The sequence below is a fragment of the Oryx dammah genome, unplaced genomic scaffold, assembly GCF_014754425.2.
Source record: "Oryx dammah isolate SB20612 unplaced genomic scaffold, SCBI_Odam_1.1 HiC_scaffold_6, whole genome shotgun sequence".
Classification (NCBI taxonomy): domain Eukaryota; kingdom Metazoa; phylum Chordata; class Mammalia; order Artiodactyla; family Bovidae; genus Oryx; species Oryx dammah.
Window position 1 is genome coordinate 8,134,084 of NW_024070190.1, and position 144,179 is coordinate 8,278,262.

Here is a 144,179-nt window from a genome sequence, read left to right on the forward strand (position 1 = left end):
AAAAAAAAATACATACATGTATGCATCACTGAATCACTTTGCTGTATACCTGAAATTAACATAACATTGTAAGTCAACAATATTTCAGTTAAAAAAAAAAAATTGTCATAAACCCTAATTCACTTATGGACAAAACAGGAAACTCTCAAGGAGTTGGGGAACCAAACTCAAACACCTTTCACACCCGACTTCCAATGCAACCCCACGTCTTCATGGGAACGAACAGGGGTAACTGGCTGTTTCTCACACAGGTCTCCTATGTCTATCGAAGCAGCGTATTGTTGCACGTTGAACTAGGCAACAAGGACTTCAGCTCTCAAATGCTCATGTTTGAGGAGTAAGACGGGGAGAGCACCTCCCCCACCACTCCCTGCAACAAATACATCCGAGGTTCATCAGCATGTGGAACGGTTTCTAACAGAGCACCTTCTGAGCGCTGAGGGAAGACCTCAGACTTCCAAAAAGGCAAGCCAATCTCGCAGTGAGCTAGGGCAAAATGCTCCACACCTGAAACTAACTAGTTGTAAACTAGTGTCCCTGGAAACTTTCCGACTGATCAATTTATAACTCTCTCACTATAAAATACTGAATTCGTATTCACTCTGTTCCAAACGCTTTTTGAGTATCTACCATGCTTCTGGTACTACATTTGGTGTGTAGGCTACACAATAAATTAAAACTGAAATCCTCATTTGAAAAGGAGATCATGAGCTATGGCAGAAGCACACAAATTCATTCATTCATTCCTACCACATTCCTAGACCTTGGGAGTGCAGATTATGTAACTAGTGAATCTAATTGCAATCGCAGATTTTGCGTTCTTGATGTTTTAGAGGTAATGTAGCAGAGTGCACAGCTTTGAGTCAGTTCTGCTGCTTTTTCATCGTGTGACACCGAGGCAAGGTACTTACTCTCTTCCCCGCTCAGTTTCCTCATCTGTAAAATGAGAAAAATAACAGCACTTCATTTCTGAGTTGTTTTGAGAATTCAGTACAGTATTATAGGTAAAGATATTACCATATCTTCTTCTTAAGTATGATAAGTAACTGTTGCTGCTGCTGCTGCTAAGTCGCTTCAGTCGTGTCCAACTCTGCGACCCCATAGACAGCAGCCCACCAGGCTTCCCCGTCCCTGGGATTCCCTAGGCAGGAACACTGTTAGCTATTGTTATTACCACAGTTGAAAGCTTGGAGAAGATAGAAGTACCATTAAGACATTGTGAAGGGCTTCTTACAAATGCCCTATAGTTTGGGTCTTCACTGAGGAGTAGCGGATAAACGTTTCTTGAGCATGATACAACCAGAAGTGCAGATGCTGGGATTAGTGTAATAAAAGATATAGCCTGTGATATGATGTGATACAATATAATATAAATGAGTGCTCAGTTATTTCTGGCTCTTGAGACCCCATGGACTGTAGCCTGCCAGGGATTTCCCAGGCAGGAATACTACAGTGGGTTGCCATTTCCTGCTCCAGGGGATCTTCCCCACCCAGAGATCCAACCTGAGTCTCCTGTGTGTCTCCTGCATTGCAGGCAGATTCTTTACTGCTCAGCCAGCAGAGAAGCCCATAGCCCCTCATAGCCGCCCATAGCCCCTGATAAGCCCTCAAATTGCTTACAGGGGGAGGAGACAGAGAAGTAAACCTGTGGTCACAACAGTGTGGCAAAGGCTGTGTAAGAGATCTGCTAGGAGAATCCCAGGGACGGGGGAGCCTGGTGGGCTTCCGTTTATGGGGTCACACAGAGTTGGACACGACTGAAGTCGCTTAGCAGCAGCAGCAGCAGCAGCAGCAGCAGCAGCAGCAGCAGGATGTTTGGGGAGTTTGGAAGAGGGGGACACCACCTAGGTGGAATGGGTGTTGGTAGTGGGAGTGAGGTTTAAGGAATGACTTTCTGGGATTTCCCTGGCATTCCAGTGGTTGGGATTCCATGTTCCAAATGCATGGGGCACAGGTTCGATCCCTGGTCAGGGAACTAAGGTCCTGTATGTCACATGGCACACCCCAAAGTAGAAAAACAAAAAGAAATGACTTTCTGGAGAAATGACAATGTGAACTGTGTCTTGAAAGGAAAAGAACTAGTCAAATAGAGTAAGAGTCTTCCAGAAGAGGGAAAGCCTTTGGAAAGACAAAGTGAAAGCACATGGCATGTTTTGGGGACTTCAAAATCTAGACGTACATGGGGGCATGAGGACAAGGAGGCTGGAGAAATAGGCAGGGCCACCTCAAGAGGCATCTGGGATGTCATGCTAAGAAATTCAGCCATAATTCTGGGGGCCGTGGGTAGCTGTGGCTTAATTTTAGGAAGGTCATCCTGGTAGCAAGGTGGCATGTGCTCTTGGGTGGAGAGTGAATCAGGCAGGAAGTTATTATTGTCATCTTAATAAGAAATGAGCAGAGTCTAAAACTAAGGTATTGGTGGGGGACAGAGAGGTGGGGACACTAAGAGATTTAGAGAGTTTCATGGATAGATTTGAGGAGCAATTATATGTAGGAATCAAAGAAGAGAGAAGGAAATCTATTTGTAAACAAACAAGACTCTATGGGGCCTTCCAGGCAGAAATCACAGCCCACCACTATGTCCTCTGCCTGCCTCTTGCTTGTAAAAAAAAAAAAAAACCTTTAGGCTGCCAGGCCTTCTCTGAGTTATAAAGAGTACTTTTAATCAGAGAAATGAGTAAATGCATAAAAAAAGGAAAACAGTCAAGCAAAACAAAATAATAATAATTTAGGGACTTCTCTGGTGATCCAGTGCATAACACTACACTTTCACTGAAGGGGGCATGGGTTCCATCCCTGGTTGGGGAACTAAGATCCTGCATGCTGCCTCATGCAACCAAAATTATATTAATCATAACAATAGTTTGGGCACTTGAAAAAGTCAAGGACCTTTAGTTCCATCTCATGGGCTATAGGTAATATCCGAGGCCATGTTCTTTAAGCTGTTTTGCAGATACTGCAACCTCCACCAGGTGGAAGAAGTTAATGGCATGCTGCCCACAAGCACATAACCGCAGACCAGAAGGAACCAGAAGGTTGAAGAAGGTTGATGATGTTGACTCCTGATTACCTCACTACCAACCAATCAGAAAAATGTCCACAAGCTGATCATACACTCCACAATCCCTCTTCCTTACCCTGTCTTTAAAAACCTTTCCCTGGAAGCCTTCAGTGAGTTCAGGCCTCTTGAGCACTAGCTGCCTGGACTCCTTGCTTGGCATCTGCAGTAAACTTCACTGCCACCTGGTGTCAGTAGATTGGCTTAACTGCACATCCAGGCAAGTGGACCAAAATTTGGCTTGATAACATTTTGGCTCCCAGGTTTTTTGACTTGGGCAACTGAATGAGTTATGGCCACTCCCCTAAATAGGAAATATACAGGAAGAAGTACATTGGTGGGGATAGTGATAATGGGGAAAGGGATGAAAGAATTAAGATAATAAGGTGAACTTCTTAAAAGTGGAGATTGAGAGTGATGCCTTGAGGGACATTCAGTTTCGTAGGCAGGAAGTAGATAGGTTTGGAGTTCGAGGGAGAGATTTGGTGCTAGACATCTAGAGTTTTTCCATCATTAGCAATGTAAATCACAGTAGAATCTGTAGTTTTAATGAAGCTATTCAGGGAAATTTTAGAGAGTGAGAAGAACAGGAATCTAGAGATGTTAAGTCTGGAAATATCCATATGAGCAAGTCAGGAATAGAAAGAGGAGTCCTTCCCAAAAGGATGGAGAAGAAACAGCTGGGGAAATAAGAAAAAGAAAAAAACAGAACAAAGGTATATGGTGAAAACTAGAGGAAGACAGGGTTTCAAGAAGAGGAAACCCTTGAGTCCTTTGGCAGTTTCAGTCTTTAAAATTTTAGTCATTCAGATGGGTGTGAAGTAGTATCTCTTTGAGGCTTGAATTTGCATGTCTGTGAGGAATAATGATTCTCCATACCTTCCCATCTGCTTACATTAGCCTATCTTTATTTGCTGAACGTCTGCTCAAGACTTTTGTCCATTTTTGATAGATATATAAAGACCATATGTTGAAGGAAACTGATGTTTATTTATTTGGCCTCGCTGCAGTGCATGAAGGATCTTAGTTGCCAAGCAAGAGATGGAACTCATGTGCCCCCTGCAGTGAAAGCACAGAATTTTAACCACTGGACCACCAGGGAAGCCCCCGAACTGATGTTTTTAAAATGCTGAGGGCAACTGATATTTACTGACACAATCTACATTGTTGTCATTGTCGTTTAGTCATGTCTGACTCTTTTGCAACTCGGTGGACTACAGCCTGCCAGGCTCCTCTCTCCATGAGATTTCCCAGGCAAGAATACTGGAGTGGGTTGTCATTTCCTTCTCCAGGGGATCTTCCCAAACTTGTCTCCTGCACTGGCAGGCATATTCTTTACCACTGAGCCACCAGGGAAGCCTTACAATAAAAACCTTTATGCACGCAGTCAATGGAAAACCGAATGACTCTGAAACATGAAAAAAAAGCCTGCATATATGATGTTGGATAACTTTATATAAATTATATAAAACATAAAATATAAAAATCAAATAAGTTTAAATTGCATAAAATACACTTAAACTTAAGTAACTTTAAATTACACTTTATCCATTATGTTTATTACACATAAAGCTCTTTAAAGGGGCAAACAGTGACTTCTCCATGGACTAAGGGAGAGACCTTTATGGTTTGGTTGTAAGGCAAAGAAAACCCACCTCACTGATTGTTTGCCTAGGATTGAGCCATAAACCAAACCAGTATGGTGCATGCTTAGGTGAGATTTTTCTGTTTCTGTATTTAGCAGTACACGCTGTCAGAAATACAGAAAATATAGACAAAAGAACTATTTGGGGTCTGCATGTGGAAGCACAAGCATTGTGTGGGAAGAACTGCGTGCTAGAGTCAGCTTGGGCATTTGACTGCCAGTGCTGGTGTGGGCATCTCGTTTTCAGCTCTCTCCCTAGCTCATTCCTACAGTACTTTGCACAGCTCCTGAATTATTCTTGTTTTCAGTATTTATTTCTTCATGCAGCTGTTGGGAGTCCACTGCATACCCACTGTCTTTGTGGGTGGTTCCAGACTGCTCCTTTTTAAAAACTACCTAGGTGATGGTAAGCGTACCTTCCAAATGTACCTCTGGACCATTTTCATGGCACTCTGAAATGATTTAGAGCCCCTGGACAGGCCAATCTCTAATTAAGAATCGATGGAGTTGGTGTAGATATTACATTAACGTTTCACGAGAGAGCCTCTTTTCTTCTTTAAAAAGTTACCCAGGCCTTTCTGGTAGGACCTGCCCAAGGAGCCGCGACCTGCCCCAGGGCGGGGCTGCAAGCCCCCTACCTGCGGGCGGGTGCTCGGGACAGCCGCGCACGCGCACGCACTCGCGCACGCCGGCGCCTTCCTTTGGGCGCCCGGGGTCGGCGGCGCGCGGGGCAAATGGAGCGGGTGCTGGCGGATGCGCTGCTCTCGCAGAGCCGGGACCCCCGGGTCCTGCTTGGGGCGCTGTGCCGCGGGGAGGTATCTGCGGAGCGCGTGGAGACCCTGTGTTTTCTTCTGCAGCGACTGGAAGATGAGGAAGCGCGCGGCGGCGGCGCGGGCGCGCTCCCGGAGGCGGCGCGCGAGGTCGCCGCCGGGTATCTGGTGCCGCTGCTGCGGGGCCTGCGCGGGTGCCCCGCGGGCGGCGCGGAGGACCCTGGTCCCGCGGCCCGCCAGCGCCGGCGTGTGCTGAGGGCGGCAGGCGCTGCCCTGCGCTCGTGCGCCCGCCTAGCCGGGGGCCCGCAGCTGGCGGCCGCGCTGGCCGAGGAGGCGCTGTGCGACCTGCTCAACGCGGGGCCCGCGCCGGGCCTCGAAGGGGCCGCCGAGGCGGCCGTGGAGGTGCTGGCGGCCGTGGGGCCCTGCCTGCGGCCTCGCGAGGACGCGCCCCTGCTGGAGCGAGTGGCGCGGGCAGCTCTCGCGCTGGCGCTGGGTGGGGACAAGGCGGGGCCGTCCCCGGACGCTGCGGCGCTGGTTGCCGGGCGGCTGCTGCCGGCTCTGGGCCGGTGCGGCGGGGCGGCGCTGCGGGCTGTGTGGGACGAGCTGGTTGCACCCGGGGTGTCTGAGGGGCCGGGCCGCGTCGGGTCGCAGCTGCTGATTCTGAGCGCCCTCGCCGAGAAGCTACTGCCAGAGCCCGGCGCAGACAGCGTGCCTGCCGCGCGCGAGGCGGGCCTGGACGCCCGGCGCTGCTGGCGCTTCTGGAGCGCGGTGCAGGCCGGGCTGGCCTGGTCTGAGGACGCCCTGACGCGCAAGCGGGCGCGCTACCTGCTGCAGCGGGCTGTGGAGGTGTCGGCGGAACTGGGGACCGACTGCGCCTGCGCCCCCGGCGAAGGAACCGGTACTTGCTTCTTTGCTCCCTGGCCCATCCCTGCTTGACTTTCTGCGAGCGCAGCCATTCTGCTTCCGGGGCCGTCTCCGCGATTCGTACAGAATTTGGTTATTCTCGTGTACCGCACAGAGCCTGAAAAACTTGGGAACCTCATCTCTAGGGTGTTCTCTGAACTGTAACAAATCACTGCAACACTGTTAGAAGAGTCCGCATTTAGGATAAATTCTCTGACCTAGAGCGGGTGGAATACTGCATTCGTGGAATAATTTAGGAACTAGTCCAGCAGGATATTAACAGACCAAAATTGCACTAAATCGTGGGCTCGTTCAAATAGAAAAGAAGGGATACCACCCATCAAATTGAAAGGAAAAGTATTTACATGTACTGACCTACGAATTGAGCCTTGAGTATTAGAATTTTGTCATGGGAAACCCATCACAGTCCTTCGGTAGTTCTCTTAGGAGAATTTATTAATATTAGTTAAGTATAATGGCCTTAAGTCGACCTTTGGCGGAGGGTATTTTTGCAATTGATTTAATAGAATGAGGTATTAATTAATTATTAATTTTACATTTTGAACCTGTGCGTCCTACCAGTTTTTTACAGGATAAAAGTAGACAAAATAGCAAGGCCTCCCTTTAGTTTGGTTTGTTACTATTGATCAGTTTGTTCACTGAAATGTGTGAAAAATACACTTCAGTCATTTAAATTTATTTTGATCTATCGAAGTCTAAAATGGATTGAGTCAAAACTGCCTCAGTGGATGGAAAATTTCTATCCTTTCAACTGTGGCTGCCTACTTATTTATACTAGTAAGAGTTTTGTTCTGCTGAAGTTGTGAGTAGATTTTTATACACATTTAAAACATCAGATAGTAGATATTTTAATAGCCTGTAAGTTGATGATCATCCAGTGAGAGCTCTCGCTGGAAAACATTTTAATTGCCAAAGTTAAGCATTTATTTTAAAGCATCAATCATTCTGCAGTTATAAAGATAAGCAATAGTCTTATGCTTGCCTCCCATCTATATTTCCTTCATTTCAAAGAGCAGCCACTTATCTCTTAGCTGATTATTTTGGTGTCTATCCCTATATCTTGACATATTCTAGTAATATCATAAAACCCATTATCCTACTTGCAATTTTGATTAAATGTGAGTTCAACAAAATTATGACTATGCAAGTACTGTTCACCAATGATCTATGTAGTAATCTATGATTTATTTTTTCCTTCCTGCAAGTTTTCCCTATATCTGTCATTTAGTTTGGTTGCCTCCATACTTACCACTAATTCAGCCCCAGATTCTTAGTTAGTTGTTTAAATCTTTCCTGTACAAAGTGAGATCATCAGTCATAAATTTTCCTGAAGAAGTCTCTTCTAAAGTCCCATTCCAAGCTCAGCCTTGTACTACCACTGACATTCTTAGATCTGCCTTCACTTTCACCTGGGAGACTCCCTTCACCTGATCCTGTGTTGAAGCTATTTTCCTGGAGTTCTTATCTTCAAGACCTTGAGTATCTGATAATTTAATCAAAGGATCCTTTGTGTCTTTTCTGTCAATTCACCTGACACTTTTTTAGTTTTTGTCTCCTGGAAATCCCCATCTGTTTGTGGCTGTTTTCTACCTTTTCCATTAGATCCTTTAACATACTAATCATAGGTATATGTAAGTTCTATTTTTGGACCATCTTTGAGTCTGGTTTTGTTTTCTGTTTTATCTCTTGGCAATGAGATTACTTTTTTTTCAGAAGCAACTGCATTATTTATGCCTTAGAGATAGCTACTCTGTTAGATTGCTGGGCTTGAGTCACTCTGGTTGAGCTGGCTTTGGATTTTGTTATTGCTGTAGTTGGCAGATTGTTGTCTCCTTATGTTTAGAAACAAAATTTTCTATTTAGGAACTAAATCTAGAAACTGATTTTCTTTTTTAAACCATATCAGGCCCAAGTCTGTTTTGGTGGTCTGAGAAGAAAAAAGATGAGCTTCTAAAGTTTTGGGAAAACTATATTTTAATTATGGAAACTCTTGAAGGAAATCAGGTAAGTGTTTTCATATTTTATCAAATCATGTATAGGTGCAGTTTCTTTTTTTCCCCCAAACATTTTATAGAACCAGTACAAAAAGTTCTACTTGGATATAGCACAATGGAATACAAGTGTACTTTGTTTTCCAGTGTGAGTGAGTGAGTGAAGTCACTCAGTTGTGTCTGACTCTCTACGACCCTATGAGCTATAGCCTGCCAAGCTCCTCTGTCCGTGGGATTTTTCAGGCAAGAATATTGGAGTGGGTTGCCATTTCCTTCTCCAGGGGATCTTCCAGACCCAGGAGTCGAACTCAGATCTCCCACATTACAGGCAGACTCTTTACCATCTAAGCTACCAGGGAATCCCTTTTTCTTTTCCAGCATAGATTAAATTTAAGGTTAAATGTAAACTCAGGAAGGAGGAGAGTGAAAAAGCCTTGTAAAACTATTTAAAAGAAAAAACTAAGATCATGGCATCCAGCCCCATTACTTCATGGCAAATAGAAAGGGAAAAGGTCGAAGCAGTGACCGATTTCCTCTTTGGGCTCTAAAATCGCTACGGATGGTGACTGCAGCCATGAAATCAGAAGACAGTTGCTTCTCAGTGGGAAAGCGATGACACACCTAGACAGTGTGTTGAAAGGCAGAGATATCACTCTGCCAATAAATGTTTCTGTAGTCAAGGCTATGGTCTTCCCAGGGGTCACATACAGTTGTAAGAGCTGGACCATAAAGAAGGCAGAGAGCCAAAGAATTGATGCCTTCAAACTGGAGAAGACTCCTGAGTCCCTTGGACAGCAAGGAGATCAAACCAGTCAATCTTAAGGGAAATCAACCCTGAATACTCATTCAAAGGACTGACACTGAAACTGAAGCTCCAACTTTTTGGTCACCTGATGTGAATAGCTGACTCTCATGTAAAGTCCCTGATGCCTGGAAAGATTGAAGGCAGAAGGAGAAAAAGGTGTCAAGAGGATTAGATGGCTGGATGACATCACTATGCAATGGACATGAACTTGGGCAAACTTGGAAAGATGGGGAGGGACAGGGAGGCCTGGCATGCTGCAGTCCATGGGGTTGCAAAGAAATGGACACAACTGAACTGAACACCACCACAATGTAAACTCAGGAAATTAAAGAATACTTCAATTGACTTAATTTATCATTCAAAGGATTTGGTCTTATTTGATCTTCCCTTGACATTTACTTCTACAGTGTTTGTTAGTTTTTAGTTTCTCTATGTTATAAATAATCTCCAAAGAAATACACAATGAGGAAAATGTTACTTAAAGTCTGAGGTCAATTGTTATTAAATAATAATGACCCTTTGATTTTGTAGGCTTTCTTTCTTTTCTTCCTTTCAGTTCTTACATCTTTGCATTCTTTGGTTCTGAGACTTGAAACCTGAAAAATCATTTTCAGTTGACTTTGAATTAATCTTCGTAAGAACATGGAATTTTTAAGTTAGGAATCTCTTTAGAGATTAACATTTAGATTGACATCCATTAGAATCATCCTGGTGCCTTATTAAAGTATTAGTTGCTGGATCTGGTCTGCAGAGTTTCTGATTCATTAGGTCTGTGGTGTGGCCTGAGAATTCAGATATTTTACGTATTCCCAGGAGACACATATGCTGCCATTCTAGGGACCACACTTGGAGACCTGTTATAGGGGTTCCCAGTCTGTAAGCTGCAGATCGCTGTGGGACCAGCCATCATGGAGTCACTGTGAGGTGTCAGTCCAAATGCATTGTTTGTTGACTAAAAGAAAGAAGTACTCATATGTGCTAAATGTATGTAGGTGTGGGGATGAGGACTAAACGAAAAACATTTCTAAATTTATATAAACTATGGTTTTCCTTAATCAGTGCATCCATAACACCCTCACTGTTTAGAAACTCTTTAGTTGCCTTTAGTTTCTAGGATATGTACATTAGACGCTGGTATCTGCAAGAGTCTAAGAAAAAAGAGCATTGAACCCTCAGCTGGCTCTGTGTCTAAATGTGTGGCCTTGAACAACTTGAGTGACTAGAGAAAGCATTTCAGTATTTTTTCATCTTTGTAATATTGGTGTTATCAGCTGCCTGCTTCCCAGGACAGTTAAGGATTACATGACATAATTTATGATACTCTATAAATGTAATGTTACTGTAACTATGTTCTAGGTTATATTTATTAGCTTTGCCATACTCGGTCTTGAATTTGTATGATTTAAAAAATGGAAAAATCAGGCACCTTCTGCATATTTTTTTACATGGGTGTGGTGGAGTCAGGGAGGGTGGAGGTTGTGGAGGGAGGAACAGAAGAGTGACTTACATAAATATATAACAATACTTTGGTTTTTAAAGGTGAATTTTCATTTCCTATGGCTTTTTGCTTTTGTTTCAGATACATGTTATAAAGCCAGTTTTACCAAAGCTAAACAGTCTGTTTGAATATGCAGTGTCAGAGGAAAATGGTAATGGTTGCTTTTATTTTGATTTTTTATGACACATCATGTTCCCCCTTATTTTATAACTAATTCTTGTTCATTGTGGAGAATGTTATATGAATATATAAATTTGCTGCTACCAGGAGACAGCTGCTAATATTCCAGATATATACCTTGTGGATTGATTGTTCATAATGCTTTTTTCTGACTCAGCAGTATATCCAAGTGCACTTACCTATGTCCTTAAATAGTCTTTGAGAATTTAATTTTAAATGGCTGCAGAGTTTTCTAAAATTTAGAGGCATGGTAATTTTATAAACTTATGATTATGGAGAATTTCAAACATTTACAGAAGGAGAGAAGTTTGTATGATGAACCCTATCACCTAGCTTCTGCAGTGATCAACTTGTGGCCAGTTCCTGTCTTACATTGCATGTGGCCTCACTTGCTCACTCTCCATCAAATGATTTTGAAGCATATTCCTAGCATTATCATTTCATCTCTAATTATTTCAGTATATATCCTTAAAAGATAAGGACTCTTTGGTAATGTTTTATGTATGGTGTATTATTCATTTTTTAATAAGCATTGTTTGATATTATATATTCTAACTGCTTTCCAGCTTCGTTCTCTTAATATATCTGTTTCATTGTTAAAGTTGCTTTCTTAGCATTTCAGCCATTGTTCTGTAGGTTGGACTTCTGGGGATGGGAAAATTCTAAGATACTATTTTAAATATAGTTTTTAAGTCCTTAATCAGTACTATATTATGAGGGCTTTTCAGGAGAAATAAAATGAAAATGGAGCTTCCTAAAATTATCTTACGAAATTAAGTTTAGGTAAATGAGACAGCTAAATGCAGGCTAACTGTTTTGTATTCATATGAATGATGAAATGCTGCACTATTGTGTTTACACATGAGAGTTAACCTAGGTAAATGGGTTTCAGTGCCTGCTTTAGATAATGACAACTTTAATAGTGTGACCCCTTAGGAATTGAGCTTTATTCAGCTGATTGCTATGGTTGTTTTCTGATACACTGGAGTTTTTCACAGACCATAAGAATCTATAGTCCCACCTGGGGCTAGAATTTAATTAAATCCTGTTGTGACTTCACTTACGCGTTTACTGTTAAAATGATTCTCTTATTACCACATTTTGCCCACAGCTCTTGGCAAAACAAATCAAATAGCAGTGACAGATTTTGAAAAATTACCACTGCCAAAGAATTGAACAAGCATCTTGATGTAAATAACACACAAAAAGGGACTGATTTATTTATAGAATGCCATGAGTTTAAAATGCTGAATTTTTTTCCTAAAAATATTAAGGATAGTTGAAAAGAGTTGAAGTATCTCTAAGGTACATAATTATTTCATTTTTTGTTTATCACTCATTCATATATTTACTTAATAGATGCATACTTAGTGTCCAGTACATACTGAGCAGTGGGGTAAAGTGGTGAGACAGAACTATTTTTCACTTGAGTTTTGGTCTGTTTTCCAGGAAAAAATGGTTTTGATTATAAAGTTCTAGACAGACAACAAAAAAATGACAGGAATGGAATACTAGTAAGGTCATACCTTGGTGAGGCGAGCCAGCCAAGGCTTGCCTTAGCACTGACTCAGAGTGGAGCAGAGAGTTCTGGGTGCAGAAGCCCTGAGATGGGAGCGGCCCCATGGGGTAGAGCGCCCGCCTAGTGAGGCACAGCTTAGTGGTGCGGGAGGGGTGGCCTGAGGCTGGAGTAGTTGTCAGGGGCAGTTTCATGCCTGGTTTGGATTTTATTCTGAGTTTTGAGAAGCCACTCAAGGGTTTTAAACAGAGGAGGGACAGTTTCAGATGAAAAATGGATTGAAGTAAGGTGAGAGAATTGGTTGAAATCACCCCAAATCTGAAGTTCCAACCTGTGTGTCTGGAGTCATATTTAATTGTGTACACTGTAGTTACCGTGACATCCACTTGCCATCTTTCTAAATGAAACTGAAAATGGAAAATTGAATACTGAAGTGATTTTGGTTATTCAGTAGTTAAACACCTTTGAACGTGATTGTTGTAATGAAGTTAATGTGTTTGTGTGTGTGTTTATTTATGAATATATAGTCTATGTGGAGCCATATGTGAGAATCAAAGTCAACTTTGGGTGTTTATTTTCACAGGATGCTGGCTCTTTCACCCATCCTGGCATCTGTGCATTTATAAAAGAATGTTTGAAAGTGAAAATAAAATCCTGACTAAAGAAGGTGTTACCCATTTTTTGGAACTGTATGAAACAAGGATTCTTCCATTTTCACCAGAAATTTCTGAGGTAATGGCACCCTCTCCCTTCCCTTGTTCCCTCTGTCAGAAGATAAGAGGCGAAGGCATTTGTTGTATCTTATGTGATCTTCAAAAGTATATCCTGGGGCTTGAAAATTGGAAATAAAACTTCAGAGATTTGCTGAAAACAAACCCTATATCTCTTAAACTAGGCTCTCATACTTGGGCTTTGTCGACAGGCTGCCTGCATCATCACCGTGATGAAAAGTAGTCCTTTGTTATCTGTATCCTGAGCAGAAGTCAGCAGCATGAACCCTGGATTAGAAGTGTGTTAGTGATACTCTCTCCATGGTTCTGAAGCACTGAATTATTGCTCTTTGTCTAGTGATGCTGCTCCTCCGATTCTGAGCCAGTGAATCACTATCGTGCTGTACTGAGCAGGGGTTGCCTTTTGAGCTATGTTATTAGAATGTGTACTTCTACTTGTCAGAAATCACACAAAGTGAGATTTCTGTGAGAGTTACAGCTGTGATTTTTAGTCCTGTTATGATGAGGTGAGTTGAATGATCACAACTTAGGAACAGTAATTTACCTCTCATTTAGAGGTAACCTAAACGTCCCTAATTATCCAAGTACACGTACAGTGTTTTAGTAGGCATCCTTTTTCTGTATTCTCCTAGCCTTCTTGCACTTCCGAAAAGCACGCTTTTGTCGACTAATGTTTTCGAAGATATGCTTTTCCCCATTTATCGTCCAGGCATAGGGGCTTAAATTTTCTCTTGGGTATCTTTCTATTTTTCACCAGTCACTGCCTTTATTTTCTACCATGTGTCCCTTCTTTGGATTCCTTTCTTCCTTCTCAGCATAGCACGTGCTCTCTTAGTATTCCATACGTTTTTATCAGGTTGGAAAGTTTGGTTTGACACCTGGGATTAAGGTATCCTCCAAGGCTATCATAAATCAGCCTGCAGCATAAGAGATTGCTTATAACAGCTCTTCAGTAGCCCTGCATAGGATGTAGAGTTAGGGCAAGTTGACTTTTCAAAATTACAGTTACAGGTTAACGTCAGATTTTTTTTCCTTTTTTTTTTAGTTTATCATTGGACCATTAATGGATGCACTTTCAGAGAGCTCTCTATACAGCAGGTAAACATGCATTTTATTTAGCAGCAATGCAGTAATATGTATTTGATTATAAATTTAACTTGATTATGAAATATGACCAGATTGTTAAAAATGCATTTGGTGGATAAATATATGTTGCCCCATAGACATTCAGCTTTTTCTTACCATGTTGTCCCTTCTGGGTTTCTGATTCTTCTTGTCCTTCTAGTAGTTGTATCTGGTGTTTCTCTTTTTCTTTTCTTTCCTACTCTGAACCCATCCTTTCTTGGGTTTTAGGGAAGGACACCTCGCACAGGGACTTTGTGACTTCTGCCCTCTTGGAATTTATGGTGGCTTTGGCTAACCAACACTTGACACTTTTTTCCCTTTCTTTTAACTTTCAGTTTTATAGAAAAGTTGTGAGAATAATACAGAGAATTCTGACTTACCTTTTACCCACATTACCTAAACGATGATGTTTTACCGGATTTGTTTAATTGTCATCTTTATGTATTTCTATGTGTCTTTGCGTCTCTTTGTATATCTGTTTCTTAGCTCTGTCTGTCGAGCAGACTCACCCATCTGTATTTCAGTATCTTTCCATCCATCCATATTAAAAGCCATCCGTTCACATCAATATGCCCACTACCACAAGGTTCATTCTAACTTTTTCCCTTTCCATATCAGATGGTGGAGGCCATTCTCTACTACATGTTGCTTATTTAACACCTTTACGTTTCATCAAGCTTGATACTGGAGAAGAGTGTCATTATTATGCCTTTCCTCATTTTTTGAGCTTGATCTGTACTCTTGAATTGTATCTTCAGAAATTTCCCTTGCTTTTGAAATTATGTTGTATTAATATTTCTAATTCTGATAACTTAAGTTTATACTTGCTAGTCTTTTGTTTGATATATCTCTTAATAGAGCAAGCCACCCTGGTGGCTGGCTCAGTGGTAAAGGATCTGCCTGCAGTGCAGGAGACCCAGGTTCAATCCCTGGCTCGGGACGATCTCCTGGAGAAGGAAATGGCAACCCAGTCCAGTATTCTTGCCTGGGAAAAACCATGGACAGAGAAACCTGGAGGGCTTCAGTCCATGGGGTCACAAAAGAGTTGGACACGACTCAGTAACTAACACTTTCACTTTTGCTTTTCTGATAGAAAGTACTCTGACAGTCAACTTCTTTAAAAATTTTAAATCAACCTGTGCTAAGTTATATTAATATTCAGTCCTGTTTAATATCAAAAAAGCATATCAATGCTTGATTTGTCAGCTATTTTTATTTTTCAAATAACTCATTACTGTTGAATAGTTTTCTGAAGCAGACAGCTGGAGAGCAATAAAACCAACTTGGTAGTTTCTGAGAGTTGACAAACACATTTATTATGAAATGCCTTCAGTTTCCTCCCACACTAGTGTGTTCAGTTAACAGATAATGTTCCTGGCAGAAGCAAAATAAACAAAAATAAAAGTGTCTTTAGTAGATGTTAGCAATCAAATGCTTTTGCAAAAGTGGTTTATTACTAACATGTCTTTTACTTAATACTTAAAGGTATTAAATCATTGGAGTATGTGTTAGAAATAATAAAATATAATTTAAAATTACCATTTCTAGACTTTTCTTAAAATGATACTATTTGGCAAGGTTGATGCATATGTGTCAGAAAAAGGAGATCTATGCCTGCTTAGTATAACCCATTACTAACTCACGTCAGTTTTTCAGTAATATCCTGATGTTTTTGTAATTGGAGGGATTCTCAAGATTTTACTGAAAAATAAAATGCAGGTTCAGAAGAAGATGGTTTTATTGTTGAAAGACATTTGAGCCATATTGCACTTAGTTTCATTATGCTTAATTGTCAGTAGATTTTTATATATTTGTTTTTTAACCCCCTTTGTTTATAGGTCCCCAGGCCAGCTGATAGGAAGTGTTTCTCCGCTGGGACTGAAATTACAGAAGTTTTTAGTCACTTATATTTCTTTTCTTCCAGAAGAAATAAAGAGTATGTATCAGTAAGGAATTTCTTTTTAACTTATTAGCTTAAATTTAAAAAAATTTTTAGAATGTTGATTATCAGCACCATCCTTCTAGGAGAGTTGTGCTGTTGCTGCTGCTAAGTCACTTCAGTCGTGTACGACTCTGTGCGACCCCACAGACGGCAGCCCACCAGGCTTCTCTGCCCCTGGGATTCTCCAGGCAGGAATACTGGAGTGGATTGCCGTTTCCTTCTGCAGTGCGTGAAAGTGAAAAGTGAAAGTAAAGTCTCAGTCATGCCTGACTCTTAGCAACCCCATGGACTGCAGCCTACCAGGCTGGGAAAAGATGGCCATCTGTATATCTGTATTTCTTAAAAGTGACTTCTTAAAAGATTTCTACAATGATGATCTGAGGAAACAGACATTTTCATTGACTATGTGACTTAAAAGACCCTTAAGACATCACATATTAGCAGAGAAAGTGGGATAGAGCACCATCCTTGTGTATCTCAAAATAGTTAAAGTAATTGTAGTGTAGGTAAGAAATAGCCTGTGAGAAAGAGCTAATATTACTGTTTGCAGATTCCAGAGGCCAGACACCAATAGTATTTTTCTTTAACGTCTCCAACAAAAGAATGGTTTCCAACGGTAAAAAAATTTATCTTTCACCTTAACTTAAAAAAAAAAAAAATATATATATATATATATATATATAAAACCCTTGTTATCAGAGTATGTACAGTATACTAGAATACTCATCTTACTAAAAGGGAATAAATTTGAAATAACATTGTTTTTTCTTTTCATCAGCTTTATTGAGATATAATTCACACACCATAAAATTTACCCTTTTAAATTGTTCAGTTCAGTGGTTTTTAGTATATTCACAAGTTTGTACAACCATCACCACTAATTTCAGAATATTTTCATTATCCCCAAAAGAAACTCCATGCCCATAAGTAATCGTCTCATTTTCCATCTCCCCCAGCTTCTGTCAGACACTAGTTTATTTTCTGTCTCTAGATTTGCTTATTCTAAACATTTCATATAAAAAGAATCATATAATATATGGTCTTTTATTTTATGTCTGGTTTCTTTTTGCTTAGTGTAATGTTTTAAGATTCACCTATATTATAACATGTATCATTCCTTTCTGTAGCTGAATAATAATGTAATAGTAATATTATAGATACTTCACATTCTGTTTATCCATTCATCAGTAGATATTTGGATTGTTTCTACTTTTAACTACTAATATGAATTACTCCTGTGACTATTCATATACAAGTGTTTATATGAATATAATCTTTCACTTCTCTTAATTATATACCTACGAGTGGAATTATTGGGCATTCTGGTGACTCCATTTTTAATTTTCAGAGGAGCTACTAAACTGTTTTCCACACTGACTGCACCATTTTACATTCTCACCGGGAATCTCTGAGACTTCAGTGCCTCCACATCCTGTGAACACTTGTTACCGTCTGTCCTTCTGATTAGAGCCATCCTAGCGGGTGTGACGCTGTATCTCATTACGGTTTTCTTTGCATTTCCCTATGTAGTGTCTGATGATTTGAGCACCTTCTCACGTGCTTGTTAGCAACAATGATGTCTTAAAACTTTTTCTCTCAGGTAGTTTCCTGTTAAAATTTATTCAGAAGATGACAAGCAGACATTGGTGTGCTGTTCCCATTTTGTTTCTATCTAAGGCTTTGGCAAACGTCCCAAGGTGTAAAGCCCTGGGTATAGAAGGACTTCTTGCCCTCAGGTAGTTTACTCTTGTGTATATTCATATGTGGTTATTTGTCATAACTTTCCTTAGTAAATTAAGTTTTCTCTTCTGCTTTAATTCATGGTGAGTGGTTTTAGTTAATATTGGCATCCTGATTTTTCACTCTTAATTTTATAGAAGCAAAAAGCTTAAAAAAAAAAAAAAATCTATTCATGGGGATTTCCCTGATGGTCCAATGGTTAAGACTCCACACTTAGACTGCAGGGGGCACAGGTTCAGTCCCTGGGTGGAGAACTGAGGTCCCACATGCTGCTGCACTTAACTTTGTTTTATGAATTACTAATTTAAATGTTAATAAATGCCATAATATATACTGTTGGATTTTGACCACTTTAAAAATAAGGCCAATGTTTTTATTAAATATCAACATTGATTACCAGTTATTTCCAAAAATGTGCCTTGAAAGTGTCTTGTTAGTTTTTAAAGATTCTTTATCATATTAAAATTGCACTCTACTAGCGAGGCCTTACTTATTTAATAGCTTTGCAGCTCTCCTGACAGGGACTTTCTGCATCAGAAAGTGTAGATATTATAGATCAGTTGTCAGGACTACAGCTGACCAGTGTTCTCTGAGCCCACGGGAGTGCGTGTGTTTTTCTCCACCGTCAGGGACGTGCTGCAGTGCACCATGATCACACATCAGATCCTGCTGAGAGGGGCGGCGCAGTGCTATCTCCTCCAGACCGCCATGAATCTGGTAGACGTGGTAAGCTGATCTTTCTTACTCACGTTAACTTCAGTTCTAGAGTCTTTCTCAGTGAGCGGGAGTTCGTTAAAGAGTCTACACAGCAGGCCTGTGATGCTGTCATTAGAAAGCCCTGTTCATAAGACTGGCCCTTGGCTGGCATCTGGAACCTGGATTTCGGGAGGGCTCCCACCATCCCAGTACCGTACCTGCAGGGCTCATGGAAACAGTGTGATCTTCACTGAACAACTGCTTTCCTTCCGGAGCTCTGAAGTTGTAGGTGCCGTGCGCAGGGCGTCTGTGTGACCAGCTCCCCAGTGAAAACACTGGGCACTGAATCTCTGAGGAGCCCTTCTGGTAGGCATTTTACCTGTTGGTAGGGAAGCTCGCGACCATACTGAGAGACCATTCTTGGAAACGTTTGCCTGGTTTCCTCTGTATTTTTTCTGCACATCTTCCAGGAACTTGACTTTCAAAGAACATCCTTATTCTGTTTTTCACGGAGCTCCAGTAACACACTATTGTTGAGAACAGGGGTCAGCAGACGTTTTTGTGAAGGGCTGGCTTGGTATATTTTAGGTTTTTTGAGTCATACAGTTTCTATTCAGTTCAGTTCAGTTTAGTAGCTCAGTCGTGTCCGACTCTTTGCGACCCCATGAGCCGCAGCACGCCAGGCCTCCTTGTCCATCACCAACTCCCAGAGTTCACTCAGACTTATGTCCATCGAGTCAATGATGCCATCCAGCCATCTCATCCTCTGTCGTCCCCTTCTCCTCCTGCCCCCAATCTTTCCCAGCATCAGGGTCTTTACAAATGAGTCAGCTTTTCACATCAGGTGGCCAGAGTATTGGAGTTTCAGCCTCAACATCAGTCCTTCCAGTGAACACCCAGAACCTGATCTCCTTTAGGATGGACTGGTTGGATCTCCTTGCAGTCCAAGGGACTCTCAAGAGTCTTCTCCAACACCACAGTTCAAAAGCATCAATTCTTCAGTGCTGAGCTTTCTTTATAGTTCAGCTCTCACATCCATACATGACCACTGGAAAAACCATGGCCTTGACTAGATGACCTTTTGTTGGCAAAGTAATGTCTCTACTTTTTAATATGCTATCTAGGTTGTAACTCTTCTTCCAAGGAGTAAGTGTCTTTTAATTTCATGGCTGCAATCACCATCTGCAGTGATTTTGGAGCCCAGAAAAATAGAGTCAGCCACTGTTTCCACTGTTTCCCCATCTATCTGCCCTGAAGTGATGGGGTCAGATGCCTTGATCTTAGTTTTCTGAATGTTGAGCTTTAAGCCAACTTTTTCACTCCCCTCTTTCACTAAGAGGTTCTTTAGTTCTTCTTCACTTTCTGCCATAAGGGTGGTATCATCTGCATATCTGAGGTGATTGATATTTCTCCCGGAAATCTTGATTCCAGCTTGTGCTTCCTCCAGCCCAGCATTTCTCATGATGTACTCTGCATATAAGTTAAATAAGCAGGGTGACAATATACAGCCTTGGTGTACTCCTTTTCCGATTTGGAACCAGTCTGTTGTTCCATGTCCAGTTCTAACTGTTGCTTCCTGACCTGCATACAGATTTCTCAAGAGGCAGGTCAGGTGGTCTGGTATTCCCATCTCTTTCAGAATTTTCCACAGTTTCTTGTGATCCATATAGTCAAAGGCTTTAGCATAGTCAATAAAGCAGAAATAGATGTTTTTTTGGAACTCTCTTGCTTTTTTGATGATCCAGCAGATGTTGGCAATTTGATCTCTATTACAGCTACTCAAAAGCAACCGTAGACCATTTACAAATAAGGGGGCATGACTGTGTCCTAGTAAAACTTTACTCACAAAAGAGGCTGTCAGTGACTTTGCCAACCCCAGACTTAGAGCTGCTGCTGCTGCTAAATCGCTTCAGTCATGTCCGACTCTGCACGACCCCATAGACGGCAGCCCACCAGGCTCCCCCATCCCTGGGATTCTCCAGGCAAGAATACTGGAGTGGGTTGCCATTTCCTTGTCCAATGCATGACAGTGAAAAGTCAAAGTGAAGTCGCTCAGTTGTGTCCAACTCTTAGCGACCCCATGGACTGCAGCCTACCAGGCTCCTCCATCCATGGGATTTTCCAGGCAAGAGTACTGGAGTGGGGTGCCGTTGCCTTCTCCTAGACTTAGAGCAGGGTGTCTTAATTGGAGATGTGTGACCTTAAGGAAATAAAAAGATTTGGGTGGTTTTCTGAAGGCCGAGGTAGTTTTTGTGGGTTTGAAAAACAAAGATTCACTTTTGATGTAAATAATGAGTAATTTCTTATAGGATGTTTCTGGTTTTTGCTTTTAGATTATACTACCTTATCTCAGAGATAGTAATCTCGATTTTAAGGAAAATAGATTTGTAAAGTAATCTTTCATTTTATATAACGGTTAGCTGTTTATAATCAAACTCTTCATTTTGAAAGTTGAATATTTCCTTTTTAAAAATATAGCTCTTGATTTAACTAATAGTATTCTACTTTAAATAATATGCTAGATTAGTTTTACAGTGATGTTCATTTAGTTAAACATTTTTCAATGAGTAATTTTTTAAAACTGCCCTGCCCACAGGAGAAAGTGTCACTCTCTGACATCTCAACTTTTCTCATGTCAGTGAGACAAGAGGAGTCATTAGGAAGAGGAACTTCACTGTGGATGGAGGTGAGACTGAAAATAATGATAAGGTTTTAGAAAACTTTGTAAAAAATGGTTTCTTGTCCAATTCACTACTGGCTTTTCTTGTTATCTGTCAACAGAGGTTTTTAAAAAAAGTTTATTTGCTTTGAGTGGACCTAACCAATAATGCTGTTAGAATTCCTTTGGAGAAGGGGGAGACAAAGTGAAACAGAGATGGAACTATTCTAGAGAAGATAGTGTTAGTGGGCAGATCTCGATTCCAGATGAGAGTACTGAAAGTACTGATGATGTTAGACTCAAGAACAGTGACACAAACATCTACTTGGGTTCGCAACCCTGACATTTCGGTGATCTGTAATTCTTCTGACTTCTTGCATCTCGCTTGTCATGAAACCCTAAGTGTCTTGCAGTGGATGGAGAAAAGTCCTGGTGATTATGAGTAAAGTTGGTGTAAACATTTGCATACAGATTTTTGTGTCACCATAACTTTTTAACTCATTTGCGTCGGTTTCAAGGAACATGGTTTCTAGATTGTGCAATGAGCGTATGTTTAGTTTTTTAAGAAACTGCCTTCCATATCCACGATTCCACCATGTCAGGACCCATACAGCCATGGAGCATGAAATGCCGTAGTATTTACTATTGAAAAAATCCACGTGTAAGTGGACCTGCAGTGTAAACCCACGTTGTTCAAGGATCAGCTATATTTTAAAATGCACATATGATAGAAAATAAACTTGCAAGGAGGGTAGGAGCTTTCCTTATAACTTATATTTCAAATTCTACATTCTCTCAAAAATAAATCCTTGTTGTATATGAAGATGAAATGAATTTTAAGGTTGTAATTTGTTTTACATAAGGTTATTATTCATAGAGATGTTCTTTACAACACTTTATCAAAATGTACATTTTATACTAGATGCTTTAAAAATTCTTGCCTGTTAATGAAGTTTATAAGTTCTTTGAGGAGTTTAGAAAACACTCGCACACATATGTGAATATACTCACATGCATACATGCATACACACACTTTTTTCTGTATGAACTGTGCGTGAAGCTCAATCATGACAAGAAACATTCTGTTACTCTGTTGTGTTCAGTTATCTAAATTCAGTTTATTGTGGAAGAAAGAAAATTAATTAGGGAAATTAGAAGCCCTTTGTTCAGTTAGGCTTTCAAAATAAGTGATAGCTGTTTTCTTTTTCAGCTCTGTGATTGGTTGCGTATTAATGAAAGCTATTTCAAGCAATCCTCAACTTGTAGCTCCATTGGACTTCACGAGACTTCTTCTTTAAATGCTTATGTCAGGAACCTAGTGCAAGAGTATATTAGGTCACCTGCCTGGGAAGGTAAGTCTGAGATCATTTTTATGGACTAATGTCACCAAAACATTTTCTAAGAACTTTCTACTGGTTTTTCAAATTGAAAATATATGCCAAATATATGCTGATTTACAGATGTCAAACTTATATTTCAGCCTAGTAATGTGAATAAATGTTATGTAAAAATACTGTTTCCTAACTTGCACTTTATCTCTTCTAGAACTTGAGATTTTAAACCATCTTAAATGTTCTGAGAAACTAGCAAGTTGTCTGAGAAGGAATTGATCACAAATAAATTTATTAATTTATTCTACAATTACTGAGTCTTTGTCAGCTAGCTTTTGCAGATGTGTTTGGAGCCTCTGTAGTGGAAATATTTGTAGATAAATCTGTTTATCTTTTGTTTGTTTTCAAAGCATTACATTTAGTGTCAGCTGATTATGAAAAGTAGTTTTAGAGAAAAATTGGATTTGAAAGAATGGTTTTGTTAGTTTCTTTTTTTTACCAGATACTTAGCAAAAGATCAAACGCACTGAGTGAGTGGAAGAACTATGAGTAGATTCATTAATTAGGATTCTTTCTACATTTCTAACGCATCCTCATCATTAAAGTCATTAGTGATAATTTGAGTAAATTGCGTCTTTGAATTTAACATGTCTTCAATTTCCTAGCTTTGTCTCAGACCAAGTCATTTTTATCTCCTGACTTCTCTAATCTGATTATGGAATAGGTCTTAAATGATCAGATAATTATCCTTCCAAAATACATGAGTTTATCTGTTTGTCCTTTTTGGAACATTTTGCTTTTGTGTTTTATTGTCTCTATTGTCTAGTAAATTTACTGTTACTTGGAAGGTTCTGTTGTTAGGCCTATAAAAGTAAATAAATTTTAGTCCCTATTAGAGGGAGCATAGATTAAACTCCCTGAAATATCTATATAACTTGTCTTAAAACTCAGTCTATAACAGCATCAGATCTGATTAAATCATTCAAAATTGGATAAAATAAGATTTTTTAGAGTTTCTTCCTTAACATTTCTGGGACTTAAACTGTTTAATATAAGTTTTTAAAAAACTGATCTCAAGTGCAAAGGAGGCATGTTGTGTGTATGTGTAATATTTTGTTTGACTCTTAATGCCCTTGGCTAAGTGTCTTTATAAAATTTTAGTTTGATTAACAATTACTGGGCAGTTTTCAGAACAAGGCAATAAATTCCGAAGCAAACATGATTTAGCTTGAATTTTTGAGCATAAAATGCATATAACACTCAGATTTGTTTTTATAAAAAAATCATCAGCTCAAACATTTTTTAATCAAATTCTACACCTAAAGTAGTTTTTTTCTTTGGGTTTCATATGCTCACTACAGATAGATTTTACACTGATTATTCAGGAACTGTGTGTCAAGTGTTTTCGAAGTGCCAGACACTGGAGTTACAGATATGTCCTCTACCCTCAGAGAACATAGGCCAACAAGGGAATTGATAAGTAAACAGCTAATCTTAACACAATGCCTTGAAAGCCATGAGCACTGGGATGGGGCCCCAGGGTCGGGGCTACTGATTAGAACTTGTAGACCTGTGGGGGATCAGGAGAGGTCATTGGATGAGGTGAACAGAAATTAAGGTGGAAAGGGAGGAGTATCCTGCAAGGCTTGGATGAACTTACATCCAGGAAGCTTGAAAGCAGGTAGACCTCCACCAGTGTCTGTCTGTAGTATGGAGCCCAGGTTGGAATGGTTAAGAGAGGATGGATATATATTCAGTAGCTATATATGTACCATATCATATATATGATATGTAACAAAACAATGCAGCAACAACTAAAAGCACAGAAAACCAGCATCATCAACAGGCAAAAATGTTGGAGCACTTTCAGAGCAGGGTTTCTGAATCAGAGAAAGTGAGACAGTTTGCAAACAGCCATAACAATGTGTCAGAGCTTGGAATTGTTGAAATCAACCAAAGAGTGAACTATATTGAAGAAATTTATACTTACACAGTTCATCAGAAAGGGTGCCTACTTAAAATATAACCAAGATACCTGAGGAAAGATCCCAAAGTAGTATATACTACAGCTGTACAACCAGTTTTAGAAACAGCTTTATTGACATGTAATTGACATACATTAAATTGCACATATTTAAACTTTATACGGTGTGATGGGTCTGACCTCTGTGTATCGCTTATGAAGCCATTAGCATAGCAAGATAATGAACAGAGCCGTCACTCGCCAGCGTCTTCATGCCCCTGTGTCGCCCGTGGCTCCTGCTTCTGCCTGTTCCCCTGCATCCGCAGACCACCTTGGCATGCTTTTTGACACTAGTTTGCATTCTCTAGAATTACAGTCAGTTTTTTGAATTCGTAGTAGCAAAATTTGACTGATAATTCAGGGTTAACCTGCATTAAGATGACTGAAGATAGCCAGTGACCTTTTGTTTCTTTAAAACCATTCTTGCCTATACTTTTCCAGCCTCAGTGAGAGAAGGGGGAGAAGGTGTAAAGAATTCTTTGCCATTGGTTCTCAGAGCATGATTTCCAGACCAGCAATATCAACATCACCTGGAAACTGTTTAGAACTGCAAATTCTCAAACTCTATCCCACACCTGCTGAAACAAACTCTGGGTGTCGGGTTTACCCTCTGTATTTTAAGAGGCTCTCAGGGGGAATTCTAAACCACATGCTGAGGTTTGAGACCCGTTGTTCTGTAGCCTGGGTTTCTCTTAATATGGCAGTAGAGGACTCAGGAAGCAGCCCTACAGCAAAAATCTCTGCTAGAGTGTCCTCCACTGGAGTAGTCAGGCACTCTGTTGTTATTGACCTAATCCTGTGACTCTCCTTAAAATCAGGAATCTTTAAAAATCCACTAAACTTCTGATTCCCTTTCGGTTATCCCTTTCACTTATCCAAAGTGAAACTTATTCCTTCCCTTTCACTTATCCAAAGTGAAAAATTGTTTAGGACTTCAAAAAGTGCCACTGTGATTGGAAACATTCTCAAAAAGCACCCCTATGCCACTCCCACCTCGTAGAAGGTCAAAAGGTATCTCATTATATGATTGCTAGAAAATGTAAGGAACTGAATAGCGTATTGGTGTTTCAGTTTAGTCTTTGTTAACAATGAGTTTTTCTATGTACATGTGGGATATAAAGCACTTAATGTGAGTAAAAAGGGTTTATCATTCTTATGATAGAATGATAGAGAGCAAGTTTCAATAATTCACTCTTATAAAAAGCACATAAATTTAACCTACTAAATTATTTTGGAAAGCACCAACATTTAGACTGTCTAAAAATACACATTGCTTCAGTTCAGTTCAGTTGCTCAGTCCTGTCCGTCTCTTTGAGACCCCATGAACCGCAGCACGCCAGGCCTCCCTGTCCATCACCAACTCCTGGAGTCCACCCAAACCCATGTCCATCGAGTCGGTGATGCCATCCAACCATCTCATCCTCTGTCGTCCCCTTCTCCTCCTGCCCTCAATCTTTCCCAGCATCAAGGTCTTCTCAAATCAGTCAGCTCTTCACATCAGGTAGCCAAAGTATTGGAGTTTTAGCCTCAACATCAGTCCTTCCAATGAACACCCAGGACTGATCTCCTTTAGGATGGACTGGTTGGATCTCCTTGCAGTCCAAGGGACTCTCAAGAGTCTTCTCCAACACCACAGTTCAAAAGCATCAATTCTTCAGTGCTGAGCTTTCTTTATAGTCCAGCTCTCACATCCATACATGACCACTGGAAAAACCATGGCCTTGACTAGACGGACCTTTGTTGGCAAAGTAATGTCTCTGCTTTTTAATATGCTGTCTAGGTTGGTCATAACTCTTCTTCCAAGGAGTAAGCGTCTTTTAATTTCATGGGTGCAATCGCCATCTGCAGTGATTTTGGAGCCCAGAAAAATAAAGTCAGCTACTGTTTCCACTGTTTCCCCATCTATCTGGCATGAAGTGATGGGACCGAATGCCATGATCTTAGTTTTCTGAATGTTGAGCTTTAAGGCAACTTTTTCACTCTCCTCTTTCACTTTCATCAAGAGGCTCTTTAGTTCTTCTTCACTTTCTGCCATAAAGGTGGTGTCATTTGCATACTTGAGGTGATTGATATTTCTCCCGGAAATCTTGATTCCAGCTTGTGCTTCCTCCAGCCCAGCATTTCTCATGATGTACTCTGCATATAAGTTAAAAAAATAAGCAGGGTGACAATATATAGCTTTGATGTATTCCTTTTCCTATTTGAAACCAGTCTGTTGTTCCATGTCCAGTTCTAACTGTTGCTTCCTGACCTGCATACAGGTTTCTCAAGAGGCAGGTCAGGTGGTCTGGTATTCCCATCTCTTTCAGAATTTTCCACAGTTTATTGTGATCAACACAGTCAAAGGCTTTGGCCACTAAATGGTATTTATAACATTTTAAAGAATAATATACAATAAAGTTTATTCTTTTGTTATGTTTTTAAACTAAGTTATCCTCCATGCAAGTGTGTTTTTAGTATTGTCTTCCGTATTAGTATAGCAAATTTGTATCAAAATAAATTACTCCCAATATGTATTAGAATATTTGAAAATATGTTTTAAGTGTTTGAACCACTGGTCTGGAAAACTAGATTAACTCAATCTTTCTTGGAAGTTGAGGCAAAGAGTATGATCTTATTATAGAATGAAAAGGAGCTCTAGCTATGATTTATTTTACTTTACCTGGCTTTCAGGAATAGGAAAATACTGATTTTTATCATTTAACCACGTTCTTCCAAAAGTTGTTCTAGAAACTTTGCATATATTACTTAATTTTTATAATAAACCCAAGAAAAGTCACAGGTTTATTTAGTTTGATTTTATAGAAGATGACCTAAGCTTTCTGAGAGGACAGTCGGCTGTCCCAGGCTCCCATAGCTAACAAGCAGTGTACCTGAGGTTCAGACAGGAGTCTGAGATGTCAAAGCCTTTGTATCTGTATCCACTCCATCCCCTTTCCAGTTCCATTTTAGGGAACTCTCACCTCTCATCCAAGATGCCAGAATTGCCTCTTTGCCAGTTACCTTGCATCTAGCTTCCTCTACAATCTCTTTTCCACCTTATACCTAGAAAAATCTGTTTAATATAGAAACTTTGATCTTACAGAATTCTCCTCCTCGTCTTTGCATCCATTCACTTTGACCTCTAGTGGCTTCCTTTTGCTTTTGGGGTGAAGACAGAAACCCTTTACAAGCCCGTACAGTCCCTGGTCTCTCCTACCTGTTCCTGTAAGGTCATCTTTGGTGCTCCCTCCCACTTTATACCCCAGTCCTTTATATGGAATATGGCATGCTCTCTGCTGCTTCAGAGCCTTGACATGCTCTTTCTTCCGCCCAGAAGGGTCGTGTCTCCCTTCCCCTAACTCATTCCTTCCTAGCTTTTGTACCCAGCCCAATCGTCATTTCTTCAGGGTGACTTTGTCTTACTCTCTAGTTGCACGATTTGGAACACTCACTGCTGTTGTCATTGTACGCTTCTCTGTAAGTCTCTGATGATGCTCTTCTCTTCCGCACTATGAATTCCACGAGTATAGGAGCCACTGGGTCTGAGGCCAGTGCATGGCACGCACTCGGCATGCGGAGATGTCTGTGTTCACACTTAAGTGTATAAAAATGAACCATGCTGTGGGGCGTTCTACTGTATTTCTTCTCAGCTGTATTTGTCTCATGTAATACTGATAAAACATATTCATTTAACTGTTTTATTTTTGAAACATCATCTTTGAAGGATTTTGTTAATGCTTTGCAAACCTTAACTATTGTTATTTAAGGAGGAGAAAACAGCTGTATGCCTGATTGGTTTGAAGCTAAGCTTGTTGCTATGATGGTGTTACTGGCCACAGATGTAGAAAGAATGAAGAGTCAATATAGGTAAGTGTTTCTAAACTTGAAAAAAAAGCTTTTTTAAAAAAAAAGGCTAATCCTGTTTATAGTCCATATTCAGACTTTTCAGTGATTGGTATGGAATTGATTACAGCTTATTAAAGGAGGAAATTAGAATATGGCATCATACTTAAAGAAATGTTTAAAATTAATAATAAATTAATAGTGCCAGAGTTTTAAACTTCAGAAGTTAAAAACACAACTATGTATTCACAAATCGCTGGTTTTGTGTAAGAATATTAGAAGGATGGGTTGTAAGGTCCTAGCATAAGATTAAGTAAAGACAGTTACTAGATTTTACCCCTTTATAAAATATATAAATTTAAAAAAATAAAGTAATAATGATAAAACAGTCCCATTTATATTTTGAGAAATATGAGCAGATTGTCACCAGATTATAATTATTGCAAAAAGCAGCTTCCTTAGGTAGTGTCTTTGCATATAATGTAAATCTCTTTTCTAGACAAAGTTTCAGTACTAAAGTTGGTTATAACAGTTTTTCACAAATCTTTAGTTCTTTATATTTTTTTGTTAACATGTCTCATTTCCTTGACTAGTATATATTTGTTTTGTTTTTTCTGAAATATGGAAGCAAGTTTTAATTTGCAAGCATTTTAATTTGCTGATAATTTGGATCTAGGATTTTGCTCATACTTCTGCCCAAAACCAAGGACATGTATTGTTCCTTGTGCTTTCTTCTCCAGTGAAGTACTGCACTCACTGAGAAAGCATGAGTGGAAAGGCCTGTCCTAACAGGTCGTCCTTAAGAGTAATTCCATCTGGTGGAATCTTTAGCTAACCAAAACTGTAGCTGGAAGACAGTTTCTTTATCCTTTTGAAATGCTTGATTTGGGCGTGTCTTTTAATGTCTAGTGAAAAGCGGAGGACACAGAATGTATTAAGGATATTCTTAGATCCTCTCCTGGATGCCCTTGTGAAGTTTGGTACAAATGCCTACATGCCCTTGCTGAAAACTGACAGATGCCTGCAGTTGCTGTTGAAGTTACTGCACACTTGCTTGTTGAAAGGTTCCGGTACCCGAGATGGTGAGGATCAATAGTTTCTGTCGGTGTTTTGCCAGGTATATCATGGGTACTCAGAATGAGAAGAAATTCCTGACCTTTTTCTTTAGCTTCATACATTCAGCAAATATTTACTGAGTTGGTGCTGGGGAGGCAGCGACAAAGGAGCAGACTGCCCATCCGGAGCTGACATTTTAGTATTTGCATTCATTGTGCACTATTGATTCCATATTGATGGAATATTATTTCATTTGCTTTTACTTGTTTTGTTTGTTTCTATAGGTTGTCATTGATTTCCAGACTATTGAAAATGATCACTATTTCATATATTTTCTAAGCCAAGATCCATTTCTTATAGACACTTTGTAACATGTTACAGAAAGTCAACTAAAGCATGAGAATAGCAATAATTTTATAATTACTTGTGCACAGAGGAGCATGGAGGGCTACAGTCACTGGGGTCGCAGAGAGACAGAGACAACTGAGTGACTGAGCACGCAGGCACACACATGTCCCTAAGCAACCTCTATGTAGAAAATGCTTCATCCAGGAAGTACACTGTTGGTAGATGGAAGCACTGAGCACATTCTTCCTTAAACTAAGATTTATGTAAAACAGTATTTGAAAACCCATGGACATCGATATTAGAATTATCAGTGGGTAAGCCTTGGTTCCCAATATTTCTGATCAATTTCATTTGGAATTTTAGAAATTTTCCATTTAGGAAACAATATTCTAGAGAAACTTTGGTATCAGGTTAAACTGGAGGATAATATTGAAAGGTTAGATTTTCATATAGACTTGTGACATATTATAAAAGCTAGAGTCCCAGTTCTGATACTTTTGATAATGATAGCAGAGCCAAATGCTGTGTACATAGCAGTAACTTTTTATAAGATTTTACTCCTTTAAGGGCATAAGCTTGTGTTCATTTCACACATCTCGACTGTTGAAAGCACTTGACTCAGTACCCTCAAGTGCAGGACTGGGTCATGGGTGCCTTTTGGGAAATTATTGGGATATTAGATACACGCAAGAATATGAGATAGTTGTATGTAAATTATGATGCAAAATAATTATACATCCGTGAAAGCACCACCATTGCATCTGTTGCTGAGAATGAATTTACCCATAACTTCTCAGTCTCTGCCTTTGCCTCCTTATTTTGGTTTTTATCTGTGTCACTTCCATATACTTAAAAAATGATTTTACCACATAAATCAATTTTCTCACAATATATTATCTCATTTTCCTGCTTTTAAGCTTTATAGAACTGTTACTCTACTGTAAGAAGTCTTCTGTAGCTTTTTCTACTTAGCGCTCTTCTAAGATTAATCCATGTCCTTTCATATAAATGCTTCCTCATTTTCCCTGTGGTGCTACCTTCCACTGTGATGACACCACAGTTAGGTGTTCTCATATTGCTGGACGCTGGATTGCATTTAGTCTACTGCTTTTTAGTACAGTACTGATTTGAGCACTTGCCTACATGTCTCTTCTAGCGTGTGTGTGTCTCTCCAGTGTATGTACCCCCAGGACCAAAACGAGTGGTTCTCAGGGTATGTGTGTATTCAGCTTTTAAGATAATACAAAATTATTTTTCCAAGTAGTTGTGTGCATATTTTGTGTTCTCACTTGCAGAATATAAGTTCCCATCGCTCCTTGTGCATCTCTTTTATTATACTGTAAGAGCCAAGGAAATCCGTATTTAGTTTTGGTAGTAGTTGACTTCCAGATAACTGGCAAAACATGTTAGTTTAGTTAACTTTATTTTTAATTGAAGTCTAGTTGATTTACAATGTTGTATTCATTTCTACTGTACAGCAAAGTCAGTTTATATATATATATACACACACACACATACACACACTTGCTTTTTTAAAATATTCTTTTTCATTATGGTGGTGGCTCAGATGGTAAAGTGTCTGCCTGCAATGCGGGAGACCTGGGTTCAATCCCTGGGTCAGGAAGATCCCCTGGAGAAGGAAATGGCTACCCACGCCAGTATTCTTGCCTGGGAAGTCCCATGGATGGAGGAGCCTGGTGGGCTACATACAGTCCAAGGGGTTGCAGAGTCAGACACAACTGAGCGACTTCACTTTCACTGAATGTAGTTCTCTGTGCTATACAGTAGGACCTGATTTATCTGTCCTATATATAATATCTTACATCTGCTCATTTAGATTTATTTAATTAAATTAAAATAGATCTAAATCCTGAAAGAATTTCTTTGATAGGGAAAGAGGAAAACAGTTATTTTCATTTTATAAATGAGTAAATAATCTAGCAACTAACTGCAGGTCCTAGGATAAATGATCACATAATAATAAAGTCAGAAATAACGAGGTAAAGTCAGCCCTCCATATTTATGGGTTAAACCAACTACAGACTGAAAATATTCAGGGCAAAAATTTCTAGAAAGTTCCAAAAAGCAAAACTTGAATTTTCTGTGCTTCAGCACATTCTGCAGCAGACCTTGGCTAAGCCTGGATCTGCTGTGAAATGTGTAACATTAAAACACACTCCTGAGAAATGCAGACATATTTTCACCTACTTACGAGCCATAGTGGCTTATGTGGGAAAACCCATTTTACTTAAAACTCCCCCAAAAGATGTCTTAAAATGTTCAAAATAAACTAAAGCCTAATTAATAACTGGTGAAATGGTCTCTGCTGCCTCTGTCAGCTTAAAGCTCTAAATAAATTATGTTCCAATGGTTATTTTTTTTTTTATTCACAGTAACTGTACGATGTTTATTTTTATATTTGAGGAAACATACCATTAGTCACGTTGTAACTCTCCCCTTGTTACATTGGATTATATGCTAAGTCACTTCAGTTGTGTCCGACTCTGTGCAACCCCATAGACGGCAGCCCACCAGGCTCCCCCATCCCTGGGATTCTCCAGGCAAGAACACTGGAGTGGGTTGCCATTTCCTTCTCCAGTGCATAAAAGTGAAAAGTGAAAAGGAAGTTGCTCAGTTGTGTCCGACCCTTAGCATGGAATGCAGCCTACCAGGCTTCTCCATCCATGGGATTTGAGGGCCAAGTAACTGCCCTTATCACACTTCTGTCCTAACTACAGGCTGAATTTGTCACAATAGTGGGTATGATCCTCTTTGCTGAGTGTTACTTTTTTCCCTGAGTTGCTTTTGTTTTCTAGCTTTGATCTTTTGTGTCTCTTTGAACTTTTCTTCCGAAATTAGGTTTTAATTAGTTTTTTAATTGTGGTAAAATATATGTAACAAAATGTGCACTTAAACGTTTTTAAATGTATGCACAGTGCTGCTTAACCATCACCAGAACACACCTCCAGGACTTTTTCATCTTCCCAGCCAAATCTCTGTACCTGCTAGATAATTACTCCCCATACCAATCTTCCCTCCCCAGCCCCTGGCAACACAAGGAATTTCTGTCTCTGGGAATTTGACCCTTCTAAGTGGAGTCATACAATACGTATCCTTTTATGTCAGGCTTATTTCACTTAACATTAGTGTGTTCAAAAGGTCCATTTGTGCTGTAGCCTGTATCAGAATGTCATTCGTTTCTAAGGATGCATAGTACTCTGTTGTATGTGCGGTGGATGTTCAGGTTGTTTCCATTGTTCTGACAGTTCAAATAACACTGCTCTGAACATTAATGTACAAGTGTCTGTTCAAGTCCTTGCTTTCAGTTCTTTGGGGTACATACCCAGAAGTGAAATTGCTGGTTCATAAGGTAATTCTCAGTTGTGTCCGACTCTTTGCGACCCCATGGATGGCAGCACTCCAGGCTTCCCTGTCCATCACCAACTCTCGGAACTTGCCCAAACTCATGTCCATCAAGTCGGTGATGCCGTCCAACCATCTCATCCTCTATTGTCCCCTTCTCCTGCCTTCAGTCTTTCCCAGCATCGGAGTCTTTCCAGTCAGTTCTTCACATCAGGTGGCCAAAGTATTGGAACTTCAGCTTCAGCATCAGTCCTTCCAATGAACACCCAGGACTGATTTCCTTTAGGATTGACTAGTTTGATCTCCTTGCAACCCAAGGGACTCTCAAGAGTCTTCTTCAACACCACAGTTCAAAAGCATCAATTCTTTGGCACTGAGCTTTCTTTATGGTACAACTCTCACATCCATACATGACTACTGGAAAAACCATAGCTTTGACTAGATGGACCTTTGTTGGCAAAGTAATGTCTCTGCTTTTTAATATGCTGTTTAGGTTGGTCATAGCTTTTCTTCCAAGGAGCAAGCTTCTTTTAATTTCATGGCAGCAGTTACCATCTGCAGTGATTTTGGAGCCTGAGAAAATAAAGTCTCACTGTTTCCATTGTTTCCCCATCTATTTGCCATGAAGTGATGGGACCAGATGCCATATCTTAGTTGTTTGAATGTTGAGTTTTAAGCCAGCTTTTTCACTCTTAACTCTTTCACTTTCAACAAGAGGCTCTTCAGTTCCTCTAAAATCATGGTAATTCTGTGTTTAATTTCTTTTTTTGACTGTGATGTGAGGCCTGTGGGATCTTAGTTCCCTGACCAGGGATTGAACCTGGGCCCCAGCAGTGAAAGCGCCAAATCCTAACCACTGGACAGCCAGGGAATTCCCTTTGTGTTTAAGTTTTTAGGAGCCACATGTTTTTCATAGCAGCTGTACCATTTAGAATTCCAGTTGGCAGTGCACAAGGCCCTAATTCCTCCACATCCTCGATAACGCTTGCTGTCTTTTATTTTTCTTATTTTTGGTAGTGGCTGTCCTCATGGGTATGAAGTGATATCATGATTTTGACTGAGCTAGCTTTTTGATCATTTTAGGTACTGCTTTTGGGATTCAGGTTGTGACTGTCAGTTATAGGAAACAAGACCCTAAACATCATTCTGAACCTGTGCACAGTTTGTATATTGTGATGCAGTGTTAACTTTAAGGATGTGCCAGTGACTGGGGTTTAAGTGAAAGAGAGGGTCTTGAGTCTTGTGGTAACTGACAGGGCACGCGATGGTAACAACGATGCTAACACTGGAAACACGAGTAGCATCGACTTTTCATGTCACTTTGTTCTCTCTTCTTCAAGCCCTAAACCTTCCTTTGCAATCTCAAATTAACTTTTTTTCAGTCTAATGAGTTTGATTGAATCTGTGAAAAGTAGATATTTTTTTATGCTATAAGTTTGAGATATGAGTTGAGAAATAGGAGTTTTCTGTTCTTACCATATTCATCAGTCATTTTCTTGGTTCATAAAAAGCTGTAATTCCAGACTGTTTGCTGGTGGCTGCTTAAACTGGCAAGTGACTCATCCGTGAGACACTTCAGAGGCCATAATAGGGCTGTCTTTATAATAGGTAACATGAATGTTTAAAATTAATAGTGTGATTTTTAATGCAATGTGTAATCTTTTAAAAAATTTATCTGCAAGTGATAGATGCAGCATTTTGTTAAATACCTATTTAAATCTTTTGCCTATTTTTAAATTGAGTTGTTTTCATAATCTTGTATATAATAACAAGAGTTTGTTATATATTCTATTAATAGATGCAACTCTTTTGTTTAATATGTGATTTAAAAATATTTTTCCCAAATCTGGAGTTTCTCTTTTTCACTCTCTCAACAGGATCTTTTGTAGAACAGAAGTTTTTCTTTTGATGAAGTCCAGTCTATTTATTACGTAATTGTATTTCTTTCTTTTTGACCGCCTGGTCTTCGTTGCCACACGGGCTTCCTCTCCAGTTGCAGCGGGCGGGGGCTGCTCTCCAGGTGCACTGCACAGGCCTCTTGTGGAGCACAGCTCTGGAGCACGGGCTCAGCAGTCGTGGTCCAGGCCTGGCGTGTGGGATCTTGCCAGATTGGGGATCAGTCCCTGGCTCCCACATCGGGAGGCGGCTTCTTGACCACCGAGCCGCCAGGGAAGCCCCTGTTTTATGGTTTTTTAATTCTTAGATCTAGCATGTAAGTAGAGGTAATTTGTTAAGGTGGGAGGTGAGGTTGAGGTTTGTTTTTTGCCTATGAGTTTCCAGTTGCTCCAGACCATTTGTTGATGAGATTTCCTTTTCTTTGTTGAATAGTCAAAAATTAATTGGCTGTGGTGGAAACAACCCAAAATAGATGGATGCATGAATAGATAAGCGATATATTACTGTAAAAAGGAAGACAGAAGTACTGACACATGGATGAATCTTGAAAATATTAAGTGAAAGAGGCCAATTGCAAAATGCTATGTAATATGTGATTCCATTTACATGAAGCATCCAGAATAGGCAAATCTAGAGAGACAGAAAGTGTATCAGTGACTGCTTAGGGCAGGCAGAGGAGGAGGGTTATGGGGTGGTGGCTCAAGGGTATGGGCTTTTCTCTCTGTGGTGATGAAAATGTTCTAAAATTGACTGGTGATGGTTGTACATATCGCTGACTGTACTGAACACCTTTGAAGTACACATTCTTAATGGGTGAATTGTAAAATATTCCATTTATAGTTCAATAAAATTGTTTAAAAACAGTTGACCATGTTTCTGTGGATCTATTTCTGGCTTGTTTTATTGATCTTTATTTTTGTCCCTTTACCAATACTGTACTATTTTGGTTACTGTAGATTTACAATAAGTCTTTAAATAGGTAGTGTGATTCTTTCAAATTTATTCTTTTTTGTCAAAAGTATTTCGAGCTCTTCTAGTGCCTTTGCCTTTCACTATAAACTTTATAATCAGCTTGTCTGTATTTACCAAAAAAAATCCTACTGGAATTGATTGGAACTGAATTGAATATAAAGATCAGTTTTTTTGAGAATTGCTTTCTTTCTTGAGGCTTATAATTCATGAATATGTTTTATCTCCCAGTTTATTTAGGCTGTCTTTTATTTCTTTCATCAGAGTTTTTTTTTAAGTCTTCAGCATCTATATTTTGTTAAATTTATGTAACATATCTTTGGGGGAAAGATTATTGTAAATGATATATTTTTTAATTTTTTGGTTTTGAATTGGTCTTTGCTAGTATACAGAAATGTGATTAATTTTTGTGTGTTGAACTGTGTCCTGTAACCTTGCTGAAGTGTACTTAGTAGTTGAAGTAGTTTTTTTTTTAAGATCCTTGGGATTTTTTTGTAGACAGTGATATCATTTGTGAATGAGGACAGTTACATTTCTAGGGTTTTTCATGGTTTATCCTTTACATTTCTTTAGGATCAGGGGTCTGAAGTGATTCATTTGTAACTCCTGTCAGTGGTAGTGGTGATCCTCTCTCTTCTCTTTAAGACTGGCTAGTATTGACCTTTTCAGAGAAGCAGCTTTTGGTTTCATTGATTTTTCTGTGTTGATTTTTCTCTTTTCAATTTCATTGATTTCTGTTGTTTGCATCTTTCTGCTTGCTTTCGGTTTATTTTGCCTTTTGCTGAAGTTAAGGCAGAAGCTTAGATTATGATTTTAGATCTTCTTTTTTAAAATGACATCGAATGCTGTGAATTTTCTTTAGTTTTGTATTATCTGCATCCCACAAATTTTGGTATGTTGTATCTTTAGTTCTGAATTTTTTTTTTTAAGACTTTCTCTTTTACCCATGAATTTAGAAATGTATTTGGAGATTTTGCTGTTATCTTTCTGTGATTGCTTCTTGTTTTAATTCTGTTCTAGTCAAGAGAGCATACTTTATACAATTTCAGCTTTTAATAATTGTTATTTTGTTAGGGCATGGTTTATTTTGGCCTATGTTCCATGTACACTTGGAGAGAATGTATATCCTGCTATTATTGGGTGTGGTGTTCTATAGATGTCAGTTATATCCAAGAGTTTCATGTTTTTCAGTTTTATATTCTTGGAATTTAGGAGTGTTGAACTCCAACTATAATTTTGGATTTGTCTCTTTCTCCTTTTACTACTGCCAGCTTTACTTTATGTATTTTGAAGGTCTGTTGTTAAGTGGGTTTTGCTTTTTCTTGAGAGTTGACTCTTTTATCATTATGTAATGTCCCTTTTTATCCCTGATTATTTTCTTCACTCTGAAGCCTACTTTGTCTGATAGTAGTATAACCACTTGTACTTTCTTTTAATTAGAATTTGCATAGTACTTTTTTTTTCTGGCTTTGTACTTTTAGCCTATTTAATGAGCATTATATTTAAAGTGAGTTTCTTATGGACAGCATATAGTTGGAGCATGATATTTTTGTCTCTTCTGACAGTCTGTGTCTTCTGTTTGGTCTAAACTATTTGCTGCTGCTGCTACTAAGTCGCTTCAGTCGTGTCCGACTCTGTGCGACCCCAGAGACTGCAGCCCACCAGGCTCCCCCGTCCCTGGGATTCTCCAGGCAAGAACACTGGAGTGGGTTGCCATTTCCTTCTCCAATGCATGAAAGGGAAAAGGGAAAGTGAAGTCCCTCAGTCATGTCTGACTCTTAGCGACACCATGGACTGCAGCCCACCAGGCTCCTCCGTCCATGGGATTTTCCAGGGGTGCCAGTGCCTTCTCCAAAACTATTTGCATTTAATGTAATTATTTACATATTTGGTTTTAGAGCTGTCAGTTTTTGTATTCTGTTTATTTTCCTGTTTGTAATTTCTTTCTTTCCCCTCTTCTGGCTTCTTTTGAGTAGTCTGAACATTGTTTTGTCTTCCATTTTAATTATCTTTTGTGTTTTTTCCTAAATGTCCAAAGTTTTTTGTGTGATTGTCATGGGGATTATGATGTGCATACTTTTTTACAGTCAGCTTAGAATTAACATTTTACCAACTTGAAATTCACGTAGAAATGTTACTACTTTATAGGTCCCTTAACCTCTTCTTCATTTATTATAGTTGTCTTATATCTACGTTTATTAAAAACGGTACCAGACAATGTTGTATTTTTTGCTCTTAACCATCAAACACATTTTAAAGATTCAAGGGAATAGTCTCTTGTATTTACCCATTAAAAATTTTTTTTGCTGTTTCATCCTTGACATTCCATGTTTTCCTGTGGCACTGTATACCTTTTGTTTGAAAAATGTCCTTTAATATTTCTTTGGAGTCAAGTTTGTTGGCAATCGATTCATTTCCCTCCATCTGAAAATGTTTTTATTTTGTCTTCTGGAGAATATTTTTGTTGAATATGAAATTCTGGTTTGCTAGGTCTTTTCTTCAGCACTTTAGAAATGTTCCATTTGTTTCTGACCTCCACGGCTTCTCATTAGAACTCTGTAGTCATTCACATCCTTTTCTCCCCCAGGTAGTAAGCTGTTTCTCTGTGCATGCAGTACTGTTCCTTTGTTTTCAGTTTGGGGAGCTTGGCTATACCATGTCGGATTGCCTTTTTTTTTAAAGCCTGGCCATGCTGCACATGCTGTGCACGGTTTAGTTCCCAACCAGGGGCTGAGCCTGTGTCCCCTGCAGTAGAAGTGTGGGGTCCTAATCACTGGACCACCAGCGCGTTCCCCAGTTTGCATATTTTACTGATCTGTTTTCAAGTTCACTGATTATTTTCCCTTACATTTCTTTGCTGTTATTGATCCCATCCAGTGAGTTTTAAAGTTTTCAGTTATTGTACTTTGAATTATAGAATTTCTATTTGGTTTTTGTATAAGTCTTCTATTTCTTTGGTGAGACTTTCTGTTTTTCCATTCATTTCAAGAATAAGTGTTGACTGTTCAGGCATGGTTTAATAGCTGCTTTAAAGTCTTTGTCAGATTATTCTAACATCACTGTCCATCTTGGTGTTGTCATTTGTAGATTCTTTTCCCATATGAGCTAGGACTTTCCTCATACTTTATCTACCCAGTCATTTGGATTGTATCCCAGATCTTTGGGACATTGTGTTGTTAGACTCTGGATCGTGTTTAGGTCTGTGGACAGTGTGGATACATTTGCGTGGCAGTCAGCCAGCCTGGCTTGTTTTAGGCCTCAGTTTCTGTTGCTGCAGCTCTGTGTGTGTGTCGATTTACTGTCAGTTTTGCTTGCGAGCCTTTTCCAGTGCGGTCTTGACCTGTGCGCTGAGTGCTGCATCCAGTGGCCAGGTTGGCACCTGTGTGGCTGTCTGTTTAGTGCTGAATGTGTTGGGCCTTCTGAGTAGCATCATATTCAGGCCCAGCAGTTCAGGGGTGAGCCTGGCCACCCTCCATACACCACTTGCTGGGGCTGTTTTCCTGATCACGCCTGCCTTTGGAATCCCCTAACTACTCACTGTCTAGTTCTCTGAGTTCCTCCTTTTTAATTTCCTGACCAGAAAGTGGGGGCTAAGTCTGCTGCCCACCTTCGTGACTGCTCCTCCATCAAGGGGTCCATCTACAGCGGGACCAAAGCAAACTCGCCACTGTTGAGGGTGATTACTTGCTAAATCCATCTGCTGCTTTTGACTTTTGAGAGTCTTCACGTGACTGTTTCAGATATCCCGTCCAGGCTTTGTAGCTGAATTTAGTAGAGAGGGCAGTGTACCTTTGCTGAATCTTATCCAGAACCGAAACTCTTCAATGGTTTTTAAGATTAATGGTAGATATCCCTACTGTTACGTTACCAGAATTCATTTTTGGTAAGTGAGTCACACATACACCTAACAGAGTTGAACTTTGTTAGAATATATGATATACATTGTACCAAATAACTTATTTCTGTAATTTTAGTTGCATGCTTTTTTTCCTCCATACAGATGAGGTATTTACTCTTCTTCAGAACTTTATCATGTCTACTACAGAGAGCATTTCTGAATTTATTCTCAGACGACTTACTATGAATGAACTAAGTACTGTAAGTATTTACTTGAGTAACTGCAGTCTTTTCATCAGTATTTTGAGTGATTACTGACTGGCAGGCACTGTATTACATTGAAAGGAAAAATTAATGTGATATTTTCTTGAAAAGTGGCCTTGGGGGGGCAGAAAAAATTGAAGCTTTAGAGTCTCCTAGTTCCAGTTCAATTGGTATAACTGATCCTAGGAAGATTATAATAGCTTTTCTGAGCCTCAGTTTCCTCATCTGCAAAGTAGAGATAAGATATCTGCTTCCTACAATTTAGAGAGTACCAAATGGTATAACATATTTGAAGTACTTAGCATAGTCAATGTATATTTGGTCCCCGGATCCAGAGATTCTGACTTGGCAGGTTTGGGATGGGACTGGGTGTCAGTGCACATAATATATTTTTATGTCTGTATGTGATCTTCAAATGAAGTTAGAGTTGGGAACAACCAGTCTGAGGTGAAGAGGATGCTCTATGAAGATAGGTATCCTCTCTGTCTATGCTCACTGCATAATTGTTCTTTCTAAGACATCTGAAAATAAAATTATAAAGTTTTCTCCTTTTCTTCGAGGATATTTTGAAAATATTAATTTTATAGAAATGCCTATAATTCTTAATTTGGGAGGGTTTGACATTCTCTAGGGCAGATGTTGAAAGTTACAATCATTATATTGTCAATAGAGTGAGAAAGCATGCTTATTTTAACAACTTTCATTAGAACATCCAATTAAGGACATTTGTTTGATGGCTGATAAGCAGGTGTGAAAATACAAAAAAGCAAGTTTTATACCAAAATACCTGAGATATTTTGATAAGGCAAGGAACAAACTCCTCTGGAGGGGAGTGTGTTTATCTTTAGCATTTTTCTTGGGAGTGTGTTTATCTTTAGCATTTTTCTTATTCAACAATTGTTAACAGTATTGCTACACCTAAATTTCCAAGAAGACATTTAATAAAGAAGTAACTTTTCATATTTTATTCCCCTATCACTTTATTGTTATCAGTATTACTTTTCCATTTTATTATAGAAGTTTTCAGACATACACAAAATTATAGTGAACCTCCTTGTCCCCAGGGAGGGACAGAAATAATATTTTTGTTTGTTTGGAGTCTGAAGCTAAAGATAGCTTTAAAAGGGGGAAAGTTATTGTGTTTGTCTTTGAGATTTTAAAAAGTGAACTCATTTCCAAAATAACTTTAAATTATTATATAAATCCACTCTGTAATACGTTTGGAATTAGAATTCCCAATTAAGTGCATTTGTTTGATAACTTATTATAGTTTAATAAAAGTCTCTTCCCCACTTTCCTTCCCCTCAGCAGTGCGATAGTCAATATTTAACAACAGGCTCTCCTGCAAATGTCCATTCTCTGATGTGTAGCCGTAAAGTCAGTTTTTCAGGCTTGGTTTGGGTCCCTTCTTTTTTCATTTCCTCCTGTCTAGGTGACCTCATCTACATACCCAGGTTCAGTTATGCCAGGCACCCTCACATCTGTCTCCACCTCTGACTGTCCTTCTGGCTGAATGCCATTCAGCCAACTGCTGTTTGATAACTTGAGCTGGACTTTCCACACATACAGTGTTTGAAATGGAACCTCTTATCATTCCTATAAGAGGTTATCTACCCTACCCCACGCCCCTAGGTTCGCTTCTCAGGGGATGTGTGTGATCCAACAGGTTTCTTTAAGCCTAAGACTTGGGAATCCTCCCTGGTACCTTTATCCATCACTCTCACTCACTGTGTTCAATCTGTCACCACGCCCTGGAGTTGTCACTTGTCTCTGCATGTATCCTAGCACTTGGCAAAGTGCCTGGCATCTAGTGGTTGCTCAGTAAACACTGATAAACTGAATGAATTCTGTGCTTCCTGTGTGCCACGGAAGCACGAGGGCAGAGCACTTGGCACTGTAATAGTCATCAAGGCCACCACTCAGGGCCCGTCTCTTCAGCATGCTTCTCTCACTTAATTCTTCCCAGAACCTTGTGAGGGAGAGATACACTCTCCCCAGTTTACAAGCAAGGAATCTGAGGCCCAAAGAGATTAAGTCTCTTGTCATGGGTCACAGAGCTAGACTGAACCCAGTCTGCCTATGTGTAGGCATTTAGAAGACCTGCATTTAATTCTGTTGCCCTGCTTACTAGCTCTGAGATGCTGGGTAGGTTGTTTGACCTCTCTGAACTTAGTCATCTTCTTAGGCAAGTGGGGCAGTGACCATTCCTTGTAAGAATGGAGTGTTACAAGTGCCTAAAGCAAAGGAAATGGCAGTTGCTATAGTTGTTATTGTGATTATTTAAGCTGTGTTAGCATGGAGGGCAGGGCTGTGCATCCCAGGCTGTGTGTGTGTGTGTTGGGCTTCCCAGGTGGCACTAGTGGTAAAGAACCCGCCTGCCAATGCAGGAGACTTAAAAGATGGGGGTTCAATCCCTGGCTTGGGAAGATCCCCTGGAGTAGGAAATGGCAACCCACTCTAGTATTCTTGCCTGGAGAATCCTGTGGACCGAGGAGCCTGGCGGGCTACAGTCCATGGGGTCACAAAAAAGTTAAACACGACTGAGCAACTTAGCACACACACAGCCTGGGAGGCTTAGTTCCTGCCATCCATGCTAAGTCTCTTCAGTCACGCCCAGCTCTGCGACTGTACGGACTGTAGCCCGCCAGACTCCTCTGTCCATGGGATTCTCCAGACAAGAGTACTGGAGTGGGTGGCCAGTGTGCCTTCCAGGATGCTCATAATCAAGGTGGGGAGCCAGCTGTGTGCTGAGTGAGCCATGGTGTGTGCGGTAACTGTGCTGAGCGCAGAGTCACTGTCTAAGCACAGGGAGGATGTGCTCAGCTCTGCCTGGGGAGTTGATGGAAGGCTTCTTGGAGAAGATGATTTCTCCCCTCTTCAGTGTCATCTTTCAGTACTTTTAGACAAACGTAATAAACTGATAAACTTTTAGATAAACTGAACTCTCCTGGTTTTGTGAAAATCGTGGACCCTGCTTGTTAAGTGTTTTATTGTGTGTCTTAGGTTTCAGATCTGGATCGTTGCCATTTGTACCTGATGGTGTTAACTGAGCTTATAAATCTCAACTTGAATGTTGGGTGGAAAAGAGGCAACCCTATTTGGAGAGTTATTTCTCCTTTGAAAAATGCATCCATTCGGCATCTTCAGGAAATGGACCATGGACAGGTAATCCTCTTTGCTTCAAGGCTTATAGTTATGTTGAATAAGGCATGCATGGAATACATATTTGACTATTAGACAATATTTTGATACACAAAAAGCATCTGCCAAAATTTAATTTTGAAAATAATAGCCTTTGTTCATAATATTTGATGACGATTGAGACTCCTGTCATAATATATAACATTATATTATAATAATAGAACAACTCCTGTCATAATAGGTATATAACAAAGATATGGTGTTCAGTTCAGTCGCTCAGTTGTGTCCGACTTTTTGCAACCCTGTGAACTGCAGCACGCCAGGCCTCCCTGTCCATCACCAACTCCCAGAGTCCACCCAAACCCATGTCCACTGAGTCGGTGATGTCATCCAACCATCTCATCCTCTGTCGTCCCCTTCTCCTCCTGCCCTCAGTCTTTCCCAGCTCAGGGTCTTTTCCAATGAGTCAGCTCTTCGCATCAGGTGGCCAAAGTATTGGAGTTTCAGCTTCAACATCAGTCCTTCCAATGAACACCCAGGACTGATCTCTTTTAGGACGGACTGGTTGGATCTCCTCGCAGTCCAAGGGACTCTCAAGAGTCTTCTCCAACACCACAGTTCAGAAGCATAATTCTTCTGCGTTCAGCTTTCTTTATAGTCCCAACTCTCACATCCATACATGACTACTGGAAAAACCATAGGCTTGACTAGATGGACCTTTGTTGGCAAAGTAATGCCTCTGCTTTTTAATATGCTGTCTAGGTTGGTCATAACTTTCCTTCCAAGGAGTACCATCTGCAGTGATTTTGGAGCCCCCCAAAATAAAGTCTCTCACTGTTTCCACTGTTTCCCCATCTATTTGCCATGAAGTGACTTCAGTCAGTCTTAAAGTCATTTAGATACAGAGAGTGGATTTTCACTAGGTCTTTTACCCAGGTACCCGTCAGGGACACTTTAAGGTGTCCAAATTCAGCAGTGTGGTGTTGGAGCCTCCATACCTAGCCTTCTACCTCATTTTCTAGCCTAGTCGTGCATAGCCTCTCCCCTTCCTTCCCACAGGACACCTGTGCTGCATCCCTGCTAGGCCACCGCACGGATTCCGTCCCTCCAACATACACTTGTCAGTAGCTGGTCCATCCTTAATGTCCCAGCTCAAATTACATTTTCTCTTAAAGGCCTTGGATTGGTGTCTCATTCTTTCCTTCATTTACTTATTGCTTTTTATGCCTTCATTTTTGTACTTATTTCCATTTTACTTGTTTTTGGAATAATTTATGTGTATATGTCTTCTCCATTAGATTTTAGTACCTAGAGGCATTTCTTAACATGATATAATAAGATGTAGTGGTTATGAGCACAGGCTTTAGAATTAGACTTCCTGGTTATGAATCCTCGCTTTATCCTTACTAGCTGTGTGACCTTGGGGAACTTACTTAACCTCTCTGTGCTTCATTTACTGCATCTGCAAAATGAGGGTTATAGGGTTGATGTGAAAATTAAAGCTAGCTCATTAATGGTAAACCTTCAGAACAGTACCTGGCACGTGGAAAGCCGTCAATAAATGTTAGCTCTTGGCAATTAACACATGGTAAGGGTTTTTTAAAGTTGAGCTGAATCATAATCCAGTCTGGGCTGCTAATTAAAATAGCTCCTTAATTCCATTAATAATCTAATTTTTGAAGTAGTTTTCAAGAAGTGTCCTAGAAGAAAATTATAAGGAGGACTGATTAATCCTTCAGTATCCTATCCACTGCATATTAGTGTAATGAAGGGACATTGTGAGTTCTGAATGTGGACCAGAACCGTGAACCAGACCTCAGTGATTTTTTACAGATTGGCTTGCTTTCTTTAGTGATTCACCGAATTACATGAAGGTTAATAGGGACCATATTATGCAACTCAAAAGTAACCCTGAATTTTATTTCCTGTATTGGCGGTGTTGCTGAGTAAAATTGACCCGTAGAGATACTCAGTTTACTTTGGGGGTGGCAGGGGCAGGTGTGGGATGGAATAAGTACTAGAGGGTTCCTTTCTGTAGAGGTGTTAGTGGTGGACAGGACTGGGGAGAACAGCTTTGATCTCTCAAAGAACCTGTCCAGGTTCTTGCCTGCACTTCTGGTTAGAGATTGATTTTCTCTCTGTACGTACAAAGCCAGGCTATCTTGGTCTCCTTCCTTTGTGCTCCTACATGTAGAGATCCAAGCGCTTTATGTGAAATAACCAGTTTATTTAATTTTCACAATAATTCTGTGAAGTAGATTCTGTTACTGTCGCCATTGTACAGCAGAGTAAACCAAGGTGTGGTGTGTGTCCACAGTCAGCTGGGGGTAAGTGCACAGTCAGGGTTCAGACCTAGGCTGTGCGGTTCATGAATCCAGCTCTTATCAGTCACTGCTGTGCTGCGTCACCTTGCCTAAAGCAGAATACAGCTGACTGAAGGAATTGCGTATGATGTGCAAGGAGCCTTGTTTTTTCCTTTTTAAATGAATGAATGTCTCTCTCTCTCTTCTTTTTTTTTGATGGCACCAGGTGGCATGCAGAGTCCTACTTCCCTGTGCCCCCTACAGTGGGAGTGCAGAATCTTAACTGCTGTACAGCCGGGGAAGTCCCCCCACCTTTTGTTTTTAATTCTAGTTCAGCCAAACAGTTGAAATAGGACTCACTCATAGGAAAGTTGTATCCAAATTGTCTTTTAGTGAATTACTGAATTGTTGTTGTTGTTGTTCAGTCACTAAGTTGTGTCTGACTCTTTGTGACGCCATGAACTGCAGCACACCAGGCTTCCTATCCTTCACTATCTCCCTGACTTTGCTCAAACTCATGTCCGTTGAGTCAGTGATGCCATCCAACCATCTCATCCTCTGTCGACCCCTTCTCCTCTTGCCTTCAATCTTTCTCAGCATCAGGGTCTTTTCCAGTGAGTTGGCTCTTCGCGTCAGGGGGCCAAAATATTAGAGCTTCAGCTTCAGCATTGGTCCTTTCAGTGAATATTCAGGGTTAATTTCCTTTAGACTGGTCTGATCTTGCTGTCCAAGGGACTCTCAAGAGTCTTCTCCAGCACTACAATTCAAAAGCATCAGTTCTTTGGCACTCAACCTTCTTTATGATCCAACCCTCACATCTGTACATGACTACTGGAAAAATCATAGCTTTGACTGTGTGAACCTTTGTCAGCAAAGTGGTGTCTCTGCTTTTTATTGTGCTGTCTAGGTTTGTCATAGCTTTCCTTCCAAAGAGCAAGTGTCTTCATTTTGTGGCTGCAGACACTGACCGCAATTATTTTGGAGCCCAAGAAAATAAAATCTGTCATTGTTTCCACTTTTTTCCCATCTGTTTGCCATGAAGTGACGGAACTGGATGTCATGATTTTCATTTTTTGAATGCTGGGTTTTAAGCCAACTTTTTCACCCTCATCTTTCACCTTTTTCTAGAAGCTCTTTAGTTTCTCTTTACTTTCTGTCATCAAAGTGGTATCATCTGCATATCTGAGGTTATTGATATTTCTCCCTGCAATCTTGATTCCAGCTTGTGAATCATCCAGCCTGGCATTTTGAATGATGTACTCTGCATTATAAGTTAAATAAACAGGATAACAGTATACAGCCTGAGGTACTCCTTTTCCAATTTTGACCCAGTCTGTTGTTCCATGTCTGGTTCTAATTGTTGCTTCTTGTCCTGCATACAGGCTTCTTGGGAGACAGGAAAGGTGGTCTGGTATTCCCGTCTCTTGTGATCCACACAGTCAAAGGCTTTAGCATAGTCATTGAAGCAGAAGTAGATGTTTTTCTGGAATTCCCTTGTTTTTTCTGTAATCCAGCAGATGTTGGTCATTTGATCTCTTGATTCCTCTGCCTTTTCTAAATCCAGCTTGGATATCTGGAAGTTCTCGGTTCACACACGGCAGAATTTTTATTACCACTTTGTTTATTCACCACCAGTTTGTACAGAAATGGTACAACCAAGCAACGTATGTTGGATTTCCTTTTTTTCCCTCTGATATTCAGCAGCAGGCACCAAGCAGAAAAGATGGGCACGAGATTCCGGCAGACTGGAATTCACGTCCTTACTGGTTACAAAAGGTTGTCCCATTTCCTCCCCAGGAGCCCACACTGGGTAGACAGATGCAGAGAGCCGCTAGCATGGCTGCCTTGGCCATGGTGTGTGAGGTCCTCAGCCAGAAGCCAGAGCTACAGCTGGACTCTCTGGATGCGGGTCCCCCAGAAACGCTCATCTCATCACTCCAGCTCAATCAGACTCTGCAGAAGCCCCACACGGAGGAGGCGAGCAGGTGCGTTTACCACGTGGAGAGCAGCATGTACACGAAAGGCTTCTTTTTGCTAATGTTTAAAAATCCACTTTTGTCTCAGTCATTGAAGTAATTAGTGGTCACTCACCCTTACTTAAAGAATTATTTAAGCTTTGAGAACAGGCTTCATTCAGATGATAATATATTATCTCATTATTTATCTATATTACTGGAATCCCATTAACTTTTCTGCATTTAGTTTTCAGTGAAGCATTTAAAGTGAGTGAAAACACCTGCTTTCAGAGTAGTTAGGAAATTGAGTTTTCTGCGGTTTCCTTGTTTTTTGGTAGACAGAATAATTTAATAATGACTGTTTAATTTCTCCCCTTGTAAGGATAGTGTACTGCTACATGCAGAAGAAGTTGAGACAGACCTAAGGAAGTATGGAGTTTGTGACTTAACTTTTTTTCTCAGTTTTTTTGAAGAGTCATCATCTTCCCAAGGATGGGGGAAAATAGTTGCACAGTATATTCATGATCAATGGGTCTGCCTCTCTTTCTTGTTGAGAAAATGTCACACCCTTATACCAGCCTCAGAGGGTGAAGTTCTGGAACCCACTCTACCTGCTGTTCCAATGGCAGTAAGGACTTTGCAGTCTGCGCTAGAAGCCCTCACAGTTCTGCCTTCTGAGCAAGTCTTACCTGTGTTCCATTGTATGAAAATTTTGGTTCCCAAGGTAAGATATAATGAGACATAAATTGAAGAATAACCATAGGAACAGACATCAGTTTCTGAAATTGTGATAATCATGTGTTTCTTTCTTTTTATTTTCCCCTACCAGCTTCTGACCACCTCTGAATCACTCTGCATAGAATCTTTTGACATGGCATGGAAAATCATAGCCTCTTTAAGCAACACTCAGCTGATATTCTGGTCTAATTTTAAAGCTTTTGTTCAGTTTGTTTTTGATCCCAAAGTTCTTACCATCGCTGCAAAAATCAAAGGCCAGGCATATTTCAAAATAAAAGAGGTAACTTTTAAAAAATTGAGATGAAAATGCCCATACCTCTGTCCCCATTACTCCCTTCCACCCCTCCCCCCACACCCCTGGCAAGCCACCATTCTACTTTCGGTTTCTAAGAATCTAATTACTTTAGAGAAAAGAGGGAACTTTTTGTTTTCATTTTAATTTGTGTAGCTTGTAGCACATAAGGAAGAGGAGAGGTATATTTGTAACTCCATATTAGTTTGCTGTTATTTTTTCATTCAGTCAGTAAATATTTTGAACCTCTTTTAGTATCATAGGTAAGAACAAGAAAATCTGTTAGATATAAAGGAGTAGGTGCAAAATGGTAGCCCATGAACCATATCTGCCTTCCAAATTTGGTTCATCTAATCAAATTAAAAATTTTTAAATAGTTGCCAGCTTTTAAGAATTGGGAAATTTGCACAAAAATCTCTGTTTCTTCTTCTCTTGGAAAATTGCAGGACTGGCCAGCTCTGGTCATTTCTGCATGAGAGCAGCAGCTGGGTGTTGCCCAGTACTTGACTCAGGTGGGCACACCCTTTCTGCTGCTTCACTCCAACCACGGCTTGATTTCTTCTGGACCCTGAGGGCAAATTCAGATGCCATTTGTCAGTGCATCTGTGCCATTGCTTTTCTCGTACAAAGAAATCTTTCTTTGACTATAACCTTATTGAAAGGTCTTTCTGGTTTCTGGAGCCATTTGTGTTTACAGTCACTGGTGCGCAGGAGGGGACATAAGGCAATGGGACTGCATCGTGCCTGGGATGCACATGCACTCCAGATGCAAAGGGGGCGATGGAAAACAAGTCCGTACGTTGCCCTGCCTTCACTGCGCGGCCTCTGTCCTTTCCTGCCGCACAGCACACACTTAGAGATGGTGGCTTCTTTTTCTTTGGGGAAAGGGAAGCCTCTGGCAAGTGTAAAGAAAACTGAACATGTCCAGGGTGAGGTGTTTCTTCTGCCTTTCATTCTATTCACTTTGGACAGTTGTTCCTCTGGGAAAGTTCTGGGTGAAATCAGTATCAATAACATTTTATTTATTTTTAGTATTAAATGAAAAATTAGCATTCCGTGATTGGTTTTCATCTTTCAAACGATAAAAGAGTTTTTAATTTTTTAGACTATGGTTATGTTGAAACTATCATTTGGAAGCCATTCAAGTAACAAGTTTTGGCAACACAGATTAAAAAGAAAAAAACTTGATTGATCAAATGATAAAGTAACTGTTGTATTTCATTCCAGATTATGTACAGGATAATTGAAATGTCTGCTATAAAAACTGGAGTCTTCAATATCCTGATAAGTTATTGCTGCAGATCTTGGGTAGTTTCTGCTTCCAATGTGTCTTTATCAATTGCTAAAAATTACAGTGAACTTGTCCTTGAGGCATGTATATTTGGAACCGTGTTTCGGCGTGATCAAAGGTAAAAGGTGCCATTATTGCAGCCTCTCATAATTTTTTATATTAGGTATCTATTTGGGTAGAATTGTGCCTTTATATTAGCGGAGAAGGCAATGGCACCCCACTCCAGTACTCTTGCCTGGAAAATCTCATGGACGGAGGAGCCTGGTGGGCTGCAGTCCACGGGGTCAGTAAGATTCAGACACGACTGAGCGACTTCACTTTCACATTTCACTTCCATGCATTGAGGGAAATGGCAACCCACTCCAGTGTTCTTGCCTGGAGAATCCCAGGGACGGGGGAGCCTGGTGGGCTGCCGTCTATGGGGTCTCACAGAGTCAGACACGACTGAAGCGACTTAGCAGCAGCAGCAGTGCCTTTATATTAAGGCTTTCAATTAGAAAAATATTACTTAACCTTTTATTTGGGGCTTTAATTTTTTCCTCTAAAACTTGTTCTTTGTTGCATGTTTTTTATGGAAAGACTTGTTCAGGATGTACAGACGTTCATAGAAAATCTTGGACATGAGTGCGCAGCAAATGTTGTTATTGAAAAGTAAGTGTGGTGGGTCTTCTATATCTTGATATAAATGGAATATTCAAAATATAACACATGAGAGATATTCTGTGTAAGATATTGCATGAGCCTTCACAGTTGTTAGAAATTATATTCCCTTGCTAATATATTTTCTTCAGACCTGTCACTGTTTACTGAAATTTGATAAACTTAAAAATTAGTGCAGAAGTCCAGCATAAATAAGGAAACAACTATGGGAAGCATACAATCCCTATTCCTCTTTTCTGGGTGGAGGACTGATCATCAGAGCACAAGTTTATTCTTTTTTCGTTAAAAATCACTATTCACCAATCCCTATGCTCACGCAAAAACAAAATTAGTTGAAATAGACTCTAAAGTTTTGATGTCTGGGATAAACCTATGATTGATCTACTGCTAAAATCATTGAGGTTTTTAAAAGTTTTTATTTTCTCACATAATTTTCAAAACTTTGTATGTGTAGGTGTTTATAAATAGTATTGTCATGAGTTTAGAGTTTAGGACAATAAATGATAATTGTGTCTAGTTACCAAAAGTTAATTATTTTGAGAGTCATACTTGTGTTTTAAACCATCTGCCACTCTTCATTAAATATATACATTTGTCATTGCTCATTGTCTTAATTAATTTTTTATTTTCTTGGCTGCTTTAGTATGACAATAAGTAAAAATTTTCAGTTGATGGTTCCAAAATATTTTGATTTCTACTAGACAGACGTAGTTAATTTAAAATAACACTTGTTCACATTATAACAGTTTTAATGGACTTGGAAATGCTTACTAACGATTTCAGTGAATTTATCTTTCCACATTGGATACTGAAAATGCTGGGCTCCTCAGCACACACAGTGTTTCCTGAGTTTGCCGTTCACTTAGAGACACGCATTCACAGTGCACAGTGAGCAGAGCATGATGCTGATGTGTATTCTGGCCTCTGGGCAGGAGGTGTCTGTGGTCCTCCAGGAGCCGTGTCATGAGCTGTGATCTCTTTTGTCCACAGATAAGCTATTATTGACCCAGTATCACTGTGTGCATTGTTTTACCAGAAGTCTGGGTAAATTTGGGTTCTTTCAGACTTTTTGTACAGGCGCTCCTGTTGATGTATTTTATCTTCCACTGTCTATCCTAAATTTAAATTTATCCTAAGTGTTTATCCTAAATTGTCATTAAATATGAAGCTACTTAAGGTTTTGATATTTCAAAACTAACATCTTACATGTGTTTTTTTTAATTTGAAGATGTATTAACATCATCTATCATTTTATATATTTTAGTACCAAAAGAGAAGACCATTATGTGAGAATTTGTGCTGTCAAATTCCTGTGTTTATTAGATGGCTCAAATATGTCTCATAAGCTGTTTATGGAAGATCTTGCAATCAAGCTGTTGGATAAAGTAAATATGCTCTATTTTAGCCTAAAGTATCTTAACTTGCTTAAAGCACTGGCAGTGACGTGACAAAAGTAAACGTAGCATTTGACTGAGTTTAGACGAAACGGACCGTGAAGGCAGGAGAGAGAGCTCTGATAACGCAGAAGCGCTTGGCGCTGCAGCTCTCCTGCAGGTCCCATTTTTCCAGACTTACGTAGTCAAGGGGCTGGAGAATCCCATGGACAGAAGAGCCTGGCGGGCTGCAGTCCCTGGGGTCGCAAAGAGTCGGACATGACTGAGCAGCTAACACTTTCACTCTTAAGTGTACGGTAACATCTCAGTCTCCTCTCGCCCACGTGACCCCTCACCTCCCCTAACGGGGCACGAGGAGAGAGAAGGACATTTCCAAGTACTTTCATATTAAGCACAGGCGTATGGTTCCTTTTCTAATTTTAAAAGAAGATAAGTTTAAAAAACAAAAGCAGGTAAATGCATTGTTTTGAAAGGAAACTTTAAAAAATGTCATAAGGAAAAATACAGTGTCATAAGAAAGTGTCTTTTTTATCCTTCTACCTTTCAAATAATAGGCTTCTGTGCCCAGTTTATGCCTTTTAAACTTGAAGTTGTCATTGATTTTGTTTTCATTACTCACAAATTCAGTAGATAGTTTAACCTTGACCCCTTCTTCCCTTCCTCCCTCCCAGGATGAGTTGGTGTCCAAATCAAGAACTCGATACTATGTGAACTCTCAACAACACAGGGTGAAAAACCGAATATGGCAGATTCTGCTTGTACTTTTCCCCAAATTTGATCAGGTATAATGTTAATTATATTTGTACCTTTAAGCATAATGTTTTCATATGGAAGCTGTTATGTGCTTCTTTAAAACTGAGAAGTAAGCTGCTTAAAATATGTATTTCAGTTCTTAAAGTTATTCAGAAGTTTAATAGAATATTAAGACAGGTGTCATGGAAGTAAATTGGAAACTGATTTAAATGGTCCCACTTAATATATTTTTCCATTAGTATTTTATTATAACATTTTAACATATATTTATGCCACAATAAAACTTTAAGCTTTTTTTTTTAATAGTGACTGTTTCTTAATTAAAATTAATAGCCATTCACAGTGGTTAGGACTTCAGATTTTCACTGCTGTGGCCTGGATTTAATCCCTGTTCAGGGAACTGAGATCCCGCAACCCACGCAGCATGGCCCAAAAAAAATATTAATAGCCATTTCCAAGTTGATAAGACACTAGATTTGAATTGTTCCCATCACAAAAAAAGAAATTATTGTGTGACATGATAGAGGCATTAGCTAATGCTGCAGAGCTGATGGTCATATTGCGGTAAATAAATGCATTGCACCAACATTCTGTAAACCTTCACCTTTTATACGTTAATTATAGCTCAAATTTTAAAGTTAATAATGATAACAGTTTAATTTGTCAACTTTATTTTTCTCAGAATTTCTTGAATACAATTATTGACAAGATTTTCCAGGCTGGCTTCATCAATAATCAGGCATCCATAAAATATTTTATAGAATGGATTATTATACTGATTCTTCATAAATTCCCTCAATTTCTTCCGAAGTTCTGGAACTGCTTTTCTTATGTAAGTAGAGGAATTGTTTTCATGTTTTTTTAATGAAAAGATTTGGGCTATGTTGGGACATTGTTTCACTTTATAGATGTTTTCTGTTGCACTGCCCCTAATATACTGACATCCTAAATTGTGTTTGCAGGATTTGAATTAATTTAGGAGACAGAAAGCTCTGGCATTTATCTTGAGTAGAGCATAATTTTTATTTGAGAGCTTTTCTATTCCAACAAAACAAAGATGGAAAAGGCTTCTGTTATTAAAAAATGTGGGAAATAGGTGCCGTCTATATTTTTATTTACTGAGCAGTGTCTTTGTTTGATCTTAGAGATAAGAACAATGAGTCTCCCTTCTATACACAGTCTCTCCTTAACCAAATGATTTCTCATCCCTTGTTGGTAATGATGCTGAGCTGCTCATTCCTCTGCTGTAACCACCTATCTACTGTTTTTCCTGGTTATGCCAGGCTGGGTGATTCTGCATGTGGTGTCTGCTGGGCTGGGGGCTGCAAACGGCTTCTTCCCCCATGTGTTTTCACTTCAGCCGCAGTCGTGGGGCCAGCCGAGGTGCCAGGTACCGCTATCTCAACATGTCTCCAGCTGGGAGGCCAGACCTCTCTCTGGTGCACAAGGTTCCAAGAATGAGCATTTCAGGAGGATGCATCTCCGTGTTCTCATGCTCCCCTGGCCTCTGATCACATCCTGCTTTCGGATGGCTCATCAGCCCAGAGCAGATGCATGACCAAGCCCCCAGCTGGGGGAGGGTCTGGATTAGGGCATGAGTGTGGGGAAGCTTGTTTCACTGGGGACCCCTAGGTGACTGAGTACCCCTCTCATCACCTGAGTACCTTTCCTCCTCATCACCAGGCTGTTTGTACCATGCTCCAGCCTGAAATGGTCTTCTTTATCATCTTTGCCTGCATAGCGAAGTTTTCCAGACTGAAGTTCACATGTGCTTTGTGTCTTTTCTTAAAGGAAGCTTATCTCCCTGAGTACTTTGGATCTCCTTAGTATGGGTTTTTGTAGCAGAGAAATAGTTCTTGTTATAATGGGAATTTTAATTTATTGTTTGATTGGAGTTTACCTTTCTTCCCCATAAGACTCTAATCTCCATGAAGGCAAGAATCTTACCTATTTTTGTTTTCCCCTCTTTCTGCAACAGTTACTGGTCCATGGAAGACATGCAGTAACTACTCCTTACATAAAGGGATTAATCATCAAATGTTCCTCTTGGAGCAGTTTCTGAACTGTAGAGTCTATAGTCTCCAGTCTACCTGGCGTTCGTCAGTTTTTTATTGCTAAAATAATGTGTAATTCCAAATCACTTACCGAGAAGGTTTCCAAATTCTGGTTTAACACTTTTACAAGCAGTTTTTCCCTGTGACTTTTTAAAGGGCCTGCACAGGCCCGTATTTAACCTTTGCTGTCCCCCCTCCACTTGGGGGCCTTTGCTTCCTGTTTGCCTGTGTCTTTGTCTTCTTCATTTGCACTTGTTCCCTTTCCTTCCTGCTTCCCCTGCCACACCCCGCCCTTCCGACCCTGCAGTGAGCTCACCCTCACCTCCACCCTTGCTCAATCCTTGGTTGAGTGTCTAGCGCCCTTGTGTCTGCTGAGGGTTGCGCTGTGGGCATTTGGCTCTAGGTCATTCCTGTCCTTTATTTGCTTGTGCTCATCTGTTCCCCCTCTAAGCCATGGCTGCATCAGAGAGGAGCTGGCCTCTCATCACCAACCCCATGGCATCCAGCCTGGTGCCTTGAGGGACATGGGTTCTCTGCAGCTGTGAATGATGGTTTGGTGTATCTGATATATTTTCAGGGTGAAGAAAACCTTAAAACAAGCATTTGTACATTTTTATCAGTTTTGTCACATTTGGACATCATTACTGAAAATATCCTGGAAAAGGTGAGTATAAATTGTTTATTATAAGAAGAGCTCAGGCTTGACCATCAAAATAGAATTTATATATCTGTATGAACTTTTTTCATGTGGGGTATTCCTTGTGTGTTTTGCAGCTTCTCTGCTTCCCGCTAATGACAGATGCACTTTGACACAGAGGCATACTAAGGTGTGGCCCACATGCACACACACACACTGAGGTCTACCTCAGCACATATTAATGGGCAACTTGTAATGATAGGATTCTTAATTTCATATAAGCGTTTGTGTAAAATTATTTAAATAAGACTTCCCTCATTATATGTAACTGTGGACTTACTTAACACATGCTTGTACCAAGAAACTTATGGTCAGAGTATTTACACGCCATTGTGTTCTTGAAGGTTTATATGAAATGCTGTCATTAGTCAAAGTGTAAAGGCCGGCTCTTCATCTTCCTCAGGTTTAGAGCATCTTCCCTAGATCAGTAGAGATCCTAACTAATTCTGGTTCATCACTGTGGCAACTGTGAAGAATTCAGGGAAGCCTGCCAGTAAGACTTAAAGTTGGCTTAAAACTCAACGTTCAGAAAACTAAGATCATGGCATCCGGTCCCGTCACTTCCTGGCAAATAGATGGGGAAACAATGCAAACAGTGAGAGACTTTATCTTTGGGGCACCAAAATCACTGCAGATGGTGACTGCCGCCATGAAATTAAAAGATTCTGGCTCCTTGGAAGGCAAGCTATGACCAACCTAGACTGTATGTTAAAAAGCAGAGACATTACTTTGCCAACAAATGTCTGTCTTAGTCAAAGATATGATCTTTCCAGTGGTCATGTATAGATGTGAGAGTTGGACTATAAAGAAAGCTGAGTGCCAAAGAATTGATGCTTTTGAACTGTGATGTTGTAGAAGACTCTTGAGAGTCCCTTGGACTGCAAGGAGATCCAACCAGTCCATCCTAAAGGAGATCAGTCCTGAATATTCATTGAACGACTGATGCTGAAGCTGAATTTCCAATACTTTGGCCACCTGATGCGAAGAACTGACTCATTGGAAAAGACCCTGATGCTTGAAAGATTGAAGATGGGAGGAGAAGGGGACAACAGAGGATGAGATGGTTGGATGGTATCACTGACTCGATGGACATGAGTTTAAGTAAGCTCTGGGAGGTGGTGATGAACAGCAAAGCCTGCCATGCTACAGTCCACGGGGTCCCAAAGAGTCAGACATGACTGAGCAACTGAACTAACTAACTAAGATTTAGAGCAAGATTCTGTATTATTGAATCTGCAGAGAATGCACTGCAGTGTTGTAAACTCTGGGAGAAAATACAGTTGACCCTCAGTCTACACAGGAATTAGGGGCACTGACCCTCTGCCCAGTGGCAAATCAACATATAGCTTTATAGTCACCATAATACAAGGTTACTCACCTGTATCTGCAGATTCAACCAACTGCTGATCAGGTGGCGCTGTAGGAAGCATTTAGTGAAACAATCCATGTGTAAGTGGACCTGCACAGTTCAGACCCCTGTTGTTCAACAGTCAACTGTCTGAAATAAAAATATTCTGGGAGTAGTTTTCCTAGACTTTTTCAAAGTGTTGTCTTTAAACACAGTAACAGTCAAATTTGTGGTTAACCTTTTTTCATCAATCCTAAACCAGACCAGTCTCCCCAACACATTTTAACCTGAAAAACCATCATAGTATCTTAAAATCAATGGTGTGTTACAGTGTCTGGCAGCCAGATGGCAGTCATGTGAAAATTTGTGCTAACACCTGGTAAGAGTAAGAATCTCTAACATCAGATACTATTATGTGTTATCTTTCTGCTTTAAATATGTGCAAGGGAGAGATTTGCTTACAGTCTGTTGAGGGAAATAAGATAGACAAAAAACCGCACTGTTGCCAGGCTGTTAGCCTGGTGCAGCCAGGAGCATTTTCTGGTGAGCCATTTAGCAGGAACATTAAGGTAGCTCCTGATACTTTATCAAATGTGTGACTCCATCTGGCTTCCACGTTACTTCACCTCACTTCCTTTGCCATTCAGTCTCTGTTGAACTGTGTGGTTTTACAGATTAGGGACTATTATTGTATAAAATCTCTAGGCTGTTGAAGATGGAAAAATCTGTGAATTCACTAAAAATGACTATAGCGAAGTTTAAGTTATCTTACTGTTCTTCTCCCCACTTCTTAATTTTCCTGCCGCCAATCAATGTTATGTGGGTCCAAAGTCACCACTAGGGAAAACAGAGTGGTTCGGACCAAAGACCAGGGAAAACAGCACTTTGATGGGATAGCTTGCCTTACAAGTAGTTTCAAGTTCACCTGAAGTAGAGCTCTTGAAGAATATTGCTAACTTTTTCAGCCCATGGTAAGGTAATAAGTGATGGAGACTGTTTAAATACAGGTTATATTATAGTTAGCCTGAAAGTGCTTTGTTCAGGTTGACCTCGGTACTGGAGTATGGGGGAAATGTGTGGCACCATCATAAATAAGAACTGAGGAGCTGGGAGGATACTTTGCTTCTTGAGGAAAGGGCCATGCCAGTGTATCTCTAACCTGTCTGAGAATGATGATGCAAAACCAGTGAAAGAGAATGACTTTGTAGCGTTTCCATCATCTGTAACCTTGTTTTTGGTCCTACAGGAGAGGGTCAGATGGTCCTGGTTTACATGTGAAGAATGATTCTTTCTTTCCAGAAACTAATTCTGAAGCAAGCCCTTGTTATCGTGCTGCAGTGGTGCTTCAACCACAATTTCAGCATTCGACTGTATGCGTTAGTCGCTCTTAAGAAAATCTGGAGCATGTGTAAGGGGTTACACATTGAAGAACTTGAGGCTTTAACTTCTGTTATTGAATCCAGTCTGAGTCAAGTGGAAAACATGCACGGAGCAGGGTAAGCAGGCCTTGTCCTTTCCCCTGGTCCAGCAGAGCATGGGGAGAGGTGTTGGGGGTGCCCAGCCAAGGAGTCGGGGGTGCCTGGTCCAGCAGAGCATGTGGAGAGGCATCGGGGGTGCCCAGCCAAGGAGTTGGGGGTGCCCGGCCGCAGCAGCTTCTCTTAAGCACATCACAGGCTGCGGTGTGCAGAGCCCGGGTCAGGGAGCATTTAAGCCGCTCACTGCTGTGCAGTTTAATTACAGTTCTAAGTGCTGTCAGCTCCATCATTGACTTTTTTTTGCCTTTTTTAACTCTTGGTCTTTATCTTGAGATGTTTCTCTTCAGTGCAGCTGAATGTTAGCATCCTCTACTGTCAAAGAACCACCGAGAAGCAGCACGATCTGACTTTAAAGCCATGTGCTTGTCACCCCTCCAGTGTCCCCACTAAAGCATAAAACACTGCTGCGGTGGATGGAGTTGGGAGGGGTGCATAGTGCAGAGCAGAACCCAGGGGGTGGGAGCTTGGACATGCACTGGGGTGTTGTCCCTTGAAGAGGCTTTGGAAAGCCAAGGGGCAGAGCCAGCAGCTGTGTAAGGAGGGGGCTGATCTCTCATCTCAGGTCTCCTATTTGTTACCCCACTGATACTGAGGCCTGGTCTTCAGTGACAGGACAGACTGGAACTCAGGGGTGAAGAAGGTACATTGGTGGGAGCGGAGAAGGCGTCTTGAAATTCCTGCTTTAGCTTGGGGTTTGTTGATCATGAATTTTACCCAAAACCTTCTGGGGGCCATGTTTTATAATTTTTTTCCTACCTCTTCTGCCTTTTCAGCCTTGTCAAATTTTTGTTTTTTTGCTATATTGTGTGTGTGCTTGTTAAAGTTAAGAATTTAAATCCTTGCATTACTTTTGTTTGACTTATGAACACTGCTACTGTTTGGCTGTGTGTCATGAATCTTCAGAGTAGAAAAAGTGACCTATGTAATGATTTTCTCTCCTGGAAAAAAAAAATTTAAAAGCCTCTATGGCCAGAGGGAGACGTAAGACTCCCAGCCTAGATTTCTTACACAGTTCCCTTGTAGGATTCCTTTTCCCCCGGCATGAGAGGTGTACCTGTGGTAGCTGTTATGCGATTTTCCAATCCACTGACCGCCATCTCTTTGAGGAAGCAGAAACCTGGTTTTCGTTCTTGTTGAATCGTTGTTGTAGGACTGGGAGAGAGATATTTAATTTCTTTGTCTGTTTTTCAGGTTTTATTTCAAAATATCGCATTTAGGATCAGCTGTTAAAAGGCTTTAACCTTGAAGATAGAGGTGTACAAATCTTGGGGCAAAATTCACAGATTTCCTACACATTCTGAATTCCACAGTGCCTGCTTAAGACTTGACTGGTGTTCTTTCTTCCCAGAGGCGATTCGCTCGTTCTATTCCTCAGACGTGTTTTTAACCCTTAGGAGCGTGAAGAAAAACTGGCAACGCATCCAGGAGCATTTCTTTTTCACAGCGTTCCACCCGCTGAAGGATTACTGTCTGGAGGTGAGCAGAGAAGAGCACGTGTGAATTTCCTTCCGTGTCTGTAGCCCTGATGCATCCTTATATAATGAGGCTAACTGTCCCTGCAGCACCGCCGTCACGTTGTAACGTTCTCAGTGTTATTCTGTCGCCGTGTGCAGGCGGCTTGCTCGCGCTTCGCTCTTCAGCAGTGAAAATTGGCTAGTCATCTTCACTTTCTGTTTCTCAGGCAGTGTCTGGCTTGTAAACACTGGAAGGGGGAATATTTCACTCTGAACAGAAATCTGTTCTGACATTAAAAGGAAATGAGTGAAAACATTTGTGCAGGTGAGATTTGTTGTATGAAGCCCACTGTTATGAAAGATCAAAAAGATCTACTCTTCTAAGTGCATATTTTAGGTTCTGGATGGTTGAAATTGTATAGCAAATGATCCATCACCTCACTGATCATAATAGATAATGTGCTTATGTAATTTTAAGAAGCATAAACGTATTTATTACAGTTAGCATGTGAATTAGTTAACAATATAGAGATTATTAAAATTTATGTAAATGATTACTGCTTTCTTCCTTTTTCAACTGTAATTATCATGTTTTGCCTTTGATTTTTAACTGTGTGACCTAAATTTAAATACACACACACACACACACACACGCACACACAACCCACCTGGGACCTTTCCTCTAAGGAACTTGGAAGTATCAGTAACTTAAGCTACTGTGCATAAGAGTTTTTGTTGTTGCTGTTGGGTTATTTTTGTGTGTGGATTACTAATAAGCTGGCCTTTTTAAAAAGAAATATAGAGATTTGTTTATTGTGAGATATTCATCATAGAACATTATTGTGTGGTTTCTGTTGCTTCATTGCAAAAATTATTTAGGAGTTTTCAAATATTTTAACATGCTCTGTTCTATGTCCTTTAGCGCCCAGAATGCTTTGTTTGACATCTTTCTGAAGGACTCTTAATAACTCTGTAGTGCTAAGTCAGCCTTTTCTATTCACTTCTCCAGCAGGAGTAAGTCCCTTGCTTCCCCTCTTCCTTCATCCTGACTTTGACTGCCTCACCCTCATATATTTAATATATTTTATTGTCCATTAATTATATGAACCATAACTGTGTATGTGTAAATAAAATAATGGCTCATGAGAACTCTCTTTATACATTTGGAGCTATACTTAGTAGCTACTTAATAAACACTTAGTTGCATCCAAGCCAGTTAAAGTTTGCATGAATATTGCTAACAAAGAAAACCGTATTAATTCTAAAAGCTTTTATGAAGACTTGCACAATGTTGTAAGTTTGTTATTTCATTTTTAAATTGCCCCTTGTGCTTCTGCTTCTTACTTGCCTTGTCCCCTTTGAGGATTTCTGGATCTCACTTTTCTTGTCATAGGTAAGAAAAGGGAAGGGGGATCGTTATGTAATGAATGAGTAACTGCTGTTTACAAATCGCTTCCATGTGCTGTTTAACCTGATTTTACCCTCATTTTATCAATGAGGAAGCTGAAGCCAAGAAGGGCTAATGGCTTATCTGACATCACACAGCTAAGATACAGCTGATGCAAATCTGGATTCCAAATCTGTATAATGACAGTGAGGGTAAAGATCTGGCATCACAGGACCTTGAATTTGTTTGCTTATGGAGGTATTTGTTTGTCGATAAACAGTATTTATCTAAATACCATTCCAACAGTAATGCCGATCAGTTCCCAAACACTTTTTGCTTGTGTCCACAGCATGGTATGTAGTATGTACAGTAAGAAATGTTGGAGCGGAAGATCTGCCTGCTCTTAAGGATTTCCAAATCAATCCCTTAATTTCTTAGAGAAGATAATAAATTTAGATAAGACAGTTGCTATAAGATGCAAATGAAAGGATGTAATCTGATCAGACATGATAGTTTGGAAGAAAATATCAGTAATAATAAGTTGTACTTTAAACATTTTATCATGTATTTCTTTATTATTTTTAAGGGGCAAAAATTTTAGATTTTACAATTCTCCTTTCAGACGATATTCTACATCCTTCCACGCCTCTCCGGCCTTACTGAGGATGAATGGATTGCCATTGGTAAATTTACCAGGTTCACTGACATTCCTTTAGATGCAGGATTTCAGTGGTACCTTTCTACAACTCAACTGTGTCAACTAAAACCAGGTGACTGGTCCCAGCAGGACGTAGGTAAGCATTTTTGTTTTCTTCTCCCCCTGTTGCCTGATCAGGCTCCCGGATGTATATCACTTAGAAACGATAGTTGGCCACTTGTTCATTGATGTGCTGACCTCAGCTGCCCCTGTGAGAGAAAAGACAGACAGTGTGGTGTCACTCTGACGGGTACTTCTGTCCTGGTTTTAGAAGTATGGTATTATTTATTCATTTACTTTAGAAGTAGGCTTTTAAAATTATTTATTATTATTATTTTTGGCTTCACTGGGTATTCGTTGCAGCACTCAGGCTTTCTCTCTAGTTGTGGCTCACAGAGCTTAGGTGTCCAGAGGCATGTGGTATCTTAGTTCCCCAACCAGGGATCAAACCCATGTCCTCTGCATTGGAAGGTGGATTCTTAACCACTGGACCACCAGGGAAGTCCCCTGACTAGTACTTTAATCTAGCCAATGTCAGTTGGTTTTGCTGTTCAAAGCCAAAGAGAGCCTCATCTGTTTTACTACGTAAAGCTGAAATCTTCTCTGTTCTTTGCCTTCTACTATATATTTCTGAAAAAAAGAGTGTTTTTTTTTTTTTTTTTTTTAAGGGCCAAATTAAGCAGTCTCTTCTCTTGTCCCTGTTGGGAATGAAGCCGAGCTTCCCATTCTCGCTCCATGTGGCTGGACATCACTTACCTCTTAGATCTTCCCCTAGGCTCCAGCCCTCAGCCACACCCGCTTCCCTGCAGCTTTCTCTAGGACCTGCCTTTCCCTGTTGATCACCTCCTGCTCCTTCCTCCTCTCAGTCAGGCTTGCCCTCCCAAAAGCTAGGATCAAGTCCTACACCCATTTTTAAAACCACAATGAACCTTAAGAGATGTGTAGTAGTGATCTGTATTCTCCGCATTTCTGTCACTCACATTGTCCTCTTTGCTTCCCCTAACCCAGAACCATCCCTGTGGCTTCTTTCAGAAAAGCAGAAGTTGTCTCGTCTACTTCTTTACCATACCTGACTTTCAGTTCAGTTTATTTCAGTCGCTCAGTTGTGTCCGACTCTTTGCGACCCCATGAATCACAGCACGCCAGGCCTCCCTGTCCATCACCAACTCCCAGAGTTCACTCAGACTCACGTCCATCGAGTCAGTGATGCCATCCAGCCATCTCATTTTCTGTTGTCCCCTTCTCCTCCTGCCCCCAATCCCTCCCAGCATCAGAGTCTTTTCCAATGAGTCAGCTCTTCGCATGAGGTGGCCAAAGTAGTGGAGTTTCAGCTTCAGCATCATTCCTTCCAAAGAACACCCAGGGCTGATCTCCTTCAGAATGGACTGGTTGGATCTCCTTGCAGTCCAAGGGACTCTCAACAGTCTTCTCCAACACCACAGTTCAAAAGCATCAATTCTTTGGCGCTCAGCTTTCTTCAAGTCCAACTCTCACATCCATACATGACCACAGGAAAAACCATAGCCTTGACTAGATGGACCTTTGTTGGCAAAGTGATGTCTCTGCTTTTGAATATGCTATCTAGGTTGGTCATAACTTTTCTTCCAAGGAGTAAGCGTCTTTTAATTTCATGGCTGCAGTCATCATCTGCAGTGATTTTGGAGCCCCCCAAAATAGTCTGACACTGTTTCCACTGTTTCCCCATCTATTTCCCATGAAGTGATGGGACCAGATGCCGTGATCTTCATTTTCTGAATGTCGAGCTTTAAGCCAACTTTTTCATTCCTCTTTCACTTTCATCAGGAGGCTCTTTAGCTCCTCTTCACTTTCTGCCTGACTTTATGTAGCATTTATTTGCTTGTTTCCTGCTATCCTGATTTTCCTCCTCAGTCTGACTTTTCTTCCTCTCTTTGAGCTCTCCCACTTGTCCCTTAAATTTATACTTCTCTAAAATTTTAGTGTTCTTAAGCATTTCTTGGATAACATGTTAAAAGTGCAGATTCTTGAGTCCCGCCCTTAGATTTTAACTCTGGAGGACAGTTCTGGGAATGTGCATTGTTTAATCAAATACTGTGGATGTTCATGAATGCATTTTAATACTGTCACCTTAAATTTATTTACTCAGTCTACAAAGATTTACTGATTGCCTGCAACAGGCTGAAAGTTAAGACAAAGGCCATGCCCTCAGGGCACTTAATTCCTAGATGAGCACACCCCTACACCAATGGATAATATGTCATAGCAAAAAAGTCCTGTGGAGACAATAAAGCAGAGTAAAGGTGTGACAGAGGATTAAAAAGACCTTTTTCAGGCTTCCCTCATAGCTCAGTCGGTAAAGAATCTGCCTGCAATGCAGGAGACCCAGGTTCTATTCCTGGGTTGGGAAGGTCCCCTGGAGAAGGAAATGGCAATCCACTCCAACATTCTTGCCTGGAAAATCCCATGGACAGAAGAGCTTGGGGGGCTACAGTCCATGGGGTTGCTAGAGTTGGACACAATTTAGTGACTTCACCACCACCAAGGAGCTGAAGTTGAGCAGAGGCAGACAGGAAGTGGGAACAACTGAGGCAAAGCCTGGAGGAAGAGCTTCCCTAAAATAGAGATCAGCAGATGTGAAGATCTGTGGGCAAAAGACTGGTGACAAGAGCTGGAAGGGACAGCCTGCTGGGAAGGAGAGAAGGGAGCAGCAGCACATCCTGACATCTGCTTCGAGTCCCACTGTGGAGAGGAATGAGGAGTTACTGAGTGGGGAAAGGCTGCAGAGGTCTTTCTGTTTGTTTTGGGTAAAGAGAGATATTGCAATATGATTTCTATGTTGTTCAGTTGCTAAGTCATCCCACTCTTGGCAACCCCAGGCTTCCCTGTCCATGACTATCTCCCTGAGTAACCCACTCAGGGAGATATCACCCAAGGGAGATAATGGAAACCCACATTAGCTTTCCACCCTGAGTTTGCTCAAACTCATGTCCATTGAGTTGGTGATGCCATCCAACCATCTCACCCTCTGTCGTCCCCTTCTCCTCCTGCCTTCAGTCTTTCCCAGCATCAGGGTCTTTTCCAATGAGTCACATCAGGTGGCCAAAGTATTGGAGCTTCGGCATCAGTCCTTCCAGTGAATATTCAGAGTTGATTTTCTTTAGGACTGACTGGTTGGATCTCCTTGCAGTCCATGGGACTCTCAGGAGTCTTCTCCAGCACCACAGTTCGAAAGCATCAGTTCTTCAGTGCTCAACCTTTATGGTCCAGCTCACATAGCCGTACATGACGGCTGGAAAAAACCATAGCTTTGACTGTGTGGACCTCTACTGGCAAAGTGATGTCTCTGCTTTTTAATATGCTATCTTGGTTTATCATAGCTTTTCTTCCAAGGAGCAAGCGTCTTTTAACTTCATGGCTGCAGTCACCATCTGCAGTGGTTTTGGAGCCTGAGAAAATAAAATCTATCACTATTTCCATTTTTTCCCCATCTATTTGCTGTGAAGTGATGGGACCAAATGCCATATACTTAGTTTTTTGAATGTTGAGTTTTAAGCCAGCTTTTTCACTCTCCTCTTTCACCTTCATCAAGAGGGATTTTAGTTCCTCTTCTCTTTCTATGCTGAGACTTACATACTAGGATCCCCTAGGTGCCTTCATTTTTTCTTCCCATTCTGTTTGCTCTCCTTGCACATTTTTTACTTTTTTACAGCTAGAAACCACCACCTGTGTAATTGCACCTTTCAGATCTTTGTTTCTCCCAGCCTCTTTCCTAAGCCTGCTGGATGCTTGCACCAGCTCTTCTATAAGCTCTTTAAACTCAGTATCCAAACTCACATTAGCTTTCCACCCAGAGGCTCCTCCTCAGTATTCCCTTTCTATCAGTGAGGTTGCTTGCTCTCACAGAAGTCATTCTTTTCCTGTTGTCTCTTGCCATGTCTATCTGTTACAAGAGCTTGGCAACTCTGCCTTTCCTCTTCAGCCCTTCTTGCATCATTTAATTGAGACTTTTTGTCTTTGCTGGGCTAGTGCAAAAGCCTCTCAATGGTTTTCCATCCCTAGCTTCTCCTCCTCCACATCACTTTTGAGGATTTTTCTAAAACACAAGACCAGTACTGTTAACGTCTTCTTAAAACCCTGTACTGCCTCCTATCTATATGATAAATTGTTTATCATTATACACAAAGTCCTTAGGACCGGGTCTGAGTCATGTGCCTCCATCAGTTGACTGCTGTGAGAGCCCTACAGCGCTGCGGCCGCCTGAGCCCTGTCCTGCCGCAGCCTGCGTGTGTGCACATTCCATGTCTGCAGCCTGCACCGCCCCTCCCATGCTCTGCTCTGCAGACCAACACTCCCCCCCTGGAGCCCTCCTGGGTCTGGCTCTTTGCCGTCCCCCCCTTTAGTAACGCCTCCCTATGTGAGCACGCCATCAGTATAGGACTGCATCACCGTCCGGGTCAGGTCTCTTCCGTCCCGGTCAGGTCTCTTCCGTCCCCAGGAACCTCAGTGCCCCCGTCTGCTCAGTCAGGTTCGGACTGGGACAGGGTTGAGGAAGAGCCTGGAAGGAGGATCTCAGACCTGAACACACAGACAGGTCAGTATGTTTTGTGTGCTCAGCGAGTTGGTGAAGAGAGAATTGTTTCAAAGAATAGTCCTCATTTTAGAAAAGGGCCCCCAAGTACTTGTAAAATAAGATAAAAGTTGTTTATGTTGTTTTCTGGAATAGAGTATTCCTACAGAAAACTCCAATCTAACAACACTGTTCGCAAGATACAGCATTATTTTCTGTATGTCTAAGAAAAAATGCTACCAAACTATGGATGTGGGACTTAAGGATTCTAAGATGCTTCCAAATTTTGGGTATGCTAACATGGAAAACAGTGTCAGGCTTTATTTTGGGGGATTCCAAAATCACTGCAGATGATGACTGCAGCCATGAAATTAAAAGACGCTATTCCTTGGAAGAAAAGTTATGACTAACCTAGATAGCATATTCAAAAGCAGAGACATTACTTTGCCAACTTAGGTCCGTCTAGTCAAGGCTATGGTTTTTCCTGTGGTCATGTATGGATATGAGAGTTGGACTGTGAAGAAGGCTGAGCGCCTAAGAATTGATGCTTTTGAACTGTGGTGTTGGAGAAGACTCTTGAGAGTCCCTTGGACTGCAAGGAGATCAGCCCTGGGATTTCTTTGGAAGGAATGATGCTGAAGCTGAAACTAGTACTTTGGCCACCTCATGCAAAGAGTTGACTCATTGGGAAAGATTTTGATGCTGGGAGGGATTGGGGGCAGGAGGAGAAGGGAACGACAGAGGATGAGATGGCTGGATGGCATCACTGACTGGATGGACGTGAGTCTGAGTGAACTCTGGGAGTTGGTGATGGACAGGGAGGCCTGGTGTGCTGCGATTCACGGGGTCACAAAGAGTCGGACACGACTGAGCGACTGAACTGAACATGGAAAAAATGTGCATCTTTTATTTTCATAAATTGTTGTATTTTGCTTAGTAGAGTTGAATTTGAATATTTGCAACTATTATTGAAAATGGCAATTGTATCTGAATCCAGCTAAAGTTCTTTAGTTAAAAATCTCATTTTAAACTGTTCATTTAAGCTCTTAAAAAATATATATGAGACTTTCCTGGTGGTCTAGTGGTTAAGAATCCTCCTGCCAATGCGGGAGACACGGGTTTGATCCCTGATCCAGGAAGATCTCGCGTGCCTCGGTGCCTGTACCACGACTACTGAGCCTGCGCTCTAGAGCCTGAGAGCCGCAGACTCCAGAAGCCAGCGCGGCCTGGAGACCGTGCCCCGCAGCGGAGAGTAGCCCCTGCTCAGCACAGCCAGAGAAAGCCTGTGTGTAGCAACCGAAGTACCCAGCACAGCCAAAAACAAATAAAGTAAATCTTATACATACACACACACACATATATATATATGCATGTAAGTAAATAGAGGTTTATATTTTCTTTTTCCTTCCCAGGTTCCAACTCAGGTGAAGCAGATAACCAGTCAGAGTGGACTGATGTTCAGAAGAAGATTATCCCGTGGAAGAACCATGTTCCAGACTTGGACCTGGAGCTGGTATTTCAGGATCGTGCTGCTAAACTTGGAAAGTCAATCAGCAGACTGATTGTAGTGGCCTCGCTCATTGATAAGCCAACCAATTTAGGAGGTAAAAGGACAGTCTTGATCCTGAAAACCTATACTCAACCCAGTGCCATTTGGGGCCTCTGGTCCACGTTCCACCTTCTCCGGGAGCTTCCGAGGAACGCCCGGGTCCTGGTGGGCGTGGCCTTGGACTGGCGGCAGTAATCCCCGCTTGTTCCGCTCAGGGCTGTGCCGGACCTGTGAGGTGTTCGGGGCCGCGGCGCTGGTATTGGGCAACCTTCAGTGTGTCAGAGACAAGCAGTTTCAGCACCTCAGTGTTTCAGCAGAACAGTGGCTTCCTTTAGTGGAGGTGGGTGGAAAGTGCTTGATTATTAAAATTTTCATTCACCAGACTCTTTCTAGTACTCTGGCTTCCTGTCAATCCTGTTGCAGTGGTCCAGCCTGTCATAGTTTAAAAATAATACTAAAAAGTAAAATACAGCCCACTCTGTTCTCCTTTTTATTATCTCTCACACTATTAGATTTTTAGAAATCATCAATAATGTAGACTTTTTAGTAAAATGTGTCCTGTTGTAACTCACTCTGATTTTATAAATGTATATGATGTTGGGAGCATTCTTTTTTATAGTGTATAATTCTGTCCTTTTCCTGTTAACAAATTTCAGTTTCATCAGAATTTTTTTTTTATTTCTTTTACTCCCAGCAGGGCGGTAAATGAACAATTTAATATTCTGCTCTTTTTAAACTAAGGTAAAACCACCTCAGCTGATCGATTATCTGCAACAGAAAAAGGCAGAAGGTTACACCATCGTGGGTGTGGAACAGACTGCCAAAAGTTTAGACCTAACCCGGTACTGCTTCCCTGAGAAGTCTTTACTCTTGTTGGGGTAAGAGCTTTGTCTTGAGTCTCTGTCTCGAAAATGTTTCAGAAGATTTACAATGTTACCTGGGCTCCTGATCCTACACCCACACCTGACTTCTGACTTAAAGGTTTATGAAAAGCGCCATCCCCTCCCACTCCCCCACCCCCCAGGCTTTCCTTTTACTTTACCTGTTGGGGATGGTCCGGTGAACACAGAATCAACCCATAAACCTTGTTACACTCTTGTTTATTTTTCTAGTACCATAGACTTGTTTCATTTTGTTAACCTTTCTCTTCCAGTAATATCCAGGATGTCTAAGAAAAAAAAAATTGTTTTTTACAAGAAAACTAACCTTTCTTCCATTTCTCCTCATCAGCAACGAACGTGAAGGGATTCCAGCGAATCTGATCCAGCAGCTGGACGTGTGCGTGGAGATTCCTCAGCAGGGCATCATCCGCTCCCTCAATGTCCACGTGAGTGGGGCGCTGCTGATCTGGGAGTACACCAGGCAGCAGCTGCTGAAGCAGGGGGTCTCCACAGCCTGACGCCCGCGCCTCACCTGAGGCGGGTTGGTGTTGGTGCTGCTGAAACGTTTAAAACTACCTGGACTCATGAGATAGATTCTGAAATCGACTGGGATAGTTTTGTCTTTTTTATTCACAGTTTAATGCCAAAACTTCGTCATGTGCCTTAACTATATTACTGTATATGGTGTCCCCTTTAATAAACATCTTTGGCTAAGTTGTATTACTTCTTTAATACAATATTTTAATTGTGGAAGTAAAACAATGAATTTTAGAAAGATCTTTTCTTTCCTAGAAACTAGTATTGTCAGAAAGGTGGATTATGGTGGGAGAAGGCAGGATTAAGGCGGCTGCAGTTATCTATGAATACTGTTTCCTTGCCAGGAGGAAGCATGGGGGCTGGGGCAGAGGGGTGGAAAGTTACTTTCCCCATGAGGAAGAGTCACTGGCCTCCTGCTGCTGCTTTGTATCCATTTCTCAGGGAAGAAACATGCTTGGCAAGGTGTCAACCCAGTGTCCGTGTAAAGTTCGTAATTTATTTTTAAAGCCATGAAATAGGCCATCAGTTCAGTTCAGTCGCTCAGTCGTGTCCGACTCTTTGTGACCCCTTGGACTGCAGCACACCAGGCCTCCCTGTCCATCACCAACTCCGGAGTTTACTCAAACTCATGTACATTGACTCAGTGATGCCATCCAACCATCTCCTCCTCTGTTGTTCCCTTCTCCTCCTGCCTTCAGTCTTTCCCAGCATCAGGGTCTTTTCTTGTGAGTCAGTTCTTTGCATCAGGAGGTCAAAGTATTAGTTTCAGTTTCAGCCTCAGACCTTCCAATGAATATTCAGGACTGATTTCCCTTGGATGGACTGGTTGGATCTCCTTGCAGTCCAAGGGACCTCAAGAGTCTTCAACACCACAGTTGAAATGTATCAATTCTTCGGCGCTCAACTTTCTTTATAGTCCAACTCTCACATCCATACATGACTACTGGAAAAACCATAGCTTTGCCTAGAAGGACATTTGTTGGCAAAGTAATGTCTCTGCTTTTTAATATGCTGTCTAGGTTGGTCATAACTCTTCTTCCAAGGAGCAAGCATTTTTTGATTTCATGGCTGCAGTTACCATCTGCAGTGATTTTGGAGCCCCCAAAAATCAAGTCGCTCACTGTTTCCATTGTTTCCCCATGATTATTTGCCATAATCATTCAGATAAAGTTTTTAGGAAATTTTCCTATGTCACCTTTGCTCAGGGTTCAAATAATGATTAGATAGTAGTCTGTATTCTTGGAGTTGTCTACGTGGACCCAGAGGAGGTGACTTACTCATGCTCATCGTTACCAAAAGTAAGACTGGAACCCTCAAGGGTTGACTCTGTGTCTGTTCTGAGGGTTCTGTTATTAGGATTACTTTATTATTTACTGGTAACTATCACCTTCCAGCAGTGAACATAATCATTGTCTGGGTCCGTTTAAATAATATTTAGATTTCAGAATCTGTTCCCTGTATATACGTTTTTCTGCAGCTTTATTAAAACAATTTTTGGTTTGCATTAGAGTTGCAAAGATAGTACACATACACTTCACCCAGATAACTCTAATAGGGTCTTACATAACCACAGACATTCATCAAGACTAAGAAATCAACACCGATGACGGTGCTGTTCTCTACGCAAACGACTCTGATCTGGCCAGGCCTCCCGTCTCCCGCTGATACTTCTCCTGTCCCAGGAGCGCCGGCTTTGGCATCCCGGATGCTGTGTTGATTCTGCTCCATAGTCTCCTCCAAGGTCTGACAAAGTCACGTGGGCCAGGTCCTTACCCATTCCTTTCAGTGAGTTTATGTCATATATTCGTAATAGTTAGACCGATTTATCAGTCTTCATTCCAAACTAGAATTCTCCCAAAATCCTATTGTATTTTAAAGTGCACAAAGTCATTCTCTATAGTGTATAACTCTCGTGAGTTCTGACAAGTGCACACCACGATGTCAGAGAAAGCAGCTTCCCCACCTAAAAATTCCTTTGTGACCCCTTCAGAGGCAACCTCCTTCTCCACCAGCAGTGAATACCAGTTTCTGCTTCCCAGTGTCTTCGACAGCACTTGGTACTATCAGTGTTTTTAAGCCGTTCTAATAGGTATGTAGTGATCAACTGTTATGGCTTTAATTTGCATTACTCTACAAATAATAGGGAGTGTCTTCATAATATGTTATTTATAACACTATGAATAGATTCATGAAAACACAATTTGCCCATTTTTTAACTTCGGTGATTTTTTTTAAATAAGCATTCATTATTCTGGATACAAATTCTCTTTGATATATATATGACTTGTAAATATTCTCTCCCAGTTTGTAATTAATCTTTTCATTCTCTTAATAGTGTCTTTCACAGAGCAGAAATTTTTAATATTGATAAAGTCCAACTTAGCTTTATTTCCTCTTACGGATTGTGCTTTTGAGGTCATCATCTAAAATTTCACTTCCAAACCCAAAATCATGTAGACTTTCTCTATACTTTCTTCTGTTAGTTTTATATTTGACATTTAAGTCTATGCTCTATTTTGAGTTTTTTTTTATCTCTTTAATTAAGTGCAGTTTGTACTGGTGTTCATTTTATTGTGCATGGACACCCCCTTTACCCCTTGTCCAAACTCAGTTGACTGTGTGTAGCTGTACTTGCGGACTCTCTTCTGTTCTGTAACCATGGGTCTATCCTGCCAATACCATATTGTCTTTAATTACTGGAGCTTTACAATAGCATTAAAATCATTTAATATGAACCTTCCAATTTTGTTCTTTTCCGAATTATTTTGCCTTTCCATACAAATTTTAGAATCAGCTTGTCAATATATACCAAAAATCCTGAGATTTTTATTGGGGTTAATTTGAACCCATAGAATAAACTGAGAATTTAATAGTTCCTTAACAACACTGAATCTTCTAATTCATGAACACAGTACCTCTCCAGTTAAGTTGTTCTCTGGTTTCAATGTTTTATAGTTCTGAGGATATAGGTCCTACACATACTGTTAGATTTATATCTAAGTATTTGTTTTTTTAGTGCTATTGTAAATGGTGTATTTTAAATTTTAGATTCCAGTTGTTCATGGCTGGTATACACAAATATGATTCTCTTGTATAGTGACCTTGTTTCCTGCCACCTTTCTTAAGATTCACTTACTAATTCTAGGTGCTTTTTTGGAAGGTTCTTTGGTATATCCTGTAGAGATAATCATATTGTCCATGAATAGAGCCAGTTTTATTTCTTCTTTCTTTCCCATTTGTATGCTTTTTTTGTCTTACTGCAGTAGCTGGGAATTCAATACAGTGTTGAATAGGACAAGTGGGGACATTTTTACCTTGTTACTGATTTTAGGGAAAAAGCATTCACTGTCTTTTTGTTTAGTAACTAAGTCATGTCTAGCTCTACAACCCCACGGACTGCAGCCCACCAGGCTCCTCTGTCCATGAGATTTCCTAGGCAACAATCCTGGAGTGGGTAGCCGTTTCCTTCTTCAGGGGATCTTCCCAACTCAGGGATCAAACCTGAATCTCCTGCACTGGCAGCAGGGTTCTTTACCCAGGCCCCCTGGGAAGCCATTCATTGTCTTATCGTTAACTATATTAGCTGTAAGGACTTTTTGTAGATGGTCTTGATTATATTACCTGTATATCTGAAGTTGAACCTTCAATTCCTCATTTTTTGGTGGCTGTATTAAAATGCTAACTCCCAGGACAATGTAAATTATCTACTTTTTTCAGTATATATCTCTTTTATAGCATTTGCCTATTCCCCACGTACATGTTTTTATAATTAATTTTTTCTTAAAATATATATTTACTAAATTAAGCATATTTCATATCATTTTATTTCAATTCTTCATACTTTGAATAATGGAATCTTGTTACTTGATCATTTAAATTAAGAACCATATATATGAAACAGGCTTTGGTGTCTGCCATCATTCAAACTACTATTGTCCCAGAGTCAAAGCATTTTTGAACGTCCAGAAAAAGTAATATCAACTTTTCTGAACTGTTCAGGAAGAGCCTAGGACTGTGCAGTCATTTTCGAAGGCTGGAAATCTCCGGCTTCAAATTTTTCTTTGAATTTTAAGTAGTCTCTTCTTTTATCAAAATATTTTATCTGTTGGGAGAAAAGGATTTGAAATAAGGGTAAGCTATACAGATTAAACACAAGGAACAGACTTAAATGTAATTAATTATTCAATATAAATTATGTAAGTAGCCAAAGTAATTTACATTCTAGAGTCTCTAAAGGGAGTGTAGACCAGTGAGTTCTAACCCTTCTTGGGTTATGAACCCTGCTGAGAACTTGAGTATGCGGTGCACCTTTCTCAAGAAGTGTATCTGTGCTTAGACACGTAAAATGTGCCACGAGGGTCCACAGAACTCTCAGGTCACAAGACCTCATGACTGAAGACACTGTACAAGTTTTTCCTATCAACTGTGAGTTCAATTAGCTTTATAATTTACCAGCCATGATATTTCTATTTATTTTTGGCCGCACTACATGGCATATGGGATCTCAGTTCCCCGACCAGGAATCCAACTCACACCCCCTGCAGTGGCAGTACAGAGTCTTAACCACTGGCCCCCCAGGGAATACCCAATCAGTCACGATATTTTTATTAAGTTTATCTTATCCAGAAACATACATTTAAGGAGACACACACATAATTAAAAATTATATGTATGAACTATGAATAAGGAAACTGATGGTAAAGCTTTAATAACTTAAAGATTTCATTTTATTATTTCTGTTTACATCCTCCTCTTGTCACAGGGAGTCTGGAGTATCTTAAAGCCCCATATCCTGAAACAGTAAAATCACAGAAGTAGAAAATCAAGGCCAGCCACAAAATCTTCAGTGTCTTTATCTGAGCTGTTCTGCAGACAAGGCAAAGGCAGGATACGACACACATTTTCACTATCAGAATAGAAAAACTTTTCTTAGGATTTAACTGTTGAATATTTCAGTGGAGCCCAAGTAAGTAAAAATGAGCTTAGACTGAGAACGTAAAAATCTGCCCTGCCCTGTCTCAAGCTGGGATAAAAAACATTAACATTCCTCCAGAGGACGTACTGCAGGCAAAGACTGTCCTAAGAAACCCCTTTGAGTGACTACCGCTTTCTTATTCACCAAAAAACTGTTCTCTAAAATCAAACTATCAGAAATTTGCTCCTTGAAGTTACTTTGGTAAAAATGAAACACCCCCACTTTTACCTGGGGGATCTGACTGGCACTTTGACACAGAGTAGTCCTGACTGGAGCTCAGGTGTGGGACTTCAAGTAAGGGACTTCTGAGCATATGACATTCAGCACTTATCTTTGTAGGAAATAGGACCCTGGGTCCACTTCTCAGTCCGGAGTTGTCGGCCTGCTTATACACAGAGCCCATGAAAGCATCACTTCATTTCAGTTTCACCTGAACCCTACCCTTCCCCAAGCCCTCTGATAACTCCTTTCCACTGGGTGAGATGCCCACAGCAACTCCAGTGCATGGGCCCCCTGGCCACAGCATGCTAATAAATCTCATTGTCAGACTACATACCTCTGGCGGCCTTAGGCTGACTGAGCGGGGACCGATGTCATACGTAAAGGATATCAGACGAAGAAGTAGACAATGTCCTTAACATTTCTGTGGCAAATCAATAGAGCTTTGCATTTCTCCTGTTACATTGTCAACTGCCTAAGGGATAATTCCATTTAATGGTCCTACTTAGATTTCACTCCCAACTTGTCCAGAACTTACTTCTCTACAGACATGTTTTCCTCCTCTGTCCCATATTTCAGTGACTGCATCACTATCCACCCAAATGCTGCGATCTCTTTCCCCATCTTGATCGCTACAATACAGGCCCACATCACTTCTCACTTGGATTGCTGTAACAGCTCTATAACTGGTTTCTCTACCTTCAATCCACCTGTCACACCACTGCCAAGTATCTTTTGGAAATTTCAATTTGATCATGTCACTGCTTGTTTAAAGATCTTTCAAGATATCCTTATTGCCTTCAAGAGCAACATCCAAACTCCTTGTTTGTAAGGCAAACGAGGTTATTCAAGACTAAATCTCTGCCCACCTGTCTGTCCTCTGGGTGTACCACCAACCCCTGAAATGCTAGCCACCCAGAGCTACCCCATTTCCCCAGTGTGCTGATTTCTCATGCGTCTTGCTTCCATGCCTTTCATATACCAGACTCTGCTTGAAAATCTCTTCTCTCTAGTCTTTACCACCTGATTCAGTTAACAGTGGAAGGCCCTCAACATGTGCACCTCCATGAGGCTAATGTCCAAAAAGGCTAACAAATCAGCAGGCATTCCTTGAAAAGCACTGTATACACACAATGCCAGTGTCCTCTAAGCCATTAAATGAGACGCAGTATAGTAGCATGAATACCGAAATACTGGAATTTCTGAGACATTTCAAAGGTTGATAAGGAAAAGACAATATCCAAAGCTGACGTTGTTGTTCAGTCCCCAAGGACTGTAGCACACCAGGCTTCCCTATCCTTCACTATCTCCTGGAGTTTGCTCAAACTCATGTCCACTGAGTTGGTGATGCCATCCAAATTGATAGATATAGCTGTCCAGTTGCTCTGTTTGTGGAAGGCTGCATTGGATGATGCTAGAATGACAGATCTGATCCCTGCTCCTTCCTAGGTTAAAGAACCAATAGGAAACTTTAAGTAGGACCATAATACAAGGCAAACTGATGAAAGGGCTAAGCAAGGGGATGAGCATGCTTGCTCAGTTGCTAAGTTGTGTATGACTCTTTGTAACCCCATGGACTGTAGCCCACCAGACTCCTCTGTCCATGGGATTTCTCAGGTAAGAATATTGGAGTGGTTTGCCATTTCCTTTTCCAGGGGATCGTCCCAAGCTAGGGATCAAACCCACGTCTCCTGCTTGGCAGGCAAATTCTTTACCACTGAGCCACCAGGGAAGCCCAAAGCAAGGAGGGAGGGAAGAGTAATTTGGTTTTGTGATGACATATTAGTTTTATGGCCTACATATTATGTAACAAATTTGGTTTTTTAGTGTTTTACAATAGAAGCATTCACTGTAAATCTCTATTTGGTTCTACTTTTATCTTTACTATTCGTCTGTGACTTCAGCTAAGTGAAAGAACACAAACTCTGGAATCGGAGCGACCTCCGTTCTAATCCTCTCCCCACCACTTTACTCGTTAACTGATCTTGAACAAAGTATTTCACCTCTCTGAGCCTCAGTTCCTATTATATAAAAGAGATACGATGGCACCTCACAAGACTAAATGAAAATTAAAGCAAATGCAAACACAGCATCTCGCATAAAATGCACTCAGAGGACACCCCATCACCTCCCTCCCTGTCCCCCTCTCCACCTTCTCATACACATCTCTGGAAATATCTTTCATTTTTATCTAAGGCAATTGGGTAAGACTTCAACAAGTCTCAAGTAGAAAGCAAAGGTGAAAAGGGAGCAAAAACCTGAGGGCACAGGCTAGAAAAGACAGCTCAATCATAGACTGAGTCTGCAGAAGACAAAGGTTTTCCATGGGTGCGTGTCCCTGTCAAATGCAGCAGAAGTTACTTTGACTACTTTGCCCACACCCCTTTTTTCTTGGAGGCATCTATAACTTTTTAGGTTGCTGTCATTTTCTCTAACAACACTCATGTCATAACTCAGATGGTTTCAGTATCCATGTGGTTGATCCTTTCAAAACCCTGGCCTCTCAGCTCCTTGACCTCTTTCTTAAATGATCTTTTCCTCCAACCTACCTCACTGCCAGAATCAAAGCCTAGTCCTCACCTTTACCAACAAATATAGCCACACCATAACCCCAATTCTGAGCATTTCCATTCTCCAAACGCTCCCTTTTCACTTTCTAAGACCCTGATGCCAACAATCCATTGATCACACCACCTTTTCATTGACCATCATCCCCCTCATACCCTCACTTGTCTCCTTACGCTGAACCCAAAGCTTTTCACTCAGAGGAAAAGCCACGGTCCTAGGCTTCTCAGTGCCTCATATCCTAACTTCTATTTTCTCCTTGCTGTTCCTTAAGCACACTGAACCCGACCCTATTGCAGGGGTGTTGTGTTACCCTGCTTCACTCCTGAGAACAGTCCTTCAACAATTCCCTCTGTGGAGCCTGACACTCATCTCTGGGACTGTGTTGATGTTAGTATCTTTGCCTGAGGTGGGGAGCAGGTGAGGAAGGCCTGTTGGATACAAGATGAGGAAGAATTCATTCGTGTATATGCAGAGGTCAAGGTTGGTCCTTGAGAACATCCAAATAGGAAGCTCTGGAGTTAGAGAGGATGTAGATTTGGGCCTCAACACCATGGCTGCAGGTAAGACTGGCTTGGGAAAGTTAAGCAGCATAGAAGGGAACTCTATAGGGTATGATTTAACAGACACACGAAAGCCTGCCAAAAAGCTATGGCTGCTGGAGACAAGGAAAACTAGGGGAGTGAATTACGAAGGAAGAACGCCACCAAGGAGGTGAAGTGAAAGTCGCTCAGTTGTCTCCGACTCTTTGCGACCCCATGGACTATACAGTCCATGGAATTCTTCAGACCAGAATACTGGAGTGGGTAACGTTTCTCTTCTCCAGGGGATCTTCCCAACCCAGGGATCGAACCCAGGTCTCCAGCATTGCAGGTGGATTCTTTACCAGCTGAGCCACAAGGGAAGCCCACCAAGGAGGTAATGCTTTTGTATTTAAATAAACTTGCATTATGACTAAGTTTCTAGAACATGAGATTTGCACAGCCTAATCCACGGGTTCTTTTCTTGCATGACAGGGACAAAAAAAAGGATGTGGATCAGAGAAGAGCATGAGGTCTGGACTCAAGACTACTGAGCTTGAATCCAGGCTCTGCACTTACACATGACCTGTGCCCTCAGAAGTAAAATGGGGTAACAGAGCTACTGTGAGGAATAAATTATAGAGACGATGCACCTGAAGTGCCCAGAGCCTGTACTAATAAATGTTAGCTGTGACTAGCATGCGGGAACCTGGCGAGAGGGTGGGCCTGCACACCATGGCACTCGGCCTACGTATGAGTGGAGGAGACGTCAATAAAAAAGCACTGGCTGACAGTAAAATCCCTTTATGATGCTGAGAACAGAAGCTGCCCTGAAATCAGGGAGATGGGAAGGTCCATTAGCCATTAGGATGGAGAAAAAGCAGTGTGTTTTGGTGGGGAGAAAGAGGGGAAAAAAAAAAAAAAGACTGAAGTGTAACTTTTCAAAGGGGCTAAGACAGTGATTCCAGCTGTGGTTATCCACCAGAATCACCTGTTGAGCCAGAGCCCTTTTAAAAGAAGCTTCCAGAAGTTTGCAGATCTGAGATGAGGTCTGAGACATAGCTGTCTTTTTTTTTTATATTTCCACATGATTCTGACATGTAAACCTGGAGTGGAAAATCCTGGCTAGGCTGTCAAAAGACAGGTCTCAGGGTGAAGAGGTTCTCCTGGAAAAATGTGGGGTAGGGAAGGGGGCAGATGGAACCTGCCGACACTCACCTCAAAGGGCTCCATCACTCCCATCCTACATCCCTGTTTCTAAGTGACCACAGAGCCAGTGAGCGGAGAGTAAGAAGGGCCTGCTGCACAGGCAGGAACAGTATCCAGGCCGTGAAGGAATTTGATATTGGCCCAAACTCCCCCATTTTCCACCTACTTTGTAAACTAGGAATTAAGTCTCTGTGCGTCTATCTAATGGGAAAACCAGAGATGTATAATACTTGCCCAAGTCATTATCTAACCCAATCACCAAGCCCCTGATTTATCACTTTTCAGCTTATATGTCAAGTTAGACATCTGATTGTCATAGTAATCCCACGGGACAGGTTACCCTGTGCTGCTTTTACACACACAGAGTTCATCTAAAGCAACTATCTCTTCAATGCCTTCATCCCCACCCTCCATCACAGCCTTCTTGTGGTCTTCAAGCCTCAGATTCTTCATCTAAAAATTTGAGGTGTGAAAAGGTGAAGGTCGTAAATCCACTTCATCTCTAAAATGATCTCAAACTGCTTGGTAAAGTTTGGAGGAGCATGATGGTGAGAAACCAAATCAAAGTTCAAACCTCACAGCAGCCAGCTGGACCTGACTTAGAACTATGGTTCTGCCACTTACTGACCAATACAGAGCAAGCAAGTTATTGCAGTGCTCTGGGCTTCTGCTGTCTGCTCCAGAAACTGACAGCAACAACACCCAACTCAAAGGGTGTTGGTGAAGAGCATCAAGCACTTACTGAGCCTGGTGATGGTAGGTGCCTTTTCCACCCCTTCGCATTTGAAGGACAGGCCCTACAGAGCATGAGCGTGTGTCAGCGAGGCGTCTGGAGTGGCTGGTGGCAGAATCCACCATGCGACCATTCTGTTTCTTCTACTCCCTAAGCTCCTTCGTGTTTCAGGTATATGAGCACATGATTTTGAGCAGCCAACAGGGAAAGCTTTATTTCTGACAGCAGCTCTAGGACAACGAATCTGCCAACTCTTGCCCAAGATTAAATACTATCCCTTCAGAAGGTCCTGGAAAGGGATTTCCCTGGTGATCCAGTGGCTAAGACTCTGTGCTCCCAACAAAGGGGACCTTTTGATCCCTGATCAGGGAACTAGAGGGCTTCCCTGTGACTCAGAGGTACAGAATCTTCCTGCAGTGCAGGAGATGCAGAGATGTACGTTTGATCCCTGAGTGGGGATGATCTCCTGGAGGAGGAAAATTCCATGCATAGAAGAGCCTGGAGGGCTACAATCCATGGGCTTGTAAAGAAGAAAGTCAAAGTGAAGTCTTGTTGGACTCTTTGCAACCCCATGGACTGTAGCCTGCCAGGCTCCTCTGTCCATGGGATTCTCCAGGCAAGAATACTGGAGTGGGCTGCCCTTTCCTTCTAAGAGTTGGAAACAACTGAACAACTAAGCAACACCATGGAACTAGATCCCACGTGCCACAAATAAAGATCCCACAAGCCGCAACCAAGACCCAGGACCGCCAAACAAATCTTTTTTTTTAAAAAAAGAAGATTCTGCAAAAATCTACCAATTTAGGGGGTTGGAATTTTGTGGTTATTTTTCACAGTAGTCTTGAGTCCAGACCCCAGTTTGTTTTTCAAGGAACTTTAAAGAGTCAGGTAACATTTTCCAAAGGTCTGCGCGATATGTACATAAACAAGCCTGGATTACCAGACAAGGTTTTCTCTGCTGCTCACAGAAACTGTTGACTTGACACACCTCAGAGGGTGCTTCATTTCATAGTTCACCACTCACTCTAAGCTCTATGTATTTTGACAGTGAACAGCAACATGTGCAAGTGTAACTTACCCACTGTTGGGGACAGCTTGATTCAAATGAGCTTCTTAACTTCTTGCACTTAGAAGCATCCTCTGTGTTCTCATCTAAACACTTCCAGTACTCATCGCGGGCTCCCCAGCAAGCCTGCCTTTCTTTCATAGATGGGGCTGCCATTCCTAGCGGGCTCAAGCTGTCAACCAAAATATGTGATATTAACAAAGGACTTATAATACCAGAGAAGGCAAGCCAAAGAAAAAGATATTGTCGTTCCCTCCGACCCCCTCTTTTTTAAGCTTTGCCTCCGGATTTCAATGACGCGACCACAACTAATCAGTTCTACAGGAACGTTATCACAAGAGCACTCGCTGCTGCTGCTGCTAAGTCGCTTCAGTCGTGTCCGACTCTGTGCGACCCCAGAGACGGCAGCCCACCAGGCTCCCCCGTCCCTGGGATTCTCCAGGCAAGAACACTGGAATGGGTTGCCATTTCCTTCTCCAGTGCATGCAGGGGAAGCTTATCCCTTACTCCATGTAATTGCTCCACTGCTGACGTAGCAGCTTGGTGTCAGAAAGCCGCTGTTAGATTCCGGCTCCCACATGGTCCTTCACTTAAGCCAGCGCGTGTATTCTCTCGAGACTATTTCCCCATCAGTAAAACGAGGGTAGCATTGCCCATTTCACAGGGTTGCTGTTCGAACCAAAGTGCTGTACAAATAAATGCAGGAGGGCAAAATCACCAGCAGGACAAGGAGTGCTACTTCGTCTGGCAGAAGAGAAGCCCGAGGCTCGCGGAGAGTCAGCCACCTCCCGGCTCCATAGCCTCTAGGGCGCGCCCCACTCGGCCCCGCCAGCAAGCCCACCTCTCCGCCCGCCCAGAACCAGGTTCCCTCCGGCGCCGACGGGAGGAAAGAATCACGCGGTCCAACAACCCGGGAAGAAGGGCGTGGGACCGAGGTGGCGCCGCACTGTCTCCTGGCCCGCTTGGGCAAGTCACGTAGACCCCACCACCTCAAGGAAACAATTCACGTAGCGAATTCGCTGGCCTTGGAATGACCCTTACGGGCTACCGGTCTGTTCCAGGAGGGCGGGACTTCCGGCTCCCTTCTCTTATGTGTCGGAGTGACTTCCGGGCCTCCTCCGGCTAGGGCGGCGGGTCCTAGGGGTCGTGGAGGTGAAAAGTGGGTGGGACCCGGTCACTCCTCAGAGTGGCCTTGGTTTTATTAATATCTCAGTGTCTGTCGCCCTACAGTTTTTCGTAATTTTAACGAACTGTGCTCCTTTCGTGAATCTAAGTTTTTATACATTTTGCGCCAAGCGCCGGCCGGAAGATTTCGTGTGCGAGCCCTGCCGGAAACGGCGACTTTCTGTGGAAGTTGGCACCTGAGGCGAGAGAGGGACGAAACCTCAAAGAGCTGTGAGGGCTTAACTCCTCGCTTCTTAGATTAAAAGAAAAAAAGAAATGGCCCCCAGAAAGAGGCGGTGACGCCCCGGGACATATTGCAAATAAGTGACTAAGCTGAGAATCCAAGGTACCAAACTCCCGGTTTCCTGATTCAGGTTTGATCTGGTTACATCTCTTAACATCATCCATTACGTTGTCCTTGTTTGAACTCTTGGCGGCTTTCTTCTTGATTTTTAACAAGCCTTCCCCAGTGACTGTTAAGACAAGCGAAAGAAAATCAGAAACGATAACGAAAATCTGAATAAAATGATTTGACCTAGTGAGTACTCTCAGAAAAACAACCGAAATCAAAGCAAAGGTGTTTTGGAAAGCGAACATACTACCAACATCAATCACATACCTAGCTGTAAAGTGACTCTCAACAAATTTTAAAGGTCATTCGGCATGTGTTTTTTTAAGCATATGTTAATCAATAAAGAATTATAAAAATAAGCCCATATAACCTATAGCCAATCATAATGGTAATAATGAGAAAATACTTTGAGCCAAACAATAAAATACAATAGGAACACCTGTAGAATAAAGCTAATGAAGTACTTAAAGGAAAACTTACAATTTTTTTTTTGAAAATTTACAATCTTAAGTAAGTATACTAGGAAAGAGGCTGAAAGATCTTTAGCTAAACATCCCCTTTCCAGAAATTAAAAAAAGGAGAGCAAAATTAAGGAAAGTAGGAAGGACTCAGTGACTTCACTTTCACTTTTCACTTTCATGCACTGGAGAAGGAAATGGCAACCCACTCCAGTGTTCTTGCCTGGAAAATCCCAGGGACGGCGGAGCCTGGTAGGCTGTCGTCTCTGGGGTCGCACAGAGTCGGACACGACTGAAGCGACTTAGCAGCAGCAGCAGCAGGAGGGAAATAATGCTAAAAGCAGAAATGAAATGAGAAATAAGATAGTGGTTTTCCAGACACTGCCTGTCCTGAGAGCCAGCTGTGCACACCTCTTCCCAGTTCCATGATCAGTAGTTTCATACTGCTAGCTTGAAACTGCCTCTGACGGGAACCTTCACACTGGAAATCAAACAAGATAGTGTTTTATTTTGTTCAGAGCCAGTGCACTAGCACATCACTTCATACAGTAGATTTTTAAAATCCAAAGTCGATTTTTTAGGGGGAAAAGACTAATAACATTGACAAAAATTTAATAGGTTTGGGCAATAAAAGGAGAGATATTAACAACTTATACCAGTAATGAAACTGTATTTTAGAAATCAAAAGAGAACATCTTATAAACAACTTAATGCAAATATAATTTAGATGACTTTGCAAATCTCAAGAAAAACAACTAGCTCACTCAAGAGAAGAAAATATGAATAGCCCCAAACCAGTATATAATTTGAATCAATATTAAAGAACTCACACACAAATTCCAGGTCCATGTATCCACCAGTTAATTTCTCCAAACTTTGAAAAATTCCATTTTTTATGATATAAGGCTACCATAACTTTTGTACTAATTACAGAATCTCCAAACTTTGAAAACCCAACTCTTTGGAACTCATTTGGTAAAAAAACAATGTGACTTAGTGACATGATAATTACTTATATATCACTTAGCTGATGATATGTTTTGCTGTGGAAATATTGGTATTTTTGATCATAGGTACTGGCCCATTTCTTCTCATATAGTGTACATTGCATGTTCTGTGGTACCTTTCCAACATCCAAAAAAGTCTGTATTCCAGAACACATCTGACTCCAAGTATTTCAGGTAAATTAGGACCTATATGGAAGAGTGATTTTAAGACTTTAGGTTTGAGAATAACTTTTTTTAGCCATAAAGGAAAAGATCGATAAATTCAACTACATTAAAATTAAGGACATTTGTTTACTAAATTCCACCTAAAGTGAGTGGAAAAGTCACAATATGGGAGAAGTTTGCAAAGCATATAAGGAGGAATTAGTAGCCAAAATATATAGACACCTACAAATCAGCAAGAAACAGATGACCCAATACTAAAAATAGGCACATGGCTTAAGTAGGCACAGCACCTATGAGAAAATATAAATGACAATAGAAAATATGCACACCCATGTTAGTAGCCACAGAAATGAACATGAAAATCACAATGCCGTACTAGTAGGCACCCACCAGACCAAAGAATATGTAAGTCCGACAGTAATAAAGTTTCAAGCAGGATGAAGCAAAGAGAATCCTCGAACACTAATCAATGGTAGTGTAAATTGATACAACCACTTTGGAAAACTGTGACTTTATCTAGTAAAGTTGAAGATACACATTCACTATGACAGCAGTTCTATTCAGAATCTCTTATATATGCATCTTTGTAATAGCTGAAAACAACAAACAATCCAAACACATCAACAATAGGATGGGTAACTTGTGATGTGGTCATACAGTGAAATATAATACACCAGTGAAAACTGACAACCCTTATAGCCATCTATAATAACATGATGAATCTCAGTGCTGAGTAAAGGAGGCAAATCAACGAAAGACTAAATACGTTTCCACTTACATCAGGTTCAAAAATGCAAAACTCAACTCTACTGTTAAGGATACATACATTAAATAGTAAGACTGTTAAGAGATACAGGATGTGACCAGGGAGGGCTTCTGAGGCGCTGACAATGTTCTGTTTCTAAAACCGGATGTTGTTTTATACTTATTCTTTCAACTGTACAAAATATCTTATACACTCTTCTGTAAGAATGATTCCAGTCATAGAAAGGTAAAAATAATGGTAATTCAGACTATTTATAGTGTGATTACTAAGTTTTTACCATCTTATGTGAATTTACCATCTTATGTGCTCTTCTAGGTCAAAAGTCAATGGTCTCTAGTGCCTACTGCCGCTTGGGCAGCTAAGCAATTCCTGCAACCCCATAGACTGCAGCCCACCAGGCTCCTCTGTCCATGGAACCTTCCAGGCAAGAATACTGGAGTAGACTGCCATTTCCTCCTCCAGATCTTCCCAACCCAGGGACTGAACCTGGGTCTCCTGTGTCTCCTGCATGGGCAGGCAGATTCTTTACCAGTTGCAACACATTGGGAAGTCCATGCCTGGTGCACAGACAAGGAGAATATTACCAAAGAGATTCAATGAATTGCAATAATGCCCTTTCCCCCACCCCTGCTTATTCTCAAGAAGCTCTGTGGTCTAGCCAAGAGCAAAAACAACTAGAAGAGAGAAATTTTGAGGTGTTGATATGGTAAATAATAAAAACAATAATGCAGGATAAGAATTGCAGAGGTCAGATTCACTTACAAAAATTTTGAAGACTGTGGGCAAGTAAAAGAATATGGGTGCCATAAAATAATTTCAGATGTACTGTTTTGACCCAAAGGGAGTGTAATCTCCAACCTATGTTTGGAGAAGAGAGGAGGCGAAGAGAAGTCAGGGTGAAGAGGTAGAAGGCATGTCATATTGTCATCGAGAGAAGCTTCGTGTGGGTGTTCTCCAGTCTGAACTAAGTAGCTCCCCAAACCAGTGGTGGGCAGGGCCAGACAGATCCAGGAGCACTGAAAACGTATGTGTTGTTTTTCTGTTGCTGCCCACAGACTTTTATTTATAATCTGTACTGTTTTACAAAGCAGTCATCACAGACACCTACTCAGGGACACAAACAAGATTCCTTTGACTTCAGTGTTGTTGCAGAGATCCTTTGGAATTCTTTTAGATCTCTGTGCTGAATCCTTGTCTTCTTCCTCCTGTTAACTATAGGTATGCCTAACTGTAGGTAGGGGCTTCCCTGGTGGCTCAGATGTTAAAGCATCTGCCTGGAATGCAGGAGACCCAGGTTCAATCCCTGCATTGGGAAGATTTCCTGGAGAAGGAAATGGCAACCCACTCCAGTACCCTTGCCTGGAGAATCCCATGGAAGGAGGAGCCTGGTAGGCTACAGTCCATGGGGTCACAAAGAGTCAGACACGACTGAGCAACTTCATGACATGATGATGCTCCAAGATGTTGCTTTTTTTTTTTTTCTTTTCTTTTCTTTGCATTCTGTTTTCCATGGTGAGCTGATCATAGCTCTAGTTTGCTTTTTTTTTTTTTTCTCAGAAAGACTTGCAAGTCTGTGTTTTAGTCCTGAAAGAACCTTTGTGCCAGTTCTCTCTTTCCAAGTCTCTAAGGTTTATCTCCATCTGTTTGTTCTTCCATCACTTCAATAAGGTTAAAATTGGAACACATAGTCTTCTTTCTCCAGAACAGCTTCTGCTTATAAGCTGTTCTTTTCATCAGTTCTGTAAGTCTTTTGGCCTCTAGTTGGAAACTGTTGACTCTTCTTTCACGCTCCTTGCCCTGTACTTACATAGCCAGATTACTTCACAGGTATTAAGCACCTGCACAGTGCCAGGCACCATGGTTGGCCTTGGGGATACAAAGATAAATAAGGATAGATCTTGGGAAGCTCAGTCTTGTGGAGGACATAAGCCATACTGCCCTCTAATAAAGAGTATTAAGAGCTATGGTAAAGGCATGCACCAACTACAGTGGGAGCCTGGAATAGGAATTAAATCAAGAAAGGAAACACAGGCAGTGTCAGAAGTTTAGTGGATAAGAGTGTGACTAGGCTTGAGTCCTACCCTCTCCCCCTGCCAGTGATGTCAAGCTATGGACCTTGGACAGGTTATTGAACTTATATACACATGGGTTTCCTCAACTGAACATGTGGATGATTAGAATATCTACTTAGGTTTCTTGTGAAAGTTAAATGGAATATTCTAAACAAAGCACTTAGAATAGCACATGCAAAGACTTCATTCATTCACTCACTCAACAAATGTTGATTGAGGACTTACTGTGTGCTGGGCACTGTTTTAGGGTCTTGGGAGACATCAGAGAGCAATATAGATGAAAATTCCTGTTCTGTGGAATGTGAAATCTAGCAGACAGACAATAAGCAGTAAACATAAAAAAACTTCTGAATATAGTGTGTTAGATAAGTGCTCTAGGAAAAAGTGAAGATAAATATTAGTTTTTAGTATTACTGTATTTTAGAGGTCACTTGATCTTGAACTTAGAAACCTTATGTTCCATTAAATCTAAGATGCGTTAATTATAATTTGCCCCATTGTTTTATGTACCCCTAAGAAAAGAAAATGAAAGTTGCTCAGTGTCTGACTCTTTGCAACGCCATGGACTGTAGTCTGCCAGGCTCCTCTCTGTCCATGGAATTTTCCAGGCAAGAATACTGGAGTGGGTAGCCTATCCCTTCTTTGGGTATCTTGCTGACCCAGGAATCAAACCAGGGTCTCCCGCATTGTAGGCAGATTCTTTACCAGCTGAGCTACCAGCAAAGCCCATCTATTAGGGGAGCCCACTTAAGAAAGGAAAAAGCACCGTCAATTAAACTATAGCACAATGCTTTTTCATTACTTAAGATTCTTATCTTAAACTTACTAAAACCTATTTAAACATAAAAGGATGAATTTTTAAAAAATCATATCACAGCAATACAGAAGAAGGAAAAGCAGGTATTCCTGAAACTTCTTTACATTTTAACTTCCAGTCCTCCGAATCTCTTTCTGATTCAGTCACTTTGGGCACTTTAAGCAAATCCTCTTACCTTATCTTCTCCCCTTCCCTCTTCCTGTCTTTCCAGATCCACTGAAGAGCTGAAAACAATCCAGCCAACTTTGTAATTAGGTACAAGGAGCCTATTCTTCACTCCTATTTTAGGAATGTTACTTAAATACATCAGTGACCTTCTACTACTTAGCTCCCTTTAACATTTTGATTCTTAGAGGTCGACAGTGCCCCCTTCTGACCTGCTAGATTTTCTAGGCCTTGGACCCTCAACTCTGCAAATTTGGATGCTAATGTTTTTTATGTATATGCACACACAGGCAGTGACAACTGTTATGACTGGGGTCTGGCATCTGTAGGGTGCATTTGATTGTCCAAGGTGTGGAAATGCAGGAACAAAAATGGAGCCAGTGAATTACTACATTACTGACTACTCTTAGGCACTGGGCTAAACATTTTACACTTATGATCTCAATCCTTTTATCCACTGAAGTAAGCCCTCTGTTACCCGCATTTTATAGAACTAAGTTATTCAATAGAAATGTAAGGCCAGCCACATATATAATCTAAAACTTTTTAGTAGCAATAAGAAAAAAGTACATTTGAAACAGGTGAAATTAATTATAATAATACAGTTCCTTTAACTTAGTATATTTAAAATATTGTCACTTCATCCTGTAATCAACCTAAAATATGAATAAGATATTCTTTTTTTCCTTTTTCATACTAAGTCTTCTAAATCCAGTGTGTGTTTTGGGGGGAGATTTAAAAAATTATTTTTTTATTTTCTGGTCTCACCATGCAGCATATGTGATCTTAGCTCCCCAACCAAGGATTGAACTTGCCCCCTGCAGTGGAAGCTTGGAGTCCTAATCACCGGGCCACCAAGGAAGTTCCCAGTGTGTATCTTAAAATCCATCTTAATCTGGACTAATCACATTTCAAATGCTCAGTGGCCATGTGTAGATAGTAGCTACTGTATTAGACAATATAGTTATGGATGACAAACAGTTCAAATTGTTTAAGACATACATTAAATGTCAGTAGCTTAGTCACGTCAAACTCTTTGCAATTCGATGGACTATAGCCTGCAGGCTCCTCTGTCTATGGAATTCTCCAGGCAAGAATTCTGGAGTGGGTAGCGATTCCCTTCTCCAGGGAATCTTCTGGACCCAAGTCCCCTGCAACCTAGGCAGATTCTTTACCATCTGAGCCAACAGGGAAACACATTAAATATGTGGCAGAGTGGATACTCCAACTCAGATATAGAAATAGCTATGAGAATATCTCTTGACATGTTAGTAAAAGTATGTTTTTGCAACTGTGGAAACTTTCCTAGAAAGATAACTGGTGTGACCCATAACGCAAAAGGAGCCTGACAAGACCCCTTCATAGAGCAGAGGTGTCCTGCCAGCGCTGGGCAACCTACCTCTGGACTTTTGCATAAGAGAGATATTTCAACTCTTGTCTTGTTGAAGGTATGACTTCAGGTCTTTGTTACATGCAGCTGAAGAAATAAAAAGGATTTGATAGACTCTTCCTGAAAGACAAACAAGAATAAGAGAGAATGTAAGAGGAAGAAAATTAGTGGATCTGTCCATTAAATCCAGTATCCTACTAAAAGTTTAAGAAAGAGAGAAAAGAGAGGGGAGGAAATTTCCCAGAACCAAAGGACACAAAACCAGCTTGAAATGGCTCACCGTGTGCCCAGCAAAAGTTGTGGAAGAGACTCAAATTGAAGCATGTTATTGGGAAAGTTCAGAACACCAGAGAAGCCCCTGAAACATCTAGAAAAATAATGACAATTTACAAATTATTGGCAATCAGAACGACTTTGTATTTCTCAAGAGTGGCATCAGAAGCCAGACGGCAACAAATCCAATGTCCTCACAGTTCTGAGGGAAGATTATTTGCAGCTTAGAATTTGAGAGCCAGTTTAAAAAAAACTTTCAATCAAATATGAAGGGAGGATAGAGACATTTTCAGATTTTAAAAAAACCTCTCATATATTCTGTAAAGAAGCTATGGAGAACACCTTTCCCAAGAACAAGAAATTAAATGGAAGACATGACATAGCATCCAGGAAGCAGGATCTCTGGCAGAAAGAGAAATCTCACAATGATATCTTTGCAGAGAGCAACCAGTCCGTTCAGTTCAGTTCAGTCGCTCAGTCGTGTCCGACTCTCTGCGACCCCATGAATTGCAGCACTCCAGGCCTCCTGTCCATCACCAACTCCCAGAGTTCACTCAGACTCACATCCATCAAGTCAGTGATGCCATCCAGCTGTTTCATCCTCTGTCATCCCCTTCTCCTCCTGCCCTCAATCCCTCTCAGCATCAGAGTCTTTTCCAATGAGTCAACTCTTCGCATGAGGTGGCCAAAGTACTGGAGTTTCAGCTTTAGCATCATTCCTTCCAAAGAACACCCAGGGCTGATCTCCTTTAGAATGGACTGGTTGGATCTCCGTGCAGTCCAAGGGACTCTCAAGAGTCTTCTCCAACACCACAGTTCAAAAGCATCAATTCTTCGGCGCTCACCTTTCTTCACAGTCCAACTCTCACATCCATACATGACCACTGGAAAAACCATAGCCTTGACTAGACGGACCTTTGTTGGCAAAGTAATGTCTCTGCTTTTTAATATGCTATCTAGGTGGGTCATAACTTTCCTTCCAAGGAGTGAAAGTGAAGTCGTTCAGTCATGTCCGACTCTTTGCGACCCTGTGGACTGTAGCCCACAAGTCTCCTCCATCCATGGGATTCTCCAGGCAAGAATAGTGGAGTGGGTTGCCATTTCCTTCTCCAGGGGATCTTCCTGACCCAGGGATCGAACCCAGGTCTCCCGCATTGCAGGTAGATGCTTTAACTTCTGGGCCACCAGGGAAGCCCTTTCCAAGGAGTAAGCGTCTTTTAATTTCATGGCTGCAGTCACCATCTGCAGTGATTTTGGAGCCCCCCAAAATAAAGTCTGACACTGTTTCCACTGTTTCCCCATCTATTTCCCATGAAGTGATGGGACCAGATGCCATGATCTTAGTTTTCTGAATGTTGAGTTTTAAGCCAACTTTTTCACTCTCCTCTTTCACTTTCATCAAGAGGCTCTTTAGTTCCTCTTCACTTTCTGCAATAAGGGTGGTGTCATCTGCATATCTGAGGTGATTGATATTTCTCCTGACAATCTTGATTCCAGCTTGTGCTTCTTCCAGTCCAGCGTTTCTCATGATGTACTCTGCATAGAAGTTAAATAAGCAGGGTGACAATATACAGCCTTGACGTACTCCTTTTCCTATTTGGAACCAGTCTGTTGTTCCATATCCAGTTCCAACTGTTGCTTCCTGACCTGCATATAGGTTTCTCAAGAGGCAGAGCAACCAATGGGTTCATACCAAAAGGAAGGCAGGTATTTTCAGGAAATAAATACAACTGTTAATATGCATATGGCAGAAACATCAGTACATTTGAGAAAAAAAAGATAGTTTGAAATTCAGACTCCCCAAAAGGGCTAGTAGTAAGCCTCAGTAAAAAGGGAGGAGAAAATAGTAAAGAAATATGTAAGTAGTACATTACATGGTTGAGCAATGAACAAGGTTGGTATAACCATGAAAATGTAAATACCAACTATTCATTTAACCAACAATCAAATAAAGTCAGGGGGATAAGGGGAATACAAGCAAGGTGGGGAGAGGAAATAGAGAGCTAATAGAATAAAGGCTTAGTGTAAAGTAGCCAAGTGGCTTCATTTCAAATCACAGCTGCTTTTTTTTAAAATTTTTTTTTATTGAAGGATAATTCCTTTACAGAATTTTCTTGTTTTCTGTCAAACCTCACATATATCCCCTCTCTTTTGAATCTCTCTCCCATCTCCCTCCCCATCCCATTCCTCTAGGTTGATACAGGGCCCCTGTTTGAGTTTCCTGAGTCACACAGCAAATTCCACCTGCCTCTTTATTTAACATATGGTAATGTAAGTTTCCATGTTACTCTCTCCATACATCTCGCCCTCTCCTCCCCTCTCCCCATGTCCATAAGTCTATTCTCTATCTCCATTTCTCCATTGCTGCCCTGCAAATAAATTCTTCAGAACCATTTTTCTAGATTCCGTATATGTGCATTAGAATACAATATTTATCTTTCTCTTTCTGACTCACTTCACTCTGTATAATAGGTTCTAGGTTTTCATCCACCTCATCAGAACTAACTCAAATGCGTTCCTTTTTATGGCCACAGCTTACTTCTTACTGGCTCTGTGATGTTAGGTAAATTATTCTATTTTTTATCTCTGGGTTTCCTCATCTGTAAAATAAGGAAATAATACCACTTACCTCAGTAACTGGCTTTTGTTTTGTTTTCTGGCCATGCTTCTTGACTTGCAGGATCTTAGTTCCCCAACCAAAGACTGAACTCAGCCCCTCAGCTATGAAAGTGCAAAGTCCCAACCACTGGACTGCCAGGTACTTCAACCTCAGTTATTGTAAAGATAAAGTGAGTGTGTGTTTGTGTGTTCATATACAGTTTAAGCATATAAAATGTACTGGTAAAAATATTCTACACAAAGTATATACTTAGTGAGGGTTTATTATGTTATTGTAGTAACACCGATGTGGTGGGGAGTGCTAAGTGCTAAGTCACTTCAGGGGTGTCCAACTTAAGTCAATACTCTCTCTCTAATATATATTCTCTAAACTTGACTTAGAGTTTAAAATGCCAGTAGTGGTGGTGGTAGTGGTTTAGTCACCAAGTCGTGTCCAACTCGTGCAACCCTGTGGACTAGCCCGCCAGGCTCCTCTGTCCATGGGATTTCCCAGGCAGGAATATTGGAGTGGGTTGTCATTTCTTTCTCCAATATGCCAGTATATGCACGCTACTTAAAATATGAAGATAAAAATAGAAGAGACATGGGGGCAGGGGCAGGGCAGCAAAAGAAGGGAGACTGTTAGATCTCATTGATTTAACAAAAAGCTTCATGCCCAGACTAATATGATCAAAGTAAAACTTATTTCCAAACAAGGTGCCCTTAGTCCTCAAAGCATTCTGCCTATTGGAAGGTCGCTGAGTGAGCCTTAATGAGCAATTCCTGCTATCCTCGGGTAATGACGTTCAATCCACTTTCCAGCTCACTTCTCTCCCCTTAAGCCAAGTCATCTTTGCTCACTATAAAGCCTGTCACTTAAAGCCCAGTGACTTTAAATAGCAAATTGAAGGCCAAATGAACAAGGTTAGCATAACCATGGTAATGTAAATACCAACTATTCATTTAACCAACAATCGAAATAAAATTAAGTTAGGGGGATGAAGGGAATACAATCTGGAGTGGGGTGAGGAAATAGAGAGAACTAATAAACTTCCCTGGTGGCTCAGATGGTAAAGCGTCTGTCTACAATGCGGGAGACCCGGGTTTGATCCCTGGGTCGGGAAGATCCCTGGAGAAGGAAATGGCAATCCACTCCAGTACTATTGCCTGGAAAATCCCATGGACAGAGGAGCTTGGTAGGCTACAGTCCATGGGGTCACAAAGAGTCAGACACGACTGAGCGACTTCACTCACTTCACTCACTCACTCAATGGAATAAAGGCTTAGTGTGAAGTAGCCAAGTGGCCTTACTTCAAATCACAGCTTACTTCTTACTGGTTGTGTGATGTTAGATAAATTATTCTATTTCTTGTCTCTGAGTTTCCTCATCTGTAAAATAAGGAAATAATACCACTTACTTCAGTTACTCCTTAATACTCCTACCAAGTCAAATGGCCCTACTCCAGAGTATCAAAACAAGCCCTACCGCATTTTTTGTAATAGAGCTTAGAGGTTCAAACTCTGAATCTGTCATTTACTAGCGTCATAATTTTTGGCAATACACTCACCTCTCTATGCCTGTTTGCTGGGAATTGGAGCAAGGAAATCTTTAGTTGATGTTCTATGCCCTTGTCAGTCAGCTTTTAAGGAATAGTCATCAATACCATGTCAAGCTTTCAGTTAACATCCCCTGAACAGGAAGCAGAGCACTCTGAGGACTCTTCTGTGGACAGAAAGCATATTCTGAAACTGACCCCAGTCCTTCATTACACTCGTAGTCTTGTGTACTTAAAAGAAAAATCACAGGATGACAGCCTATTTCAATACACATGATTTACTGTTCACTAGCCCAGTTGCTAACCTCATTGGTAAGACACTGGCAAGAAAAGTTTTGTACCTTCACTCATCACATCTGATGCAAACATATAACAAAATTAGGAAATAAATCTTTTCTTTTCTACAATAAATGTCAAAACACATATAGGGATTAAAGCTCCCTTGTAGTGTATAGAGGAAAGGAAACAGTATTAACTATTACCATAATTTGCATACCTAAAGCTTGTTTTTCTGAAAAAAACAACCACTGCTATTAACAAACATGGACATAAAAGTCCATCACCACCAAGAACAGTTCAGGTAGGAATAACTATTTAGTCTTTCTTAGATGATGCTCTTTCATCCTATTAAAATTCGAAGTGTTTCTTTGATACAGACCAATGGGTTTCCATGGAAACCTGCTTTATTACCTAGGCAACTAAGGGTTCATACTGGCACTGTTAGATTATTTTAAAATTTTCAGGAAATTCAGGCCTACCTAGATAAAAATTATGCTTCTTGGCTAAGTCAAAACTATTTCATTATTCCTTTGTGCCTTGAAACTTTCCAGTTAACCTCAGTAAACACAAAGTTTCTAATTGGTCCTTTGAATTCTACAACTCTTTATATTAGATATTAAATGAGTACAGTGGATCAAAGGTTTCATGAAGGATCTGTTTGACAAAATCCATATTTTCTTTAGAGATTGATTGAAGAACAGTCAGTTCAAGGTTGAGATTCAAGTGTCTGGGGAAGAAAGACTTTGCAGTTTAAAAGAATGCACAGCAAGTTTCAATAGCTTAATCTTAAAGGGCTAGTGAACAGTAAATCATGTGTATTGAAATAGGCAATCAATAATATCTGCTATTACTGTCAAGAACTGTGAATTGGATGCCATTATATATGAGTATTAACATGGTTGGATAAGCCTAGCCCAAAGAATCTGAGTACTCAACCTGGTGGGAGGTTACTTTTAGAGTTATGACTATGGTTATGATTTTTATGTATTTTGTAGTTGATTTAGAGAAGCATAATCAAGGATGTCAGACCTATGTGGGCTCTGGGGATGGAGGAGTAGCTCATAGTTCCAATGAAAGACTCAAGGATACCAACAGGCTAGGATGATGGGCTGCAATAAGCAAGACAGAATCACGCTATTCCCCTACTTAATCACTTTTAGTGGTTTCCTGTTGCTGACCAACAAATGCCCTAATACCCCAGAATGGTGCAGAAGACCCTTACATTAGGACAGCTCGTTTTCTGACTTTATCTTCTACCACTCCCCTACCTCTCTTTATCTGAGCTATTTGCTTTCCCCAGATCTTGCCCTTAACATTCTGCCTTTCTTCCTGCTTTTTCATTCATCCAGAGTGCCTTGTCATCCACTTCTTTCTGAAAATCCTATTCATCCTGTTAGACTCAACTCAAAAAGCTATTTCTTTATTGAAATAGTTCCCAATCCCTCCAGATCTAAACAGCAAGAAGTCAGCCCGAGAGTCAACTGTCTCACACTGCCTTATATTAGGGGTCTTGGTCACCTTGATCAGTCCTCTTTTTAACTTCTAAGTTTCTTAAAGATAGGAGCTGGTTCAGGGACTTCCCTGGACATCCAGTGGTTAAGATTTTGTGCTCCCAATGCAGGGGACACAGGTTTGATCTATGGCGGGGGAACTATGATCCTGCATGCTGCATGGCACAGCCTAAACAATAATTTTTAAAAAAAATTTAAAGATAAGAGCTGGTTCAATTATGCAGATTACATTTTTAAAGTATTTGTAGAACAAATAAATGATAAATGTGAAATCCTATTTGTGTTCAAAACAAAATGATTTCAGGAGAATAGGATGGAATGAACATCTAACTAAATCTTAGGGACCTACTTGACCATAAGTAAAATAAATACTGTGAGTACTAAAAGCTAATGTAAAATAGGTTACACTGTCCAGATGAGAGAACAATTTCTGTGTTTCCAGATGTGAAACAATGATCATTCTATATGAGCTCTGACTGTTGAATGCTTAAAGAATTGCTGCAAAGTGTGACTATAGTGGGAAGGGCTTCACCTGCAGGGTGTAAATTATCATTTACCTTGCCAATAACAGCATATCCCTCAGTCTGGGACCTGATTAGATCTCTCCACATCCTCAGACCTACAGAGACTAATTAGCTTGAATCCTGTGTCTCTGGCCATGATTCAAAGGGGAACACACTGGCCAAAAAGGAATAGATTCATCTTATGGTGGGAAATAAAAATGTTGTCAGCTCTCAGAAACAGTCTGAGAACCATGAATCAGGATGGGGGCAGAAGGATGACCACTACATGTTAAGCTGAAAATGTGTGGGTCAAGTCAAGAGCCATGAACGAAGTGACCACTGGAGGGAGGGGAGTGGGAGCCAGAAGCCTGCAGAGTGCCAGAAGGTTCAGAGGGTCTATGGGTCCCTAAGGAAAGGCATCTATATCTGGGCAGTTTGTGTTTCTGTAATCATTTCTGTTTTACTCAGAAACCATGCAGGCAATAGAAGGACTGAAACATTTAAATGTTGAGAGAAAACCCCCCACCAATCTAGAATTTTGTATCCCACAAAATTATCCTTCAAAAATGGAGATATAAAGAGACAAAAATGAAGGGAATTTGTTGCCAATTGAATCTGACTTGCAAGCAATAAGTAAAGAAATTCTTTAGCGAGAAGAAAAAGAAAATAGGTCAGAGACTTAGATCTACATAAAGAAAGGAAGAGCTTTGGAAAAGGAATCAGTGAAAGTAAAATAAAACTTTTATTTTTCTTATTTCTAATTGATCTAATGGATACATTTATTAAAATAATAACAAGGCATGGAATTATGTATGCTTATGTATCTTTTTATGTGTATGTATCTATATCTGTTTATGTATGTGTGTGTGCTCAGTTGCTCAGTTGTGTCCGACTCTTTGCAACCCCATGCACCGTAGCCCTCCAGGCTCCTCTGGAATTTTCCAGGCAAGAATACTGGAGTGGGTTGCCATTTCCTACTCCAGGGGATCTTCCTGACCCAATGATGGAACCCACATCTCTTGCATCTCCTGCTTTGGCAGGTGGATTCTTTACCACTGCACCACCTGGAAAGCCCATGTTTATGCATGCTTATATATAAATAAAATTAGGATTATCTTATTATAATGTACTCACACTACGTGTGACATGGTACAGTGTTATCTGAAAGTGGTTGGGTTAGTTGTAAGTGTATATTACAGAGTCTAGGGCAACCACTAACAAAAGTTAAAAATAAATAAGTATAACTGATATGCTAGGAAAGAAGAGAAAGTGGAATCATATAAAATGTTCAGTATTAAAACAAATATATAGAATCTACTGACAATTGGCTTTCCTGATAGTTCAGTTGGTAAAGAATCCGCATGCAATGCAGGAGACCCCCATTGGATTCCTGGGTCTGGAAGATCCAATGGAGAAGGGATAGGCTACCCACTCCAGCATTCTTGGGCTTCCCTTGTGGCTCAGCTGGTAAAGAATCCACCTCCTATGCACGAGACCTGGGTTTGATCCCTGGGTTGGGAAGATCCCCTGGAGAAGGGAAAGCCCTACCTACTCTAGTATTCTGCCCTGGAGAGTCCCATGGGGTCACAAAGAGTCAGACAGGACTGAGTGACTTTCACTTTCATTTCATGAGCTCACGGGATGACTCTTTGCAGAATCTGACTTTGAATTTCAAAAAGGCCTTTCTGGAGATGATGTGCTTTGCCTCAGAAGAGGGTTTTCAGCAACCAAGGTAGTGAGTGAGACATGTTGTAATAGCTGTAGACATGTTCCCAAAACAGATCTGAATGATCTTTCCTGCTTTCTCACTGTAGGGGCTGTTCAGAGGCCCGATGTAGACCAGACAGAAACTGTAAAACAATGAATATAGCGATTGCTGCTATTTCTTGTTGCTGCTGTAAAGCTGGAACTGTATCAAATATTGAATTTAATTAATAGACCCTCAAAAGTAATGCTTGGCTGAGTTGGTAAAGAATCTGCCTGCAGTTCAGGAGACCTGGGTTCAATCCCTGGGTCAGGAAGCTGCCCTGGAGAAAGAAATGGCACTCCACTCCAATATTCTTGCCTGGAAAATCCCATGGACAGAGGACCCTGGCGGGTTACAGTCCATAGGGTCACAAGAATCAGACACAACAGAAGCAACTGAGCACACAGCAACAAAAGTAATGCATTACATCAAAACACCATAAATGATGAAGAATCACTTTAGTTTCCAGTTTTATTAGTAAATGTTTAGAACAGTTCCCAGATTCATACATGAGAGTCACAGACGAGTACAGATCAAAGAGTAAATGTGAACTTTCATATACACAGAATTTTTTAGAATCGATTTCTTCATCAAAAGTGAAGTATTAAATAACTTGGTAAAAGCCTAAAAGAGTCTCAAGATTCCCTATGGTTGAGTTGTTTGGAAGTATGCACTGCTTCCTGCAAACATCTATTATTAATTCTAATGTTAGTAAAATCATCCGTGTAGTAGACACTTCCGAGTTCCCATAAAAGTTAAAAGAGTTTCTATTTTTAGTTGAATTTTCTGCTTATTGACTTTCCATCAGAACTCCTCACAGAACTCTCTCTGCCAGACTTTGGCCAGGGAGCTGCCCTCCTTATCGATTCTTTGCTTGCTCGATTGATCTAGTCACATTTCTGTGTTGAAAGCAGCCACTCTCAAGTCCATTAGCTACTTTTATGAGCACAGCGCCCATGTAACAGCCCCAGATGGGATTCCAGGACCAGTCTGCCTTTCCTGCTCTGACAGCTTGTGATGGCCCCTGGCTCCATTCTTTGTAAGTTTTTAGCAGATGTCTGCTGTCTGCTCCCGCCTAGAGTTCCATCCTGGTGCTTGGTGAAGAAGGGACACCTCCCTATTGGTGTTTTTTGCATAAGCTCCTTCTGGTCACAATTTATGTATCATGAGGCAAAGGTGGATTAATACTCATGATTATGCCCTACCTCTCTAACATTATCTTCTACCATAAATATTGCTCTTCCCTCTGCTTTTAGTAGTCCTCTCCCACTTTATTTACCTTGAAAATGCCCACTTAAATGGTATCTTCTCTCTGAAGTCTCCCTGGACTCTTTCTTTTCTGGGCCATTAGTCAGTTTTAGTCCCACCCCGTCTATCCTTGGATATATGACCTATGTATCACTTACCAGATTCTATTTTCTGTCTCCATCCATAGCTCAGTGCTTTTTTTTAAGTGGTAAAATAAATATAACATAAAATTTACAATTTTATCCAAGCAAATCAGTGTCATTAGTTACATTCGAGTTGTTCTGTAACCATCACCACCAGTATTTTTAAAACTTTTCACTCCAAACAAAAACTCTGTACCTATTAAGCAAAAACTCCTCAATTTCCTTCTTTCCCTTCTGGGCCCTAATAATCGCCAGTCTACTTTTGGGACTAGAACTGACTAATGTCCCTACTTTGGGCCCTAATAATCACCAGTCTACTTCTAAGTTTATGACAGCAAATCTTTGGGATACCTAATATTCCAGTTTCCTTATAAAAGTGGAATAATACAGCATTGTCCTTTTGTGACTAGCTTATTTCACTTAGCACAATATTTCCCAGATTTATTCATATCGTAGCAGGCATCAGAACTTCATACCTTTTCAATGGCTGAATAATATTTCATAAAACATAGTGTATGTCTGTGTATTATTTTGTTCATCCATTTTCATATTTTGATAGACACTTGGATTGCTTCTACCTTTTGACTATTGTGAATAATGCTGTAGTGAACATTGGTATACAAGTATCTGTTCAAATTCCTGTTTTCAGTTATTTTGAATCTATGCCTAGAAGTGGAACTGCTGGGTCATCTGGTAATTCTTGGGCTTCCCTGGTGGCTCAGATGATAAACAATCTGCTTGCAATCCAGGAGACCTAGGTTCAATCCCTGGGTTGGGAAGATCTCCTGGAGAAGGAAATGGCAACCCACTCCAGTATTCTTGGCTGAGATTCCATGGACAGAAGAACCTGGCAGGCTACAGTCCATGTGATCACAAAGAGTCAGATGTGACTGAGCAACTAATATGTACACACACACGGTAATACTGCATTTAGATTGTTGGGGAACTGGGAAACTTTTCCATAGGAGTTGTACCATTTTATCTTTCTACCAGCAGTGCATAAGAGTTTCAGTTTCCCCACATACTCATCAACACTTTGTTTTGTATTTAAGAAATATATATGTATACTTATATATACGTATGTATATATAGTGAAGTCGTGCCCGACTCTTTGCGACCCCATGGACAGTAGCCTGCACCAAGCTCCTCTGCCCATGGGATTTTCAAGGCAAGAGTACTGGAGTGGGTTGCCATTTCCTTCTCCAGGGAATCTTCCCAACTCAGGGATCAAACCCAGGACTCTCACATTGTAGACAGACGCTTTACCCTCTGAGCCACGAGGGAAGTAATTATACATATATATATAATATATATATATGTATAATTATTACAGTCATCTTAGTAGGTATGAAGTGGTGCCTTGCTTTTGACTTGCTTTTCCCTAATGTTTAGTGATGCTGAGTATCTTCTCATGTGCTTATTGACCATTTGTATATCTTCATTGAAGAAATGTTTGTTCAAGTCCCCTTTGCTTATTTTAATTAGTTATTTTTATCTTTTTAATATTGAGTGTTAGGAGTTCTTTATATATTCTGATTGTGAGATCCTTGTCAGCAATGTGAGTTTTAAATATTTTCTCCCATTTTGGGGACTTCCCTGGTGGTCCAGTGGTTAAGACTCTTCATCCACCACAAAGGGTGCCAGTTTGAACCCTGCTTAGGGTACTAGATCTCTCATGTTGTGCAGTGTGGTCAAGAAAAAAATTTTTTTTCTCCCATTCTGTAGGTTGTATTTTTTACTTTCTTGATAATGTACTTTGGTGCACAAAATTTTTTATTTTGATGAAGTCCAACTTACTATATTTTCTTTTGTATCTCATGCTTTTGCTATCATTGCCAAATTCAAGTCATGAAGATTTACTCTCACCTTTTAAGACTTTAAGTTTTTTATGCTCATATGTTGAGGCTTCTGATCCATTTTGAGCTAATTTTTGTGTATGGCATAAGATAGGGTTTGAACTTCATTCTTTTGCATGTTGTCCCAGGACTATTTTATAAAGAGACTGATCTTTGCCAATTGAATGTGCTTGGCATCCTTGTCAAAAATTAATTGATTGTAAATATTTGGGTTTATTTCTGGATCTCATTGCTATTCCATTGGTCTATATGTCAATCCTCATGCCAGTACCACACTGTTTCAATTATAGCTTTGAAGTAAGTTTTAAAATCAGGAAGTGTGAGTCTTCTGATTTTGTTCTTCAAGATTGTTTTGGCTACTTGGGTATTTTGAAATTCTATAAGAATTTGAAGATTAGTTTTTTCAAATCTGAAAAAAATTAAGGCTATTGCAATTTTGGTAGGAATTGGCTTGAATCCATATATTACTTTGGATAGTACTGATATCTTAAACAATGTTAAGTCTTGCAATCCATGAATATATGATATCCCTCCATTTACTTAGGTCTCTTTAAATTTTGGGGGGCAATGTTTATAGTTTTCAATATACAAGTCTTTCACATCCTTGGTCAAACTTACTTGTAGGTATTTTATTTATTTATTGGTGCCATTGGTAGATGGAGTTGCTTTCTAGATTTCTCTCATGGGTTTTTTTTATTGCAGAAATCAGAACACAGTGGTTTTCTGTGTGTTGATCTTGTACCCTGCAACTTTGCTGAATTCATTTATTAGCTCTAGTACCCTTTCTGTGAACTCTTTAGAATTCTCTGTATATAAGATCATGTCATCTGAAAATAGAGATAGTTTTTGTTTTTCCTTTCCAATTTAGACATCTTTTCTTTTTTCTTGTCCAGTTGCTTTGGCTTGAAATTCCATTACAATGTTGAATCTCAGTGGCAAAGCCAGTAATCCTTGTCTTATTCCTGATCTTAGAAAGACAGTTTTCAGTCTTTCACCATTGGGCACGATGTTAGCCATGAGTTTTTCATAAATAACCTTCATTGTAATGAGGAAGTTTCTATTTCTAGTTTTCTTAGTGTTTTTTTTAAATCATGTAAGGGTGTTACATTTTGTGAAATTCTTTCTCTACATCAATTGGGATGATCACGTGCATTTTCCTCCTTTGTTCTATTAATGTGATATATCACATTGATTGTTTTTCTTATGTTGAATTATCCTTGTATTCCAAAAGTCAATCTCACTTGTTTATAGTGTATAATCCTTTTAATGTATTGTTGGACTTGGTTCACTAGTATTTTGTGAGGATTTTTGAATGAATATCACAGGGGCTATTGATCTATTCTTGCGATATCTTTATCTGACTTTGGTATCAGAGTAATGCTGGCCTCATAGAAAAAGTTAAGATGTGTTCTCATTTTGTCTATTTATAGGAAAAGCTTGATAAAGATTGGTATTTGTCGAATGTTTGGTAGACCACAACTATGAAGCCATTCTTGTCCTGGACTTTTCTTTGCTGAGAGGATTTTTATTACTCAATTCGACCTCTGCTGAGATTTTCTATTCCTTTTTGAGTTGGTGAAGGTAATTGTGTGTTTATAGGAATGTGTCTTTTACTCTAAGAGTACTAAGGATTTTGCACTTATATTTAGGTTTCTAACCTGCTTATTTAACTTCTATGCAGAGTACATCATGAGAAATGCTAGGCTGGATGAAGCACAAGCTGGAATCAAGATTGTCAGGAGAAATATCAATAACCTCAGATATGCAGATGACACCACCCTTATGGCAGAAAGTGAAGAGGAACTAAAGAGTCTCTTGATGAAAGTGAAAGAGGAGAGTGAAAAAGTTGGCTTAAACTCAACATTCAGAAAATGAAGATCATGGCATCCGGTCCCATCACTTCATGGCAAATAGATGGGGAAACAGTGGAGACAGTGGCTGACTTTATTTCTGGGGGCTCCCAAATCACTGCAGATAGTGATTGCAGCCATGAAACATGAAATTAAAAGACGCTTACTCCTTGGAAGGAGCGTTATGACCAATGTAGACAGCATATTAAAAAGCAGAGACATTACTTTGTTAGCAAAGGTCCATCTAGTCAAGGCTATGGTTTTTTCCAGTGGTCATGTATGGATGTGAGAGTTGGACTATAAAGAAAGCTGAGTGCAGAAGAATTGATGGTTTTAAACTGTTGGAGAAGACTCTTGAGAGTCCCTTCGACTGCAAGGGGATCCAACCAGTCCATCCTAAAGGAGATCAGTCCTGGCTGTTCATTGGAAGGACTGATGCTGAAGCTGAAACTCCAATACTTTGGCCACCTGATGCGAAGAGCTGATTCATTTGAAAAGACCCTGATGCTGGGAAAGATTGAAGGCAGGAGGAGAAGGGGATGACAGAGAATGAGATGGTTGGATGGCATCACTAACACAACGGACATGAGTTTGAGTGAACTCCGGGAGTTGGTGATGGACAGGGAGGCCTGGCATGCTGCAGTTCATGGGGTCGCAAAGAGTCAGACATGACTGAGCAACTGAACTGAACTGAATCTATTTTGAATTAATATTTATACATGTTAAAAGGTGAGGTTTGATCTTCATTCTTTTGCATGTGGTTGGTTATCTAATTTATTTATTGGTACACAATTGTTCATAATATTTTCTTATAATTCTTTTTATTTCCGAATCTGATCACATGGACCAAAGCCTTGTCTAACTCAGTGAAACTAAGCCATGCCATGTACGGCCATCCAAGATGGACGGGTCATGGTGGAGAGGTCTGACAGAATGTGGTGAACTGGAGAAGGGAATGGCAAACTGCTTCAGTATTCTTGCCTTGAGAACCCCATGAACAGTATGAAAAGGCAAAATGATAGGATACTGAAAGAGGAACTCCCCAGGTCGGTAAGTGCCCAATATGCTACTGGAGATCAGTGGAGAAATAACTAGAAAGAATGAAGGGATGGAGCCAAAGCAAAAACAATACCCAGCTGTGGATATGACTGGTGATAGAAGCAGGGTCCGATGCTATAAAGAGCAATATTGCATAGGAACCTGGAATGTCAGGTCCATGAATCAAGGCAAATTGGAAGTGGTCAAACAGGAGATGGCAAGAGTGAATGTCAACATTCTAGGAATGAGTGAACTAAAATGGACTGGAATGGGTGAATTTAACTCAGATGACCATTATATCTACTACTACGGGCAGGAATCCCTTAGAAGAAATGGAGTGGCCATCGTGGTCAACAAAAAAGTCCGATATGCAGTACTTGGATGCAATCTCAAAAACGACAGAATGATCTCTGTTTGTCTCCAAGGCAAACCATTCAATATCACAGTAATCCAAGCCTATGCCCCAACCAGTAATGCTGAAGAAGCTGAAGTTGAACAGTTCTGTGAAGACCTACAAGACCTTTTAGAACTAACACCTCAAAAAGATGTCCTTTTCATTATAGGGGACTGGAATGCAAAAGTAGGAATTCAAGAAACACCTGGAGTAACAGGCAAATTTGGCCTTGGAGTACAGAATGAAGCAGGGCAAAGGCTAAAAGAGTTTTGCCAAGAGAATGCACTGGTCATAGCAAACACCTTCTCCCAACAATACAAGAGAAAACTCTACACATGGATATCACCAGATGGTCAACACCGAAATCAGATTGATTATATTCTCTGCAGCCAAAGATGGAGAGGCTGTATACAGTCAGCAAAAACATGACCAGGAGCTGACTGTGGCTCAGATCATGAACTTCTTATTGCCAAATTCAGACTTAAATTGAAGAAAGTAGGGAAAACCACTAGACCATTCTGGTATGACCTAAATCAAATCCCTTATGATTATACAGTGGAAGAGAGAAATAGATTTAAGTGACTAGATCTGATAGACAAGAGTGCTTGATGAACTATGGACGGAGGTTCATGACATTGTATAGGAGTCAGGGATCAAGACCATTCCCAAGAAAAGGAAATGCAAAAAAGCAAAATGGCTGTCTGAGGAGGCCTTACAAATAGCTGTGAAAAGAAGAGAAGTGAAAAACAAAGGAGAAAAGGAAATACATAAGCATCTGAATGCAGAGTTCCAAAGAATAGCAAGGAGAGAGAAGAAAGCCTTCCTCAGCAATCAATGCAAAGAAACAGAGGAAAACAACAGAATGGGAAAGACTAGAGATCTCTTCAAGAAAATTAGAGATACCAAGGGAACATTTCATGCAAAGACAGACTCGATAAAGGACAGAAATGGTATGGACCTAACAGAAGCAGACGATATTAAGAAGAGGTGGCAAGAATACATGGAAGAACTGTACAAAAAAGATCTTCATGACCCAGATAATCATGATGGTGTGATCACTCACCTAGACCCAGACATCCTGGAGTGTGAAGTCAAGTGGGCCTTAGAAAGCATCACTATGAACAAAGCTAGTGGAGGTGATGGAATATCAGTTGAGCTATTTCAAATCCTAAAAGATGATGCTGTGAAAGTGCTACACTCAATATGCCAGCAAATTTGGAAAACTCAGCAGTGGCCACAGGACTGGAAAAGGTCAGTTTTCATTCCAATCCTAAAGAAAGGCAATGAAAAAGAATGCTCAAACTACTGCACAATTGCACTCATCTCACACGCTAGGAAACTAATGCTCAAAATTCTCCAAGCCAGGCTTCAGCAACACATGAACCATGAACTTCCTGATGTTCAAGCTGGTTTTAGAAAAGGCAGAGGAACCAGAGATCAAATTGCCAACATCTACTGGATAATGGAAAAAGCAAGAGAGTTCCAGAAAAACATCTATTTCTGCTTTATTGACTATGCCAAAGCCTTTGACTGTGTGGATCACAATAAACTGTGGAAAATTCTGAATACCAGACCACCTGACCTGCCTCTTAAGAAACCTAATATGCAGCTCAGGAAGTAACAGAACTGGACATGGAACAACAGACTGGTTCCAAATAGGAAAAGGAATACATCAAGGCTGTATATTGTCACCCTGCTTATTTAACTTATATGCAGAGTACATCATGAGAAACGCTGGGCTGGAAGAAGCACAAGCTGGAATCAAGATTGCAAGGAGAAATATCAATCACCTCAGATATGCAGATGACACCACCCTTATTGCAGAAAGTGAAGAGGAACTAAAACGCCTCTCAATGAAAGTGAAAGAGGAGAGGGAAAAAGTTGGCTTAAAGCTCAACATTCAGAAAACTAAGATCATGGCATCTGGTCCAATCACTTCATGGCAAATAGATGAGAAAACATGGGAAACAGTGTCAGCCTATTTTGGGGGGCTCCAAAATCACTGCAGATGGTGATTGCAGCCATGAAATTAAAAGACGCTTACTCCTTGGAAGAAAAGTTATGACCAACTTAGATAGCATATTCAAAAGCAGAGACATTACTTTGCCAATAAAAGTCCATCAAGTCAAGGCTATGGTTTTTCCAGTGGTCATGTATGGATGTGAGAGTTGGACTGTGAAGAAAGCTGATCACCGAAGAATTGATACTTTTGAACTGTGATGTTGTAGAAGACTCTTGAGAGTCCCTTGGACTGCAAGGAGATCCAACCAGTCCATTCTGAAGGAGATCAGCCCTGGGTGTTCATTGGAAGGACTGATGCTAAAGCTAAAACTCCAGTACTTTGCCCACCTCATGCAAAGAGTTGACTCATTTGAAAAGACCCAGATGCTGGGAGGGATTGGGGGGCAGGAGGAGAAGGGGACGACAGAGGATGAGATGGCTGGATGGCATCACTGACACAATGGACATGAGTTTGAACTCCGGGAGTTGGTGATGGACAGGGAGGCCTGGCTTGTGCGATTCATGGGTCGCAAAGAGTCAGACACGACTGAGCGACTGAACTGGACTGAGCGACTGAACTGGACTGAGCGACTGAACTGAACTGAACCGAACTGAAGGTCAGTAGTAATGTTCCACCCTGTCATTTCTGATTTTAGTTGAGTTTCCTCTCTCTTTTTTGTCTTTGTCAATCTAGCTAAAGATCTGTTAAGGCTATTGATCTTAAAAAACACAACACCAATTTTTAGTTTTGTTGATTCTATTGCTTTCATATTCTCTGTTTTATTTATTGCTTCCCTGGTGGCTCAGTGGTAAAGAATCTGCCTGCCAAGCAGGAGATGCAGGTTTGATCCCTGGGTCAGGAAGATCCCCCAGAGAAGGAAATGGCAACCCATTCCAATATTCTTGCCTGGGAAATTCCATGGATAGAGGAGCTTGGTGGGCTGAAGTTCAGGGGCTTGCAAGAGAGTCAGTCACAACTTAGCGACTGAACAGCAAATAACAATTTTATTTATTTTCATTGTAATCTTATTATTCCTTTCTTCTATTAGCTTTGGGTTTAGTTTCCCTTCTTTATATTGTCCCTTGCTGACTAAAGTGAGGTTATTGACTTGAGATCTTTTTCTTTTTTAAATGAATGAATGTGCAGCTATAAATTTCCCTCTGAGCATTGCCTTTGCAGCATTCCAAAAGTTCTGGTATGGTATTTTTTGTTTTTATTTGTTTCTAAGTGTTTGCTAATTTCCTTTGTGATCTCTTTTTTCATGCATTGGTTGTTTGGGCATGTGTTGTTTAATTCCCACAAATTTGTGAGTTTTCAAGTTTCCTTCTGTTATTGATTTCTCGTTTCATTCCACTGTGGTCAGAAGGGATAGTTTGTACGATTTCAATCTTTTAAATTTATGGAGACTTTTTTGTGGCCTAGTATATGGTCTGTCCTGGAGAATGGACCATGTGCATTGGGGAAGAACATGTATTCTACTGTTGTTAGGTGGAGTGACCGTATTTGCAGACAAGACAAAAAAAAAAACCTACCATTGACTTTAATTAAAAAGCAGTATCAGAAGGAAACTTACGTAGAAAATGTTTAGTCTACAGAGCTTTCATGCTTATTGAAGTCTTTGAAAGTCTCAGGAGACTTTTCTTACAAAAGGTCCATAGACAGAATCACTCAGCAGAGAAGTCTGTCCTAAGAGCCTTTCTCTCTGAGCAGTCTCCCCACAGGCTAGTCCTGGGGGACAAGGCAATCTGCTTGGCCCCTCCCAGCCATATGGTCTTGTGAAAGTCCCTTGATAATTACTTAATAAAGCCATGGAACATTCTGCAGGTTATAAGTTACTTTCACAAACATATCCTTGACAACCCTGGGGACCAGGTTTCATTGCAGTTTATGTATTATGATTGATTTTAGCAGTTGACATTTAAGAAGCAGATGGCCCGCTCATTGTCCCTGACCTCAAAATCTTTTCATTCATCTTCTACTCAAAAGTCCTGGTCAGATTTTCTTTAAGTGACCTCTTGGCATCTGAAATCCTAGAAACATTTGTCCTACATGGGAAAAGATGGCAGAACATGGGTTATTCTCCAAGTTTTTATAGTAACACCAAGCAAAATACAACAGAAAAAAGCCTAGAATTCACTAGAATTTCATTTCACTCAATACTCATTAGCAAGAGACAATAAAGGATCTGAGAGAATAGGTAGCTGAGACTGCTGAACAGTAACTTAGCATTTTTTTCTCTGCTAAAAAGAGACAGGAAATTAAATGTTAGAAAATAGAATAAAATCCAGGCCAAAGTAATGTGTTAATGCTTTTGATGCAATAATACCCTCAGGTAAGCCAGACCTGGGGGCAGCTAAATGTCCAAATGTGCTCTGGACTTTAAATCAGTGCTAATGGTAAGATTGTATTTTAAAAAATTAAGCTTTAGAGAAAGACACCAGATCTACCCTAAATGGTGATTGCATGCAATAAAAGATTAAAGAAAGTCATCAGGCTGTAAGTAGACAAGTATGTGCTCCCTCACGTCCGCCTCTTTGTGATCCCATGGACTGTAAGCCACCAGGCTCCTCTGTCCATGGAATTTTCCAGGCAAGAATACTGGAGTGGGTTGCCATTTCCTTCTCCAGGGAATCTTCCCAACCTGGGGATCAAATCCACCTCTCTTGTGTGTCCTGCATTGGCAGGCAGGTTCTTTACCTCTGTACTACCAGGGAAGCCCAGGTGAATAAGTATATGTCTAATCTAAACGGTATCATTTTAAAAATTAGTGATTATTATGTAGTGATTAGTTTGCATGAATATTTTACATAAACAAAATAAAAAAATAGAAATAGCTTAATTGGTTGGAAAGATGCTAGTCAAAAGCCCACAGTAAATGTGGCAAATGCTTGCACCCACACTCACACATGAGGTTCTTGAGGAAATCCAACATCTCAAGCAGTACCATTCAGCAGGGCTATCTACACGGTATAGATATTTTGCAAAATCCTTGATAAGTGCCAGGCTGTCAGCATCCCCACAAGGCTGCCTGCTCTGCACACTCCAGATTACAAAGGAAGGTACATCATACATGGAGTTTTCTCACTAATGGGATGAAATCAGCTAACAGGGAGAGTGAGGAGTGAATGTAGGTACATCTCCTTGGTGTAACTGAGTTTGCAGTTCCCATAAATGAAGATACCACAAAAAGAGGGGTCAGGGACATAAAAAACATCAAACTCTAATCCCTGATAATGTATCATGTATATGTTGAAAAAGACCACCACAGTGATATAACAACAGCATTTCTTTATTTATACCCAAATTTTCCCCTCATAGGCACTGCTGTATGTGCACACAAGCACAGCCTTTAACTCTTGCCTGTCCTAGCCTCTGAGATTCCCCACATCATTAGCATAGCATAGATTCCTAAAAAATATTAGGAGGCCAGCAGGTCTCTCATGGAGTTACTGTTAATAGATGGGGTATAAACACTGGGAACTCCTGAAATTTCCATCAGGAGTTTTTTTTTTAAGTTCTTCTAATTTTTTTCTTATTTCAAAGAGTCCCTGCTTCTGGGTGCCTGTCACTCTCAGAGAGGAAGTGCCTGGAGGCTCCCTCTAGCCCTTCTTAGCGAGATTGCTGGGCCTGTGGTTCCCTCTGGGCTCACTGTCAGGAGGCAGAGGCCACCACTAGTGCTGCCACTGCTGCTGGAGTGTACATGCACTTCTTGCTGGCTTGTGGCTGCATGGGTAGTCCTCATTTTTTACAGAAAACCTATGAGAAAAAAATTCACATTTTTTTTGTTGTTGAGAGTTAAAATTTACAATACACCATAATACATTCATTCATAAGATTTCATTTGTTATGATTCCAGTAACCACACTTTTTGATAATTTAGAGATTTACCTTAGCTGAAGTTTACCACGATTCTAACTCAAGAAAATGACTTTTTCAAGATTTTGACAATGCTAAAATACATAAAAAATATGTAAGACAAATACTATTCTTTAAAAACTTAAAAAATGTATTTTAAGTGCTGTGAAAAAATTTAAAACCCTCTTTGTTTATATATTGTGAGTGTATTTCTTATGAATAATTCTCATCCATTCTTTAAAGGAGTTTGACCAAGGAGTCCTGCTTGGCTGTAACGAGCCCAGATTCAAGAAATGTGAGTACCAGAGTCAAAAGAAACAAACAACCCCGAAATAAAAGTCCAATTTTCCTTTGAATATCCTACTTTTCTCCCACATGTTATTCAGAGTTCGTGAACTCAAGCAACAGAATTGCATCTTGCTGTCTTAAACAGGAGAGAATTTTTTGGAAGGCTCTTTGGGACTGTATGTATCCAAAGGATCTGTTTGGAAAAAGGAGGAACGGCAGAGACTTGGGGACTGACCGGTCAGCAAGCCTTTCTCGGGCTGTTCCTTGGGGTCTGGCCAAGCCCTGGGAGACTGCAGCCCACTGGCCAAGTTCAGTTCATACCTCTCCCTCTCCACTGGATGCTGGCATCTGAGATGGAGACTCTGCTCCCTTCAGCTCCTGCAACAATAGCAAAATGCTGCTTCCAACAAGGATCAGATGCTGGGCAGCCAAAACCAAGCCAACCGCCCCACAAATGTCCTTTATACTTGTAAGATTTTGGCAAAGAAATTTTAAATCATTTTGTGAGGCAACCATTTCATAAACCACTTGACTGAGATATAATTCACATATCATAAAATTACCTGTTTGAAATATACAATTTATGAAATGTTGGCATATTTGTGAGATTGTACAACTACATTCTAATTTTAGGATAAATCATTTATATTCAAAACTGAAGATAAAGAACTCCGTGCCATGTACCATTGGCTAGATCTGGAAACACCCTTGTTCTATGGAGGTAGCTCTCTAACCACAACTTCCTGTCTCTGCATTCTCTTTATCTGTGACAGCCCAAGTAAGGAGGCGCTCCGGATCTGCACTGCAGCTGGATTCCTATGTCCACATTCCGAGAGGGATGGGCTGGAGTGGCAGAGGCCCCATATTCTCTTTGTACCTTCATCTTCCTTTTACTTTTATATTCCTTTAAGGAGCAAAAGTAGAATTCTTTAGTTCTTTCCAGACTGTCCTCTAGAGGGCAGACAATCCCCCAGTGAGAGCAAAAATGGAGCTTGTTTCCCAAAGCCACCCCACAGTTCCATCAGGAAGAACCCCTTCCCAGAGTTTCTGTTCATGGATCCTTCCTTGGTTTGTCACAGCTCATCCCAGTTCTTGAAATCTGCATGGTAGGGGTGGAGGGGGTGGGAGGGGTTGTAGTTTGTATTCTTTCTAGAAAAAAAAAAAAAATCTCTCAAATCCTCCAACCCCACCCCAACTCATGTTTATAATGTTCTGGAAGAAACATTAACCTCTCCAAAAAGTTTTAACCTTTTAATTTCACATATATTAATCTTCATAGTCTTTTTTTTTACTGGAGTAAATTATACATAATATAAAATGTACCATTTGGACCTTTTCTAATTGCACAGTTCAGTGGCATTAAGTACATTCACATTGTGGTACAACCATTATCACCTTCAACCTCCAGAACTTTTTTATAATCTTACAAAGCTGAAATTCTGTACCCATTGAACAATGACTCCTCATTCCCGGTCCCTAATAACCACCATTCTCCTTTCTGTCTCTTTGAGTCTAGGTACCTCATATTAGTGAAATCAGTTAATCTTTGTCCTATGTGACTGGCTTTTTTCATTAGTATAATGTCTTCTTTATCCAACTTGTAACCTGTATCAGAATTTCATTCCCTTTTGAAGGCTGAATAATACTCCACTACATGTATTTACCATGTTTAGCCATTCATCCATTGATGGACACCTGGGTTGCTTCTACCCCTTAGCGACTGTGAGTAATGCAGCTGATGATAGGTTCACAAATATCTCTTTGAGTCCCTACTCTCGCATCTTTGGAGTCTTCATAGTCTTTTATGCCCACGGAAGAATAAGGGAAATCTGTTATGTGTATGGTTTCCCAGTTTTTTCACATTCTGGCTTACAAAGGAAATGCTTGGCTGTGTAACTGGAGGGGTTGGGAGCCCAGGAAGTCACAGAGGTGCCTCCTAGGGGCTCACAGCACACAGGGGAGGCATGGGCAGGCAGCCCTGTCCTAGACAGCAACATGCTCCAGGTTCTGACCCCATGTACCAGTGGTCCCCAACTTTTTTGGCACCAGGGACTGATTTCTTAGAAGACAATTTTTCCATGGACTGGGGAAGGAGGGTGGTTTCAGAATGATTCAAGCATTACATTTATTGTGCACTTTATTTCATTTATTATTGTATCAGCTCCACTTCAGATCATCAGGCATTAGAATCTTGAGGTCGGGGACCCCAGTGTAGATGCTGTATGTGTGGGTGGTGGGACAAGGTATTCCAAAGAGGCTGCCATCTCCTCTCCATTTGATACCAACCAGAGTTTTTGGCCTCCTTAATCAATAGAAATTGACTAGAGGCCAGACAAGAAATTCAGACAAGGCTTTACCAGGGCCCCTGATGCAGCCAAGGGAAGCAGGGAGCTTGTTGGCTCCCTGAGGTTGGGCAAACTTGTTCCTTACATGGGCTGAAGGAAGGAGTATGTCCAGGGGTTGGGCCAGAGGAGTGGCTTCGATGGTTTGCCCGCCCCCTAGGCAGAGTTTGAACTGCACCCTTGGACTGCGAGGAGATCCAACCAGGCAATCCTAAAGGAAATCGGTCCTGAATATTCATTGGAAGGACTGATGCTGAAGCTGAAACTCCAATACTTTGGCCACCTGATGCAAAGAACTGACTCCTTGGAAAAGACCCTGCTGCTGGGAAAGACTGAAGGCAGGAGGAGAAGGAGACGACAGAGGATGAGATGGTTGGATGGCATCACCGACTCAATGGACATGAGTTTGTGCAAGCTCCAGGAGTTGGTGATGGACAGGGAGGCCTGGCGTGCTGCAGTCCATGGGGTCACAAAGAGATAGACACGACCGAGCGACTGAATGGAACTGAACTAGGAGGTGCTGAATGAGGGGTCATATGCAGTACCCTGCTTTTCCTCCTGACATGATACTTTTGCTTCAGGCGCTTCAAAAATGGCAATTGGGTTTTTTTTTGGTTTATTTTGTATCCTCTGTCCATAATTTTGCCCTAACTGTGCATGTGCACAGTTATTTTTAGTCCCATACAGGTGATTTTTTTTTTTTTTTTTTTTTGCTGGAGGAGAGGTTTGTCCAGGTGCAGGCACTTCAGCAAAAGGTCTCAAGTCCAAGCCTGCCTCACGGCTCACATGTCCTCTTAGAGAACATGGCCTTCTGTGGCCAGAGGATGAGAGATGTAAGACCTCAGAGCCCCTGGCTGCAGCGGCCTGGAACAGTGATACACACGTTACATTAAATTCCTTCTAGAGCCAGGCAGAAGTCAGGTGTGGGAGCAAAGCTGAAACGACCAGGTCAATTTAGGGACTGAGGCTGCCGCTCTGAGGCTCAAGTGCAAGGAAGCCGAGGGACTGGGTTGCACAGGACACGGAGGCAGAAGCCATACCAGAGATGCACAAGGGGGGAGGCAGGTGCCCCCGGAGAGGGGCGGGTGGGGGAGGAGGATAGGAGGAAACCCTGCCTCGAGACATTTCCTTCCAGGGCTGGACCTTTGCCCTGCATTTCACTTTTGTGAAAGCAAAGTGTGTTAGTCATTCAGTTGTGTCTGACTCTTTGTGATCCCATGGACTCCAGCCCATCAGGCTCCTCTGTTCACAGAATTCTCCAGGCAAGAATAATGGAGTGGGCTGCCATGCCCTTCCCCAGGGGATCTTCCCAACCCAGGGATGGGACTCAGGTCTTGCTGCATTGCAGGCAGATTTTTTTTTTTTTTTACCGTCTGAGCCACCAGGGAAGTTGTGAAAGCAACTCTGTCTGCATTAAGAACTTTCTTTCCTTGAAGAGGCAGGATGGCTTTCTGTGCCTTGAGGGTGCAGGAGGATGGGACTTGCTGGGAGAAGAATATCAGGTGAGGAAGCCAGAAAGTCAGACCTACCTAGTGGGAAAGGAACAAAGTTGCCACCAAGACAGCACAAAATGCTTCTTTTTTTAAATAGTTTATTCATCTGTTTGGCCAAACAGGTAATGGAAACTGAGAATAATAATTTGCTAAAAAGTTTAGGTCATGAGTACTCCTTTCCCCTAGGAAACAAAAGACTCCATGGTTACAGAGTGCACCATTGGGTTATGACAACATTTCAAAATAAGGTTTCCATTTCGATATGTAACAATGTAAACTTCAAAAATAGTAAACTCTAACCCCCTCATCCCTCTTTACAGATCTATCACAGATAGAATTTTCTGGCAGACCTATAATGTGGAAGTAAACAGCCTGGTGCTTAAAAGTTTCATAAAAAGGTTTGCAGATTCAGTAAATAGTTTTTCGGTCTTAGGAAGTAAAAGCAACCAGTGATTCATCTTCTGCGGACTCTGCCTCATATACACACCGTGACCTGCGGTCTGTGACACTGGTCATCAGCTTTGCCGTTTTTGTACATACAGACATATATATAGTATTTTGTTTGTTTCTAAAGATTTCTACATCTAAATGATAAGACGGCGCCGGTGACTTATAATGTCACCTCGCTTCACATAGGTAAAGACAAAAATTCTGTAGAAGGCACTGTAATTTCTCTTGCACGATCTTACACAGACATGTGAGGGCAAGCCAGCTGGGGCTAAGACTTAACTTCCCCTTTCTGTTACCCAGCTTGGCCTGTCCTCCTCTAATCATCACCCCCAGGTCAGCCACAGTCGATGGTTTTCCAAGTCCATTTTCCTTTTCTGCTCCAGCTCTTCACATCCCATCTACCCACCCATCCAGAAATCCATTTATCCCAGTTAACTCAGAGTGATCTTTTGGTTCATTGAAATCCCTTAAAATTAAGAGTGCAGCTCTGGTATAAAACAAAATATGACCTACCATCGCTGAGAAATAATCACAGTGTGCAATGTAATTTTCAGTTGCAAAGATTTGAAACATCTGCCCTGCCATGTCGAGAACACCTGTCATCTCAAGCAATCTAGGCAATCATTTTAAGCTGCTTTACATTCATGTAAAAAGAGCGGAGAGGTTCTTCTTTTCTCTCCCATATTGAATCAGTACCCTTAAGTGAAAGATCTGATGTGAAAAAAGTGCAAGCAAGTTGGACATGCCAATAAATACCATATAACTTACCGCAGATTACCAAAACTGTACAGGTATGTACACCTCACTGAGGTTCCCCCTGCCAGGAAGAGATTCCGAACCCCCCTTGTGAGCGGTTGCTGCAGAGTCCTAGGGCAGATGGTCAGCGGGCGAAGGAGGGCCGGGCCCTTCTGCTCTTGCTCTGAAGCCCCAAGCCCAGGTCCGCTCCACCCTCAGCCGCCTCCTCCTTCTTCCTCACTTTGAGGCTAGTGAGCAGCTTAATCAACCAGACGTCCCACTCCTCAGGCAGGAGGAGGAGGAGGAAGCCCAGGCCGATGATGATGATGGCAATTACCCGGACGCTGTTGAAAACGATCTTACTGGTGTAGTGATCAACCACTGCAGGAGACAGAGAGCGGAGGTTACCCAGGGGCCGACAGGCCTGGGCAATCAGGAGGTGGGGTTCCCGCCAGGCCAGGGCCTGGGGCAGCCCTTTCTGCGGGGTGGACACGGTGCTCCCTTGACCAGGCAGGCAGAGCTGCCTCCAGCAAATCCCCCTTAGCTTTAGAAATGCTGGCTGGCGGGAGGCCTTGCACCGTGTCTCACTTTCCCAAACTGACTTGACCTGGTACCTTAGTTTGGACATCGATTTGGCTGAGAGACAAAACAAAACCCAAGGGGCACTTAGAGACATGTGTGTGTGCTCAGTTGCTCAGCATGTCTGACTCTTTGCCACTCGCTGGACTGTAACTGTCCAAGCTCCTCTATCCATGGAATCCTCCATGCAAGAATGCTGGAGTGGATTGCCACTTCCTACTCCAGGGGATCTTCCTGACCCAGGGACCTTGCATCCCCTGCATTGGCAGGCGGGTTTTTTTTTTTTTTTTTTAACCACTCATGCCACCTGGGAAGCCCTGTATATATACTGGTTGGCCAAAAAATTCATTCGGGTTTCTCACACGCTCTCCTGGAAAAACCCCAGTGAACTTTCAGCCAATCCAGTATAGACCAAAATTGATTGTGGCCACCTCTGGGGTGCCAGGCCAATTAAAATGTTATTGCCTTCTTTCTACTCTTGGTGCTTTTCACATTTTAAAAAGATTTTATTCATTTTTATGTTTCTGGCTGCACCCCACGGCATGTGGGGTCCCAGCTCCCCAACCAGGCATCAAACCCGTGGCCCCTGCACTGGGAGTGCAGAGTCTTAACCACTGGACGGCCAGGGAGGTCCCATAGTTTTATGTTCTAAAGACCAAACTCAACCTGGTTCTTTGAAAGTAATAGATACAAACTTTTACTCCACTCCAGGGTATTATTAGCATGAGGCTCTAATGCCACCTATGTCATCGCTGATTATGAACATTTATTAAAGGCCAGAAGCTCATTTCTGACAGATGAGGTGAGGGAACAAAATGAGAACAGGATTCATATCAGTTCATACAAATCTGGATCATCATTCTCTTCATAACTAAAGATCAAAAGTGTTCCAAAGTTGGTTTTCTTTTCCTTTTTCTGCTTTATTTTTCTCTTTTCTTAACTAAATCAAACAAAGCAAATTTGGAGGCAGGCCTTCACATCAAATAGTTGTCTGAGGAGGCCTTACAAATAGCTGAGAAAACAAAGAGAAGTGAAAGGCAAAGGAGGAAAGGAAAGATATACCCACCTGAATGTAGAGTTCCAAAGAATAGCAAGGAGAGATAAGAAAGCCTTCCTTAGCATATTTCCAATGCAATTTTTGCATATTTTCCAATGCAAAGAAATCGATGAAAACAATAGAATGGGAAACACTAGAGATCTCATCAAGAAAATTAGAGATACCAAGGGAATATTTCATGCAAAGATGGGCACAATAAAGGACAGAAATGGTATGGACCTAACAGAAGCAGAAGATATTACAAAGAGGTGGCAAGAATACATAGAAGAACTGTACAAAAAAGATTTTAATGACCAGATAACCATGATGGTGTGATCATTCACCTAGAGCCAGATATCCTGGAATGCAAAATCAAGTGGGCCTTAGGAAGCATCACTATGAACAAAACTAGTGGTGATGGAATTCCAGCTGAACCATTTCAAATCCTGAAAGATGATGCTGTGAAAATGCTGCACTCAATATGCCAGCAAATTTGGAAAACTCAGCAGTGGCCACAGGACTGGAAAAAGTCAGTTTTCATTTCAATCCCGAAGAAAGGCAATGCCAAAGAATGCTCAAACTACTGCACAATTGCACTCATCTCACTTGCTTTATTGATTACGCTGAAGCCTTTGACTATGTGGCTCACTGTTGTGGAAAATTCTTAAAGAGAAGGGAATACCAGACTAGCTTACCTGCCTCCTGAGAAACCTATATGCAGGTCAAGAAGCAACAGTTAGAACCAGACATGGAAGAACAGACTGGTTGCAAATTTGGAGAGGACTATGTCAAGGCTGTATACTGTCACCCTGCTTATTTAACTTATATGCTGAGTACATCATGCAAAATGCTGGGCTGGATGAAGTACAAGCTTTAATCAATATTGCTGGGAGAAATATCAATAATCTCAGACATGCAGGTGATACCACCCTTATGGCAGAAAGCAAAGAGCCTCTTGATGAAAGTGAAAGAGGAGAGTGAAAAAAGCTGGCTTAAAAGTCAGCATTCAAAAAACTAAGATCATGGCATCTGGTCCCATCACTTCATGGCAAATAGGTGGGGAAAAAATGGAAACAGACCGTTTATTTTCTTGGGCTCCGAAATCACTGCAGATGGTGATTGCAGCCATGAAATTAAAAGACACTTGCTCCATGACAACCTAGGAGCTCTGACCAACCTAGACAGCATATTAAAAACCAGAGACATTACTTTGCTGACAAAGGTCCATCTAGTCAAAGCTATCATTTTTCCAGTAGTCATGAATGGATGTGAGACCATAAAGAAAGCTGAGCATAAAGAAGAATTGACGCTTTTTGAACTGTTGTGTTGGAGAAGGCTCTTAAGAGTCCCTTGGACTGCAAGGAGATCCAACCAGTCCATCCTAAAGGAAATCAGTCCTGAATATTCATTGGAAGGACTGATGCTGAAGCTGAAACTCCAATACTTTGGCCACCTGATGCAAAGAATTGACTCCTTAGAAAAGAGCCTGATGCTGGGAAAGATTGAAGGCAGGAGGAGAAGGAGACGACAGAGGATGAGATGGTTGAATGGCATCACCGACTCAATGGACATGAGTTTGAGTAAGCTCTGGGGGTTGGTGATGGACAGGGAGGCCTGGTGTGCTGCAGTTCATGGGGTCACAAAGAGTCGGACACGACTGAGCAACTGAACTGAACTGAACTGAACTCCACACAAGGGAGAATCAGGTTGCTTTTTTGAACACCTCAGTTTGTGAAAGAGTTTCTTCTGACTTGCATGTGCCCTTTTGGAAGCCTGCGTGCTGTCCCTCCCTCTGCGCCCCCTCCCCCGCCTCGTCTGCCCCACGAGGGGGCTGCTCTGTCATCCCCTTCCTGTTCCTTCAGTCCTCCTGCCCCATCCCCTTCTTCCTGCACTTCTCGCCTCCATCCAGAGGCTGGGCAGAGAGGTAAAAGACAAAGCTGAGAAAAACATTTTGTTAGCAGTTCTTTTGTAGAATTAAAGCACCTCTTTTATCTTCCTCAAATTCAGAAACACTTTAATTTTTAATACCGGCAGATCCGGCAGAACAGCCTGTTAATTTACAAATGAAAGAAAGTGAAAGTGTTAGTTGCTCAGTCATGTCCGACTCCTTGCGACCCCATGGACTGTAGCCCACTAGGTTCCTCTGTCTATAGAATTCTCCAGGCAAGAATACTGGAGTGAGTTGCCATTTCCTCCTCCAGAGGATCTTCCAAACCCAGGTCTCCTACATGGCAGGCGGATTCTTTACAGTGAGCCATCAGAGCCAGTCAGCCAGTCCCACGAGCTATGCTAGAGAGAGTGTCAGAAAGCCCAGCAAGGGCTCTGCTCTGACAGGTCAGAGAACCACCGACTCCTCTGCTCCTCATACCCTGGAGAACTGACTGTCATTGCTTCCTCTGATACACTGCTGACCTTCTTACGTTGCAGAGGATTCTGATTAACCTCTCTCATACTGGCTGTATGATACAGTTCAAGTAGCTTCTATACGAGAGTCACCTGGAATATGCCTCCTTGAAATAAGAATGCTCTGTGACTATAAAGACAACCCTAAGATGCAGTGGGGGTATGCTGATGAGTTATTTTTCTGAAGCCTGTGGTGTATGGACACAGACAAGCTGGACCACTTTTCTACCAGCTCTCCAGGTGTTTAGGGGCTTCCTGCCTTTGGAAGTTCTGCCTCATAAATCATTTCATGTGGTCCTCCAATGAACCAAGGTGATGACTCAGGGACAACCTTCATTTTTAGGGGATAAGTAAGGGCCCAGAGAGGTTATGAGAGGGGACTGGTCACCCTCCCTCTGGGCAGGTGCCGGGCCCAAGGAGTCTGGGACCAGGGTAAGACATATATAGACCGTGTGGAATGCAACGCAAGGAAGACCTCTGGAAGTTGACTGTGGTTTTACTTATGCTTCCAGGCTTATTATCACCAGACTGAACAGGATATGGGGTTGCCATTCCTTGGGAGCCTAATCCTCTAAACGCCTAGAAGTGGGCAGGTCAGGAGATGGCTTTGGCAGGAGCTGTGCCAAGATCAAGGGGGTGAGTGCTTTGGGAAGTGATTCACAAACAGATTCTACAGGGAGGTTGGGTATAACTCAGGGAGATTCTGGGAGGAAAACCCAAAGTTCATAGCAGCATGAGCCAGGAAAGGGAAGGAGGTGAGGGGCAGGTGGTGGCGTGCTTTAGAAGAATCGACTGAGTGTGCTGGTGAGTCCCCAGTGAAAAACAGAGCGGGGTCCTGAGCGGCTGGATGAAGGGCTCTCTTCTGGGACTCCGGGAGCAATGTCTACACTCCTATAGCTGTGGATGTATCTCTATCTCATGCCTGCCATACCCTGAGCTAACTTTCTCTTCTAGAAAGCTCCTTATGAAAACTAAAAAGCTTTTTTCTGCTACCTATTCATCTCTACTTATTAATAATATTAATGGTGTTCATCTCTGATCTCCACACTGGCTCAAATAAAGGTGATTTTAGACCTTCTGTACCTTGGTGTTATGGGTGAAAACCAACCCCCTCTGAAGAAAATACTCATGTGTCGCAAACGTCAACATTTTTACCCAAGTGGTTTCTTTCTATGCAGGAGGTTAAACCTGTACACTGTACCAGGCAAGCATATGTGAGTATGTGTGTGCACGTGTGTGCCTGTGTGTGTGTGTTTACAAGCAGATACAGAGAGCCACAGAAGTTTACCTGCATTCACAGGTACGCTGAGGACGATTCCAAGAGACATCAGAGTAGGATATGTAACAGCAATTCCAAAATTTAATACAATATTGAATGCTGAAATAAAGAATAAAAAGATAGGTGTTATGCATGACCAGCCCTGACTTTCCATCCTTTCTGGCCTATCCAACCCCAGCTTCTCTGAGGAGGCTGGAGTCTGGGGGTTTTGCTCTTTATTCTGACTCAGGGGACCTGGGTTCCTGCAAGGGCTCCAGGACTGGGGATTAAGGCCAAACATCCTGATTACTTAGGTCTCTTCTCTTCCCTGAGCTCTGAAGAAGAAGAAAGAAATTTTAAAAAACTAACCAGTGAAGAAGGCACTAGAAAAGAGGATGGAACTATCCTACTTATCTGACTAACTTTGCTTTTTTCTGCTGCTGGCAGTGATTCTGGGATGACTATGATTAGGAGCTTTGGGATGCACATTTTAGATAGAAATGGGTGAGGCTCCTCCTTGGGTGCTTCCCTGCCGAGGACCAGCCTTACAGCAATTACTGGTGATGAGGATGGTGATGATAATGAAGCAATGGTGATGATGACACTACTAGTGATAATATTTACTGAACATCATCAGGCAGTGTTCTAAGAGCTCTGTGTGGATTGTTAACCAACTCGAAGCTTGTACTGCTTGCTGCACGACAGGCCAATAATTGAAAGGTCAGTTTCTGGAGCAAGGAATAATAACTTTATTCATAAAGCTGGCAAACTGAGAAGATTGTGAGTTCACGTCCCAAAGAACCATCCAATCTGGGTTAGAATTCAGGCTCCTTTTATACTAAAAGGGGAGAGAGTAGAGTCAAACACTTCCTGGTTCCCATCAGTCTCCAGAGAGGATGTGTTAATTTCTTCCTCTCTACAGTCATTCACAAGCAGGTCTAGTCAGGTTATTTCCTGTGAGCTAAGCAAAGGTATTTTAGCTTAATGCACATTACTTGGGGAGTATTATGTATAATTTAAGCTTGTAGGTATCATCCTTTTAGTGATATTAGAATACAAAAGTTTCTTCCCTATTATAGTATTAATCTACCAATTTCTAACCAGCCCTATATTCAATGGAAGGACTGATGCTGAAGCTGAAGTCAATACTTTGGCCACCAGATGTGGAGAACCAGCTCACTGGAAAAGACCCTGATTCTGGGAAGGATGGAGGGCAGGAGAAGATGGGGGTGACAGAGGATGAGATGGTTGGATGGCATCACTGGCTCAATGGACATGAGTTTGCACAAACTCGGGGAGATAGTGAAGGACAGGGAAGCCTGGTGTGCTGCAGTCCATGGGGTCACAAAGAGTTGGACTGTCAGTCCTATAAGTAATGTACTATTATTACCCTTGGCCACCAGATTATTACCCTTGGCTGCACTGTTCAGAGCAGCCGTGACAATTCACCACCCCAGCGACCGAAGTCCTGGAATTAGAATTAGTGTCATCATTACACAGGCTTCCTTTGTGTGACACAATGACCCAGAAAACCATGGAGAACTTAAGGCTAATAATAGGCTTGGTTTTCTCCTTCAGGGCATGGGTTTCCGGATCCCACTGTCAGTCCCTGTTTTCTGCGGATTCTGGCAGGGTAGTCACCACTTACTCAATAAGAGGACTGAAAATCCACAAAGGTTTCCCCATGGAATGTCATCAAAAGAGCTCCAGTATTCCACTTTGGTAAAGTAGAGGATGACAGGAATACAGGTGATGAAGAGGATGTTAAACACACCCAGAATGGAAAGAAATAAGGCGGCTTCTCCAAACTTAGCACTGCCCAGGAGGAGTTTGAACAGGACCTGCCGGAGAGAGCAGAGGAGGGGTGACAGTTCGCCTCGGACTCCAACTTGCCACGGAGAAGCGAGTGCACTTGGTAAGCTGGGGCTGGACCCCGGGGCCCACGGCCATGTGATGGTAAATTCCACCTCACGTGGCCTTCAGTGAAGGGCAGTAGGATTCCTCCATGCTCAGTAGTGTGGCGATGGAGAGTTACTCCTCAGGTACACAGAGAGCATTTTCAGGAATCATGGGTTTTCACACCGCGCTTGAATCCTCTGTGCTGTATCCACGACACCACATCGCAGACTCATGGCATTGAAGATGAGAAAGGCACTTAAATTAGAAGTATCTGCCATGATTGAATGGGCTTCCAAGTGGTGCTAGTGGTAAAGAACCCGCCTGCCATGCAGGAGACCTAAGAGACCCGGGTTTGATCCCCAGGCTGGGAAGATCCCCCAGGAGGAGGGCATGGCAACCCACTCCAGTATTCATGCCTGGAGAATCCCATGGACAGAGGAGCCTGGAGGGCTGTGGTCCATAGGGTTGCAAAGAGTCAGACTTGATTGACGCAAGCCACAATTACACTTTCCTTTCAGGAACCTCTAACATTCATCCCTGAACAGTTTGAAAACCACTGCCCCACCCCGCAAAAAGGGATCTGGCTACAAAGACATTTCCTATAAACCAAATGGAGAGGTTTTACAACACTCACAGCTTACCTCTGCTCCAGTCCACCACCCACATTCCAGACATGGCATGGGGTTTCAGTGGAACACTCCCGATGGATTTCTTGCCCCTGTGTGTACACATCTCAGATGCATGAAAAGCCAGGAAAGGGACAAAGGTGGCTGGAGAAGGCGGGAAGCTGAGCTCCCAGGGGAAGCAGGCCCCGTCCAGCCTCCGAGTTTACTACATTGTTCACAGTTACAGAACTGATGGTCCAGTTTCAGCCTCTGCTCTCTGCTCCTCCTTCTTCCTCTTGCAGTCATTTCACATCTCTTTGGGGTATCTCTGGACATTTCTGGGCAGGAAGCATGCAAAGGGAAATGAAGTCAAGTCCTTTTACCCTTCTGCCCACCAGCCTGTCTGGATAAAGATCAGCCAGTGGAGGAGTTGGAAATGTAAGTCTAAATTCGTGGTGGATGGAGTATCTATCCATTCTGCTTTCCATTAGCATGCAGCTCATTGAAGAGAGCAGAGTATTTAAGTATTTTCTGTATTTGGACAGTGGCTCTGGAGTCACGAATGGGGCTAGACTATCACATCCTCTGGGTGAGATGTATTCCTCATGGGCTGTGTTTCTCTGAGGGCAAAGGGCAGGGAGCTGATGAAGGATAAGAAGGTACAGTTGGGATTTCCCTGGTGGTCCAGTGGTTAAGACTCCGAGCTTCCAATGCAGGGCGGGTTACAAGTTCGATCCCTGGTCAGGGAACTAAGATATCACAAGCCTCAGGCCAAGGCCAAAAAAAAAAAAAAAAGGTATAGTCATTTCATTTTACAAACGCATAAATGTGTTCCTCCCCATGCTGGAAAAGTTCCTTTTCTTAGAACTTTCTACAGTCGTTTATTTTCTCTGTCTGACTATCTGGATCCATAAAGGGCCATTAAAACTCAAAGCTAAAATGTAATTTTTCATTGAATCTTCCAGGTCAGTTTCCCAACATGGAGACCAGAAAATATTTGCATTCTTGACTAAGGATCCGAAGAGAAGGGGAGGCAAAGCGGGAGAGCAGCTGAGAAGTGTGATGGAGCAGAGAGGGTGAGAGATAAGTGTGGGGGAAATAACTGTCTTCTCGAGACATGCAGTTGGCACACACACACCTCCAGTGGTTCCCAGCATTTTGTCAAAAATATTTTATAATTCCATATGATAGTAATTGTGCTTGTATTTATTCAGTCTAAAGCAATACTTGAAACGCACATGGATTCATGTTGAGTCCTGGTGGCCTCAAAAACCATGTGATAAAAGATTTCAAAGCTGCAGGAGATATTCCAATTTTCATTTCCAATCTGACGGGAAATTATCTGACCAAACACAGAAGCAGGCAGTTAGGGCCCCTGATCCTTCTCTGTGCAGGGGTGCTAAGTCTCCTCAGACCTGTCAGACTTTTTGTGACCCCATGAAATGTAGCCTGCCAAGCTCCTCTGTCCATGGGATAAGGCAAGAATACTGGAGTGGGTTGCTACACCCTCCTCCAGGGGATCTTCCCCACCCAGGGATCGAACCCACGTCTTTCATATCTCCTGCACTGGCAGGCTGGTTCCTTATTACTACCATCACCCGGGAAGCCCAGTTCTCCCTTGTCGGACCAAACAAGGAAGTCACTCATTGAATTCAGTTGATCCACCTATCCTTCCACCCCTTTTATCCCAAATGCTGCAAATGTATGGCCATCGATGAAAAGGTCTGGAAAGCCAGAGCCAAGAGCTGCTGCACGTCTCCGGCACCGTCAGGCTCGCTGTGCCCGGTGCTCGTCTTCAAGCACCAGCTCCATCCAAGGTTCCCTCAAAGCACCGAGCCAGCCAGTCCAGGAGAGCCCAGAGGGCCCGCTCCCCGCGCCTACCTTGTAGAGGGCGGACATGGATGCCGAGCCCACCACCAGGGCTATGCCGATGACGGAGTGGCTGTGGAAGCCATCCGCGTAGGTCATCATCACGATCCCAGCGATGGCGAGGATGGCGGCCACGATCTGGGCGGAAGGAAGACACGGCGGTCAGAGCAGCGGCGGGGAATCCGAGCGGCCCCTACGTGCCACAGGGGTAGGAATGTCTGCGACGGTGCTGTGGAGGGAGGCAGGGCCCCCTTTCAGTCCTTCGGAGACCACGCAAAGGCTGCTCTCCTGTCTGAATGTTTGTCCCTGCTTGGAAGGGGGCACTCGGCAAAGCCTGGCGTGACCCAAGGACTGGAAGTGGTCGACGGCAAGGAGCAGAGCCGCCTCATGTCTGGGGAGGGCCGGCCATGTGACTCCTGGGGCCGCCGGAGAGGGTGGTCACAGGCGCAACGACAGGTTCTTCGGTCATGACTATGGCCTGTTCACCACCCCCTCTCAGTTCCTTCCCAACTTTCCGGAGGTGCCTGTCTGCTGCTGCTGCTGCTGCTAAGTCGCTTCAGTCATGTCCAACTCTGTGCGACCCCATAGACGGCAGCCCACCCGGGCTCCCCCATCCCTGGGATTCTCCAGGCAAGAATACTGGAGTGGGTTGCCATTTCCTTCTCCAGTGCCTCTCAGGGTCCTGCTTTTATGTATTACACATCTCAACAGTGACCACGACCACGGATCGTGGCCCTCTTTTACACACCAGCAGTAGAACCTTCTGGAAAGGCATGTGTCCCTGGCCCATCAGGGCTACATACAGTGTCTTAACCCTGGCCCTGCAGTTCCTTTCCTCAGCTACTGGAGGGCCCACCGCTCCAGCGAGCCCCCCTCACCCTCCCGCTCCCACTCCTGCCCCGGCTCCCAGCCCTGTTCTCCAAATTCCTCAGGTGGAATAAGGGCTCCAGGGATCTTTACACATTCCTGTTGTGCAAAATCAAATCGTCAGACTGCACAGGAGAGAAACTTGGGATAACATTTCCTAAAGGAGAAATGATATAGCACTGGGTAAGTACCCGTTCTAACCAGAGGTGGTCCTGGAACTACATAAAGGTCGCTGGGAGGCAAGTGGGAGGAGCTGCTGGAGGCAGAACAAACGTGGGCGGAGCAAGTTCTGACAACTGGATTTACTGGAGTTCTCCCTCTTACAGACTGTTCAAATGACCTCTGCTCTCTGCAAAAATATCGGGTGGCTAACATTTACTGAGTGATCAGGGATAAGTGTTTTCTGTGTACTTTCTCATTTAATCCTCAGACTAGGTAGATATTTCAATTTATTTCGTTTTATAGACATGGGCACTTAATCTCAGTAACTTGCTGAAAGTCATAGAGCTGGGATACACATTTCAGGTTTAAGTGCAAAGTCAGTGTTTCTATATATAAATAGAAAGTAGGATTCACCTCTGAAGCCATTGCCATTTCTACTCTGATATCTGAACTGAGGTTTCGTGCAGGGTTGAACCATGTTGTGTTTAGGTTGGTGAAAGGCACTGTGTCAGGGCTCAGCAGTTTGAGCTGCAGTGCATTCCCCAGGCAGTGTAAAGACACACGCGCCCTCACACAGGGGCCCCTGAGAGGGCAGGTGGTCATCCTTTCTTGGAGAAGTGCCAGCCCTGCTCTGTCTACCAGCTCTTTCTGGTTTCCTGCTTCACTTTTTATCACTCATCATCACGTAATGCGTATGTTTTATGTTCAAATGCTACATGTACTGTGTACGGCTCTTCATTGAGAAAGAAGAAGAGGTACAAGAGGAGTAAGGGACCTTCCCCACCAGGAGAACAGGGATAAGTGAAAAGCAGGCAGGGCGGGCTTTGCTCCAGAGGGCCTGCACAGTACAAAAATGCAGCACGGGGCAGCTGGACCTGGCTAGGCAGCTGGGTAAGCAGAGAACCAACTGGAAAACGAAGGAAATGGAGTGGGCGGGGAAGAACACAGCTCCACTCCGGGCGCCGTGGCACGTCTCCAAAGGCCCCTGAGTCTTTCCAAACATAAAGGTGAAATTCAAGGAAGTGAAGGGGAGCCAGGGTTATTCTTCCCTGAAGATTTAGAGGGCAGATTTCGGACCTCCTCATTCTCCTTTCTCTATTGATCAAATCCTAAAGAGCTAAACGCTTCCATCTGAGCTGTGCTGTGCAGAAGAGCTGAGGGGAGGGGCAAGAAATAGAGAGTGTGGGTGGCCGCTGGCTTCCCGGTCAACATTTGCCAAGTCCAGACCAGCGAGCTCATTCTGGCAGATGGCACTGCGGACAGTGCTCACGCCCCAGCTGCTCACATCCAGAGCCTCTCCTCTTGGAGGTCCTCTCCATGAGTCACAGGTTTAAGCAACTTGATTCCAGGGCATACTGTATGGGCATCGGCAGCTCCCTGGGACTCCCGACCCTGAACTTGGGCTCTGACCTCCATGCCAGAGGGGAAGCTGGTGGTTTTCCTTGCGTCTGATATCCCTGAAAGCAGAGCAGAGTTGAAACATACACTACGATCTCAGAGGAAGACCTGAGCATCCTTTCCCAAGCCTGAAATTCCTTTGACGATGCCAGATCTCTTTAAAAAAATAAGCGTGGAGTTCACACTTTGTACTCTAAAATATCTGGCTTTTGGTTTACATGTGGAAATGTTTCCCAGCCTATTTCCTGTTGTAAGAGGAACTCTCCAGTAAGGCTGGTCCTGCGTGTTCTGTGGTTTCACATAGTCATCTTCTAGATCCCAGCCTCCCTGGGGGAGAATGCTGAGTCTCAGGATGGAATAAAGTGGACATTCCTACTTCCCCTCACCCCTGCTTTCTCTTGGGGATCCAGACAAATGGCTGGCAGTGGCTTGAGATCAAGAGGAGGGGAACGGCCATCTCTACTCTGGGAAAAATGAGCCGGAGAAGAGGAAGAAGCATGGGTGTGGGAGACCCCGAGGCCAGCATGTTGCCGTTTAGCCTCTGGATGATGGTCTTGCCCGTGTGGTTATAGCCTGCCCCACCCCCAGCAGCTCCCTGATGCACCCGTACCCTCACGGGCACACTGCTCCCCATCAGACGTCAGGCCGAGAGGAAAGGGGCACCACGGAAGGCACGAGGCAGGGGCAGCCCTTGGGGGAGGCTGCATGCCTCTCCGACCAGCACTGCTTCCCACTCCCGCTAGAAATGTGATGGGCTGCATGCCCTCTGCCAAGCAGAGCCTCGTTTGTGGTGGGTTTTAGATTTGTACAGTTTGGAGAAGTTTAAAAAAGGGAAAGGACAGGCTAATTTTTACGGATATTTCTCTCAGCCCTCTCCCTCCCAAGTCCTGCACTGCCCTCACCGATGCCAAGAGAGTCTGGAGGAATTAGGAGACCCTCTAGATCACCCTGCTTGTTTCAGAGGCTGGGAAGGCGTCTGGGCCCTGAGCCCCCCACCCCACACTCCCCCACACTCTGTGTGCCCTGTGCCCTTCCCCAGCTGTGCTTGGGTGGTGGGGGACAGCCTCCCCAACAGAAGGTGGAGTAGAAGTCAGCACTAGGGGTTACCGTTCAGGGCTGGCACTGAACCAAAGGCTGCAAGGGGGCGAATTATGGAAAACATCAGCTGGGGTCAGACCGAGGTGGGGCTTGCTCTTGGAAAAGGTCCAGGCTCCCCAGGACCATGCTGCTGGGGGTTGAGTCCACTCGGATGACCCCTTGGCTGCCCTCCTTGCTGCATCTCCACTCCTCCTGGTTTGCACGCTTTAGCTGGAGTGGGTGGTTCTGAATAGCTGAGAATGCCATCTGCCCTCCCCTTTGAGATGTGGACTGGGGGTGGCATGGCCTTTATCCAGCTGCTGACCACAGCTGGGTGGCCTCTGGCTTAGGAGGGGCCATCTCTCCTACCTCCAGAATTCTACTTGCTCTCATTCTCCCGCTGCTTTTGCTGCATCCAACTGCCTTCCTAAGTGTCTGTCAGCCTCTGACACTATCACCCAAAGAAGTGGGCTGGTCCATCAAACCCCTCTACTTGAGAAGGAATAAGAAGAATAACAACAGTGAGAGAAGATAACATTTATGGGGTTTCATGTGTCAGGCATGCATCACTTTATTTTATTCTTACAACTATTCTATAAGATGAGTACTAACATTCTATTTTATTTTTTGGCCTCCCTCCATGCATGTGGGTTCCTAGTACCCTGACCAGGGATTGAACTTGTACCCCCTGCATTGGAAGGGTGGAGTCTTAACCACCAGACTACCAAGGAAGTTGCCAACAACTTTAAAATGAGGTCATTATGGCTCAGAGACGTTAAGTAACTAGCTTAACATTCAACAGCTTATGAGAGTGGACCCAAACCCTTGTCCCTCAACTCTAGGATTTAGCACCTCCTTGTTATGTTATGACCCCTGAGCCTGGAGAGCCAGGACACATGTGAAAGCAGAGTCACGGGGTGACATGGGGGCCAGATTGGGCTCCTCTCAAACACTAGCCTCTGATGCCATGTGTGGCCACAACCTGCCCAGCATTTGAAGATGAACATTTGCTCTGCCTGGTCTGTCCGCCTGACACAGACCTGCTGCTGTTTTCCAGGAACCACAAACTCTGTGGTCTCAGTCACGACCTTAATAACGCAGGCCCTCTATGTGGCCTGCTCCACAAACATCTGTTCTCTGTGTCTGGGTGACTCTCAGCCCAGTGTGCTCAGCCATCAGGATGGAAATGAGTGTCCGTTCCCTTCAGTCTCTGGCGACGACCCAGCAGGTGGTGGGCAGCTAACCTAGCAGTCCGAGAGAAGTCTCAGAGAAGCGTGCGTGTTAAGCCTCATCCTGGGCTCAAATCTCCATCTGTTTCCCCAGGGTGACCCCTGTCACTCTGCCCAGCTGCTGGTACCTTACATATTGTTTTCAAGCTCTCTGAACTCCTGACGATAAGAAGAGGGTGCCCCACCTTGGCTTGGAGTGGGACAATCTTAGAGGACATGTCACTTCTAGGAGGGGTGACGATTATCAGAGAGACTTAGAACTGCATGGTGCTTTACAGGTTGGTAAATTCCATCCCCAACACCGGCTCCTGGGTCTTTCTTTCAGTGCTGGCCTCGTGCCGAAGGCCTCGATATGAAAATCTGCTCAGTCCGCAGTGGTCAGTGCAGACCAAGCAAGTGGCCAGGATGGCAGGACCGAATCACAGCTCAGGGATGTGAGGGGATCTTGCATAGCAATGAGATAGAGATCTGGGTGTGTCACTCTGTTCTCTGTGAGTCAGCATTTTCACACCTCCTTCTCTTAACCTCAAAAACATTTTCTTCTGCACGATGCACAATGAACCTTGCAGCCTCTTTCCCCAGTAATGTCCCCATCCAGAATCTGCCTTGGACTTTTACAGGCACGCCCTGAGAGTGCTCCACCATGCATTTTCTTGGCTCTTGGCCTCAAAAGAAAGCCACCATGGGCCCCAGCACATCTGAATCTTCAGTATCCAGTCAGGCAGGCTGTTGGACAGATTGCTGCTGGCTGTACCTCTTGTGGAGATGTATTCTATAGTTTATTTGCTCAAAGCTTTTCTGGGTGGTAGCACAGTGAGCTGAGTTCTTATTCCAAAATTAACACGAAGCCTCAAAACAAATTTTCCCCCTACTGCAAGCTAAAAATACAACTCAGCAGTTGACTCACGTCCCCACTGCTGTTTGAGTAACTAGGTGGGCGTGAAGCCACCATGAAGGTGATGTCATTGTTCCCAGGACAGTGAGCCAAGGACACAAGCAGAGAGCCTGGAATCTGCCCCTTTGCTAGGTGCCAGCGGGGTTCCCTTAATGGGACTGCTGTCCAAAAGGACTCAGCTTCCTGGCCTTCCTATATGTTCTGAGGGTGCAGGAAGGAGTAAGTGATGCCTTCTGACTACCAGAGATCTAGCCTGCTCAAATCCTTTCTGTCCCTGTTTGTGACCAAGTGATAGTGCGGCAGTGGTAGCCTCTGGCCACCAGAGGGCGACAAGCAGAAGGCAACAGGATTCTGTCCCAAGGCCTGCCTGCTCAGTTCCTTAGTCCTGTCTGACTGCAACCCCATGGACTGTAGCCTGCCAGGCTCCTCTACCCATGAAATTGTCCAGACAAGAATACTGGAGTGGGTTGCCATTTTCCAAGGCTACATGTCGCCTATTCCTTTCTTTTTATTTATTTATTTAAAAATTTATTTATTTATTTATTTATTTTTTATTTTACTTTACAATTCTGTATTGGTTTTGCCATACATTGACATGAATCCACCACGGGTGTACATGCATTCCAATCCTGGGTGGACTCCTCTATCTGTAGGCTCATGTTTCATACCAGATTTATCATATTTCACATAATTGTTCTAAAATATGACTAGCTAAGTTTGACTCTATTTTAAGGGAATTTACTCAGTCTCAGAGGTGACAATGAGAGGTAATTCAGGGGGTATCATTTCATTCTCCCTTCCTCTGGGGTTAAAGCAAGTGAAACTGTCCCTCCAAAATTTGAACTGAGCTTTAGTGGGTCTTAAGCGTGTTCAGAATTTGAACTGGGCCTCCCTGGTGGCTCACTTGGTAAAGAACCCACCTGCAATGCAGGAGACCTGGGTTTGATCCCTGGGTGGGGAAGATACCCTGGAGGAAGGCATGGCAACCCATTCCAGTATCCTTGCCTGGAGAATCCCCAGGAACAGAGGAGCCTGGCAGGCTACAGTCCATGGGGTCGCAAAGAGTCAGACACGACTAAGCAACTTTCACTCTCTAAGTGTGTCTGGCCCACTTGGGCATTGAACGCAGCGTCCAGATAAATGGCCCACCAAGAGGGCACGTCCATGTGGATGAGGACATTGAGTTTTAGATATCAGTGTTATGGCAGTGTTAGCTGAGGGCTCTGGGCTGCAGGGACTATGAGAGGCAGGCTGAATACACCACCCCTTCCCTAAGGGGGGACCCCAACCGGCACACACTTTAGGGAATGCTTGTTGAAATGCTTGAAATGAAAGGTGCTTTAATGAATGCTTGTCTAGAATGGTTCGCAAGCAAGAAGGTTTGCAAGGCACCCCAAGAGCCTGGCCCTTGGCTGGGCTCCTTTTCTGCTGCAAATCAGAAGGAGAGTGGTTAGCAGCTTAGGCTGAACGGTCCAGCACATGGAGATAAGCAAGCCGATGGGCAGGTTTTGGCTGGCATGACTGAGTGAGGGAGGAAGACAGAGAATAAGGAACTTACCCTCACTCCCATGAACCTGTCCCTGAGAACGATCCATGAGAGCAAGAACACAAAAGCTTTGTTGCAGCAGAACAATACGGAGACATCCGTAGTGTTTATTTTCTTTATTGCATGTAAGTACAGGTAGTTTGTGAGAGTCCAAAGAACACCAAAGGGTGCTGCCTTGGTAAAAAACACCTTCAAAGTCAAGCCATTGTCTCCAAAAAATCGACAGCACTCCCTAAAACAAGGAAAGAGAGGCAGTGTTATTATCTTCTTGGTTTGAGACAGATCATTTTTATCCCCCTCTACCCAGTTTTTTTCTGTTTGTTTTTAGCAGATGCAGTAACGTCCTCCTACCAAAGCCCTTCAATCTAGTCCACTGAAGAAAGCACTGCATGAGGCTCTCAGCACCGGGATTGGCCACTGTGGTTTATTCCTTTGGTCCGTGGTGGGTATGGAATGGTTGGTTTCGGAGAAGGTCATGGTGGGTCCATTTGATCTGAAGAAGCCCCAGTTCCACGGTGATCACCTAAGGGATTCTGCTACTTGGTTAGTAAAAGAAGGAAGTCTCTAGACCAGGACGTCTCTAGGCCTTTCTTCTCAGGGGCCTGGACACTCAAAGAGAAGCCCCAAAACATATTTTTTAAAAATTTGCCTCCAAAAAAAAAAAAAAAAAAAAAAAAAAAAAAATTTGCCTCCAAATGAAGTTGTCTCTGGGATCAGGCAGTGGCATTCATTTCTTGGGCACATCTAATACATTTTGACTATTTTATCAATGGTGTTAACTGTACATTTTCTCCATGAGGGCCTTTTTAGCTGGTCATTTCACATGTGGAAGGTCCTGTCCCCACGTCATCTGAGAGGTGATCACAAGAAGGATGAGCAGATCCAAGAGCTCAGCGGCTTAAGAGAGAAGGAGCTGAGGAAACACCTGCAGACAAATGTTTTCCAACATCACCTTTCCAGAATCTAGCAGAAGGATCACTGGTATTTGAAAAACTGCCTGAGGAAAAGAAAGCCAACCTTGCTCAGGCAGAAGAGGATGGAGGGGAGGAGGTGGAGGGGCAGAGGGTGTGACCAGAGGACTAAGTGGCTGGCTCTGCAGACAGCTGCCCGCTGCCCTGCCCAGGAGCGGAAAGTATCATTCTGCTGGGCTGGATGAGCCAGGCCAAGGAGAGGGACGTGAGAGGACATGCCGCCATAGCCGTCACAGCCCGAGCTCACAGCAGGGCCCAGTGTGGCCCAGACACCAGCAAGTGAGCAGGGGAGAAAAGAAGGAACTAGAACAAGTCAAATACACCAATGTGGAGAACAGCCACAGCCCAAGCCACCTATTAATAATATGAAAATGCCACAATCAAGGAGAAAAATGAAAACAGGAGTCAAAGGGGATTGGCTGCAATTGTAAATTTAATTTGATTGTTCTCTCCATCAATCTAAAATGCAACTTGCCTTTGTTCATTACATCCATAGAAGAAACAGAAAACTCATCGCTGTTTGCTGAACTCTATGCTGCTTCTAAACCAGCAACAGGCAAAACAGTCAAATCACTAAATTTACCAAGAAACTGATTCAACTGAATTGACTCCATTTTGGCTTTCTATGAATGGATCTTTCATCTAACTGACTTGATATTTCTGTTTGCCCTTTAATTTTCATACAATAGTTCAGTTGCACTTTCCATGCACTTTTCTCCAGCCCCTATTTGCAAAAGAGTCTTCCCTTCTTTCCAGAGCAGAGCAAGGAAAGATAAGAAGGCCTTCTTCAATGAACAATGCAAAGAAATAGAAGAAAACAACAGAATGGGAAAGACTAGAGATCTCTTCAAGAAAATTAGAGATACCAAGGGAATATTCCATGCAAGAATGGGCACAATACAGAGCAGAAATGGTAAGGACCTAACAGAGGCAGAAGAGGTTAAGAAGAGATGGCGGGAATACACAGAACTATACAAAAAAGATCTTAATAACCCAGAGAACTATGATGGTGTGGTCACTCACCTAGAGCCAGCCAGACATTCTGGAGTTCAAAGTCAAGTGGGCCTCAGGAAACATCACTACAGACAAAGCCAGTGGAGGTGATGGTAATTCCAGCTGAGCTATTTCAAATCCTAAAAGATGATGCGTTCAAGTGCTGCACTCAATATGCCAGCAAATTTGGAAAACTTAGCAGTGACCACAGGACTGGAAAAGTCAGTTTTCATTCCAATTCCAAAGAAAGGCAGTGACAAAGAATGTTCAAATTACTGGACAGTTGGGCTCATTTCACATGCTAGTAAGGTTATGCTCAAAATCCTTCAAGCTAGCCTTCAGCAGAATATGAAAAGAGAACTTCCAGATGTACAAGCTGGGTTTAGAAAAGGCAGAGAAACCAGAGATCAAATTGCCAACATCCATTGGATTACAGAGAAAGCAAGGGAATTTCAGGAAAACATCTGCTTCATTCATTATGCTAAATAAAGCCTTTGACTGTGTGGATCATAATAAACTGTGGGAAATTTTTAAACAGATGGGAATACCAGACCACCTTACCTGTCTCTTGAGAAACGGGTATGCAGGTCAAGAGGCAACAGTTAGAACCAGACATAGAACAACAGACTGGTTCCAAATTGGGAAAGGAGTACGTCAAGGCTGTATCAGTTCAGTTCAGTCACTCAGCTGTGTCCGACTCTTTGTGACCCCATGAATCACAGCACGCCAGGCCTCCCTGTCCATCACCAACTCCCGGAGTTCACACAAACTCATGTCCATCGAGTCGGTGATGCCATCCAGCCATCTCATCCTCTGTCGTCCCCTTCTCCTCCTGCCCCTAATCCCTCCCAGCAGCAGTGTCTTTTCCAAAGTCAACTCTTCACATGAGGTGGCCAAAGTGTTGGAATTTCAGCTTCAGCATCAGTCCTTTCAATGAACACCCAGGAATGATCTCCTTTAGGATGGACTGGTTGGATCTCCTTGAAGTCCAAGGGACTCTCAAGAGTCTTCTCCAACACCACAATTCAAAAGCATCAATTCTTTGGCGCTCAGCTTTCTTCACAGTCCAACTCTCACATCCATACATGACCACAGGAAAAACCATAGCCTTGACTAGACGGACCTTTGTTGGCAGAGTAATGTCTCTGCTTTTTAATTTGCTGTCTAGGTTGGTCATAACTTTCCTTCCAAGGAGTAAGCGTCTTTTAATTTCATGGCTGCAGTCACCATCTGCAGTGATTTTGGAGCCCCCCAAAATAAAGTCTGACACTGTTTCCACTGTTTCCCCATCTATTTCCCGTGAAGTGATGGGACCAGATGCTATGATCTTAGTTTTCTGAATGTTGAGCTTTAGGCCAACTTTTTCACTCTCCACTTTCACTTTCATCAAGAGGCTTTTTAGTTCCTCTTCATTTTCTGCCATAAGGGTGGTGTCATCTGCATATCTGAGGTTATTGAGATTTCTCCCATATTGTCACCCTATTTATTTAACTTATATGCAGAGTACATTATGCGAAATGCTGGACTTCATAAAGCACAAGTTGGAATCAAGACTGCTGGGAGAAATATCAAACACTTCAGATATGCAGATGACACCACCCTTATGGCAGAAAGTGAACAGGAACTAAAGAGCCTCTTGATAAGGGTGAAAGAGGAGAGTTAAAAAGCTGGCTTAAAACTCAACATTCAAAAAACTAAGATCATGGCATCCAGTTCCATCACTTCATGAAAAATAAAAGGGGAAAAAGTGGAATCAGTGACAGATTTTATTTTCTTGGGCTCCAAAATCACTGCAGACGGTGACTGCAGCCATGAAATTAAAAGACCTTTGTTTCTTGAAAGGAAACCTATGACAAAAAGCAAAGATATCACTCTGCTGACAAAGATCTATATAATCAAAACTATGGCTTTTCCAGTAGTCTTGTACCAATGTGAGTGTTGGACCATGAAGGAGGCTGAGCGCCGAAGAATTGATGCTTTTGAACTGAGGTGCTGGAGAAGACTCTTGAGGGTCCCTTGCACTGCAAGGAGATAAACCAGTCAATTCTAAAGGAAATCAACGTGAAGATTCATTGGAAGGACTGATGCTGAAGCTGAAGCACCAGTACTTTGGCTACCTGATGCAAAGAGTTGACTCATTGAAAAAGACTCTGATGCTGAGAAAGACTGAAGGCAAAAGGAGAAGAGGATGGCAGAGGATGAGATGGGTTAGATAGCATCACCAACTCAATGGACATGAATATGAGCAAACTCCAGGAGATAGTGAAGGACAGGGAAGCCTGGTGTGAGGTAGGCATGGGAGTGCCCAGAGTTGGACATGACTGAGAGATTGAACAACCACCTCCTTTTTTCAGGGATGGTGACCAGGGCTAGCTTCCTTCATGTTTGTGATCATGAAGGCTCACAAAACAGTGATTATCAGTCCCTTGAGTATGATCAGTAGGAAAGACAAGTACTTAATGTCATTTATATCAGTGGGCTTCCCAGGTGGCACACTGGTAAAGAATCTGCCTCCTAACACAGGAGATTCAAGAGTTGCTGGTTTGATCCCTGGGTCAGGAAGATCCCCTGGAATAGGAAATGGCAACCCATTCCAATATTCTTGCCTGGGAAATTCTATAGTCAGAGGAGCCTGGTGAGATACAGTCCATGGGGTTGCCAAGAGTTGGACACAACTGAGCACACACACCTTGAAATTAAACGTAGAGGTTAGCTTTCCAAAGGGAATGTAACACAAGGAGGACTTCCAAGTTTCCCCTGAATATTATAAAAAATGATTCATGTTGTGGCAGGGGGCCATACAAAGTCAACTCAGATATCTCCTCTCTGAGAATCGATGTTTGGCTCATCCGAAGTGCAATGGCTGTCTAAGTGGCAGATGGGGAACAAGTATGGCTGGGTAATGAACAGTGCAGGTTGCCAATCGGAAGTAGGGAGGAGAGAATGCCCAGATGGCATGTTGGTAAAGAATCTGCCTGCTAATGCCGGAGGTGCAAGAGATGCCAGTTCGATCCCTGGGTTGGGAAGATTCCCTGGAGTAGGAAACAGCAACCCACTCCAGTATTCTTGCCAGGAAAATCCCAAGGACAGAGAAGACTTCTGGGCTACAGTCAATGGAGTTGCAAAGAGTCAGACATGACTAAGCACACACTCAGAGTGGGACTACATCCCAGAGATGGAAAAGGCATGATTTCTAGGCCAAGCATAGCTCTGTTGGCCCTTTGAGGATTCATGGTCGGGGGATTACAGATCAGGTGGGTAGATTTTGGTTCTAATGAGCCTAAGATGATTGGCCCCTGAGTCAGTAAACTTGAGTTGTTTTCAGATCAAAGACTATGTACTAAGCCATGTCAGCTGGCTTGGGTATATGACCCACATACACCCTTGATAGGAAAGGGACCCAAGACAGATGATGAGCACAAATCCATTTCTGCCAAAGACCTCTTCTTGGTACACCAAGAATAGAGGATAGTAGACACTCTCTTGACTGCTTCCACTTGGCTGACACAACAGTCTAACACCATTCATTCCTGGCAGGACAAAGGCCTGAAGCTGGCAAGTTACCCCCTAGCACACCCAAGCCCTTCAGGTCCTACCACCCTGAATCATGTTGGGAAAGATTTCAGTGTGTTTGCTTCCAATCCTGCTTGTGTCCATTGTTCTTGGTTGTTTCAAGTGCATAATTCAATTAAATATTTCCTAAATCAATGAAGCATGACTGAGAAAAGAAAGTTGTGCTTTGCCTTTGAAATTTATGTTGAGAGCTTCAGGGAACACTTAATAAAAGGAACTCACTAAAATATCACTGCTGAATTATGTGTAGCGGAAACAACATTCAGAAAACTAAGATCATGGCATCTGGTCCCATCACTTCATGGCAAATAGATAGGGAAGCAGTGACTGACTTCATTTTTTTGGGCTCCAAAATCACTGCAGATGGTGACTGTAGCCATGAAATTAAAAGGTGCTTACTCCTAAGTTATGACCAACCTAGACAGCATATTAAAAAGCAGAGACATTACTTTGTCAACAAAGGTCTGTCTAGTCAAAGCTATGGTTTTTCCAGTGGTCATGTATGGATGTGAGAGTTGGACTATAAAGAAAGCTGAGTGCAGAAGAATTGATGCTTTTGACCTGTGGTGTTGGAGAAGACTCTTGAGAGTCCCTTGGACTGCAAGGAGATCCAACCAGTCCATTCTAAAGGAGATCAGTCCTGGGTATTCATTGAAAGGACTGATGTTAAAGCCAAAACTCCAGTATTTTGGCCATCTGATGCGAAGAGCTGACTCATCTGAAAAGACCCTGATATTGGGAAAGATTGAAGGTGGGAGGAGAAGGGGACGACAGAGGATGAGATGGCTAGATGGCATCACCGACTCATTGGACATGAGTTTGGGTAAACTCTGGGAGTTGGTGATGGACAGGGAGGCCTGGCATGCTGCAGTCCATGGGGTCGCAAAGAGTTGGACATGACTGAGCAACTGAACTGAACTGAAACACCGTGAAAGACAGGGAAAGCTATAAAAATCTGTAAGTTCTATACTTACATAATTTTAAAAATACTTATGTTCTTGGTGCTCTCGAAAGAACTCTCACTGGGATGGGTTGGTTTGGTGGGATAAGGATGGCTTATCATTTAGTTCAAATCAATAAGCACCTGTTTATCACTTGTTATAGTCACAATTCTAGACAAGGCACTGTAGCTGATGCAAAACAAGTAAATAGTCCCTCTTTCTGAAAGATTACGGTAAAATTGGGGAGATAAGACTGATTCCCAAAAGGAAGTAATGCAAGTTTAAATAAAATTACCTATTAAGTAGTTTGGAATATAATAGTGCTATAGAATTCCTATCTAGTGGCAAGAGTTGGACTGATTGGAGAAGGTCTAATAAAAGATAAGGTTTTGAGTTGAACCTTGAAGGATAGTTGACATTCCAGGTGGTTCAGTGATCATGAATCTGTCTACCAAGCGGGAGATGTAGGTTTGATCCCTGGGCCGGGAAGAGCCCCTGGATTAGGATTTCCTACTCCAGTATTCTTTCCTGGGAAATCCCATGCATAGAAAAGCCTGGAAGGCTATAGTCCAGGGAGTCACAAAGAGCTGGACATGACTTAGCAACTAAATAACAGCAACAACAAAATTGAAGGATAGTTCGGGTTAGGGAGGTGGTAACATCCTTAGAGAAGAGAAGAAATTGCATCCATGACACAATAATAAATGGTTATAAAAATGGCAGTAATTTTTCAAATTAAATATAGAGTAGCCACATTTAAAAAATTAACAGAAGGGTTAGAATATAAAGTTGATTAATCTCAAGGAGGGGGAGAGAGTGAGAGAGAAAAACAAAGAAAAAAAAAGATAAAATGAGAAGGTCAAGCTAGAAGGTCTAATATTGAACTGAAAAGAACATTAGAAAGAGAAAATGGAAGAAATGAAATGGAGGAAATTACATAATAAATAATTCAAGAAAGTTTTTGGAACTATAGGATGTGAGTCTTCCTAATGAAAAGGCTGATCAACTACCAAGCAAAATGAATGGAAAACCACGACAAGGCATATACTCACGGCAAAAAAGGGATAAAGATAAGACTTAAGTCTCCCTAGAGAAATAAAACTGGCCAAAGGATGTGCTCAGTTGCTCAGTCATGTCTGACTCTTTGAGACCCCATGGACTGTAGCCCACCAGGCTCCTCTGTTCATGGAATTTTCTAGGCAAGAATACTGGAGTGGGTTGCCATTTCCTTCTCCAGGGGATCTTCCAGACCCAGGGATAGAACCAAAGTCTCTTGTGTCTCCTGCACTGGGAGGTGGATTCTTTACCACTGTGCCTCCTGGGAAGCCCATATGCCTGAAACTAATACAGCATTCCAGAATACTGGAGTGGGTAGCTGTTCCCTTCTCCAGGAGATCTTTCCAACCCAGGGATAGAACCCAGGTCTTCCACATTGAAGGTGAATTCTTTACCAGCTGAGCCACAAGGGAAGCCCAAGAATACTGGAGTGGGTAGCCTATCCCTTCTCTAGGGGAACTTCTCAACCCAGGAATTGAACCGGGGTCTCCTGCATTAAAGGAGGATTCGTTACCAACTGAGCTATCAGGGAAGCCCTGGGGCTAAAGGATAGGAAATCATAATAGCATCAGACATCTCAACAATAAAAACAGAAGCCAGGCAATAGTGGCCTTAACAATTTTTCAAGGAAAATATTTTTCAAGTCAGAAGTCTAAAATCAGCCAACCATCTATCCATCAAATGTGAGAGTGAAATAGACATATCCTCAGTTGGGCAGTGCTCGAAACACAGTCTCGCAAGCTACAGGAGGATGGGTTACATTAAAACCAGGGTGCAAACCAAGCAAGAGGAAGACAGGGCAGCCGGGGACAGGCTCCAACACAGGCAGGACTGGGCACTGGTCCTGGGATGGCAGACCAGGGAGACACAGAGGCCCTGGGAGGGGAGGCTCCTCGTTCAATCAGCACAGGGAACACGCTGACAGGTTTTTGAGGTGGTGGATCATTTTCAAAAAATAGCAAGCATTAATGGAAATCAAGGTAAAGGCAACAAAAAGAGGCAAATACTGCTGGCAGGAGAAACGGGAGTTCCTGGTAAAAGGAGACAGTCGATGAGTTAAATTTGCCCACTTATAATCAGCCAAAAACTGGGATAGCATTACGAGAGAACAGACTCAGGTGAAGAGGGCATGGGGTCTAACAGAAATCAGTGCATCTAATGATCATAAATATCCATAAGAACTGGGAGTGACTGAGAGTGAGCAGGTGTGGAGCAGGAGTTGTTATTTTTATGATAATTCTTTTACTGTTATTTTGCTTTTCCAAGATATGTACATATATCAGTATTAAGTTGCTAAAAAATAAAAACTGTTTGAAAACACATGAGAGGTTGCTGTGGCTGAAGCTGCCCCGATGAGTGCCCTGAGACAGCTTTGAGGGGTGCAGTTTGAAAACCATAGATAGAGGGAAAACCTACCCTATTCTTTGACTGAACTCAGAAAATTTAGAGCTCCTCAAGAGTGCTGAACGAGGATGGGTACTCCTTTACCATCAGGGACAAGATCCTCACGGATGACGTAAAGCCTGGTTGAAGGCAGGGCACACGTATCACTTTTGAGAAGGAAGGGGACCAGAATCCCAACATCATCTCAGCTGACATCATCTTCATCATAAAGGAGAAACTGCACCCTTGCTTCCACAGGGAGAACGACAACCTCTTCTTTGTGATGTCCATCTCCTTGAGCAAGGCTCTGACCCACTACTCCAAGGAGGTGAAGACCCTAGACGACTCTCTGCTCAACATCCCCACCAGTAACACTGTCCACCCCAAGGACTACAAGAAGGTGCCAGGTAAGGAGATGGTGTTGCCAGAGAACCCCATCAAGAAGGGGGATGTCTTCATTTTCTGCACCAGCCAGTTCCCTACCTGTCTCACACCCCAGCAGAAGGAGATGCTATGCCAGGCAATGCTGACATGACTCTGGTAGGCTGGGGCCTGGAGCAGGGGAGGTGAAGGCCAGCTGGGCCTGACCAGCTCAGCCTCAGGGTGTGCGGTGGAGCCAGCCCACTGCACAGACATGACATGAGGATGGGATGGCATGGAACTTTTAAACTGACACAATGACGTTTTTGTTTTTGTTCAGTTGCTAAGTCATGCTCGACTCTGCGACCTCACGGACTGCAGCATGCCAGGCCTCTCTGTCCCTTTATATTTAAGGAAATAAAGTGGTTTTTTTTTTTTTTTTTTTTCTTTTTAAAAAAAGATGCTCTAACTCAGACAGATTAAGTGATGCTCTCAAGTTCAAGTTTGACTGAACTGCAGCCTGGGCTCACTCTTCAGTGAACACTCCCAGTGACCCCCTTTCTCTTCTGGATCCTTTCCATCACCATTAAACATGTCTAAGCCTCACCAAGCTTAATACTAACAAAATGCTCGCCCCCACCCAAAGCAAGAGCGAGCATCTCATCAACCCCTTTTCCTCTCTCCAGCCCTCTTTCAGAGCCAAGCTTTTAGAAGAGTCCTGGCACTCACGTCCCCCGTGACCACCTCTCTCACCCTCACCTCACCCTGATTCAATGTCTGCTCCCACCACTCACCCAAACCCCTAGATCAGTTACCAGTGACCTTCTGTTGTTAAATCCAATAGGCACTTTCAGGTCTCGATCTTACTTTTGGAAACCATCACTGACTGTTCCTCCCTGAAACACCCTTTTTGACTTCCAACTCAGCACACTCCTCTGGGCTTCCTCCCACCTATCCACACCCTCCCAAGGCATCCTTGGTATCTTCCAGGGTTCTCTTCTAGTCCACTCTCTTATTACCGTGCAAACAATGACTGAGGCAATCTCATCTACAATCAAGGTTTCAAAGGCCAGCCAGTCACTGTCTAGTGAAGAAACTTCTCCAATCTGGTACCATCCTCATTCTGGACACCAGAAACTGAATATTCAGCCTTTCCTAATGAATGCCCCATCTTTCCCCTCAATGCTCAATCACCATAGTCAGTTCAGTTCAGTCGCTTAGTCGTGTCCAACTCTTTGAAAACCCAAGGACTGCATCACTCCAGGCCTCCCTGTCCATCACAAACTCCCGGAGCTTGCTCAAACTCATGTCCATCACATCGGTGATGCCATCCAACCATCTCATCCTCTGTTATCTCCTTCTTCTTCCCCCTTCAATCTTTCCCCAAATCAGGGTCTTTTCAAATGAGTCGGTGCTTCGCATCAGGTGGCCCAAGTATTGGAGTTTCAGCTTCAGCATCAGTCCTTTCAATGAATATTCAGGACTGATTTCCTTTAGGATGGACTGGTTGGATCTTCTTGAAGTCCAAGGGACTCTCAAGAGTCTTCTCCAACACCACACCACAGTTCAAAAGCATCAATTCTTCAGTGCTCTGTTTTCTTTACAGTCCAACTCTCACATCCATACATGACTACTGGAAAAACCATAGCTTTGACTAGACAGACCATTGTTGGTAAAGTAATGTCTCTGCTTTTTAATATGCTGTCTAGGTTGGTCAGAGCTTTTCTCCCAAGGAGCAAGCATCTTTTAATTTCCTGGCTGAAGTCACCATCTGCAGTGATTTTGGAGCCCCCCAAAATAAAGTCTGTCACTGTTTCCATTGTTTCCCTATCTATTTGCCATGAAGTGATGGGACCGGATGCCATGATCTTAGTTTTCTGAATGTTGAGTTTTAAGCCAACTTTTTCACTCTCCTCTTTCACTTTCATCATGAGGCTCTTTAGTTCTTCTTCACTTTCTGCCATAAGGGTGGTGTCATCTGCATATCTGAGGTTATTGATATTTTTCCTGGCAATCTTGATTCCAGCTTTTGCTTCATCCAGCCCAGCATTTCACATGATGTACTCTGCATAGAAGTTAAATAAGCAGGGTGACAATATACAGCCTTGATGTACTCCTTTCCTGGTTTGGAATCCATCTGTTGTCCTATGTTCAATTCTAACTCTTGCTTCTTGACCTGCATACAGATTTCTCAGGAGGCAGGTCAGGTGGTCTGGTATTCCCATATCTTTAAAAATTTTCCACAGTTTATTATGATCCACACAGTCAAAAGCTTTGATGTAGTCAATAAAGCAAAAGTAGATGTTTTTCTGGTTGGCAATTTGATCTCTTGTTCCTCTGCCTTTTCTAAATCCAGCTTGAACATACTGTTAAAGCCTAGCTTGGAAAATTTTGAGCATTACTTTGCTAGCTTGTGAGATGAGTGTAATTGTACGGTAGTTTTAACATTCTTTGGCATTGCCTTTCTTTGGGATTGGAATGAAAATTGACCTTTTCCGGTCCTATGGCCACTGCTGAGTTTTCCAAATTTGCTGGCATATTGAGTGCAGCACTTTCACAGCATCATCTTTCAGGCTTTGAAATAGCTCAACTGGAATTCCATCACCTCCACTAGCTTTGTTCATAGTGATGCTTCCTAAGGCCCACTTGACTTCCCATTCCAGGATGTCTGGCTCTAGGTAAGTGACCACACCATCATGGTTATCTAGGTCATAAAGATCTTTTTTGTACAGTTTTTCTGTGTATTCTTGCCCCATTTCTTAATATCTTCTGCTTCTGTCAGGTCCCTACCATTTCTGTCCTTTATTGTGCTCATCTTTGCATGAAATGTTCCCTTGGTATCTCTAAGTTTCTTGAAGAGATTGCTAGAC

At 42.0% G+C, this 144,179-nt stretch overlaps 3 protein-coding genes and 1 pseudogene across 16 annotated transcripts in view; 2 read left to right on the forward strand and 2 right to left on the reverse strand.

The window, feature by feature from the left end:
• Positions 1-5,433: 5,433 nt before the first annotated feature.
• TARBP1 (TAR (HIV-1) RNA binding protein 1) lies at positions 5,434-69,587 on the forward strand. Of its 10 annotated transcripts, XR_005721404.1 has the most exons (33): positions 5,434-6,371; positions 8,304-8,401; positions 10,773-10,842; positions 12,971-13,119; positions 14,164-14,216; positions 16,082-16,179; positions 17,786-17,921; positions 18,555-18,651; positions 21,218-21,307; positions 22,491-22,632; positions 28,384-28,483; positions 29,369-29,541; positions 40,092-40,189; positions 43,196-43,357; positions 47,434-47,621; positions 48,054-48,315; positions 48,421-48,609; positions 49,849-50,030; positions 50,492-50,563; positions 51,837-51,957; positions 52,638-52,748; positions 53,402-53,551; positions 55,351-55,437; positions 58,118-58,314; positions 59,748-59,829; positions 60,035-60,132; positions 60,730-60,821; positions 61,171-61,200; positions 61,817-61,988; positions 67,850-68,041; positions 68,202-68,326; positions 68,728-68,864; positions 69,217-69,587. XR_005721404.1 is itself a non-coding variant. In XM_040242720.1 (30 exons), the coding sequence occupies exons 1-30, from the start codon at positions 5,438-5,440 to the stop codon at positions 69,383-69,385; spliced, it is 4,836 nt and encodes a 1,611-aa protein (XP_040098654.1). In that variant the 5' UTR covers positions 5,434-5,437; the 3' UTR covers positions 69,386-69,587. The 10 variants fall into 10 exon arrangements, 3 of the variants coding, with proteins under 3 accessions (XP_040098654.1, XP_040098655.1, XP_040098658.1); XR_005721401.1 differs by having other exon boundaries at positions 60,035-61,200; XR_005721402.1 differs by having other exon boundaries at positions 60,730-61,988.
• Positions 69,588-73,184: 3,597 nt separating this feature from the next.
• Positions 73,185-81,769, reverse strand: LOC120865431 (cytochrome c oxidase assembly factor 6 homolog). 5 transcript variants are annotated; one of them, XM_040242727.1, is made up of 4 exons: positions 81,608-81,769; positions 81,534-81,564; positions 80,705-80,864; positions 73,185-73,506 (listed from the first exon to the last, which is right to left on the reverse strand). In XM_040242727.1, exons 3-4 carry the CDS (start codon positions 80,846-80,848, stop codon positions 73,411-73,413), a joined length of 240 nt encoding a protein of 79 aa, XP_040098661.1. In that variant the 5' UTR covers positions 80,849-80,864; positions 81,534-81,564; positions 81,608-81,769; the 3' UTR covers positions 73,185-73,410. The 5 variants fall into 5 exon arrangements, with proteins under 5 accessions (XP_040098661.1, XP_040098660.1, XP_040098659.1 ...); XM_040242726.1 differs by lacking the exon at positions 81,534-81,564 and adding an exon at positions 81,200-81,378 and having other exon boundaries at positions 73,206-73,506; positions 81,682-81,751; XM_040242725.1 differs by lacking the exon at positions 81,608-81,769 and adding an exon at positions 81,200-81,378 and having other exon boundaries at positions 73,206-73,506; positions 81,534-81,557.
• Positions 81,770-114,102: 32,333 nt separating this feature from the next.
• Positions 114,103-144,179, reverse strand: part of SLC35F3 (solute carrier family 35 member F3) — a 135,006-nt gene continuing 104,929 nt past the window's right edge. Inside the window, exons 3-7 of the mRNA XM_040242730.1 lie at positions 132,045-132,264; positions 124,871-124,996; positions 122,134-122,326; positions 120,516-120,605; positions 114,103-115,590 (exon numbers count right to left, since the gene is read on the reverse strand). Of these exons, the coding sequence (XP_040098664.1) occupies positions 115,355-115,590; positions 120,516-120,605; positions 122,134-122,326; positions 124,871-124,996; positions 132,045-132,264 (865 nt within the window). The 3' untranslated portion in view covers positions 114,103-115,354. The remainder of the gene's footprint in view (positions 115,591-120,515; positions 120,606-122,133; positions 122,327-124,870; positions 124,997-132,044; positions 132,265-144,179) is intronic.
• LOC120865103 lies at positions 136,833-141,484 on the forward strand (annotated as a pseudogene).

Excerpts from the sequence above, each read along its gene's own strand:
- LOC120865431 (XM_040242726.1), bottom strand. Across the intron at positions 73,507-80,704 it reads CAAGCTGTCCCCAACAGTGG|ATAAAATATTTTGATAAAAG; the intron begins GTAAGTTACACT and ends TTCTCCCAACAG.
- TARBP1 (XM_040242720.1), top strand. The coding sequence starts at position 5,438 with ATGGAGCGGGTGCTGGCGGATGCGCTGCTCTCGCAGAGCCGGGACCCC. Across the intron at positions 16,180-17,785 it reads TCTTCCAGAAGAAATAAAGA|GTAGTTTCCTGTTAAAATTT; the intron begins GTATGTATCAGT and ends TTTTTCTCTCAG. Across the intron at positions 61,989-67,849 it reads CTGGTCCCAGCAGGACGTAG|GTTCCAACTCAGGTGAAGCA; the intron begins GTAAGCATTTTT and ends TTTCCTTCCCAG.